Source organism: Carya illinoinensis, chromosome 12, assembly GCF_018687715.1.
Source record: "Carya illinoinensis cultivar Pawnee chromosome 12, C.illinoinensisPawnee_v1, whole genome shotgun sequence".
Classification (NCBI taxonomy): Eukaryota; Viridiplantae; Streptophyta; class Magnoliopsida; order Fagales; family Juglandaceae; genus Carya; species Carya illinoinensis.
Genome location: NC_056763.1, coordinates 28,602,986 through 28,746,047, shown reverse-complemented (window position 1 = coordinate 28,746,047; position 143,062 = coordinate 28,602,986). Strand labels below are relative to the sequence as shown.

The window sequence follows — 143,062 nt, the reverse complement described above, 5'->3', positions numbered from 1 at the left end:
CTGTGGGAGATGGGAACCGGAATTGCACTTCTTTCCGCTTCTCAGTGCGGACAGCCATTTTTTCCTAAACTTTTAAACATTTTATTTATTTTCTAGGTTCATAAGTTTGTTCGGTTTATGTAGTGGGTTTCTATTCTTAAGTGGTTATAAAAAGATTTTATAAAAATAAATTTATAAATTAAAATAATTTCATGTGACACGTTAGATTATTTTATAATAAAAATAATTTTACAATCTAATATATCATATCAAATAACGCTAATTTGTAAGTTTATTTTTATGAAATTTTTTATAACGAAATCATTTCTCTTTTATTTATACATTCTTTTTTTTTTCTAGATTATTTTACTGATTAGTTCTTTTTAAAATGATTTTAAAACTTCCAAAAGACATTTTGTTATTTATTTAACGGAAAAGAATAAAAAATTACAAAGTGCCATAAACCAAATGATAAAAAGTCTTTTAAAGAAAAACTACAAAGTGAAAAATAAGAGTCCAAAAATCAAATTGCATGATGAGGAGGTGTTTCTTTTTTCCCATTTGGGGGAATGAATCGGCTGGGGTCCAAATTGAGGGGGAATTGGACCATTGCAACTGGATTCGAGCTGGACCCTTACTCCTTAGGGCCTTGGGGAAATCACTACTCATCGTTGCATGGTAGGACTCAACTGTAGAGGCCTTTATGTTCTCAACCTGTGCACTTCACCTCTCTCTCTCTCTCTCTCTGTATATATGAAAAATGCTTTGGCCACCGATGTCCTTTTTTTTTTTTTCTTCTTCTTAATGATTAAGAAAAAATTATTTAATGTTATTATAAATTATTTATATTTTTTTAAATATTTAAAAGTATTAAAAAATAATTTAAAAAAAAATAAAAAAATATTTTTTTTAAGCCTAGCGATGGCCCCAATGGGAGCCACTAGCTGTGGCTCTAGCATCGTCCGTGTATATATATATATATTGACTCCCCCTGGGACCGGATGCGGTGAAAATGTTCTATTTACACCATCCAATATTATCGAAACACGTCAGCTTCCAAATGTGTAAAACATTAAGCCACGATGCACTGAATTATGCCCCTTGCATAATGAAATATTCTTCTCCAATATTATGTTTTGCTATTACAACATACACTTTAAACCATCTTCTCCGGTGCACCACTTCTCTGTGTCGAAGCCCCGAGTGTCATTGCAAATTGTGCCTCGGTCCGCCGCTACTAACCCAATTTCGCATCATAGTCACCACAATCTCTTTTAGGATATCCATCTGTAAGTTGCATTCATCGCGAAATTGCACAATGGTCACCGATTTCTCAACACCACGACCAGGAATCCATTTTCTTGGAGGAAGATTAGAAGAGCTTCAAAGGACAGAAAAATGTCTCAACCTTATGTAACGAATTGTTGTGCAACATAAAAATGATTCTCGACCCCTTACACCAACTAGCAAACGGACTTATGAGCCCATTATGGAATTAGTGGTTCCAAAGACCCCAAGATTTATACTGTTGAAGGTGTCGAATTCTTTGAGTAAAGGTTCTGAAATTTGTAGATTGAAAATATTCAATTTGCAATTTACAATCTATTTTGATAAATATTGTACGTGAATATATGTAGTTCCTGGAGAGAGAGAGAGAAAAAAAAAACCTTAGCTATAGCAATTTGTTGGGTTAAATGTAGGGACAAAGTTTTTTTCTCTGCTAGTGAAATGGTAGAAGACGGGAATGAGTTCGATGAAGTGATCTGAGAAGGACCAGAAAGGAAGAGGTTTTAGTTTAAAATGGGTGGAGATCCCATGTTCCTAAAGTCTACTATGCCATCCATAGAAGACTGTCATGGCAACTTCCAATAGTGGGTGTGAATCCCATATCCACATTGAATCCGGTAATTTGAAGATAATCTCATATATATTATTTATAAGCCGAGGTAGAGAATACATTTTTCATATTATTTGTATAATATGATTTGATTCGTAAGAAAAAGTTAAAAACTTAAATCTTATAAATTAAATTTTATCACATAAAAATATATATGATATGCTATTCAAATACTAATTAGTTTTTTTTTTTTTTTTAAATGATAGGTTCAAAATAAAAAAAACCAGTTCATATGGAGAAAATTCTGATCTAGTTGTCTTTGTGGCTACAAAAGTGAGGCTCAAGTTGGTACGTACAAATTTAGTACTGGAATCCATCGCATGAATTTTCCAATCTTACTGCCTTTAATTAATTTATGTTGTAAAATTAATAAAAATAGAGAGAATGAGATAGAGATTCTTGTTATTCATTCATATGAACCTAGAAATATACTCATATATATAGGGGTACAAAAGTCTTAATTGACGGCTAAGACCTGGTCAATTATGACGGTTAAATGTGGTCATACAATACAAGTTGGTTTATAATACTCCCCCTTTGGATGACCATATTTAAAGAATATGTCTCGTTAAAACCTTGCCAAGAAAAAAACCCTGTGAGAAAAAAAAAATCAATGACGAAGGAAAAAGAGTACAATATTCATGTATACAGCCAAGCGCTTTAGGATTGCCTCAATAAAACCTTGCAAAGAAAAATTTAGTGGGATAAAACCTTAGTGAAGGAAAAAGATACAATCAGCACAAGTCTTCAAGACATTACTCCCCCTGAAAAGTGCATGATAATAGGTCTTCCAATCTCCGCATTTAAAAGTTCTGCATAATCTTCTTAAATATTGCAGTTGGTAATGCTTTAGTGAATAATTTGTCAAATTATCACTTGACCGTATCTGCTTGACATCAATTTCACATTTCTCCTCATGAATTGTAATGATCTTCTTGTGCGTGGATCTGAAAGATAACCTGCATCCGTATATCCAACTAATTATAGATTTGATCCATGTTGATAAAATAATTACATATTCAGGACTTCAATTGCATTGAGATAAGGTACTTTAGGACTAAGAATTTCTTCATCGTCTTCACAAGGACGAAATGGATCTTTTTGCTCATCAAATGATTGAGCAACCTTTGGGTACTCAGGAGATGAGTTTTGTCCATATAAAAGTGCTTCAAGACTTTATAGTGAAAGGTCTTTGCGTTGATGCATCTCAATATTGTATACCAACTTTTTAAATGATGTAGTTGATAATGTTTTGGTAAACGAATTCACCATATTAACTCAAGATCATTTTAACATTAGATTCAGTACTCTTTTGGAGTTGTGTTATTCTGGGGTTCTTGTAAATAACATAGTTAGTAGAGAATTCATCAAAATTAAGCCGCTAACCTCCATATTCAACAAAAACGGTGGCTATCTTTTTAGACCAGACAAGCACCACAGGATTTTACAGCTTTTCTGTAACTGTCAGGTGCCGCAGGGCTATGATGCTACATCTCTTGTCTCTTATATATAAATGCTTCACAAGAGATGCTGTGAAGTAATAGAGATGCTTTGTCATAATTTTTTCTATAAAAGAAATATTCAGCTCATCTTCATTCGCATCTCATCTTCTTCACTTTTCTGTAATTAGTCTGTAATTTTACTCTGCAATCTCTTTCTACATTCTTACTCTGCAATGGCTCAGCAATCTTCTCATGACCAATATATGAGGTATTCTGTACCTCGTTCACAAGGTATTTCTGCTTCTACCATAGGTGCTATAATGCAATACAATAATGATCTGACTAATAAGACACATAATGAAGTTATCTACGAGCTTGTGAGTCTCGGTACCCGATACTCATCAACCATTGTCGCATTTTCTCAACGACTATAATCCAAAACTTGTGGGGTTGACAAACTCAATAAGAATATTTCTATCCTTCAGCGACTTCTTCTGGAGTCCAACATGAAGATATAAGCAATAAAGCAAGAGAATAGGAATTTAAAATTCTTGTTTAAATCTTCTTTTCGATTGCCTACTCCTTTAGATAAGGATGCCATGCAGATTTTTGAAGAGTAAGAGCTTTTAAAGAATGAGGCGAAGAGCCTCAAATTTTTGTAATTTTATTTCGAGATAATAAAATAATATTTCTCAAATATTCATATTTGTGTTTCTATCTTCTGGTAGATGTTCTGTGTGCTCCATTTTATTTCTCTTTTAATAATGTACACTTCTTATAAAATCGTAATATGAATCTGAAATACTAATTGCATTTAAGAGATGGTATTTCAGAACTAATAATTTCATTCATCTCCCCCTGAAACCGCAAGGGTTTCAGATTTATATTTCATATATGTGCAGTTTTCATGAGCTCTTCTGGAGTCTCAATGACATTTAAATTATCTATATAAACTGCAATAAAAATTAATATAGATACTGAAAATATATTGACAATAGCTTGTTCCACGTGTGTTTGGATTGTTTTAGATCGTATAAGGATTTTTGAAATTTGATAGAATAAGTACTTTAGGACTATATGCTTCATGCATTTCATATCTAGTAATCCATATAAATATGCAGTTAATCATGCATATCCAAACTCTCGGTAACGTTCAAGCTAATAAAAACCTCAATATAATTTCATCCACTTCAAAAGCATATCAATATTATTTCTATGAGAAACCGATTCGTGATTTACATATCACATTTTCAGATTAGAAGCTTCATGCATTTTATATCCTTAAGGCATTTTCATATATATATATATATGTAATGATCTAATGATCCATATAAATATACAGTGAATCATGCATATCCAAACTTTCTTTTCTTTATACAAATACCTACTGATATTTAACAAGCATCATCTCTTAGGTGTTTGGACTAGAAGTCCATATGTATCACATTTTACTAGTGATATCAATTCTCCATAAATTTTTTCTTTCTATTTTGGCCAATATTTTTACGTCAGTATTTTTCAACGGTTCTTAACTCACTTTCTTCATTACTTCTGGTAATGCTATCTTATATGAAAATACGTTGTCGACAACGGTTTTATTTCTATCCATAATTTCTCCAATATTCATGAAATGTATTGAGATCTTGTTATTTTCAGGTACCTGTCCCTCTTCAAGGGAAGACATTTAATGCAAAACCTCTTCATGAGGCACTCTTCAGAAGGATTATACTCTTCAGGAGTTTTTATAGGAAAATTTTGTACAGAAAGTTTGGATGGATCTTATTACTTATTTTGTAGGTACGGCCTCTTCAGGAGCACCAATTTCTTTTATTTGTGATTTTCTCTTTCGATATGCTTTATCTTTTGTATTAATAGGTCTCACATGCTTTTAGATATGTCTTATGTTCATTAGAATGCTAAATTTCTTAATTGTCCTACGGGGACTTCAATCCTCGCTGGAATTTTAGCAGCTAGAATATGAGACATTCTTATCTTATTGCATCCATAAATTAATTATCATTTGATCTTCCAGTTCACCTATGATAATCAAGATAATGTCGAATTATTTCATTTTATTTGCTTCTAGCAAATTTTTCTTTCTACTCCTGGTGGGAAGACTTTATAGTAAAAGAATCTTCTAGTTCTTTTATAGATGTCCATATGAAAATTATTCGACTTATCATAATTGATTTTGGATGATCAAGATAATCATGAAAAATATATAAATATTTTGAATCATATCACTTTTGATGCATCATAATATTTGATTCAATAGTTGTATAACATCATCTCAAAGAGAAAGATGATAGTTTTTCTAATACGAGCTTCTAGCTCGAAATCATAAAAGTATTTTAAAGATATTCATTACCACGTTCAATCTCTTAGTTTCTTTGAATAAAATGCATCATTCTCTTTATTTTAGGGAATAAAATGATATAAATCCAATATCATTCATTTCAGGAAATGATGTGGAACTAGTAGGACGTGACTAATGATTTCTTAACAAAAACTCATTATTTTGCTTAGCCACTAGAAGACCAGATATAAATTTAGAATATATTGTGAACTTTTGTACTTGATATTGCTACTTCAGGAACACATTCGAGGCATTCATTTAAACATATAATCTTTAGTGACTTTTCTCTACACAATTTCAATTATGCAACTTCAGGTACATTTATCTTAATGAGTTTTTGGTACACGTATCATTCATTTAAACTATGAGATACTCAATAAAATTATTGATTTAGAGAGATCCTTCACTGATGCTCAATTTCTATTCCAAGATAAATCTTAATATTAGACACTTAATAAAATTATTGGTTTAGAGAGATCATTCAGGGATGCTCAATTTCTATTCTAAAATAAATCTTAATATGAGATACTCAATAAAATTATTGGTTTAGGGCGATCCTTCAGGGATGCTCCATTTTTATTCCAAGATGAATCTTATCATCAATAATTCATAACAAGTATAAAAAGTAAATAGAACTTGTATATAAACTATGTGAATAAAAATTTACCATAGATATAACTGAGATGTAAACTATGTAAATAAACATAGAATTTTATTACGTAATAATAATGAATATAATATTTAATACTCACCTTGGAGATTGCAAATAATATATTGAAAAACTTATTTGAAGTAGAAGATCACTAGCTTCAGAATCAATAGTGAGTAAATTTCAATAAACTTACTTGACTTGTCCAGCGTCATCTTTGATGAGAAAATAGTGAGTAAATTCCAATAAACTTACTTGACTTGTGCTGTATTATTATTTTATATGCTTTCTGTTTGGGAGTAAGGAAGAGGAGCGTCTGGACTTTGTATAAAATGGACTATCGACCCGGAGTAGGGCCCACTTGCAGCTCACTATCGCCGACCACTAGGCTGCCTTTAAGTGCTACCGCCCACCAGCAGAATCAACCGACGTCATCCCTCACGTCATCATTCAGTGTCTCCTTTTTCTCCTAATCCACGGCCTCAAAGCCAATGCAGTGTGGCAGTGGGCCGACGTCATCCCTCAGTGTCTCCTTCTTCCTCGGTTGGACCAGTTTTAATAGAACCTTATTTTCACCATGAAAGTCCTTTACAAACGGCTCCACCATCACCGTCGGATTTTCTTGTCACCACTTATTGAACCATTCCAATGAATCATGTACGATAGATGCGGTCTTTAAAATAATAAGCGCGAGCAGAGTGTAGGCAAGCCGGATTTTTCCGGATTGGTTGATTAAAGACTATCGTGGAAGTAAGTATTCATTAGTCTCCCTTAGAATTGTTCTTCTCAGAAAAGGAAAAAGGAGAAGTTCGATGAACGAAGAGGACGGAAAGGTAGACCACGAAGAGGACAGAGAAGACGACCAGAACGGCGACGAACCAAGGTGCTTGGCACTCATTGGACGGTTCTGGTTGGGATTCCGGTGGTCCGACGTCGCACAAGCTCGGATCCTGGATGGAGTCCGACGTTTCTCCAAATATGATGGGGCCGAGTATATGGGCAATGATCAGACCGCTCCCCGACTCGGGCACCTCCAGCAAGAGAGAGATCGTTGGAAAGCTGATCTTGGACCGAAAGAACAGGAAATTAAAAAGAGGGGTTCCGGGGAGAGAGTAGGAATTGGACTTGGTACTAGATCAGATCGTGGAGTACTCATTAATATTCTTTCTGTACAACTACGGAATGGTGTATATAATTAAATGATAGGAGGACTTGGCTGTTCACTGTCGACAAAAAACGCCACCATTGATGATCAGACCTTTAGTTCGATCCTTATATTCGTCTCTCGATCTCATCGGTTAGCAACGTCCTAGAGCTCCTAGTAGCAAACCAGAAGAATCGAAAGCTTTGGCAGCGTGGATTTCAGAGAGAGAGAGAGAGAGTGAGTAATCGTGCTGATAACGTGTTGTAAAATCAATAAAAATAGAGAGAATAAGAGAGAGGTTCTTGTTATTCATTCATATGAACATAGAAATATACCCATATATATAAGGGTATAAAGGTCTTAATTGACGGTTAAAACCTGATTAATTATGACGGTTAAATGTGGTCATACAATACAAGTTGATTTATAATAATTTACACATTACTCAATTATTGATAAGTTTCCCTATCATCTTAAAAGGATAGGCTCACCTTTTATAATCAAAACTATAATGCTTCTGTACTGGAAACTTTAGGTATTCCAATAGCTAGAAAGGCATCAGATCGATCAAATGTCACTATAAGAAAAATAGATTTTTATGATTAAAATTTAGTGATCAAAAGGATTATTTCCTACTAAAACCGTAAGAAATAATCATTTTAATCACTAAATCTTAGTCATAAAAACTTATTTATCTTATAGTGTGTGGAAAACATGAAGTTGAGAGGTCTAAATTATTGGAATTTCATATCTACTTAGATAAGCATGCCAAGTACTAAAGTCATCTCTACCAGCTTTTTTTAAAAGGACCCACCCAAGCTGCAGCTAGCCACAGCAATACTGACGAAACAACATTTGCCTTCAAGATTTTTGAGGAGGACATGCAGTGGAGCCTCGGCCTGCGCGCGCATGCATCGATCACGTACAACATGACCTCTTCTGCAGTTAATTATTGGTGGTATAGGCTATTCCTTTCTGGAAACATGATCTATCTAGATCATCCATAATTGGTGGGAAGCTATTGAAGTTGATAGCTAGGATAAATAATATACATATCATGCGAGGAAAATATGTAAAATACTATTTGCTAATTCTCAATAATTTGAGGACACACTGTATTTTTTTTTATAATAAATTTAGGTGTAAAATATTGTAAAATACCTAAGATAATTAAATCATAAGCGTCCTGTCAACAGTGACAGAACTAGCAATTTCTCCGAAGAGGCCAAATTTTCTAATGTTGTGACATATTGATATTCAAAAATCATAAAAACATAATTATATATAAAATTTGATCTTGATAATTTGTAATATACATGTAAAAATAAAATTCCAAAAATACAACGTTGTAATATTTGTTTAATGTTTTTTTCGATGATGCTTTATGAAATAATTAATGTTCATTCATTATTATTTTTGTAATGAAATATTTGAAATTTATTTACTTCATAAAAACTATAAATTGATATTTTAAAATGACATCTTTCATTCTAGTACACAAGCTAGTTTATTAAGTTTCATACAAATTCTAGATATTTTTGTATTATATTAAGCATATGATACTATAATTGAGACCTTAAATAAGTTTTTTTCTTGCTTAATAAAATCTAGAGGATAAAACCTCTCAAATGTTTCTGTATAGATCACTAACTTTAAATAATTTTTCTTGTATTTTCACTTTGGATTCCATATTGAGAAACCTAATATTGTATAACAAAAAATTTTGGGATCCATATTAATAAGTTTATTATTTTTCCTAAACTTAGTTCTGATTTAATTTTGGTGAGACCACACTTTAAAAAATAAATAATATATATATAAATTATACAAAATTCTACGACTATAGAAAAAAATTGGAGATAAGACATTTCTAAGTATATTGGAATTTTATAAAATTTTGTAGAGCATATAGGAATTATAAATTTTTTTGGAATGACCATTTTCTTTATTTATAAAATTATGATTTTTTTTTTTGTTGATAACAGACATACTTTCATTCATATCAAAAGGAGTCCTTACACATAGAAGTTTTATCAAGCCAAATAGCTTGGCTTACAAAAGAAGGACATGAATCCCACCACATTACAATATCATCAACCTCTCTAGCATATCTAGCCAAACAATGGGCAGTACCATTACCCAAACGATTAACATGCTCAATTCTGGCTTCCTGAAATCCATGCATAAGCCTGCGAATATCTTGTAGGATAAAATCAAATTCTGTTAGAACCTCAAAATTTTCATTCAAAGTGTTGACAAGTATCAAACAATCAGATTCTAGCAAGATTTTTGGAACACCCCACTGAATACACAGCTGCAAACCTCTCAACAAAGCAATAGCCTCAATAAATTCTGCAGATGACACCTCCCTTTCCACTTTACTAACAGCTACTACAACATCTCCATTATGATCTCTCAATATTACCCCAACCCCTGCAGAAGAATTATCAAAGAAAGTAGCACCATCAACATTTAGTTTTAAAAAACCTGGTGGAGGAGGATTTCAACACACAACTCTATTGATTTTCTTATCAAACACATCAAAAACCTGTACCTTCTTATACTCTTGCTGTAAGGAAAGAGCATTATTAACAGCAGTAGTAATATTCAGAGAAATATCCTCATAAATAAATTTGATCCTTTTATACCATATCCCCCAAGCAATTGCTATGAATCTGGCCAACAAATCCTGTGAACCTCTATCCCGAGCCAAGTTTGCCAATTCCCAAAAAGAAAGATCTGAATTAACATCACCTAAGTTAGAACAAAAGGCCACCCATACATACCTCACATCAGAACAATAAAATAAAGCACGAGCAACATCCTCTCTACAATTATCACAAAAGATGCAAATATTATTCTCCAGCACATGTTTTATCTTTAAATACATGAAAATTGGTAGTTTTTCGTGACATGCTCGCCATGCAAAAAACTTCATTTTTTTTCAGAATTTTCAGATGCCACAAACATTTCCAAAAGGCTGAATCTATTCTTTCCCTAGAATTTTGCCCAGTACCTTGAGATAGACTCTGCTGTAGCACTCAGTAAATTTTTACTGAGTATATTCCATTTCTCTCATGAGCCCAAAACAAAGAATCTTCTGAAGTGATAGAAACATTCAGTTGCAGAATTTTTTGAACCACATTTGGATTGAATAGAGCTCTTAAAATCTGAGCATTCCACCAACCCGTATGCTCATCTATCAAAGGATTGACTTTTAAATCTTCCTCAAACTCTGTCTGGTTGTAAGGTAAAGAAAGACCTGGAATCCAAGGATCCTTAAAAACCTGAACACATTTGCCATTCCCTATTCTCCACCTACAACCTTTTTTCAAATCTTTGAGAGCTGCCTAAATTCCTTTCCATACATAAGATGAATTAAACCGTGCCTTGGCTTCAAATAAACATGTATTAGGAAAATATTTGGCTTTAAACATACGATGCACTAAAGAACCTTCATTTCTTAGGAGCCGCCAACCTTGTTTAGCTAAAAGAGCTAGGTTAAAGAGATGTAAATATTTAAAACCCATCTCTCCTCTAAATTTTGAATTACTAAGCTTTTCCCAACTCATCCAATGAATTTTATTCCCCTGCACCTGATTTCCTCATCAAAACTTAGCCATCATCATCTCTAGCTCCTTACATAAAGACTTTGGAAACAAGAAATAACTCATAGCATACGTAGGAATAGACATTGCTACTGCCTTAATAAGGACCTCTCTACCCCCTTGTGATAATAAGTTACCTTTCCATAACTGTAGTTTCTGCCAAACTCTATTTTTAATACCAGAGAAAGCTTGTTTCTTTGACCTCCCAACCATAGGTGGTAGTCCCAAATACTTTTCATATTGCTGCATATGACTACCTCCCTATAGTTGCATAATATCAGCCTTCAGCACTTCACTCACATTCCTATTAAAAACCATGGAAGTCTTTTCTTTATTAATACATTGCCCCGAAGCTCTTTCATATTTACTCAGTAAATTCTGGATCTTTACATTGGTGACTACATCAGCTTGACAAAAGATAAGACTATCATCCGTAAATAACAAGTGATTCACTCTAGGGGCTCCTCTACAAATCTAGACACCTTTAACACCTTCCCTACCCACAGAATTTTTCAACAAAGAGATGAGGCCTTCAGTACATAGAAGGAACAGATAAGGAGACAAAGGATCTCCTTGTCTGATTCCCCTACTAGGAATTATAGGGCCTTTTGGACTGCCATTAACCAAAACTGAAAAGGAAACAGTTCTAACACACTGCATTATCAAATGAATAAAGCTGCTATCAAAACCAAGAGACTCCATAGTTTTTTCCAAAAACACTCATTCCACCCTATCGTATGCTTTACTCATATCTAGTTTAAGAGACATAAACACTTTATTCCCTTGTCTTTTCATTCTCAAAAAATGCAAAATCTCATAAGCAACAAGCACATTATCAGTAATCTGTCTACCCGGAACAAACGCACATTGAGTATCCGAGATTACCTCTGGCAAAACTTTCTTAAGCCTATTTGCAATGACTTTTGATAAAATCTTATAAAACACATTACAAAGGCTAATAGGTCTAAAGTCTGCCACTTTTGAGGGAGATGCTTTCTTTGGAATAAGGGTAATAAAAGTATGATTCAGATCACTAGGAAATTCTCCAGAATTTACAGCTAGCAGTAAAGCATCAGTAACAGATTTACCAATCACATGCCAGTATTTCTGGAAGAAAATAGGAGACATACCATCAGGTCCGGGAGCTTTTGAAGGATGCATTTGTTTAAGGGCATCTTCCACTTCCTTGGCCGCATAAGGTTTTAAAAGCTCTACGTTCATCTCAGTAGTTACTTTTCTGTCAATACCCGCTAACACCTCCTCCATTTCCACTTGGTCAGCAGCTGAAAACAGTTTCTGGAAATAAGCAGTGATTAACTCATCCATCTGATCTCCATTTTTCCAACATCCATCATTATTTTACAACTGAACAATAGTATTTTTCCTTCTTCGAGAAGAAGCCTTTGAATGGAAATACTTAGAATTACAATCCCCTTCCCGAAGCCACATTACTCGAGACCGCTGTTTCCACATTAATTCATCAATTTCAAGCCATTTCTGAACATTTTCCCGAGCTTGGTTAAACTCATTCAGACTAAAACCTGCATCTCTTTCTTCGAAACTGTTGAGCTTCAACTTAGCAGTTTTTAATTCATGTTGAACATGACCAAAAGACATTTTATTCCACTGTCCCAACTCCTCAGCACAATTAGAAATACATCCCATAATACTTCTTAAAGGAGATGAAGCCTCTACTCTCCTCCATACATTCTCAATTATAGAAGAACACTTTTTCTCCCCCACCCACATAGCTTCAAACCTAAACAACTTTTTACCCTTTCTCCTAATTAAATGCCCATCAGTATCTAACCACAAAGGAATATGGTCAAAATAAGCTGCCACACCATGTTGAACTCTAAGGTTTGGATAAATATCACACCATAAAGAATTAGCAAGAAACCTATCCAACCTCTCCCTTATCAGACCAGCCCCTTCCCTTCTATTACTCCAAGTAAAACAATTCCCAACAATCCCAAATCTCTAAGATCACATTCTTCCAGCACCTCCCTAAACTCCCATATCTGATTATTACTTCGGAAACTCCCTCCACATTTCTCAGAATGATCCATAATTTCATTAAAATCCCCAAACACTAGCCAAGGTAGAGTGACCCCACGACCCAGTGCTTTTAACACCCTCCAAACTTCCACTCTGAAATTTCTATCAGGATGACCATATACCCCAGTTAACAAACACTTTCCCCCATTACAATCGGTAACCACCGCATGAATATGGTTTTTAGTGTAATTAACAATAGATAAATTCAAATCATCCTTCCATAACAGAAACAGACCACCACTTCTACCCACACAATCAACTCCAAAACAATTTCGGAAACCCAGTTTAAATTTACACATCTCCATCTGTCTAGACTTCATTTTTGTTTCTTGCAAAAAAACAACATCGGGAGCTTCTTTCATGATTAAATCACGAAGAGTACGAATACTCCGTGGGTTCCCAAGCCCACAGAGATTCCAACTTAAAACCTTCATTGTGACCAGCGGGGCTGTTCAACAGCCACCGCTGATAACTCAGAAATTGACTCCGTAAAGCCAAATTCACACACAGACTTACCTCTTTTTGCCCCATTGTCCAAAAGCAAGCTTCCTTTCCGCTTCTTTCCAAGACACTCTATATTTGCCTCCTTCTGCACTCGGACAGAGCTGCCTTCCGCTTCTTTCTTCTCCTTCCCAAAATTTGATTTCGTAACCCTCCTCCCCAGATAACTCTTTCGGGTATGCCGATTATGTTGAAACAAAACTGGGTCGTGACTTGGCTGAGTTTTCATTAAATAAGGCTTGCAACCGTTTGGGCCAAAACCCAATTCAGAGCCCAAAAGTGAGGCCTCTAGAACGGGCACATCAGTAAGCCCATCATTCCCATTACAATCTTTCGTGGTTTCCGTTATGGCTGCTTCCACTATCTTCTGAGACTTGACCATTGCCCTTAATGGTATAATGGTTGAAAGATCAACTTGAACCGAAGGAAACACTTCCTTATTTATCTCTTCCACAACCGTTTCCTAATTTGGTGTAACAGACACCTCCACATTTTCACTAATATTTTGCATAACCGGCACCGTAACACAGCTTTATTACTCGTCGATTCAGTCTCCGTCGCTCCGTCCGTCGTCAACGGTGCTGCAGATTTTTGCAAGCCTGAAACAGGGACCTCTCTCCGCCCTCCCCGTCGTCAACTAACTTTGGTTGTAAATAGTCTTTTTGTCACAATAAATTAGTTACAAAATCTGTTTTTCTTGTAGTAACGTAGGTCTGCCGTTGCATGTCAGTTTAATAATTTTGTTGGGGGGGGCATCGCCGTAAACCCCCTTGAAATTGAAGCCACAAATTACCTCACTTCTTGTTATTCATCTTCTACTGATCGAACACTCTAGGTCGGAGCTCCATATTCCTCGACTATGCCCAACAGTCTCATAATTTTTTGGTACAGTTGGTGGGTTAGGCTCAGCTAAGAATCGAAGGAAAGAAAAGGAACGACCGAGCAAGCCTTGAAAATCGTTACGTATAGGGATCGAGAATTTACATATATAAGCCTATATCTAAAATGATTCTTTCAGAAAATAATTCTAACTTCTAAGATTAACTGCAATAACTGTGGTCCTTTATTCATTTCATACAAGCATATAATACAAGGGGAAAAAAAAAAAGATAATATATACAAACAAGCATTAATTAATGACAGGCCCCAGGAGCAAGCACATTCTTTTTCCTTCATTTTTTTTTTTACATGCACACAGATCATAGCTAGGGAATTCAAACACGTACGTACGTATTATCACTTAGTTGATCATCATGGAAGCACCACTTAATTATAAGATCCATATTCTCGTGATCAGATGAGAAGAGGATTGACGAGCAAGGAGGTAATATAATCTTTCAGCTTGTGAGAGTTAGTATATCCATCATCCTCCTTGTAAATAACATCGATTACACGAGCAAAAGTGAGAACTCGCACCAGGACTTGCATCGGGACAGCAGTCGGCTTGAGGAACCCTTGATTGATATCTTTCCATGCATCGGACACTTCTTTTTGGAACAATCCGTATACCTCTTTCGCTGCTGAAACACCATACTGTTTCATGTTGCACTCAACCGCTGAGGCAACATGCCCTCTCTTTTGCTCAAACTACAGCACGTACCCATAAATTAATGTGCATTAATGGTTACATAAAAAGTACGTACGTACTATAGTAGTGGGTTAAATGCCAAGGGGAAAAACATAATGTTGAGTTTATTGTACCTTATGGGAGACAATGTCGTCCATGAGTCTGCAAATAATTGCTGAAGCTGTAACGATTTTAGGGCCATTGGAGATCCATTCAAAGACCTCTCTGTTTGCAATATTTCCCATGCCAACGAAGGAAGTTGTGGCCAGCGTTGAATAAGCTGAAGATACCAGGGCAATGCACGCAGTTAAAATAAATTCATGTAAAGCATCGTATATTCGGTTTAAAAAGAATTTTAAAAAAGGTTCTCAGGTAATATTAATCTAGAATTATTCTTGGCAGATAGCTTACTGCTTCCTTTGCATAATGTACACAGAATGATCTTCCCTCTTCTGCAGTCTCTGCCTCAATTTCATCGTAAATATCTAACAATGCCCGATAAATTGGCTTCATATACTCGGGAAGTAGATCTATGGCGCTAACGTCCCATCTGAAAATGCAAATAACGAGAATTTCCATATCATTATTTATCTTTTGTTGGACTATATATGATCAGAAAACTACCTATATTATATAATATGTCGTATTGAAACTGAAATTAGAGACCGAATATCATCATGTAACCTTTCGATTGCTTCCGTAAATAGCTTGAGTTCTTCGTACGAACCAAAGGCATCGTAGGTATCATCACGAACGGATAACATGGCTAGTACTTTTAACAGAATCCTTCTTGCAAGGGAATATTGAGGTTCAAAATACACTCCCATGATCCAAAAATAGCACTCTACTATTCGATCTCTCGCATAAGGCAGCTTTGTTGCAAAGTCCAAGTTTTTCCACCACCTGAAAAACATTCAACTCAACTTTTTAATATGACAATTTACAACAGTCTCCAAGGAATAAAAAAAGAGGAAAATGATAGGGATTCCGCCAGGAGATCCAGCTTGGAGCTCCCGGTCCATTTTTTTTTTTTTTACTACTTATTGATTAAGAAAGTAGTGGTTCACGAAAATAAATAATAACCCACCTTTAATAAATTCACATATTTAATATTACAATCTATAAAATATATATAACAAGTTGGACTTACTTTGTAATGTTGCATACTTCTTTCTGGTGTTGTGCTTGCACGACATTAAAATCTAACTTGGCAAAATTCAGCAGGGTTTTGTTGTGTGAATCTTCCTCCTGGTAGATGGAGATGTAATGGATTCCCTCTAACCTCGGTAATCCTTTACGGATGGGCCTGTTCAAAGCATGAGTCACTTTCTTTTGCAAATTACTGGCCGCCTTGGTATCATGACTGACAATTGACTCAAGATGAGTGGTGGTAAAAGCAAGGGCTTCATCAAGAATATCTTCTCCACGTAAGCCAAGATGTGCAGCCTCGTACAAACTCAGCATGCCATTCAAGTCAGAAATTAAGGATGCCTTGAAATTACCTTTCTCATCTTTGAACTCGTTGAAAATATCTGTTTCATAATTACTACGTCTATGTTAAAGAGCACTCAAAAGTCAAAAGACAATAGAAATAAACTGATGTGATTAATTAATGCTGAATGAACAGTAATTTGAATGCGCCAAGAAGAATTAAACCTAGCTAGGACGCACCAATTACTCGGCATTGTTTTCCTAGTAACCAACCCTAATTAGAACAAATTAAAGTCTAATTGATGGTAGTTTAATGATATAAAGATAACATTAGTAGTAGTACTGCTGGTTATAAGACATTTTTCAACGAAGAAAAAGTACTGTAAAATTTGAAGGACAAATGAGAACGTACCACATGAAACATTATAACCTTGTTGTCTAAGCAATCGAAACCAGAGAGCAATAGTGCAAAGGTTAAGGTCATCGTCCTTAAAGCAAGGAGGGTTTGTGTGCACTTCTTGCCGAATTTCGTCAATCTCACTTTCAAAGCGATATGAAACACCTAAGCACTGAATTGCATCAATCAGGCCCAGTTTTCCTGAAAGCGTTTCAGAGCATTCACATCTCATTCCCTATAAAATTTCCTATAAATTAATTAAAAAGTACATTTCCTAAAATTTTTTCCTAAATTTTACTCATCTTTCAAAAATCTTCTACATCTCATTCCCTATATTTTCTCTATTTTATTAAAATAACATTTCTTTATTATTTCTTTATTACATTTTTCTCTCACCTCCTTTTATAAACTTAACTACAAATAATTTTATCAATATAAAAATGGTTTGGGGACAAACAGTAGATCCCCATATTTAGGGACTTACTGTAGCAACCCCATCCCTAAACTCCAAAATAGGGAATTGGATGGGGGGTGGTTTGGGATGAAATCCCTAAATATTTCCTCAAATTATAGGGAATTCAGTGTTTGGAGAACCGGATGGGGATGCTCTCAGTAGGAGCCATGGGCATTCTCTTCAACTCTTCCTTCGATTCTTGGAGTTGCTCCATAATTTTATCATCTGCGTCCTACACGAGTAAATTAGTTCACATTGATCATCATCATGAGTTCTAGATCGAGATCATGATTATTAAGTTTTGAAGAATTTTAATTCTAAAATGTGAAAATAGATTGCGGGATCTAGCTTTAGCAATGACTATTTTATTATTTGCAATTAATGGTGCGAGTTAGATCAAAGATTGGATAAGAATTCCACGACCAGTCATTTTGGAGATCAAAGTTGGCGGTAAATGGTCAAACCAGCCATCTCTAGTATTGTCGCCACACACGGCATTTATGGGACCAGGGACCTTGGTTTCTTTAGACTCAACTAGCCACCACACTCCCAGTGTGGTGTGTGTCCCTCCCGGGCCATCACAATCTATTTGTTTTATATATTTTGCTTTCCTTTAAGTTAAAAATGTGGATCTACAGTTGTAATTCATCATTTTTACATCTATCTTTATGTTTATTGTTATTTCTTTTTATTTAGATAAAAATAAAAAAGAAATATGGACTTTGTCCATAAAGTGAAAGTCCTTTCATTCTCTGGAGAGTGGAGTTTGAAATATCTGCTTTAGGCAGAGTGTGGTCTCTGAGACAGTTTGTCTATAGAGAACTATAGAAGTTAAGACTATATTAGTCACAAAGGAATTCGTGTACTGATAGAGTTAGTCTCAATCGTGAGTAATTAGCTTGTAATCTAGGATTTTCCCTGTATGTACGTATCAGATCACAGATATAACTTTACTTAAATAAATGAATGAAGTCTATTTTTCATTAAAAAAATAAAAAATAAAAAACAATATATAAATATTACCTTACCTTGTTGGAGCCATGATCATCAGAATCATAGGATAGGAAATGAGCACCCCAAATGGTAGGATGATAATCCGCCAAGCTGCGATTCGATTTGTCACGAGTGGCATTTGGGATTGAGGCTGGAATTGTTGAAACCTAGATTGACATCCTACTAACACTACAAGAAAAATGAGTTTTTGCGATTAATTTATAACAACGAAAAGATTATTAGCAACTAAAATTGATTACAAATACTCTTTTTGTTACTATAAATTAATCGCAAAAATTCATTTTTTTTTATAGTGTAATTTTCTAATCTGAGAGGGTTTTGGTGATTAATGCAGTTGGTAGGGGTGAGTTGTTTTTTTTTTTTTTGAAAGGAACAACTACTTGTATTAATTCGTAACTGTATCAAAACAAAGTTTGTCATTCATAATCAAAGAATTAATGCCCGGAGGCCCCTCTTCCATCCAAACTATCTCCTCCCTTACAAGTACAGGGTGCTGGGGTGAGTTGTTAGCTGGGGGCTTCAAATGAAAGGCGAGTGTGGCTAACATAGGTAACATCCCTGCAGATATTTATAGACATACTGATCACGTGATTGTACGTAGGAAATTAGCCCTGGCCTGCCACCACATGATACTAAAGGGATAAATTAAAAAGAGTATTGCTATATTTATAAGAAAATTAAGTAAAAATAATTTTATAAATTGAAGTGATTTTATTTAATTTATTAGATTTATTTTATAATAAAAATAATTTTATAATTAAATGAATCATATATAGTCACGTTAATTTGTAAAATTATTTTTATGTAATTTTTTTATAGTTAAAATATTTCTCAATTAAAAAATATATATTTGGTACTTACAAAAGTGATAATATAATACGTCGGATTATTACGTACAAATTAAACACTTTGTTATAAACTATATTACGTATAAAGACATGAGTGTGTAAAAAAATAAGATTCACGTGTAGAAATATTTAAAATATTAATAAATAGAGGAAAACCGTTAACGGTATAAAAGAGAGCGGCAACTACCCTATTATGAGGAAAGTAATATAGCTTACTCAAATGCATGTCATTTAATTTACATACAAATATAATGTAAATATCGTGAGCTAGCTTGTTATATATATATATATATATATGTGATAATTTGATGCAGTTCTATCATCATCGTGTGCATTTGGAGTTGCGGTAAGAGTATTAAAAAGTGTTAAAATAGTCTTAAAAATTCTTTAATGACATAGTTAAGTTGTTTATGTATTACATATTAAAATACTTTTAATCTTAAATAAATTAAAAAAGTACGTTTGAGGAAAAGCCCTTATCCACACTGAATTCGATTTGAAGATAATCTCATATATATTATTTACAAGCCGGGATAGAGAATATATCTTTTGTATTATTAATACAGTATGATTTGATTCGTGAGAAAAATTTAAAAATTTAAATTTTACCAATCAAATCTTATCACGTAAGTAATGTATTATATGATATGCTATTTAAATGCTAATTAGGGTTTTTTTTTTCTTAAATGAAGAGGTTCAGAATTAAAATAAAAAATAAAAAAAAAACCAGTTGATATGGAGAAAATTTGATCTAGCTGTCTTTGTGGCTACAGATTAGTGAGGCTCAAGTTGGTACAAATTTAGTACTGGAATCCATCACATCATGAATTTTCCAATCTTAATGCCTTTAATTAATTTACACATTAGAGCATCCTCATCCCATTCTTCATCTCCATCTCTAAAATTTAACTCAAAATCACATTTTCTTAAATTTTTCTCTAAATTTTATTTATCTTTCAAAAACCTTCTACATCCCATTCTCCATCCCTATTTCTATTCTATTAAATAATATTTTTCTATTCTTTTTTATTACTTTTTTCTTTCACTTCTATTTACAAATTTAACTACTCAATATTTTTTCTTATTTTTTGAACTATTACTCTAGTGAATATTTTAAACAAAAATTTAAATTATTTTTTTGTGAATATGATAATATTTTTAAAATTAATTTTTTTATATTTTCTTAATCAATTAAATTATTTTTAAAATTATTATTTAAAACTATAATAAATATGAGTATGAGAGAAAGTGTAGATGATTGAAAAATTATTTATTTTATATATTAGAATAAAATATTGATAAAAATGATTTAGAGACTGAATAGTGAGTCCCCAAATATGAGAACTTACTGTTTATTTCCTAAACCTTTTCTTTTAAATAGGGATCCAGATGTAGGGAATATTTTGATTAAAACCTCAAAATAAATTCTAAATTATAGAAATTTTAGTATTTTAAAAATCCGAATGGAGATGCTCTTAATCAATAAGTTTCCCTATCACCTCAAAAGGATAGGCCCACCTTTTATCATCAAAATTATAATGCTTCTGTACTGGAAACTTTAGATATTCCGACAGCTACAAAGGCATCAGATCCATCAAACGTGGAAAACATGAAGTTGAGAGGTCTAAATTATTGGGATTTCATATCGAATTAGATAAGCATGCCAATAAATAGTAAAGCCATCTCTACCAGCTTTTTATGAAAGGACCCACCCAAGCTGCAGCTAGGCACAGTAATACTGACGAAACAACTTTCCTCTTCAAGATTTTTGAGGAGGACATGCAGTGGAGCCTCGGCCTCCATCGATCATGTACAACATGACCTCTTCTGCAGTTAATTATTGGCGGTATAGGCTATTTCTTTCTGGAAACATGATCTATCTAGATCATCCATAATTGGTGGGAAGCTATTGAAGTTGATAGCTAGGATAAATAATATATATATCATACGAGAAAAATATGTTAAATACTATTTGCTAATTCTCAATAATTTGAGGACGCAGTGTCTATTTTTTTTATAATAAATTTAGGTGTAAAATATTGTAAAATACCTAAGATAATTTTTTTTTTTGAAGTAAATACCTAAGATAATTAGATCATAAGGTTGCTGTCAACAGTGGCAGAACCAACAATTTCTATGAGGGGGTTAAATTTTCTAATGTGTAACACATTGAGATTCAAAAATCATAAAAACATAATTATATATAAAATTTGATCTCGATAATTTGTAATATACATGTAAAAATAAAATTCTAAAAATACAACGTCGTAATATTTATTTTATGTTTTTTACGATAATGCTTCATGAAATAATATTAATCCATTATTAGTTTTGTAATGAAATATTTGAAATTTATTTACTTCATATAAACAATAAATTGATCTTTTAAAATGACATTTTTCATTCTAGCTAGTACGTAAGCTAGTTTATTAAGTTTTCTATAAACTCTAGATATTTTCGTGTCATATTAAACATACGATATTATAATTGAGGCCTTAAATAAGTTTCTTCTTACTCAATAAAGTCTAGAGGATAAAATCTTTCAATAGTTTTCCATATAGATCAACAAATTTAAATGATTTTTTTTGTATTTTTACTTTAGATTTCATATTAAGAAACTTAATATTGTATAACAAAAAATTTTGAGATCTATATTAATAAATTTATTATTTATCCTAAACTTAGTTCTGATTTAATTTTGATGAGACCACACTTTTAAAAATAAATAATATATCTATGTATATATCACTACAAGAAAATGCACCTTTTGCAGCGATTTTTATTTTGTTGGAAATAAAATCGTTGCAATAGACTATCAACAACAGCGATTTTGATACGCTGCGCACTTTTAAAACAGTAATTTTCCCTTAGTTGTGTTTGCAGCGATTTTAAAGTTATTGTAACGAAAAAAATCGTTGCAAAAAAAAGTTCCTGTTCATTACTGAAAATTGCAGCGACTTTTTATGTTATTGAGGCGATTTTAATTGTTGCGCGTAACATTCTTATTTTGCAGCAGGTGATTTTCGCTGCAATTTCGCTACCGCGCCAAACATCCAATTTCACTTTGCAAATTGGAAATTTCCCCCCAACCTTTTTTTCCCCGTGTCTGCCCACTTTGACCGAGACTGGAGCTCATCTGCACTTCGACCTAATCCCACAACAAACTCCAGTTTCCATTCTCAATCCTTGCTTTCGAAAACCCTTCCCAGCGTGCAATGACGGCTTCAGCTCCTCGCCTGGGTTACCGATTCTCCCATTCCCATTTCCCCGCGATTACCTTCTCTAGAGCCGTTTCTGGTTCACCAATTGGGAAGATGATTTTAAGCTCCCAATCGTAAACCCTAGTGTGCGCACAACCTTCTCTCAACCTGAATATTGTCTCCGTTTGGGAAGCTAGTGAAATTGTCTCCACCTTCGGTTACCCTAGACGATTCCGTGCCTCCATTTCTAATCTGAAGATATCAATCATCTGTTTTCAAAGATGATCAATCGAGGCTACAGGTATCTCCCATTTCTTGTAGGTTTCATTACAAAAGGTGTTGTTTTTAGATGTACACAAATTTTTCCTGTATTTCTCTGTTAAACTGATTTGCATGTGCCTCTGTTTGCATTATACTGGTTGTGTATTTGCCTCTTATGTTTGGATTGCTCAATCAGTTGTGGGTATTAGATAGTTTGATTATTTACCACTGATGACTTGAGGACTCTAATTAGGACAATCTCTCATTGACTGGGCTTCAGAGCAAGACTTCATTCTGCCTCACTCTCAATTGTCTTCCTTTCAAGTGCACTTACCCTATTCATCAAGTTAATTAACAATTACTCAGTGTTATCAAGTCCTAATAACATACTTTTAGGAGGAAATTAAATGAAAATCCATATTGATGTCATGTGATTTTCGAAGATGATAATTAATGACATGTAGAAAGGCTTTTTACTTTCTAGAGAAAAAAACTATTTCTGAGGTACACAGTCCTGTAAGTAGGGGAAAGATTTTTGCATTTTAGTAGCACATTGGAAAATAAAATGGTTGAAACTTACAAGGTAAATAAAAAAAAAAAAAATAGAATGTATTTTAAGTAATTATGGGCATTGTTGTTAACTCAAACCACAACCTAAATGGTCAAGCCATTATGCATCGATTTTCCATCTGTTAAACCTACTTACTGCTAGAATAAAGTTGTTGGTATTAACTAAAGGATGAATTATGGTAGCACCATCTCATGGATAACATAATTGCAAACAATCAATATGAAAAGAAAAGCATCACCATAAGCAACTGCCTCATCTGGGTTCACAGCTTTGTTCGGTTCCTTTCCATCAAAATAGTCCTTAAGAAGCTGTTGAACCTTTGGATATCCTAATATGGCTTCCACCAACAAGCACAATTTCATCAATTTGGTTCTTCTCCAAACTGGCATCTTCCATAGCCTTCTTAAGACGTCCCATGGTCTTTCTAAACAAATCATTAATTCAGCTCCTCAAATCTAGCTCGGGTCAGTGGTTCAGAGAAGTGCTTGGGCACCTGCTCTCAAGTGATTCAATCTCGACACGGACTTGGTGTTGGCTGCTAAGAGCTCTCTTGGCGCGCTCAGGATCCCGAATCAGCTTCCCAAGAGCTCTGTTATCCTTGCTGATGTCCTTGCCATACATATACATATCAATTTGATGAAATAGTCCATAATTCTATGATCAAAATCCTCACCTGCAAGGAAATTGACCTTCCTTAGAGCACAAAATTTTAACTTATAGGGGAGCTTAATACAAACACTTCTGTCTGATAAATAATAGATACTTGGCATTTGCGCTGCCTACAAAAGTACTCTTAAAGCTACCTTTGTTATGATAAATACAACATACTGAACCAGTAAACAGTTATGTACACAATCTGAGACCCTCTAGGGTTTGTTGCAGTCAAAGTAGTCAAATCACCCTAATTTATCATAGGAGACTGGAAACTTCCAGACTAAATCAAAATTTTATATAGGCATCCAAGAACATATATAATATACTGCTCCTTTCAAACTTGTCTTCTCTTACAGAAAACTTAACAACCAATTATACGATTGGCTAAGAATATATGGTCTAACCTCCAAGATGAGTGTCTCCATTAGTGGCAACAACCTCAAAAACACCATTATCAATTGTCAAGATACTGACATCAAATGTCCCACCACCAAGGTCAAACACAAGGATGTTCTTTTCACCACCCTTCTTGTCTAGACCATAAGCGATGGCAGCAGCAATTGGTGAGTTGATATTTCGGGCAACATTCAGTCCAGCTATGACTGCCACATCCTTGGTAGCCTGCCTCTGGGCATCACTGTATTACGCTGCATGTTGGAACAAATATAATTACGCTGTGTAACTGAAATTAACGACAGGGTTTAAGAATGTAGAAATTAATCTATACCAATGGAGTAAAAGTATTTGGTACACAGTTGTTACTTTCTTTACTCACCAGGAACTGTCACAACGGCATCCTTGATTTTCTTAATCAGGAATGCTTCAGCCGTTTCCTTCATCTTAGTCAGAATCATGGCATTGATCTCCTCACTTTGTAATCCTTGGTCTCACCATCCTTAATCTTCAATTGAATGTAAGGCTTTCCATCCTTGTTCACAATCTTGTATGGAACAAGCTTCATGTCTCTCTGAACCTCCTTGTCTTCAAATCTGTGTGTTTATATTTGAGCCTGTCACTACCATTTCCAAACAAATGGATATATAATCGGAAATCAACAAGTTGAGAAGGATGAATTACTTTCTTCCGATAAGACTCTTGACGTCAAATATGGTCCTTTCAGGGTTGACGGCTGCCTGGTTCTTTGCAGCCTCACCGATCAGTCTCTCACTGTCAGTAAAAGCAACCCATGAAGGGGTGATACGGTTTCCTTGGTCATTCGCTATGATTTCAACATGACCGTTCTTGTAACCAGCAAATATGAGTTTTAATTGTATTTGCAAGGCTGGAACTTTGGCTTAAATTTCATTTGTAACTTGACTAAGTTCAGTTTATATTTAAAACTCCATCCTTTTTCCCTCTCTTACCTCACGTTTACAGCCTAAAAAGATAGCAGCAAACACACTTCCCAATTCTGAAATTTTCTGCATCAGATTCTGTCATGGTTTCTTTCAACTTCATCTATCCTTACCTTTTCCCCCTAATACTTGTTTAGTTGGGTGTGTAACTATGTGGGTGATGATTGAAACATGCAATATTTGTGCTAGAGTCTGCTTGAGATTATGACTTGTTTTTCTGCCCAGTTTTGTTCCATGCCGACAGTCTTACCAAAAAATTATTTAATTATACTTTTAACAATAGTAGTATGCTCTATGTGAATCACTTATCGAATATGTTTAGGCCTCCATTTATGTGTTAAACTGTAAGATATCAGTATGAATTGTTTTACCTTCTACTCAAGCTAATAACTAAGTAAACAACTAAGGATTTCAATAGAATGCCTTGGTTTATCAAGAACTATCTCTTCCTCTGTTTATGCTATGTCTACCCACAAATCATGCTTATTCCTAATTTTTCTAAACACTAGTTCATTGCTTGTGTAGTTGGGATTATAGTTGAAGTTGGGGGGGTTTTGAAATAGGTATACAACTAACTTATTGGCTTGTCAAGCTAGTGCAGAAAGTTTGACATGACTTTAGCTTTGAATGTATACTCTTAAGTTCTAGCCCCTTAGTTTGCATTTATCTTATCTGTTTAACTCAACCTCAATATGTGACATTAGGACTACCACTCCATGACCTTAAAAGCTCAGAACAATGATGCTCTAAGTAGCTAGATCTGAGAGGAACATTAATGTTAGCTCCTCTCTTTCTAGATTCTACGGAGTCCTCTTAATTTTTACCTCAAAAGGGGTTGTGTACTGCTCCTTTCTGTCTAGTGGCCAACTTGATGGGTCCATGAAATATGTTTGAACCTGTATTTTATATTCTATAGGTTGTCTTGTGTATATGATTATATGGGGTCATGTGTTGGTTATGCAATAGTTAAGCCTTATAATTTCAGGCTTGTCTATGTTTCATTTATATAAAGTTGTCTCCTGCAGTAATTTAGTATCGCATATTTTTAGATTTGAAAAACAAGGATATCATACCAGATAGTAAGTTTAGAATGACAAATGTCCCACACCGTATGTATAGCTTTGAGAAATGACGATCAATTTTTAGAAGGGGGACCTACTATGTCGTGGGGTGTTTCCCTGTTATTAAAGAAAAAGAAACAAAACCTAAACTCTTGTTGAAATTTACTTTTAGAGTTCTTGGCCTAACATTTCTTCGTGTTAGTTTTCTGGTTTCCTTAATTTCCCCTGTTTACCAGTACATAATTTATTGGAACTGAAGATAAGTTAAATCAGGTTGAACTAATTAAGAAAAAAATAGTGAATACAGGTTGATTAAATTGGACTTAATATGGTTGTAATTTCTGGGTTTTGTAATTCTTTTAGGTCATTGTTCAATAAATTGCATATACCCATAGACGGAGAGAGTATTCCATGTTGTAAAAATCGTTTAATACATTCGTGAACACTTGTCTTTTCTAAACTTTCTAAATCTTAAACAATTGTCAAAAGATAAGCATTTAACCGCATATGATTTCCAACACAATTACCCTAAAAGAGAATTACCTGAAATGGTCATTAACAAGGAATTTTAACTATCATTTTAATTCCTCTATGTTACATATGAAAGTGTTTTGTGACCATTTTTCGGAAAAGCTAGCTTCCCAAACTGAATTTATTGGTCATTTTTAGACTACAACTTGAGGGACTGCATATAACGTTAATATATCTCTTTGTAAATTTTCTGGTATGATGCTTTGGAGGAATAAACATTGCTCAACATGCCGTTTATACACTTTTTGTATGAAAATGCTTTGAAGCACCATAAACACCCATTAAGAGAAGTTTAATTATTGTCCGTGCAGGAGATTTTACTAGATAGAAGTTATGTAATTGCAATATCCCTTCTCATACTTTCATTTTACACATTACGTTGTGCTCTCTTTCAATTATATTATTTGATCCCTAAATTAACATTAAATTTTTTGATATACTAACAGACTTAAATGGCTGTTCATTTAATTCAGGAACAACCATTTTGATGGAGCAGTTGGACCGCCAAACTTGATGCACACCAGTTTGTCTTGTGGGTGACCATTTTCTTTCATTTAGAAATTTCCAGTTCTGATGCTGAACAATGATGCATGCGTTACTTTAATTTATAGTTGGGACAGTTTATGTTTCAAATATCATTTGTTAAGACTATGATTGTGATATTAAAGGGCTATCCGTTCTATATAGATTGAACGGGCATGTAGGGATCATGTGAGGGTTGCTGCTGAGCATGGTCATTTTTTAAGGTACACAGCTTCCCACTTCATTCTCAATGAAAAATTAGAAATCTGTGACAGTTGTTGCTGCATATCACAATGGTTGATATGATTTTGTGGCTGTTTTGGTTCTGAATGTCACATGGGCGAGGTGCTCTGAATTGATGTAGAGCATATGCTTGAAAGTTCAATTGTTCAATTAGGGAATTTGCTAGTTTTCTTGGAGGAAAAAAAGAGCCACAATAGATCCCTCTCATGTATGTGACCTGGATTAAGCCTAATTTTTCAGTTATTTTCAATATGGTAGCAATGATTTGGATGACTTTTAGGAGTTTGAGGAGATGGTTGAGGTTGATAAGGGCAATGGTGTGACAACATTGAATAATGACATTGCAGCAGAAATTCTTATAATCTTGGTTATAAACACATACAAGAAAAAGACCAACCAGCTTTGAGAAATGGCCATTTTAGTATGCAGAAATTGTTGGAGACTCTTCTAATTAGATGAATCTTTGTATGTTTCTCTTCATATTATATTAACCCACCAATATGGTGAGTTTTTTCTCCATTTATGTGTTGGGAAAAATAAATGGTGGGTAACATGTGTGCTAATATGCTGTCTTGGAGCACTATTTGTGGGTTGTGTAATGCTGAAATGAGACTCATGTATGCTGTCTGTGGATAATGATTAGAGTATACAGGTGTGCATGTTGGAATATGTTGGTATGGATCTGTTTTAATGCTCTATTTGACCATTAATAGTTGTCAATATATACTCTTAAGTGTAATTACAAGTCCATATAGCTAACATGTATGACTTGAGAGGATAATATCAAACTTGAAAATTTTACTTGCTACCCTACAAACACACACTTCTAAATATATTTTAGAGGCAGCAATTTTTGGGTTCAGCCCAAACTGATATACTCAGAATTTATAAGCTGTAACTTTATATGTTTTTTTTTTTTTCAGACTTAATATGGCTTTACTTACAAATATTCTATTATAAATGCACATAGGAAAAAGACCAACCAGTTTTGAAAAATAGAGAATTTAGTATGCATATTTTGTTGGAGACAAGATTCTAGTTAGATGAATCTCTACATGTTTCTGGTTCATATTATAAAAACTCACAAAAAATAAATGGTGAGTTTTTCTTGCCTCTTGTGTTGGAAAAAATAAATGGTGGGTAACTTGTAGACTTAATATGCTGCCTTGGATAACTATCATTTTTTGGGTTGTGTACTGCTCAAATGCATATGTTAGAGCTGTCTGTGGGTGATTACAGGTGCTGATATTGGAAAATGTTTGTAAGGCAGTGCCCTTTTTATGCACTTTGTTGTTAATAGTTGTCAATATATGTAATTACAAGTCCATATTAGCAAGCTGTATGACTTGAGATTATCTATCAAACTAAACTGAAAAATTTACTTGCAACTCTACAGACACACTTCTAAACATGTTTTTAAAGGCAGCTGTCATTTTGGGTTTTGACAAAATAGTTATAACAGAATTTATAACTAGTGGCCAAATTGTTTCTGTATTATCCTATCTCATAGTTATTTTGTTTTTTTGGATATTTATGTTAGGGTCAGGATCCCCATTAAGATTTTTGATGTTTGAGGCAATTTGCAGTAGATTAGAACCATAGCACAGTACATAATTTCCAGAGTACATGCATAACTTATAATATAAGCTTTGATGTATTTAGGCCTAATTCACAGGTTCAGCAGTGATGTAATAAACTGATAAATCTAGTTGTCACTTCTGAAGATCATCAACATTGAACTTTATTTACAATATGTACAACTATACACGTTGTATGTGAGTACTGCATGTAATTGCCTGTAAGATAATTAGTTGCAGATGCATATATATATATATATATATATATATATATATACTGTTTGTATAAATTGAGTAAAACCTTCTAGAGTTCTTGTGTGTGTTTCTTTCAAATATCTTTATCTTGTAATTATTTACAAGAAGCAAATTTAAAAGTGCTAGTGGTTCGTGCTTAAGGGTGTTTTGCTTAAATGACTGTAAATCCATTTCTAGATTTTAGATTTAGACCTTATGTTCTACTTTTTGGCAATTGGTGATAATGAATGAACATTAAAGTCACAGGCCTAATTGAGTATTATTTTCTTGGTCATTATTCAATGTTCTTATGTGTTAAATTAATCGGTTTACGTAACGAAAATCTATATGGTCATTGACAGAATGGATCGGAGAGATTGAAAGGCTGAAATATGCTGAACAATGAATCCCCCCCCACTTGATGCAGACGTGTTGAAGCTGTTCTACCCAATGCCCAGGTGCACGTTGTTATCGATGATATGAACTAATTCTAACTATAGAAGAGCAGGATAGTTGAACAATTGTTGATGAATGTGGATGTTTTCAATTAATGTTTAGGAGCAAGAAATGGGATCTATATATTTAGTAGTTTGTAACTACTGTAGGTTTTGCAAGTAGAAATTGGTCCACCCCAATGTATATAGCTCATGACTGCACATTAATGTGAATTTCCCACTGAGTTTAGATGAATGAATGTATTTGATTTATTATATTCCTCAGAAAAAGGTTTTTTCCTATAATGAAAGTAGTGAAAGAATATTAATCTATATTTCGTATTTCTAAATTGGGTGTTGTCAAAACTATAAGTGTTATATAGCAATGGAATAGAATTGGATATAGGTTTATGTGTGAATGGTTCATGTAGGAAATTTTAAATTTGTGGTGATGCCAATGAAGTTATGTAATTAATTGTTGTTACTTAACAAAGTATTAAGTTACATAAATTAAATGAAGTTTAAGGTATTAAGAAAAAGTTCATTGCTTAAGGGGGCTAGGTAATATCATGATTAAATATGTGAACATTACTAAATAGTTCATTATATTTCTTACTAAGTTTGAAAAATATGGTTATATATATAACAAATATATCAGCCGAGATAACGATCTTCAAAAAAAAAAAAAACGAAATATAACTAATAGCAGCGCTTTACAAAGTAATTGCAGCACTTTTAAATGCTGCAATTATACTTTAACAACGATTTTTCAGACCTATTACAGTAAATCAACAAATTGCAGCGCTTTATTCAATTTTCCAACGTTTTCATTACGCTACATTATCTTATTTGCAACAATTTTAAATTAAATCGCTGCAATTACTTAGCTCCCTTCCAGCGCTTTTACGCAATTAACAAAATCGCTGCTATTGAAAACTTAATTCCAGCGCTTTTAGAAGTTAATACAGCGCTTTTAAATGCTGAAATTAGCTATTAACAGCGATTTTCCCGACATGCATAATCAAAGTACGACCATTTTTCATAATTACAGCGCTTTTGGCTTCAGTTTCAGCATCTAAATTACGCTGAAAATAATCAGTTCCAACAATTTTTACAAAAAGCGCTAGTATTGGATTGTCAATTCCAGCGCTTTTTGGAGTAATTGCAGTGATTTCTAATGCTGCAATTACTCGTCTGCAACGATTTTTCAGACATTATAGCAACAGAGTTTAATCTGATTGCAGCGGTTTTAGTTGTATTTTCAGCATCCATTTTACGTTAAAAATAATCATTTGCAACAATTTATAATATATTCGCTGTAATTGCCTACATCAATTACAGCGATTTTGAAGTTATTTGCAAGGATTTAGAGTGCTGCAATTAAGATTTCTCAGCGATATATGTTTATATGGTTGCGGGCAGTTACAGCGATGTTTTGTGGTTTTAGCAAGGAAAATAAATCGCTGCTAAATGTTTTAAAAGCAGCGATTTTTTATTTTTCGCTGTTTTGGGCAAAAAAGACGCGATTATAGCGGCGACTCTGCAAGGATTTTGAAAGCGCTGGAATTGAGCATATACAGCAATTTAGAGGCTTTATTGCAGCGATTTTGTGCGCTGTAAAAGACCTGATTTCTTGTAGTGTATAAATAATTTATTTTTAAGTATATTAAAATTTTATAAAATTTTGCAGAGCATATAGGAATTATTAATTTTTTTGAGAGGACTATTTTCATCACTTGTAAAATTATGATTAAAAATTAGAATATATTTTGATTTTTTTTAAAAATTTTGGAGGGGACATATATAGTAAATGTAGGTCAGCCGCTGCTTGTCAGCTTAATAATTTTTTGGGGGGGGGGGGGGGGGGGGGGGGGGGGCGCGTAAACCCCCTTGAAATTGAAAAGCCACAAAGTACCCTCACTTCATGTTATTCGTCTTCTACTGATAGAACACTCTAGGTCGGAGCTCCGTATTCCTCGACTGTGCCCAAGGGTCTCATAATTTTTTGCTACGGTTGGTGGGTTAGGCTCAGCTAAGAATCGAAGGAAAGAAAAGGAACCACCGAGCAAGCCTTGCAAAATCGTTACGTATAGGGATCGAGAATTTACATATATAAGCCTATATCTAAAATGATTCTTTCAGAAAATAATTCTAACTTCTAAGAACTGTAATAACTGTGGTCCTTTATTCGTTGCATACAAGCATATAATACAAACAACCATATAATACAAGAAAAAAAAAAAAGGATAATACAAGCAAGCATTAATTAAGGACAGCCCCAGGAGCTAGCATATTCTTTTTCCTTCATTTTTTATTTTTACATGCACACAGATCAAAGCTAGGGAATTCAAACACGTACGTACGTATTATCACTCAGTTGATCATCATGGAAGGACCACTTAATTATAAGATCCATATTCTCGTGATCAGATGAGAAGAGGATTGACCAGCAAGGAGGTAATATAATCTTTCAGCTTATGAGAGTTAGTATATCCATCATCCTCCTTGTAAATAACATCGATTACACGAGCAAAATTGAGAACTCGCACCAGGACTGGCATCGGGACAGCAGTCGGCTTGAGGAACCCTTGATTGATATCTTTCCATGCATCGGACACTTCCTTTTGGAACAGTTCGTATACCTCTTCCGCTGCTGAAACACCATACTGTTTCATGTAGCACTCAACCGCTGAGGCAACATGTTCTCTCTTTTGCTCAAACTACAGCACGTACCCATAAATTAATGTGCATCAATGGTTACATAAAAAGTACGTACGTACTATAGTAGTGGGTTAAATGCCAAGGGGAAAAACATAATGTTGAGTTTATTGTACCTTATGGGAGACAATGTCGTCCATGAGTCTGCAAATAATTGCTGAAGCTGTAACGATTTTAGGGCCATTGGAGATCCATTCAAAGACCTCTCTGTTTGCAATATTTCCCATGCCAACGAAGGAAGTTGTGGCCAGCGTTGAATAAGCTGAAGATACCAGGGCAATACGCATGTACTCCTCCATTGTTGGAACGAAGCTTTCATGACACCACTTGGCTTCCACATGGTAGGCTTGGACTACTTTTTTCATCTGCAATGCACAGAGTTAAAATAAATTCATGTAAAGCATCGTATATTCGGTTTAAAAAGAATTTTAAAAAAAGGTTCCCAGGTAATATTAATCTAGAATTATTATTGGCAGCTAGCTTACTGCTTCCTTTGCATAATGTACACAGAATGATCTTCCCTCTTTTGCAGTCTCTGCCTCAATTTCATCGTAAATATCTAACAATGCCCGATAAATTGGCTTCATATACTCGGGAAGTAGATCTATGGCGCTAACATCCCATCTGAAAATGCAAATAACGAGAATTTCCATATCATTATTTATCTTTTGTTGGACTATATATGATCAGAAAACTACCTACATTATTTAATATGTCGTATTGAAACTGAAATTAGAGACCGAATATCATCATGTAACCTTTCGATTGCTTCCGTAAATAGCTCGAGTTCTTCGTACGAACCAAAGGCATCGTAGGTATCATCAATAACGGATATCATGGATATTACTTTTAACAGAATCATTCTTGCAACGGAATATTGAGGTTCAAAATACACTCCCATGATCCAAAAATAGCACTCTACTATTCGGTCTCTCGCATAAGGCAGCTTTGTTGCAAAGTCTAAGTTTTTCCACCACCTGAAAAACAATCGCTCAACTTTTTAATATGACAATTTACAACAGTCTCCAGGGACCAAAAAAAAAAAAAGGAAAATGATAAGGATTCTGCCAGGGATCCCGCTTGGAGCTCCCGGTCCAATTTTTTTTTTTACTACTTACTGATTAAGAAAGCAGTGGTTCACGAAAATAAATAATAATCCACTTTTAATAAATTCACATATTTAATATTACAATCTATAAAATATATATATATATTTATATAACAAGTTGGACATACTTTGTAATGTTGCATACTTCTTTCTGGTGTTGTGCTTGTACGGCATTAAAATCTAACTTGGCAAAATTCAGCAGGGTTTTGTTGTGTGAATCTTCCTCCTGGTAGATGGAGATGTAATGGATTGCCTCTAACCTCGGTAATCCTTTACGGAGGGGCCTGTTCAGAGCATGAGTCACTTTCTTTTGCAAATTACCGGCCGCCTTGATATCATGACTGACAACTGACTCAAGATGAGTGGTGGTAAAAGCAAGGGCTTCATCAAGAATATCTTCTCCACGTAAGCCAAGATGTGCAGCCTCGTACAAACTCAGCATGCCATTCACGTCAGAAGTTAAGGATGCCTTGAAATGACCTTTCTCATCTCTGAACTCGTTAAAAATATCTGTTTCATAATTACTATGTCTATGTTAAAGAGCACTCAAAAGTCAAAAGACAAAAGAAATCAACTGATCATTTGATTAATTAATGCTGAATGAACAGTAATTTGAATGCGCCAAGGAGAATTAAACCTAGCTAGGACCCACCAATTACTCGGTCTTGTTTTCCTAGTAACCAACCCTAATTAGAACAAATTAAAGTCTAATTGATGGTAGTTTAATGATATAAAGATAACATTAGTAGTAGTATTGCTGGTTATAAGACATTTTTCAACGAAGAAAAAGTACTGTAAAATTTGAAGGACAAATGAGAACGTACCACATGAAACATTATAACCTTGTTGTCTAAGCAATCGAAACCAGAGAGCAATAGTGCAAAGGTTAAGGTCATCGTCCTTAAAGCAAGGAGGGTTCGTGTGCACTTCCTGTAGAATTTCGTCAATCTCACTTTCAAAATGATATGAAACACCTAAGCGCTGAATTGCATCAATCAGGCCCAATTTTCCTGAAAGTGTTTCAGTAGGAGCCATGAACATTCTCTTCAACTCTTCCTTCGATTTTTGGAGTTGTTCCAAAATTTTATCATCTGCGTCCTACACGAGTAAATTAATTTACATCATAATGAGTTCTAGATCAAGATCATGATAATTAAGTTTTGAAGAATTTTAATTCTAAAATGTGAAAAAAGATTGCGAGATCCGGCCAGCTTTAGCAATGAGTACTATTTTATTATTTACAATTATGGTACGAGTTAGATCAAAGATTGGATAACAAATCTATGACCAGTCATTTTAGAGATCAAAGTTGGCAGTAAATAGAAAAACCAGCCATCTCCACTGCCGGCATGCACGGCGTTTATGGGACTAGGGATTTCAATTTCTTTAGACTCGACTGGCTGTCACACTCCTAGCACATGGCGCATGTCCATCACTCGCCACCGCAGTCTCTTTATTTCTTGTATTTTGCTTTCCTTCAAATTGAAAATATGGATCTATAGTTGTAATTTGTTATTTTCACATCTATCTTTATGTTTATTGTTATTTCTTTTTGTTTAGATAAAAATAAAAAAGAAATAGTCTCTTTGACTTTTTGCCCATAGAGTGAAAGTTCTCTTATCCTCTGGAGGGTAGGGTTTGAAATCTTTGTTTTAGACAGAGTGTGGTCTCTCAGACGGTTTATCTGTAGAGAGTTATATATAGAAGTTAAGACTATAACAGTCACAAAAGAATTTGTGTACTGGTAGAACCTCAACCGTGAGTAGCTAGCTTGTAATCTAGAATTTTTTCTGTATGTATCATGTCAAAGCTATAACTTCACTTTTATAAATGAATGAAATTTATTTCTCATAAAAATATATATATATATATATATATATATATATATATATATATATATATATTACCATGTTGGAGTCGTGATGATCCTCAGAAGCATAACATAGGAAATGAGCACCCCAAATGGTAGGATGATAATCCGCCAAACTGCGATTCGATTTGTCACCAGTGGCAATTGGGATTGAGGCCGGAACTGCTGAAACCTGGAGTGACATCCTACTAATTTTCTAATTTGAGAGGGTTTTGGTGATTAATGCAGTTGGTAGGGATGAGTTTACAACTGGGGGCTTCAAATTATAGGCAAGTGTGGCTAACATAGGTACCATGTCTGCTGATATTTATAGACATACTGATCTCGTAATGGTACGTAGGAAATGAGCCTTGGCTTGCCCCCACGTGATAATAAAGGGATAAATTAAAAAAAAAAATACTGTCATATGTATAAAAGAATTATATAAAAATAATTTTATAAATTATTAACTTGACTTTATTTGATCTACAAGATATACTTTATAATAAAAGTAATTTTGTAATCTAATGAACTATATCTATCAAATCAATTTGTAAATTTATTTTTATGTAATTATTTTATCGTTAAAATATTTCTCAATTAAAAAATATATATTTGGTATACTTACAAAAGTGTTAATATAATAAGTCGGATTACGTACAAATTAAACTCTTTGTTATAAACTTTTTCGAATAATGGGAAACGTAATTTAAATTTTAAAGAGATTATTAATAAATAAAAAAAGTTATAGAATTTTTAAATAATTACAACTTTTAAATTTTTAAAGATATGATCATAATCTTTAAAAATTTAAATAATCGTAATTTCTACATCATAAAATATTTTTTAAAATTTATTTCCAAACAAACGTAACATACTTAAAAGTGCTTTAAATATATCGTTATCAAATAGCAAGTAACATTTTAATAGTATAATTTATTAATTAAATTATAAGATAAAAAACTTAAAGTTATAAATTATATTTTTCATATTTTCATGCATATTACTTGTTTCCTACGTGATATGAAGTATCATTTCCACGCATAGAGCTATTTTCCTTATATTAAATTATTATCTATTTCGGTCAGGGGGCCTATAACACGTTCGGCTATGTACATCAATGGTCCTATACTTCCAACAACAAATTAGGCACCTTTCTATTCCAATCTTCCACAAGCATCAAAAGGGAATTTGTATTTTCCACAAACGTCATCATCATGATTTTCAAATTTTCACATGCGAGTCATATCGTATGTATAACTATTATAATAAGCTTTTCGTTAGGTTTACTTGTAATGGGCGGCTAGAGAATCACTATAAATTAAAGATAATATAGATAAAATTATAAGTATATACTGTTGAGTACTGTGGAGTCTGGTTCACATCGCTCAAGTGGAGGCATTGGCCGCTCGAGCGAAGTAAAACAGATTCGAATGCTCGATGTTATCTCGACAGTGAGCTCGAGCGGATGTGGGAAGGAAGTTCGCTCGACACGCCGCTCGAGCGAACATGTATTTTACACGGATCTAGAGTTTTTTCCGCCGTTTGACTATATATATGATTATTATATCATATGGCCGTACAGTAGAAACATTGTGGATGTACAGTAATTGATCTATCATTGTAGTGTGTGATTCCTCAATAATAAAATCATCTGCAGTTGCCGTGAACGTAGGCAATTTGCCGAACCACATAAATCTTGTGTCGTGTGTGATTGTTTTCTCGTTCCATATTTATTTTTACTTTATTGTCATCGTTTTTCACAACACATGCATCATTATTCATAAATTAAGGATAATGTTAGATGTAAGTTTGCAATCTTTACTTACTTATTTTGAAAAAAAATCAGATCTATCATTAAAAAAAATAATTTTTTTATATAAATTTCATATTCATTTATTTTTTAAGAAATTACACGAAACTTGCAAAAATTAAAAATTATAAATATCATTTCAATTGACCACATTGCGATGATTAGAAATGTAATAGTACTAGTGTCCCCTACACACGCTAATTGCATGATCTTTTTATTATGATATAGACCATATTAATACGGATGTTTTCAAAGGCATACACGTGTACGATCAGTAGGAGCTGGTTCTAATTCGAGGACGCATTCATGATATGAAGTTTTTGTAGTAGCCCGAACCTATTTCTTTATGTGGCTTAGGGCTAATGTAAATGTCAATGCATGTTTATCATGACCCATGAGTTAATTAATTCAACAGGTAATAAAGAGGGGATGAGGTAAGTAAATACTAAAATTGAAATTTGAATAAAATATTGTTAAAATATAATTTTTATTTTTAAATTTGAAAAAATTAAATTATTTTATTGTATTTTATGTAAATATTTAAAATAATTAAATAAAATGGATCGAGATAATTTGTAAAAACAAATCAGATAGGAGACACGTCATTAGCAGAAAGATAAAGATTAATAGATCTTGAAATAATAGGATTGATTCAATTAGTAAAGTCCATTGAAATCTGAAGGAGGAAGGTATGGTTTACAATTGGTCCCGTAGCTCAGTTGGTTAGAGCGTTGGTCTTATGAGCCGAAGGTCGCGGGTTCGAGCCCCGCCGGGACCAATTTCCTTTCTGATTTCAGTTTTCAACACTTCAGCATCAACGCACTTTACATATATGCCACAATAGTGCATATTTTTTTTCACAGATAACACTGTTGGATCTTGACCCTGTACTGATGTTGATGACTGGACCTTCCAGAGATCAAACATCAGCTTCAGTTTAGTTGGGTTGTCAGTTGGGAGTTGGTACCCTGTAGAGTGAGTTGGTTCCCTACGCAAAATCTATGAAACTACACATAAACTTTCCCAGAACACCTCCCAAGGCCATATGTTTGCCTCTTCTCTGGTGTGCACCCCTTCAACCAGCCACCTTTACTTCCCATTTCTTGTCATTGAATGTTAAATTCTTTTTTTTTAGGTATCTTTTTTTATTATTCTGCATATTTCCGTTTCTGGTTTAGTTATATTTTTTTGAATTGGGCAGCATAGAGATGATCTGTAATGTAATCTATCTAGGGGATGGATGTTTTCTTTCGTTGTGCATAGGCCTAGAGAATATTCTCTAATTACTTGTGATGAAGCATGCATCTTTGTTTTTTCTTTCGTTGGAAAATATTTCTACTGGAACTTTAGCACCGCGACACGAAGGCTATCGAGATTACTTGGGTGACTAGGTGGTGGTCAAGGATTAAGATTTAACATGCATTATTCAAGTAACAACAGATTCAACAACTTTGTCTGATTGCTGAATCAATAACTAAGTGAATGATCTTGTTTTCTTTCTGACAGAGGTAACATCCCTCTTACGCCCTTTAGGCTTTAAAATAGAAAATCCCTTTGTCTTCTGTTGTAGCTTTCTAAATTCTTGTGCTGATGAGGATTCCCGTCTTTACTTTTTTATGTGCCAACGTATTACTACACTCCACAACACGATCTGGAGATCAGAACCTGCATTGTTGTTATTAATTGTCTTTTTGCCCCACAATCTCGTTGTCGAAGTTTCTCTCATCACTTGCATTCATTAAGTCTGTTGTATGGCTGAGGAGACTTTTTGTGATAGGTCTGCATTGGGCTTAGTTCCCATCATCTGCAACAGGATCAATACCAATGGGTTCGGGAGGCTGGTTTAGGTCAATCATTTGCATAAAAGGAAGGAAGGAACACAGATCAAGGCAAGCAAAGGTAAACAATTTGATATGTTTATTAGTTTTGGTTTGTATTCTCGTCCGAATGGGGACAGAACATTCAAGGGGTGGGAAATTTTGTCTGTAATGATATTACAATGCTTGATTTTGGATAAAGCTCACCACAGAAATATCATAGGTTTATGCCCTTGTTTGTACTGTGTTATATTATCTGGTCCCCATTGATCCATTTATGGTACATTTATGTGCAGTTTGGTTGAAAGATTATGTGAGATATGACCAAAACACGGCAACTTCCCACAGGCTTTAGACTACTAAGGAATCATGTTATATACTTGCTGATTTGGTCTTATCTTTATGTACCTATTCACTCAGTTGCTTGTTCTGTTTCTGTAATCTAGAAATAATATAGAGATCGTAATTCTGAAGTTTATGCTACAAAGAATAATTGTATCTCGCCCCAAAACGCCATAAACCCAAAGAAATCAATATCGCAATAAGATATCCACTCTGATTAATGCCACTCTCTATGGTCATAGTACCCAAAATCATCTCTTAGAAAAAAAAAACATTAATTTCTCTTTGCAAAGTCATTCTCTTTTCTTGCGTAAGCTAAGAAAAATTGTGTGTGTGTGTGTGTGTGTTTTAGACAGATATGCCTTGAAACTTCCTGGCCTTCTCTGATGCCATACTTTCCCATCTCCCTGCAATTCGTTGCATTTCTAATTGCCTTTATTTTCATGTATGTGTCAAGCCACTGGATAAAGTCACTTTGGTGTGATATCAGGACAGGACAGTAGAACTGCATATCACATGACTTCAATCCAAGTTAACTTCAGCACGTTTAAAATGAAAATTCCTACATAACAGAAAAAAGCCTTATGAAACAAGGAAAAAAAAGCTTGTGCCATCTGTATAATGGTACCTGTATATCTGGGCCTGAGCCCGTCAAGTCCCACTCGTCGAGAACTTGTCTCATTGTCACAATTTTCTTTCGTGCTACTTATGCAGGCAAGAAAAAAATTGTGCCAGCTGAAGGATACAGCGAGATTTCAGAGCCTTACTCAGGATCACACATATATGAAGCAAGCATCAACTGCCTTGAGCTATACACATTCATGGTGTAGAATACAGGACCAAATCAGAACTCGCAGACTCCGTATGGTACAAGAAGGCCGAATTCGGCAAAAGAATTCGGAAAATCAGTTAAAACTTGAAGCTAAGCTTCATGAGCTGGAGGTACTGTGAGTCTGACCGTCTCTACCTGTCATGGTAACATTGCGTTTATTGCCTATTTGTTGGGTATTATGCTGCCAGGATCTTTCTTCGGCGTTTGATCGCTTGGGAAATCTCTTGACCTTCCTACATTGTGCATCTTATGTCATTTTTTTAGCAGAGATGGTTCTGTTGCGAATTAGTGCTTGTAGTCCTAAGAATCAAAAAGTACACTCCTCCATTCAATGTTTAGAAGCCTAAGAGCCGAACACATCGAAGTTAAACTAAAGGTTTTCAATAGGGTTTGTGCACCAAGGATTCTTCAGAGAACCTTGGTGGTCGTTGCTTCCTAGTTTCCTCCAGTCCGTACCAGTTCTGTGCACTCTTGTAGTGTCCATTCTCACGCTACAATCATCCCCTTAATTGCCCTGCGTTGCTGTTTTCAAGCACATCCAAGTGCCAATTTTTCTTAAACTTCTCTTTGCTATGGAACACAAAATTAGATTGTCATATCGGATCCAGTATTCAGAACCATATTTTGGACCAGACATGTTAAATAGATGTTGGCAGCTCTGCAATCTCTAAAGCTTCTGATCGTTAGTAATGGCCTCATGGTTATGTACGATAAAGATTTTGGAGAAGTACTTTCCATGCTTCCAAAGAAAAGCGTTCTTTGCTTATTGATTTATCTATTTATATTCTCTCTTAAGCAGCGTTTAAAAGCAATTGAAGTGCCTTAAAATGGCTAATCAACCGCATCCTGAACGTGGGGGATGGATGGCCATTGGCTTGGCAAATGTTAATTTTTACAGGTGGAATGGTGCAGTGGCTCTAAAACCATGGAGGAAATCCTTTCCAGGATACAACAGCGAGAAGCAGCAGCAATTAAGCGAGAGCGAACCATGGCATATGCATTCTCTCATCAGGTCAGCCAACCCATGACAACCTTTTTCCATCCTCACTTCACTTCTAATGCTACCGGATTCGATTGAGAATTTAAGCATGAATGTGATTTCCAGTGGAGAGCCAACTCCAGCCAATATCTTGGTCAGGCTTCTTACAGCATTGGCAAGGAAAAGTGGCGTTGGAGCTGGATGGACCGCTGGATTGCTGCTCGCCCTTGGGAGGTCCGGGTTCATTCACGTTCTTCCGATTCAAAAAAAGCGCAGACCAAGCAAAGCACAACATATCATGTCGCCAAGCAGCCAGAGAGAAAAATATCAGTTTCAGTTAAACCCGCTATTTCAAATGGGAAAGGAACCGCGAAAGCAAAAGACAGTGTGCAGACAACGGCTGGAAGATAAGCTACCATTGAATCAACATATGTTGGTCTGAAAAACTTTCAGGCACGCGGCTCAGGTTGCAGCTTTACCAATTAGTCGCACGAATTGGTTATGATTCTTGTATATTTGTGTGCTTAATTTGCCGGTTCGGATTCAGAGTGAATTATCTCCTGGTGTGTAAGATAAGATAGCAGACTTATATTCTAGATTGTCAACATCGTTACTTTAAATACAATCTATAGGTCATATTAAAATGCATGTATAAACTATTGTGATGTATTGTATCTGGTGAAGGAAAATTCTCAACTCTATTATCAGGAATCTGTTTATTTTTTTTTAATGGAAAAATGATAGTCAGTACCTCATTTTATAACCATATTTAATCAAATCAAAGAAGTTTTTCACCCTTTTTTTTCCTCAAAGTTTTGAATTTTCTTCAACGGAAAGGGGGAAAAAAAGTTTCGTTGATGGTTATCAAATATAGAAGTCAAAAGAGAGGCTCCTTTAGCCGGTGGGGTCCAAATAGTCATGGCTGGAGAGTAATCTTCAGAATATAATGGTGCAGAGGCATACATGCTCTAAGTTTTATATACCATCGCACTAGATAAAAACAGAAATCAACAGAATACAATCCAACTCATGCGTCCATCACCACTATCCTACATTTTTCTCTTTTAAATCCTACAATAATACATACTTCCTTTGCCTGCTTTTAAGCATTTGAAAAGCAACAAGAATATACGCCCTCTCCTTGTCCTCTTCTCATCTACCATTCTTTCTCCACTAATCTATATATTCTTCAGCATAGCCACACCAAGCACTTATGACTATATTGCTCTAATCTAAATACAGAGATTCAGTTGGCAACTAAACGTCCTGAATACTAAAGGTTCCACAGCACCTTCCATTGATACCCGTATTCTAAGTGCAGTATCAACAATACATAAGCCATGCATTTCTGCTTTCTTTTTCTCTTTTCCTAACCCCATAAAGAAACCAAGAAAATTCCAAGCTAGACTAGAGATTTTTATTAGGCACTGAGATTTAAGGGCGTAGGGGACCAAAGCCAGATGGCCAACTACAACATTTTTGGTAGTATACATTTGTGCATTCTTCCATAATTGACCTTAATGGGTTCAATCAAAATTTCATTTTCATGGTTCCTCCCGCAGATGAACTGAATCCAGTTAGCCCCACTCCTTGTAGCTGCTACAAATATTTATCTTCCTCCTGCAGGGTACTGGATCCAGTTAGCCCCACTCCTGGTAGCTGCTACACATATTTATCTACCGTCCTCATCATTGTAGACTATGATCTTAGATTCCAACCTAACCTGATGTTAATGCCAAAGTGACCTTGACAACTGATATAAATCTATTTTTCTGCTGCACATCCTAAGAACAGCTTTTTGAAAACTAGCTGGTAGCTATATATAGGCTCAATAACAGAGACCAGAGATTCTCCTGTAAATCTATTCCTCTGTTGCACTAATTGAGTACATGGGTTCTCAAGATTCATCCCTGTTTTGTCTTCCCTTCCATGACAGGTCTAGCAATTTCAGTCCTAGACGCTAATCGAGTCTGTATACTGAAAAGGCAAAGATTTCCAGCAAGAATACGACACTAAAAAGACAGAAATTTGCTATTATTTCCTTTTCAGTATGGGAGGAGAGAGAATTGTGGAAGAAGCACTTTTCTTAACAACAATCTACTGTTCATGGAAAATGACCTCTAGTCTGGTGCTCCCAAAATCTGAGCAATGAAAGAGATGTAGAAGATAAGATAGTCTTTCAATTCTTCTTGCAGGTTTAAGGAAGTTCTTTGAGGGGCAAATCGAACTGTTTCGGTGTAAAGTAGTAAAGGAACAAAACAATCAAGTCACCAATTATTTATTTATTTTTTTAAATCGCTTTCATGTACTAAACAAAGTAACCATTTTTAAAAGAGAGATGAAAGTGAGAGAAACATATTACTTGAACTGGTGTAGCCGAGTTTTTTGACCATTGTTCGAAACAGTGCCATATTCTGCATTTGGTTTCAACTTTCACCAGCAATTAGAACAAACTGGTTGATGTTTCACTAGATGAAACTCATAGAAATGAAGACGAAAGCAGACAGTTTGACATACAGATTCTCACAACAGAAACACAGGGAAATCCAACAAAGCTTAAACAAAGTCGAGCTTTAACAGCTCACTCAAACATCACAACAAAGGTAGAGCATAATCAGGTGATAGAAACTAAACAAACCGTGGACAGAATAATAGCCTGAAAGGAACATTTTTCTATCCGCGGAATATGCCATCGGACCAATTGACTGAAAATTTCCTCTCCCCATTCTCAATTGACATCATAGCTAATTTTCTTGGTCTCCTTGTGGACAATAGAAGAGCCCTGCGAAAGTATTTTAATAAATAGGTAGAGATTTACGGGAAAACAACATTAAAAAGTCGGTAAATGAGATACATTTGTATGAATTTGAGAAGTGGGTTTTGAAGGTAGCACCTTGCACAGAGAGGGAAATCGGTTATTTTATTTGGTCGATCAATGGCGAGAATCAGAGGAAGCAGAGGACGGCTTGTCGGAGATGCCGTCGTGCTCCTCTTCACCCTGCATTCGTGCTGGAATTCGAAACCCGGAGAATCCGCCGGAGGCAAACCCTATGCCCGACATCGAAGGCTGATGGATTGGTGGCGGAAGTTGATGGTGATGGGCGGAGACGGTGCCAATTGACGGGTCTATCCAAGCGCGAATGGAAGGGGTGTTGTTACTGGACTGAAGGGGTCCCCTCTGTGGAAAAAACTGGTTTTGGCCGAGGAACGGCGGTGGGGGCGGCGAATTGAAGATGAATCCACCACTGCCTCCACTGCTGCCACTACCAGTTTCTGCACCAGCAGCATTCCAAGCTATCATTCTCTGGAACCGGCCAATCTCTGCTGGGTGGTGGTGCTCAGGCCACCCGGCAGAGGATCCATCAAAACCCAATGGGGTCGTTCCAGAGAAAAACAGCACCGGCTCATTTTGATTATGATGGGTTTGAGCCTGGTGCTGGTGTTGGTGCAGGAGATCGATTGGGTCGTGAAAAGACTGAAGTGAGAGCCGCAGATCTTGGCTCTGGCTGCTAGTTCTTGACAGCAAATCTGGTGGGTAATTCTGAAAATGTATTGGAGGAGAAGAGTGTGCTGTCTCGGCCGATGCACCCGTCGGGAAAAAGGACTTAATTGTGTCAGCAATAGAGTCCGAGTCCAGCGATGGTGGAAGAAAACTCGAACCATTATTCGGGCTCTCGCCCATTTGTGGTGGTTGAAGGTTATGCATATTAATTTCTGAAACTCTGCCACCATCGCAACCCACCGTTGCAGTTCTACTTCCAGAAGCAATGGTATCCACAGCAACACTCCGGTGGATAGCAATTGCGTTCTCGTTCTCGTCGATTATCTGCAGCGGCAGGTGATGCTGCTCTTGTTGTGAGGTGGTGGAAGTGGTGGGGTTCCATGCTGGGAGCTCGGCAAGCTCGTCGATGGCGGCCTTGGCCTTTTTTATGAGCCAATCCACTGCCTTGCTGGGGCGGTCGTAGCCAAGGCGATCCTGGACATCGTAGAACTGGATAGCTGTGTGGGCGGAGAGACGGACACGGCGGTCCCTGGGCCCCTTGGCGGTGCAGACCTTGCTGTGGCGGTCCTTGCGTCCAGTGGAGCGAACAATGTGGCCTCCTTGGACTTCCACTATCTCGCCGCCTCCGCTTCTTATCCCCAATCTTGACGATGTTGTGGCTTGGTGGTGGCTCTCCCCCATTTGTCTTGCATATTCGATGCAAGTTGAAGGAGGAGTAAAATAAGAGCGTTTCTTTGGGGGCTGCGGTGGCTGTGGTTGTGCGTCTAATCCTCCATACAAATGTTGGGGATGGTGTTGGTTTTGATGGGCGTAGTGGTGCTGGAAATAGAAGGATGCCTCTTGCTGTTGATGATAGTAATTTTCTTTTTGTTGCGACGGTGAATCTTGGTTTTCTTCTTCTTCTACATGCCTTGAATTTAGAACTGGGTTTTGATGGTGATGATGATGATGATTCCTTTGAGGATCCAGACTCAGGCCCTTGTGCTTTTCCCCTTCCAGCTTTTAAAGGAGCAGCACGCTTTTTCTTAGTGGGTTGTTGATTCTTTACTCTCCCTTTGCTCCCCACTCTATTCTTGTTGCTTGTGCAGCTGCCACCACACTGAAACCTGATTCTACTGCTTCTGCTTCTCCCAAAAGGCCCTGCCATTCAGTTTTCCCAGTTTCCATTACCCAACACCACAAACCAAAACCCTCTACGCCGAAAAAAGGGGAAAAAAAAAAACCAGAAAAAGAAATACTACAAACCAGACCCAGAACTAGAAGGCGACCAGCTCTATTTTCAGCCTAACCCATCTCTCTCTCTCTCTCTCTCACTGTGTCTTTGCACACCGCTTTTTATAATTGTGCCTGTTTGATGTACCAAGCAGTATATGCTCCCAACCAAACTGAAAATATGTCAATTGTTTAATATCCCCCGCTTGACCAAGCAAACCCTGGCAACTAGAAACACCCTATTTCAAGATGGATTTTCTTGGGAAACCTCCCGCAATTTTTCCATGCTGAGAGAGGAGAGAGAAAGTGAGTGAGGTCCGTGTGGAGGTGGTGGAACAGTAAATAAAGGCTATGGGGAAGAGGAATTCTTTCTGGGCCTATAGGAGCCCTTGATGATGCCAGTGATGAGGGTGGCAGTGTTTGGTCAGAATGAGGATTAAAGATCTCTGTGATCTCATCACTGCGTCTGCCGCTGTTCTACCCTGCACAAAACTCCAAACCAAACTCTTTCACATTCAATCAACTAACGTTTTGCTCCCCCCTCACCCCTTCAACTTTCACCCCTCCCCCTCCCCTCCCTTGTTTTTCTCCTCCTCTCTTGTTAAGATGTACTTCGGTTGTTTTTTTATTTTTTCTATTTTTGACTTCCTGGTTAGAAACTAGAATCGTTCGTTGTTAACGTAGCTGTAGTGGACTGTCGATCAGGATGCTTCGGTGGATTAGATCCTTTATATGCCACCACCTTCACGCCTCATGAAAGTGACCCACCCGGACACTTCTCTCTCTCTCGTATGCTTCACTCAAAAGACATAACATCATTTCTCTCTCTTTTACCATCTATCGGTCGATGGATCTTTTTTCCTTGTGTGTTGGATTTGGATTAGTACTTCAAAGTTCAAACTGCATCTTAACGACCTGTCTTGTTCTGTTTTTACTTTTATCCTTCACTTACAAACATAATCATATCTTATATGCTCTTAGCTATTTGTCCTCTTGTGTCTTGTCTTTGTAAGTAAATTACTTCGACCATACGTACTTTTTTAAAATAAATAAATATTGCTTTAAAACATACATTATTGCCAAAAATATACCAAGCCGTACAATAATTTCCAGTCCTAAATTTCTTATTTAATGCTTGGAACAATTTTCTTCCTTCTCTCACTATGCTACCATCATTTTGAAGGTCATTGATTGCCGCAAACCTTTTCATATTGTAATGAGAACGACTTGCCTCGATTAATTTACGTGAAAATAACGTACGTACGTGAAAGTAATTTTTTTTTTTTTCTAATCACGCATGTTATATATATCAAAATAATTACAAAGCATAGGGGGGTCTTTTCCGCTGTCTAAAAGCAAAATACTAGGTGGAATAAAATCTAAAGGAATACTACCAAACAAATTGTTTGTAGCGGCCCATTGCGCTATAGAATGCGCAAGTCGATTTTGGAATCGATCTATTTTGTGAAAGCTCCATTCTAGATGAGCGACTAACGATCTTGCTATGTCTTTCGAGATGGAAGATATTTGCTAAGACTCCTCATGTTCTAAGATGGAGGAAATAACCTGTTGAGAATCTCCAACTAATGATATCTGAGGAAATTTGATTGTTTCTACCATTTTGAGGGCCAAATTTGCCGCTAGAGCTTCAGCTACTAGAGGAGTTGTGGAGAGGTTCTTCTCAGTGTGTATGATTATTATCTCTCCTTTCGAATTTCTGCTTACTGCCTCGGCTACTGAGCAAGAGTTTCTGACTGCTGCATCGAAGGAAATGCATATATGATTTGTTGGAGGGTTTTGCCATGGTTTCTGTGAGAGATTGCTGAATTTTTCCCCCCAAGCATGCATATTTTCTTCATAGGAGAGATTCAACTGTTGTGAAATTTTTGGCAGTGAAATATCTTTCTGGTTGTGAATCTTTTCGTTTCTGAGCCTCCATATAAAGTCTAAAATCAGTGCCGCAAATATCCTGAAAGGATGTTCTTCTTCAGTAGTTAAGCTCAGCTTCACCTTGGGGAATAAAATAAACTGTATCCAGTCCTTTATAGAAGATAAACCCAAGGAAGTGAGATTAAGAGGCCATTTACTTTGACTCCAGAGAATTCTTGAGATTGGGCAGGCTATGAAGAGGTGTAGCAGAGTCTCTTCCGCTTCGTCACAGAGTGGACAGTTTATGGAAGTTAAGGAGGGGATGAAACTTTTGAGTCGCTCTCTCGATGGCAAAATATCCCAAATGATTTTCCATAGAAGAAGTTTGTGCCTGTCATGGATTTTTAGGTTCCATATTTTATTCCACTGGATATCTGGATTCAGATCCATGATCGGCAAATGGGAGGCAATACTAGATGCTAGATGATGGGCAGTTTTGACTGAGAAGCTCCCATTATGTGTTTTAGTCCATATGAGAGTGTCTGGGCCTTGATTCGTCTGAGCCAAAGGGATTTTTAAAATCTCATTTATACTGTCTTGCCGAAAAAGAGATCTAAGGATGGGTAGATTCCAATGGCCATTGGTATGAGAGATCAGCTCTGAAAGTTTCATTACACTTGAAGTGTCTATAGAGTGGTTAATGGGAGTAGGTTTGAAGCCTTCCACTGTGGGTATCCATGGATCGGACCAAACTCTTACAGACAAACCATTAGTGATTTTAAAGCACTGACCTTCTGCCAGCAATGATTTTGTACTGAGGATACCTTTCCAGAAAAGAGAGTCGGTGGCCTTTGAAATCGTGTCTTTGAATGAATTTGAAATCAGATATTTTTTTGATAGGAGATTTTGCCAGATGTTGTTGGTGCTTTTGCTCAACTCCCATCCTGTTTTTGCTAGTAAAGCCATGTTCATGTTTTCCAACTGCCGCAGACCCAATCCTCCATTTCTTTTTGATTTGCATATTGATTCCCAAGACTTCAAGTAGAGTTTTTGCCTTTGATCATTTTCTTTTCCCCACCAGAAGTCCCTAAATTTTGCATTTAGAGTCTTGCAAATAGACTTAGGGAACTTGTGAGTAGACATTTGATAAGATGGAATGGAGCTCGCTACTGATCTGATTAGCATTGTTCGACCCGCTTGGGAGAGTATTTTTGATTTCCAGCCATCTAACCTTTTGTTTATTTTTTCCAGCAACTCTTTGTAGTCTTCCTTTTTGGACCTTCCGAATGTTATTTGTATTCCCAAGTACTTCATTTTTGGGGATGATTCTTTATAAGGTAAGTTGGCTGAGATTATTCTTCTTGTTGCTGGACTGGTATTGAGTGATGAAGATTGAAGACTTACTCTGGTTGATGCGCTGGCCAGACCAAGATTGATATTTCTCTAAGACTTTTTTGATGGCTCTGATGGTTCTTTCTTTTGATTGCCCAAAAATTATTAGATCATCAGCAAACAGGAGATGGGAGATGGGTGGGCATTCTCTACTGATTTTTATACCTTCTATTTCCCTTAAAACCTCTGATTTTGCTAGGAGTCTTGAGAGAACCTCTGTACAGAGAATAAAAAGAAAATGTGAGATTGGGTCACCTTGCCTGAGACCTCTCTCTGCTTTAAAAAAACCCCTCGGAGAACCATTGATGAGTATCGAGAAAGTTGCCGTTGTTATACATTCCTTGATAAGATTTATCCAGGTTGAGCTGAAGCCCAAGACTTTCAATACTGCAAACAGAAAGTTCCACTCTATGCAGTCGAAAGCCTTTTCCATGTCCAGTTTTAAAGCCATCTTCCCCTTCTTACCTCTGTGATTTTTTAGGTGGTGAAACATTTCATGTGCTATGATGGAGTTTTCTTTTATATTGCGGCCCGGAACAAATGCTGTTTGGAAAGGGGAAATTATACTTGGAAGGATATTTTTTAGTCGGTTTGCCAAGATTTTTGTGATGACTTTGTATATGACATTGGTCAGGCTGATTGATCTGTAGTGCTGTGGGGTGCTTGGGCTAGCGTTTTTGGGGATGAGGGCTATATGGGTATGGTTTATCTGTTTTAGAAGTCTGCCACTTCTAAAAAAATTCTGCACTGCCGCAATCACATCCTGCTTGATGATGTGCCAGTAATGTTTGAAGAATAGCCCTGTCATCCCATCTGGACCTGGAGCCTTGTTGTTTGGAATTTGCTTTAGGGCTCCGAGAATCTCGTCATCCGAGGGTATTGCAATTAGGATGTCATTTTCCTCTCCTGAGATTTGACTTACAAAAAGGTTTTCTAGATTCTCCGGAAATGAGGGATTCGTAGAGGCATAAATGGATTCAAAATAATTAATGAAAGTAGATTCAATAATATTCTGATCCATAGTCCAGTTACCTGGTCCGAGCTTTATCGATTCTATTCCGTTCCTTCTTCGCCGGATTGTGGTTGACAAATGGTAGAATTTTGTATTCAGGTCCGTGGTTGTGAGCCAATTTATTCTTAATTTTTGCCTCCACAGAATTTCTTCTTGCTTCATTTGTTCTTGGATTTTGAGATGGAGATCTTTCTCTTTCTGCATATTCCAACAATTTTGAGAGTTGCTTTGAAGATCGCTTAGTTCCTTCTCTAGTTGTTGAATATTTGTTTGGATTTTCCCGAAGTGGTTCTTGTTCCAGAATTTGAGCGCCATCTTTGTTTCCTTGATTTTCCTGCATAGAATAAAAGATGGATTTCCATATAATTGCTTCTTCCAGGCTTCTTCGATGATAATATTGCTGAGTGGCTCTCTGATCCAGAATTCTTCAAATTTGAAAGAGGAGGGTTTTTTCATTATCTTTGTCATATTCAGCAAGAGGGGTTTGTGGTCTGAGGCTACAGAAGATATGTGTTGAATAGTAGCTTCTGGAAATAATAATCGCCATTGAGCGTTTGCTATACCTCGATCGATTCTTTCTCTGATTAATGCTCTCCCTGTTCTGTTATTTGACCATGTGAATGAGGGTCCCGAGAAGCCAATGTCAATAAGACCACACGAGTCCATCAGATTTTGTAAACCCCCAATAGAAGAAGATGTTACTGGTCTACCACCACTCTTGTCGGACTGGTTTAGTAAATCATTAAAATCACCAATGCAAAGCCAAGGACCAGTGAAAGAACTGTGTATAGAGTTCAGATGATTCCAGAAACTAGCTTTTTGTTTCCATTGAGCCGGTGCATAAACAAAAGAAACTAACCAAGGATGATTAGGAGGGTCAGAGTAAACCAAAGCTGAAATAGCATTACTATTAACATTGACCGGTTCAATATCAACACCCGGTCGCCATAATAACAAAAGGCCACCTTTTTTCCCCGAGGCAGTGGCTGCTACAAAATGGTGGAAACCTAGACTATTTACAATAGTAGGGATTCTGTCGTTTATCGACATGGTTTCTGACAAAAAGATTATATCAAGGTTATATTTTTTTATAAAGGCCCTTATACTTCTAATTGCTTTGGGGCGGGCTAGACCCCTGCAATTCCATACCAACGTCTTCATGGATCCACTAGAGGCATGGTAGAGCCCGCCTCGTCAGCTTTCTTGAACTGTTTCTGTGGGAGTGTCTGCCTTGTGACTCTGTTGTAGGGTTTGTTCTTTGTTTCATCCTTTCCTTTTTTTGCTTTCCCATGTGACTTGGATTTGATGGCGAGGAGTGAATCAGCTGCTTTTTTCTCTTCTTCATCAATGTCTGTGATTTTGAGCCCAGAATTTGGTGTACCATGCTCTGATATTTTTTTGGACTTAGATCTCAGATGAAATGAGGAGTCATAAGAACTAATGGGAGCCAATCTCTTGTGTGGAGCTTCTATCTCTATTTTGGGAGTTAAAGCAAACTGAGTTCTAGGATGAGAGAGAGTGGCTTTTCCTAGAGGACTGAAAAAATTTTCTTGTTCTGTCGGCTTCTCAGAGACAGAGTGTGTGCTAGAGAGAGGGTTGAAATTGGCCTTGAGTTGGACGGGCTTGTAAACAAAAGAAGGAGAATAATTTGGTACCTTGGGCTTTTGACCAATCGGATTGAACAAGTTGTAAGGGGGGCCCAAAGATTTATGTCCAGGTTGCTTCGGTTCAAAGGGAGAGGGACCCGATAGTGAGAATGCATTGGCTACGTGGAAGTCATTTCCGGATCCTATAGGTTCACTTTCCAGACAAATACCTTTCCCTTTATCCTTCGATGGGCCCGGTTCTTTTAATGCTTCATCTACTACTCGATTGCCCTCTTTGACTAACTCTCCACTATGCTTGTTTGGTTGCTTCAAAGGTTCTTCACTTGTCTTCAACCAGCCGGTTATCCAATCCCTTTGACCAAACTGCATCAGTTTATTGCATGGATAAGAAGGTACAAAAGCCTTGTTCTGAAGTGATGCCCGATGGATTGATGTGGAGAGATTAGGTGGCTGTTGCATTGATGAGTATTGAAGGGGTGGACTTTCGGTTGGTGAGAGAGTTTTCAATTCCGGTATAAGGTGACTACTGTAGTCCACAGTGTTTTTGCATTTCGGCTTGTCAAGAATTCCTGCTTCTGATGGACCACCGCAAGGGGCGGAGGTATATTGACGGAAAACGATTTCTTGGAAGCACTTCCTTTGCTGTTCCGATTGCCTGGGAGTAAGGAGACTGCCAACTTCTGTTGGTATTTTGGGTTGACTTTCCGAGAGAGGAGGAAAGGAAATTAATTCATGAGAGCTATTTACTCTGATTGGGCTCTTCACTGGATTTTTCTTCCCAAAACAGATCTGAGGTTTCCTTTGATCCAAGTCCTTATTGTTCTGTGAAAATCCTCTGACATATGAATTACCCCTGATTGAAAAGTTTTCAGTTTCCAGTACTTCTTTCCCTTTTCTTGATCCTGACAGAGAATTTGCTTTTGTGGCTTCTGTGTTATCTTCAACTGAATATGGAAGTGGCAAGTACAAAGCCGATGAGCCAAAAGAAGAAAACAATTGTTGGTCTTGACTGTTGTGTGGCGGTTGTACAGTCATGAATAAAGGAGATTCTGCTCTCAACCAAGGCCCAAATGGCATATGTTCTGGAGTTTCAGTAAGGAATTTACAGAAAATCTGAGAATGTCCTATTCTCCCACATGCATAACAGAAATCAGAGAGCCTTTCGTACTTAAAAGAAACCCATGTGTCTGGATTAAAATCTCTTGGTTCCCAGAGACCTTGTTCAGTGGTTTGGAGATATCAATCTCCACTTTAATCCTGATGAATTTTTTTGAAGCTAGACCAAAGAGAGGATCAACATCCACTGAAATAAAATTACCTAGAGCGCTTCCTATTTTGAAAGCAACTTGCTCTGTCATGTGATATCTTGTCAGACCATGGATTTGAACGTGAAAGGGTGAGGACTCAAGGCTGATCTCTTTCCAAGTAGCATTTGCAGGGCAGCTTTTGAGGATGAGGAGGTGTCCTTTGAAATTCCATGGGACTTGGTTCAAAATTCTGCTTTTATCACTGGCATTGTGGAAAGTGAAGAGGAATATATTGGCATCTAGATCCTTTATGTGGAAATTGCTGAGGAATGACCATGCTGCCTTGATTGTTGCATGCATTGAAATTCTGTTTAAGGGTCTGAGAGCCACTATTCTACCAATGAGAGCTAGATCAGGATCATCGTTTATCCTATCTTTTTCAGGAGATAAATTCAAGCTCTCCCAAGAGAGCGCTTCAGTCTGTGAGATCAGTTCTTCCATAATTTTCAATACTAGAGGAGATGAGAAGAAGAATAAGAGGGGTAGATGAAAGAACAGGTTAAGCAAAAAACACTATCAAAGTGTTAGAGAGAACTCTATTATGGAGAGAGAGAGAGCGGGGTGTGCATCATAGGTGTAGACTGTACGTGAAAGTAATTGCTTGTGCACAAAACATGAGAGTACTTTATATATATATATATATATATATATATATATATATATATGAGTATATGCCTTAAATCTCGATTAAAGAACTGTTTTCTTATTATCAAACAATTAAAGTACTGTTAAATACTATTTTACGTATCAAAAATTTTGTGTCGTTCCTTTTAAGTATTATTTACACATTCTATTTATATGATTGGTTGTTTTACTTTTTATAAATATAAAATAATTGTTTTGATTAATCACATCAGTAAAGTATATAAAGAATATGCAAAAATAACTATATATAATATAACTCTGTACATATAATGTTTTGCTTTACATGGTAGATATGATTGAAAATTAGGCATAACAATTATTGATGCAATAATTACTTATTTAGAGGTGAATATATAAAAATTATTTAGGATACACCAAGTCAATAAATGTAATTAAAAATAATAACATACCTATTTCCTTGATTAGGAGCCAATCAACAACTTCTTTGGCTTGTCTTGATTGATAAACTTTTCTAATGTAGCCAATCAATAATATACATATATACATATATATAGATGATATTGACAGACATATATAATTTGGTGAGAGAACAGCAAGCCATTGTCTTTTTTTAATTAGCATGTTGAGCAATAAATCGTCATGGCATTTCTTCTCTCTAAATGCGAGTGCATGTTCAAAATTTGAAGAAATGTAGATAAAATCATCTTCATTAGAGTAGTCAAATAGTAGAGACTTGAGATATGAACTACATTAAATATAAATGTTTCTTTATATTTGAAGATCTACTGTTCATATTCAAACGTAATATTTGATTCAAAACAATTAGTTGAAAAACAATGATTTAAGTATTAGATTAAATTATTATTTAACATATAATTAGTGTAATCGTAAAATATGAAAAAAATTATTATTATTAAAAAAATTATCTTATTATTTTGACTAAATCAACGTGGCGGGTTATAGTTAAGGAGGTTTTGAATTTATGAAAAATATATATTTTTTATCAAATTTTAAAAATAACTTTAATAAAACGAATGCCAATGATAAATATATATATAGTTTGATAGTGAAAGAATTGTCGCACGGTAAAAGGGCATGGGAATTAATGTTTTTTTGACAAGAATGTTGCTATTTGCTAAATTTGTTGTCATGTATTAGTGGAAATGACATATTTTAAATGATTTTTCTTTTTAATAAAGTTGATATAATAAATTAAAAGTCCACACAACTTTTGAACGACGTCATTTTCCTTGGCTAGGGACGCACCGCGCACGTAAACTTTATGCAGGTCATAATCAAATTCTGTGTGTTTAGCATGTTATGAGGAAGCCAATTCTTCAGCAGCTAGGCCTCATTTTTCTCATGATCAAGTCTTCATCAATCGGGAACATTTCCAATTTGCAGGTTTTGGACAATGATGTCTGAAAGTTCTACTTCTTTTCCTTTCATTTTGCTTGCAACGATGGTGCTGTTTCTAACCTTTCTGTTTCTGTCAGTACCATACGAGAAGCAGTTCTACACACGGCCTGGTCTTGCCCATTTACTACTCACAAAATATTAAGAATTTTTTATTTTTTTTATCATTTTTTAAGTATTTTTTTAACATTCTTAATCATTAAAAAAAATTAAAAATATATAAATTTACTAATAGTTACTTTCAAAATATAATGACCTTTTGGAAACAGTTTTTTTTTTTTTTTTTGGTTCTTTCTTTTCTTTTTTTTCCCCCACAACCACGTACACCAATAAAAGCTCTTTTGGAAAATGTGAAATAATAAAAGAAAAATGAAGATTATCGTCAATTTTGTATCCAGGACGGGCCAGGAGTACTCTGAACATCCTGGCATAATGTCCCACCTAGTTTTCTTTGTTATTGTTTGAGAAAGCTAACCAACACACTTCCATTTGGAAAGGACATGTGAGTGGCTTAAAGGAAAATGCTATGATGCTCCTTTCTCGTGTTCTCTCAAAGTGGTTATAAATTTTTTTTTATATTTTTTTATTTAATGATTAAAAAAGTAATTTTAAGTATATTGATATTTTTTTATATTTTTTAAAAATATTTAAATGTATTAAAAAATTCTGAAAAAAAATAAAAATAAAAATTTGACCGTGCGGTCAAATGGAACGGTGCACTGGGCGACAGAGTAGCACCATCCTAAAATGAATTGGTGCAATCTTATGTAAAATTGAAATTTAAATTCAATGAAAAACTTAAATTCCAAACAAAAATAATAATTTTCTAGTAAATTAATTGTGAAATAGATTATAAATTAATTATACTTAATGCAGCAAGATGAAAGAGAATAATAGGAGAGTTTTCGTAGATATTAACGTATAACGTGAAAACATGTCATTTTGTAAATTTAAATTTCCTTTACCTAATTCGATCAATATATATATGATAGGACGAGTTATGCATTGGTATGTGGGCTAGCTGGTTAGTCATATGCGTACCCACGCTTCTTTTCTTTTTTTAAATGCGATGGAAAAAGACAAGACAACGTCGACCCACGAAAGAAACGAATGTATTTTCTTCACAGAGTTTGGCCAATATTAATTAAACTGATTTGAAATGTTGCGGCTGCCGAACAACGTTTGATTAATTGTAGAAGCTGTATTTCCCACCCAGTGGCGTGTCCTAATGCTGAATCACGTTCCAGTCCAAGTTTCACACTTCAGATGCCTTACGGTCGTCGAACGGGTTTAGCCTCAAGGTTGCACAAGAGAAGAATGATCGAGAAATCAGACACAGGAGATACATGAGACACGTTCAATTCTGTCATTTTGTGTTACATCTAGCATTAAGGGACTCACGTCATCAAATAGATAGAAGATGAGAACGGCCCTCCATTCTCTTATGAAGAAGAGTAGAAGTGACTATACCGTTCACCCACAATCGAGACTCATTTTGGAAGCTATGCAACATTAAAAGCACTGTCCTAGGAGTCAAGTTGTATTGAGAACTCTGCTTCAAAATACTACATCGCAGTAAATACCCAAACTAGATAAATGCAAGCAGGATATATGGCTTAACCTAACAGAGGGAACATAATATTCTCTTGAAACTTGTATAAAAGTCACATCCCATATACAAAGAACTCTATCTGAATTTGACTATTCTAAGAGCAATATCAAAAATATGTGAGACTAATTTAGGCATAAGAGGTTTCCCGCACCACCCTGAGCCCACCTTCTTCTTTGTGTTCATAGGTGAAGATTCTGACTTGAGTTGCTATAACCTTGTTCAGGTATACAAAACAAAACGTAATAAATTACTTGAATTTTCTTGCAAAGAACATGTCAAATATAATAAGACTTACAGCTATGAGGTGTGTATATATATTTCGCATTTCTCAACTTATTGTTTTTAACTTTTTAGTACGAGAAAATATGAGAAAATGCTTAATATATGATAGATGAGCGATAATAGTAGATAGTGTATATGATCCTACATTATTTAAGAATATGAAGTTTTTACTCAATCACTAGAGCCCAATTATATCATTGACTAATATATTTGTTTAATAACCATTGACTAATCATTTTAAAGTATAAATCATATAACTTGAGCTAATTTCCATTATGGTGTTACATAATTTGTAAGTGATTTCAAATTGATCAAAACAATTAGAATCTCATAGACTACTTGTTGCCGAATATTCCAACGCAATGGGTGTTGGCATGGGGTGATATTTATTTTCCTAAGCAACAAACAAGGTCACAACACGAGTTATTCTGAAATAAATTTTATCTATTAATTAAATTAAAGAAACTAACGGTAGCCATTCACCGGAAGAAAATGGAATATTATATTATATCAATTGACACTAAAAATGCGTATTTAGAATTAGGTAGGGGTGTCAAATCGTATTAACAGGTTGTGTTCGTATCGTGTCAAAATATATATATTATACTATATAGGTTAACCCTAACCCGACCTGTTAAACTTATCGTGTCAAAATCTCAAATCCTAACACGACCCATTAATATAACGGGTTGTGTCGTGTCAACCCATTTTGATCTATTAGTGAATATTATAAAATAAGTTAACACGACATAATACAACTCGTTTCAAACTATTTATGTAAATAGGTTGAATATGCCTGAAATTAATTCGTTTAACTTAATTAAATTTAACATAATTTTATATAAATGTTAAAATCACAATTTTATATAAATGTTAAAATCACAATACCTATAAAAATTATAAAACTAACCACAAGTCCATAATTACAATCCAAACAATAAAAGTATAGAAATTGAAATTTTAACAATTTTATTTTTAGGTATAAAGGTATAATTGTAACTTTAACTTTTTTAATGTGTCATAACGGGTTGACCCGTTATCAACCCATTAAGCAATCGTGTCTTAACAGATCAACCTGTTTTGACCCGAACCCGTTAAGACTAAACCCTAATCCGCTATTATCGTATCGTGTTCGTATTGGGTTAACGGGTCGTATAACATATTGTCACCCATAGAATTAGGGAATATTTTCTCACTGGTCATGCTACTAAAGGTCTCAAAACAACTCTCAATACTATTTTGCCATGTAGTCCACCCATGGGGTTAGCAGTGGATGTGTGGCACGCAGTAGAAATCACTCTCCTCTCCTTGCCCATCTCCTCTTAGCTCCAATCTGAAAACCCATCTCATCTCATTCTCTTTGCCCATGTGGTTTCTTATCACCCATTTCCTCTCTCTCTCTCTCTCTCTCTCTCTCTCTCATATGAAAGCCCCTCTCGTCTCACTCTTCTCACCCGGTTTGCCTTAGGATGGATGTAATTGTTAAGAGCATCCTTATTGGCTTCGTCAATTGAGGATGTTGGTCAAAATTTGAATTATTAATGTAAAAAAGACTTACATTAGATTGGACAAATCTAAAATATTTTACATTTTTACTACAGTTATTAGTTAAAAATGAAAGATCACTTTCATTCACTAAAAATTAAAATATTACTTTCTCACTCCTACACTTTCATTTTTACACTTTCATTTCACCAATTAAAATATAAAAATATTCTACACTTTCATTTCAAAGGATTAAATGACCTTTGAAAATATGTTTTTATAATATAAATTTAATTATAATATAATTATTAATAATATTAAATTGATAGAATTATGAAATGTGATAAAAATAATTTTTTTTAAAATATTAATTTAATAATATTTTATTATATATAGAATGAATGACTAATCCAATGTGTGAATTGAATTTAGATGAAAAAAGTAAATGTAAAAAAATGTTGATATTGACAAAATTTAAAAATGAATTTAACCAAACCAACAAGAATATTTTAGAGATACATGAAAAATACGGATGTCCCGAAGAAGCCTATGAAAGGCAAATTAACGGTCTAGAAGAGAGAGCCTGCTTAGACAACACATTAGCCAATTTGGTGTACAATAACATGAACCCAATAGCCATAAGCAAGTTCACCCAAGTTTTTAGAAAGGGAATAATTGCCGCACTACTCCCTTTGGCTGTCACAACCAATACATTCTGTGTCTCTTAAGTATCTTATAGTTGAAAAGAACACAAAAAAACATCAACCCGAGTGGCATAATCTTCTTTAGCGGTGTAACCTCCATGCCCAAAATCTTTGGCTTCTCAATTAATTTGGCTTCACCAAATAATGGCTACCCATCAGCTGCTGCTGCAACCTCAACCTTGCAGATAAACAAGTTACTCTCTTTTTCACCAAACCCATCATGAGTTTTTGAGACGAACCCAATGAATTTCTGAAACCCATTTGAGGATAGACAAAACCCACCAAAAGATTAGGATTTGGAGGGAAAAATCTATGTTTTAAGCCTTGTGACGGGGTAAAACCCTAGCTTTTGGATTCGGGGTAAAAGATAGAAATCCTTTGGTCTTTAGAACATTCTTCATGTCTCTCTTAAGTCCCTTCAGAAAAATCAAGAATTTGGTTTCTTGAAGAGGAGAATATAAAGAGAGACATATAAGATGGATGAATGAGAGATAAAGTGGCTAGAAGAATATTATTTTTTCTCGGAAATGTGTTGGTGGCGACGATAGGTACGTGGTGGAAGCAACAACAAGAGGCACGATGTCGGATAGCACCGCAGTAGAGGAAAGGAAAATTAATCTTTTTAGGATTTTTAATTTTAGATAAAAATCCTGATTTTAATTTATGAAATGCTGAGACGTCACTTTTTTAATTCGGGCGATGCCATAAGTCTGAAAACAGCCTTACCGCTATAAAGCGGAACTGTTCGAATTAATAAAAGGAAATTGTAAGAAAGGACGTCAGTCATAAACTGAAGTTGGGTAGAGAAAGTATGAGCTGCGAAATTTAATTATTAATTTGTCTGAAGTACCATGGAGTTGTTGTTGTCGTTATTTATCAGAGGATCACATTTTTTTTTTTTTTTGGGAAAATTTAAAAAAAGCAGCTTCATACTGAAATTTGTAAAAATATAAAAAGAGAGAAGGTGATATCAACGAAAACTTAGAAAGAAAAACAATAGAAAATTCAATGAAGAACGTCACATCGACAATATAATATAAATGAGATGAACTATTTATATATTATATTTTATTCATTGAATTTTATTCAATATATATAAATATAAAAAAAAATATTGCCTCTTTTAAAAAAAAAAATAAAAGTGGCGACGTGCTTTTGATAATTAGCTAATTAATTAGGTCTCGTTTGTTTTCATATATGAGATGAGATAAGTTGAATAAAATATTATTAAAATATATTATTTTTGTATTGAAATTTGAAAAAATTGTATTGAGATTTGAAAAAGTTAAATTATTTATTTTATCTTGTATGGAGATTTGAAAAAGTTATAATGATTAAAATGAGATGTGACGAGAGTTTTATGAAAGTAAACAAAGCCTAAGTTGCCAAGCCTAGCAAGTTGTGTAACTCAAAGCAGAACCTGTTGCCCATACATATCTACTAAAAAAATCAAAAAAAAAAAAAAATCTATTCATCACACAATACATTATAAATGATTTTTTTTTTTAAATTTTTTTTATCAAATGTAAATATATCAATGATGAGAAGAAAAATTTAATTAATTTAGAAAAAAAAATAATAAATATAGTGTGTAATATGTGTAAAGATGATATTGAGTGACATAATTTTTAATAAAATAATAATATTAAGTACGTATAATATTCTAGGTAAAATTATAGGCGAGGCGTACGTAGTACGTGTAATGGCTTTTTTATTTGCACTCAACAACGGTACAAGTCCTTTGCAATCATATGATTAATTACTCTGATATCCAAAAGAGAGTTTTATTTGAAAATGCTATCACTTTTATTAATTCAAAAACAAAATAACACTCTAAGAAAAATACAACACTAATTTCTTAAAACAACCCGTGTAAAGTCGACGTACGTTCAATATTTGGAGTTTTATTGGAGGGAGTAGATTCCTAAAAGTTGTAACTGATCATGACCAAATTTCTTCTCTGATCAATGCATTTCTTGGTCATTAGTATCTTGTTACGAATTTTATAAAATTTTGCAGATTAATTATTTAAATGAAGATCCTTTTAAAATTAGAAGATATCAATTAGTACGACTGAAAGATGATAAAATTTATGCGAAGATCGTGCATATGGTACCGATTTGTCACGATCGAACAAGTTCACATATGTAGAGTGTGAAATTATTTGTATAAGCTCTAAATATACAAATTTCATATAAACCATTGTAAAAAGATAGATTCCACTTTAAAAAAGTGTCAAAAAAACTACTATACCATTCTTTATAAGTGTGACCCACTTTTTGACCAAAAAAACTCTATTTTTTTACAAAAAACACTTGTACGATATTTATCTATTTAGGATTTGTACCTACTATTACTCATATAAAATAGTCCGGACGAATAGCTTACAGCTCATCTGTCCCTCTTTGAGTGTCTTCATGACTCACTCTTGTCCCCACCATGTTTTATATATACATGTATAAATCTAAGGAAAATGCTAATTTGCTTATGAATTTGTCTATAGGTTTCACTACTAGTATATTTTGTTTTTTTCTAAATATTTTTAAAAATTACTATTAATAAACTTGCGTAATTTTTTAAAATATTTAAAGGTATTTAAACAATGTTTTAAAAAAATAAGAATGAATTAGTAATCACACCCAACAATAAGAGATGGACGACGGACTAGCGCCACTCAAAATCGAAAAATCTAAACCTACCTCGGAGTACAAGATCGTCCCATTTACAATCCATTCGGGAAGTGAAAAATATAATCAACCAACCCTGCTGAAAGGCATTAATATTCTAGCAAGCAAGAGCATTATTTATATATTTCACGATGATCATCTATCTTGGAGCCACGGCCCACTAGTACTGTTTGATATTTCTAAGCCTGAATTTATATATGGCTATTATGATGGACTACGGATCAAGGAAAGAAAATACAAAAAATTCAAATTCAAATCCAATTATCTAAAAACTTAACGGACAGAAAGAAATAGATTTAATCATGTTATGATATTTTATAAAATTAACAGTTGTCCAAAATATTTAAACATAAAAAATATAAATTAAATCATTTATATATTTTTGAACAATTTGGATTTCTGCACGTACGTAGTTCAAAAGAAAGAAAATGCAGAGACGCTGGATTCAATCATCTCTCTCTCTCTCTCTCTTTTTACGTGTGGGGTTCTGGCAAAAAGGTAGGAGTTTTGTGTGACGATGCATGGTGTAGTCCCTATCCATTATTCGCCCCCTCTCTACCCATCGTTTTCAGATATAAGAAAGAGAAAAAGAGAAAGCAAAGTAGTCGCTGCAGCAATAAGCTGCTGCTACAGCTCTTAAAAAATTTAGAGTACTGTCCTATTCCCCTGTTTTCCTTTCACTTTACAGTTGGTGTCATGTACTCAGCAGTAAACACTAAACAATACAATACCCCCACAACCGTACGTAACATGCATTTGCTTGCTTCACGTGGCAGTTGATCATTGGGACAGATGAGTTTTTTATTACCATTATGATAACATTATTATCATTTTGGTTGGCAGGTGGGGGTGAAAAGGAAGGGAGTGTTGAGGGCCAGACAGCTTATTTGTCGATATAATATATGTGATTCATAAAATGGGTTTAAGAAAGTAAAAACTGTTTTTTTTTTTTTTGGGCATGCATGCATGTGAGGGAAGGCCCACAAAATGATTGGTATACTGCTGTCTGCTGAGGATGATGTTCTTCTTTGCTGGTGCAGCTAGCACTTTTCTGGGTAAATGCTATACTCAAACTTAGGCTTCTAATCTCAGGTTACCCCATTATAGATCATATGTGTGTGTGTATATATATATATAGTATTGAGTTTCAAAGTTGAGTAAAAGATTAAGGATTGGTCAAAAGCAAAACTAGCTATTGGCTATGATGTCGACATTACAGCATGTTTCGGTCATGTTGAAAAGTGAAAAACCAATATCCTAACCTTGAAGGTATCAAGTGTTAAAACAATGGAAACATTCCTATATTCCTCAGTTTTTACCTTTTTTCTTAAAAGCGATTAATCTTACGATTTTTTATTTTTTACAGTTTAGATCTTTAATATTTTTGTGCAGTTAGTTAGAACTTTCCTTTTGAAAAAGATAACCATATATATATATAGGCCATAAGTTAAACTTCGTTGTATATATATGCAAGGTTAGTAATAAGGTTATTACCCTATGTTAGCACCCATTTACTACTTACAAGATAGTGGAAATTTTTTTTATCATTTTTTAATTATTTTTTTAACATTCTTAAAAAAATATTAAAAGAATAGATAATTTTATTAATAGTCATTTCTTTAATAATTAAGTAAAATTAAAAATTTTAAAAAACAATCAAATTAAAAAAATAACAAATAGATAATAGAAGGATAGTAACCTATATTTTCCTATATGCAATCTCTCAGGTCTAGCTATCAAAGTACAGAAAGTCCGTAACTCACGAGGAAATTAACGAAAGATATAGTAAAACTGTGGAACAGGCCGCTGAGGTACCGTCCTTCCTGACATGTTGCAGGCTCGTGATCCAAGAAGATGATCAGTCCGAAGTAAATTACATAGATACAACAAGGCAGCAAAAAGACGATCTCTCCTTTTCATCTGCTGCTTCTTCTTCCTCCTCTTCTTACTGGCATTTAAAGCTGATAAAGCCAAGACAGCGAAACTCATGAAACCATTTTAATTAGCAGTACTTGCTTGGTAGAATATCATGACAAGTATATATTTCCTAATTTATCATATTCGATCTCCAATATTAATTATATATATACGATCCAATGCTTAAGACATAAGTTAAACTTAATTTCCGAAAAATCACAGTGATCACTTGTAAAAAATAAATATTAGATATTGAAATTCACTGCATGCAAAATGGAACACTACTACTACTACTACTACAGGTTCATGAATACGTGATTACTTATCATCATAAAGTACTACATTTGTACGTAATTTTGATAAAATTCATAATATTATTATTATATATATATTCAAGTGAATTAACCTGTTATGAATTAAAACAATCACCTAAAAGTGGAATAATTCACAATGGGGAATAGCAACATGCGTACGTGAAAGGGAAATTCCCATGACCACGCACGGTTTTGTAAGGCATGGCATGCATGGGCATTAATTAATTGTTAGGAAGACAACTAAAGAGTGCTCCCATATATATTTTATATATATATATGCAGCATGAATATATATGGAATTGCATACATGATCTATATATATTAATATTAATATTAATGCAGTAAAACTCATTATAGCTATAAAAGAAATTCAAAATACAAATATCTTTTATAAATTATTATTATCATTTACCCTGGCCTACAACGCCTATGAGTACTCGAATAATTAAAGAGATTGTTATGGTACATGAGTACGTTGTATCAAAGAAAAACTCTAGCTTGAAGCCCACGTGGTCGTCAATTCATGATGAGTTCGACTTCGGTCCAAGGTAATAATTTCCATCCTGATGAGACATCGACGAATCCTTACAGAACCAAATTAAAGTTCAAAAACAGCCTGGCAATTTCCGGTGAATTTTTTTAATCGTTTTTTACCAATATATACATATAATATATTTATAATCATATTTATCCAGCTGCTGGTGGGGCAGATTGTCGTTCACGCGTGTTAATGATGTTGATGTTGCAATCAATGCGCGAGGTTTTTGTCCTTCGGAATATATGGCTCCATTGGTGTAATGTTGCAATCTGTGAAGTTGTATGATTAACACATGTTGGGATTATTGTAGCCATGTAAATTCCAAACCTGTACGATAATATGAATTATATATATTTATAATTAATGTCTGAGGATCTAGATCTCATTGATATTCAATTGTTCTACGTACATCTTGAACTACCAGTAAACGTCAATCCGTCTTTGCATTAAACTCTTTCCAAACCCCATTAAAAAACTATTGGGATCATAAAAATTAATAAAGTTTGTACGTACGTAGTTGACTTTTGGGATCACTCATTCATGAACCGTCAAAAAATAAAGAATTAATTAATTTTCTGAACACGTACGAGGTGTTAATGGGAATTTTCTTTTTTTTTTTTTTTTTTAGCTCAATTCGGTCATCGTCAATTTTTAAAAAGTTTTGCTGTACAAATCGCTTATTAATTTATATATTAATATTAATTTATTAATATTTAAAATTTAAATTAATATTATTTTTAATAAAATTTATTTTTTAACCAATCACATTATATTAATATATAAATTAATACATAATTATACTTACAACTATATTTTACCATTCCTAAATTGCATGCCGACCACAAAGAAGTTCTGCAATTAAAGCTTTTGAACGTTAGCTAGAATTAGCAGCCATAGCCGTAAAATGTCTTAATAGCCCATCTTCATCGTATGATATTCATCATAAAAAGTCATTTGCAAAAAGGTTGTCCTTACTAATTAATTGCTTATATAGATATAATTTTCCCAAGCTTTTCGGACAACTTATGATCGATCATAACTAGCATAATTTATTGACAACGTACGTACAGCGTCTTTTTCTTTTTTAATTTAACGTTTATTTTTAGTTTCTTTTCCCTGTCGCGTTTTCGGAAGTTGATGAGATGAAATTACATTGTAAGAACCTGCATGGCTTGCTTTCCTTAATTACTACACCTCTTGATCATGATCAGAATCAAGATCCAAACCAATAGAGTCCGTGTCAACAGAATTCTCTTGTCAATATTTGTCAACGAGAGAGAGATGGAGAGAGAGAGAGATGGAGTCTGCTTAATTCGGTGGCTGGGTATAGGACATGCATGCAGCTAGCCGCATGTGACGCTAGATTGGGAAGAGAGATGAAAAACAGATGTGCAAGAAAAATGTTAAGATAACAGATTGTAACCTTAAACGAAACAGTAATTTAATTCTCCGGCCATTACGTTTTATTGCGAATGGACAAACCATTTTCTGCCCCTTTTTACGGGGAAACAAATGAACCCTTTACTGTTAACTTGGTCTATGTTATTGGATCATCGCGTCAACATCACATGATTGACGCACTTTTAATTGGGTGCGTATCTACTGGAAATGAGATGGAGTACTATTCCCACTTGTCCCAAAAAAACAAATCTAGTGTTCTCACTTAATCACACAGAGAGAGAGAGAGAGAGAGAGAGACGTGCAAGTGTGTGGGAGCGCGGTGCGGTGATGAATATCCGTAAGTGTGCCTAAAATGGCTACTTTTCGGACAACATGATCGATGATTGATCGTAAGGGCTTTGTCCAATATGCCAGCAGTAACACTCAAAAAGACCAGAGAAACATGTAATCTGAAATGTCACTGCTTGGCGCAATTGCATGCTGGATTCGCTAATCATATATAGATGGGTATGTTGCATTGCACGTGCATGCATGATTGCAATCACTAATAGATACACTGAGTGGCGACAGCTTACTGCATGTCGATCGCCGGTTGTATATATATATATATGATAATGCATGACAATCTAGTACTCTTCATGTATCTGTGGCAGATAATTTAGCAAGATATGTTTTGGTTCTCTCTGGGGGACTGAATTATGACATAGCTCAGGAAAAAGTGAAAACTGGAATTACTACCGTGTTCATGATCAAGATCAATTATAGCTCTAGCCTCTAGTCATGATATATAATGCACGCCTCTTTTTTTTTTCAGAAGAATTATAGCTCTAATTGGAGCAAATTATGGAATATATATATATATCCATGATTCCGTTTCATATATAGTTAGCGCTAGCATACGTTGTGATCACTTGTGACAAGATATGAGATCAGTGCTTAGCAAATGCTGTTCGACTGCTTTCAGCCCTTTTGCTTTCATTTGGTATAGATTGGAAATTTGGAAGTCATGAAGATGACTCATTTTCGCATGCCGCACAAGCTAGCAAAACTGATCTCTCTGCACATTTCCTTATCATGATCACCGCCGATGATTTTATATATATCTGGTCCAAATAAGAGTTCACACAGTGTCAACATCTGCTTGCAGTATGGTCCAAGAATTTTGATTACTTGCCAAAAGAAGCTGATCTTAGGGACCCAAAGATATGTTGATATAGACCAATGAGATCGATCGGCCTACAAATTTCGAAATTTGTTTAAGCCATCTCCCTTCATGTACATGTGTGTGTGTGTGTGTGTGTGTGTGTTTGTGTGTGGTGAGGATTAATGGACGCTAGGGCGATATATAAATCTTATTAGGGGGCTCGATCGGCTGCAAAATTAGAGGTGCATGAAGAGCCTGGCCTGCACGAATTAGGAATATTACATATATGGGATATTAGCTAGATCGATGTACCTGCCTTTCAACACATATGCTTTGATTTGTTTCATGGCCAGCGATTCCCATACGTGGGCTTCGATCGGACTCGTATGAATTTGTGGACAGCTAGAGTACTAGTAGGCCTGCAACTTGGTCTGAAACAAGTGGGTTTGAGCCCGATCCAACCCAACCGGACCCAGTAAGAGCCATTTCAGAGACCAAATAGATCCGACCTGACCCGATCAAAATAAAATCAAGTCGATCCAGCATGACCTGACCACAACAGGAATCTATTTCTTTTTCTTTACTCAACGTTAGAATTAATTTTTTCATTCGCTTTCTCACGAGCCAAACAACTAAAACCATAATAGAGTCTATACTCCACAATAGGAATCCATTTCATTTTTCTTTACTCAACGTTAGGATTCATTTTTTCTTTTGTTTTCTAATGAATAGGGGTGTAATTAGTCCGGTTTGATTCCATTTTATATAAATTTTGGGACCAAACTGGTATATACCAATTTTACATTTTCAATAACTAATCTCGGACTGGTTACTCTCTTAAACCGATATTTTTGGTTTTACCAGTTCTGATCTGATTCGGTCTAATTTTTCGATTTTAATCAAGTGTCAATGTAATTATATATATTATATATATAAATTATATATATATATTTAAGATTGAAATCTTATGTTATAAATTATAATATAAACTTATTTCATATATAATTATATATAGTATATATAAAAATTTCATATGTAATTATATATACATATATAAAATATTTTATATAATACTAAGAATTAATTATATATATATTTTATAAACTGGTCCGATCCGATCTTGAAAAATCAATAACTAATTCTAAAACAAATTTAACCAATTTTTAAAATATAGGAATCAATTATAGACCGATTTAAAATTGAGACAACGGATCCGATTCGGTTTGATTTGGACCGGTTTTCCGGTTTAAACTTTTACATCTACTCACGAGCCAAACAACTAAATCCAGAATAGATTCTATTAAAATAAAGAAAAAAACCCACAAATTTTAGAAATTTGAAGATTGATTGAACTAGAAATACCCATAGAACTCTACAACAGAGGTAGATGCCTCGCCTGCTTTACTTCAAATTCTCCCATGCGAGACATCAAAATCAACAACCAGCTATTCTCATTCACCATTCCTACCTCTACTGGAGCATATAAGCACCATTCCTTCGTTTTCATCAATTTTTCTACAACACTAATTGAAGCTCCTTTTCTTCGAACTCCAAACACACAACCGATTTTCGGTGGGAGATATGGTTTGAATTGGTGTGCCAAATCACTTGGAGAAAACATGTTACTTGTCAACTAGTTCTATGGAGTTCTGGCATCGCTGGGTCTCTGGCAAAAGGAGGTGAAAATCTTGTTCCTTGGTCTTGATAATGTCGAGAAAACTATCTTGCTGCACATGCTAAAAGATTAGGGGCTCCAGGTGAGGCATATGGGTCGGGTACGAAGGAGTGATTGAGGTCATGATTGTGGGAGGAATGATTGATGATTTGGCCTCTGTGTAGTTCTACGACTGTGAATAAAATGGATCGGTGAGTTGGGGATGGAGGCTAGGTTCTCATTCGATCATGGGACTTGGGCGGCTAGGATTTGAGAATTGAAGATAAGGATGTTTTTACAGTCGGATGAGTTTATATCCAAAACGCAAACCGGTACTAGCGTAACGTGTTGGAGACCCGATCAGAGACAAACCGATCAAAGACGGGTCGGGTCAGGTCATTTTAATCGGGTTTATTTATTTATTTATTTTTTATTATTATTTTTTTTTTCAGGTTAAATACATAATCCTAAGTACTAGACCAGACTAGGAATATCATCATCGGCTAGTACTTCAATCGTTGTTCACCAATTCATGGCATCAGTACACACACATATGTATTGTATACATTGGATATTATCAAATGCATGTATTTGATGCAATGTCTATGATTTGTTTGACATGATCATGATTCAATTATTAAGAGCTGAATGTAGAGCCCAAATTACTGTACACAATCCGTGTCTGTCATATGCATTATTCTCACAATATATGTGTGTGTAAATATATAAACATACACATTCTGGCTGGCAATTTGTACGTGTCAATATGTGGTTTGTTTGACATTTAAATTCCTAAGAGTTGCTTAAAGATCAGCTAAAACTAGTCTTCACAAGGAATGCTAGCTGTGAAGGATCGGGAATGGGAATACCAACAGTGCCCCACGGTTGTCCCTCTCCCAAACCCTATCCACCTCCACCAAAGATTACAAGTCCTCTTAGCCATTGTACGTAGAGGTTCGATGTGGTGACGTTGGACTACTCCTCAGGCCAACATCTTCCACTAATTGCATAGAACTTCTGTGAGCATGCAAATGGGAATGGCTTGCCAGAATATGGGATGTTCGAGAAATGGATTAAGGTTGACGTGAACTCGAGGTCGAAGAGTGAAATCAGAGAGTTTAGAGGGCGAGCTTGACCAAATGAGAGGCTTAATGAAGAAGCTTCAAGGTGTATGCATATGGTTGATAGAGGTGGAAGTGCAATTATGGTCAACTTGGAAGTTGGTTCAAATTCAAAGCCTTTTGGTGGTTTGGCTGTTTCTATGGCGAAGAATAATGAGCAATGGATCAGTGATGCTGTGGACAAAGATAAGAGAGCGACCAAGGCGAATCAGTATTATCAGAATTCGGGTTTCACTTCAAGAAAAGCGGGCAAATTAACCTGATGGAGGGAAGAGGGATCATGATGGGGTGATCAATGAGTGATAAATGATAATGTGGGTGGATCAAGTAATTCCAACAGCTGGTAATGAGGTGATCTTAGATAATTTATGAATAATAAAGAAGAAGTGATGAAAAAATAATAATAAAATATTAAATAATAGTAAAAAGTAGTAAAAATAATGAAAAGTAATAATCAAATATTGAATAATAATAGAGTGATCTCAGCTTATAAATACTAAATAGTATGCTATTTTACACGAAATTTTAGAGTGACAATTTCTTTCCAATGTTAAAAATATAATACATTATGTATCATTTTATCTCATTATGTTTCTAATGAATTCGAATTTTAACTCTACATTATATCTCATTTAATTAAATATTTCATATATATATATAATACACACGTAAGCTTAATGGTATGAGCTCCAATGAATTCAAAGGATGAAGTTGAATTTTTTTTTTTTTTTTGCATATATGATTATTGTAGCTATTGAAACTCGGGCCGCCTGTTATTCATAACTCTATATAGAACATGTACATAACCCAACAGGCCACACGGCCCAGTGCTGCTGTAACTAAGTCGGAGCAACTAATAATAATTATAATTATTATTATTATTGAGCGGAAGTTTTAAAAAAGATGGCAGATGCAACTGGACATTCTTGAGAAACTGATTTTGTTATAGCATATAATGTCCGGTGTATGAGAACCATTGAAGGTGCTTTTGCTTTACAGCTAGCTGAGATATGAAATGCCAGCTTCTGTTCGGAATATTTGAAGTTGTATGACTATGACCTTCATGAACTTGGTGGTTCTTTCATTTTGTATGATAACGAACATTAGATGTATGTTATAATGAACAGGAAACCTTTTTGCTACACAAATGTTTATTGCCACAAGACGAGTATGAGGCTAAGAGCCACCAAATTGGTCGGTGGAATGTGTTTCCATATTTTACACTACGCTTAAAATACCTCATGTTTTTACGTTTTCTTCAATTTTTCTGGATTAAACAGTTCTTACAATTCGGAGAGATACGTATGAATGCCACTTTATTAAATACAACAGTAAGTCTACTTATTGTATCCGATTCTTCTCTAAAGTTTTTATTAAACTTTATAACTTTAAGATCTAAAATAAGATAGAGATAGACACATAAAATAAATCTGATAATGTTTATTGAATAATTATTAATGTTACATAACTAATTTATTTACTCTATATCTTAGGATCTGAATTCTGAAAGTATATCAGGTGGAGTGTGTAATTACCGTACAGTTATTTTGAAAAAGAGTAAAATTTATTATTAAAAAATTATTATTTTTTTCATGAATACCACATCTATTCACATTTTTCAAAATAATGACACAACCCTTACTCATAACTGCAACTATCGTTTCTCTTCTAATTACTCCATTCATCCAACCGATACATGATAATCTCCAAAGATGGAAGTCACGGGGCTCCAATGGTTCCCAGAATTTGCTTGTTTTTCACAAGTTACAGGCCAGTGCCAGTACCATTTCCAACATACTCCGGAAACCAAAAATGTTAATAATCGACAGCAGATAAATCACTGCGAATTACAGAATGATTTGATAAAATAATTTGGATGAAATAAATCACGCCCAACTAATCGTATAAAGTTCAAAGCTATCTCTCCCTTAACATGCCACTGGGAATTATTGCGGAATCTTTGCTTTATAAAATGCCTGGCATAAAAGCAAGGCCGGTGCCACTTGGAGCAACAAATACAACATTGGTAACGAAATGAAAGGGCAAAATTTAGGTGTCTCTCTCAAGAGTGGGCAGAGAGACCACGCCAGCCATATAATATTACTCATCTAACTCTGGCTGGCAAACTTGATTCCCTTCTCGATAGATGCCTCGAGTTCAGGTTTCAGGGCTTTTAAGTTTTCTTTTTCATAGTCAGAGAGGGGTCCCAGCTCCAGAACCTCATCCACACCGTTCTTTCCAAGCCGCACCTGCAAAATGGGAAACGGATTTAGTACCGATGACCAATAAAGCAAGAATATCGTTTCCATTATCATCTAGCCCAACTGCTCAAGATACAAACGTTATGCTGGTCAAATTATGTCCATGTGAATGCCTTATCAGCCATTCACTTGGCATAATATTACTGACTGATTTCCTACAAACAGGCAGCTCAGTCCTCAGAAGTTGATATCATTCGAAAGTGGTGGCTTTTGTAACTTTTTTCCAAGTAAAATGAGTCCGTTTGAGTCTACAATTCAACCAACACACTGCTTACCCTCCCAGCATTAATAATCTAATCAACCATGGAACAGCACTATTGCACTAACAAGCAACATAAGTTAGAAATCAAAGGTCAAAATAACTCATGACGAGTGTGCGACATATTAAGCAGAGATCTTTTTGCAAAAATCATCAAATGAGTTTGGGAATATCACCTTAGAAGCAAAGAAAGGAAGCTCAGTGACTGCTGATTGAACATATGAACATTCCACTACATCTGGAACCCCATTAAGTCCCTTCAGGCAAGCATCGGCAAATAAGGCTCCAGCATAGCTACAAAAAGGGGCAATTAGTTCAGAAAAAGAGTTTCCTTTTATCTCTCCAATACAACAAAAATAACAGGTATATGTGATGGAGTTACAAAATCAGGAAACATCGAAAAGATTGGGAAAGAAAAATGGGACATAATGCATATATTCTGGCCAAATGACGTAAAAAATCTCATAGGATACAGATCCTAGAAACAGAATCCAAATTCTTGCATCCATTGACCCATGAAAAAGATTTATACAAACGTGTTCCAAAAGTATCCATCCATAGTAATTTACATCTAAAGTTATATGATCTGAGAGTTGAAACTGACAGAGTTTCTGTCAACATTTTATGCATCAATATAGTCCCTTCACATTAATGTAAAAAGTCGAGTAGCCACAATTTCCAAGGAGGAATCTCTTGGTGTTTGAGAAATAAACCTGAGTATTAATGTATCGACAGAAAATGCAAATGTGATGGGTATCAATCAAAACTTACGCCATTGACAATGTTGCAGATCCCTTTCCAGCCTTTGCTTCCACAACTTCTGTGCCTCCATCCTGAGTTCTCTTTGTAAGAGCCTTGATATCTTCATCGGAAAAATTTGCTTTGGGTGTGGCCTATCAAACATACAACTCTGAATTAGCCAAGTCCTCATTAACAAGAGGGAAGTGAACTATATTTTATGGGAAAGCAATACTTTTTTATGAATAGGAAAACAATACTACATATATTCAATGAGATACAGCTCAATATGAGAGATCATGATAGATGCTAAGGGGCAAAAGAATTACTTGAGAAAATAGTGGGAGAATGGTTATACCAGCATGGCCACCAACAACTGGAACATTAACCTCTGCAAACAAATGCACAAAACTCAGTTCAACCTGAAAATTATCTACAATGACTTTTCCTTGAACATTGTGGCACCTTTGCGAGTAGGTATAAAAATTGAAAGACAAGAAATTAAGAGCCAGATCTCAACTTAAATATCAAATATCATGTTTAAGACCCACTAGAAAATGATTTTTTTTTTTTTTTTTTTTTTATAGGTACTAGAAAATGAAATTATCAACTCATCCTAGCTTTATATAAGCATCTGAGCCTGTATAAGCATCTTGCCTTGTTCTATTCTGTTCTAATTCTTTACAAAACCATAAAGAAAATACCCCGTAACTTTGTCATCCTTTCATTGATACGTATTATTTTAGCAGCCAGACATAGAGTTACTACAAATTAAAAGGACTATTTCCAGTAGTAGGCCATTAGCATACCTGCGACATTCAGGTTTGCCTTTCCAGCATAGAATGTCTTAGCCCTAACCACATCAAGGGTAGTCACACCAAACAACCTCTTCTCATCATATGTTCCTGCTTTCTTGAAAACCTCAGCAGCAATAGGAACCGTTGAGTTCACAGGGTTGCTTATCATGTTAACTAGAGCCTGATCCCACAAAACATTCACCAAACAATCATGAAAAAGACATGTCATCAGAAGACCCACAACAGAGAAAACAATAAATAGAAAAAATTTACTATGCAGGATATTTCAATGCCTTCTAGAAGACATAAGGCGCCAGGATCTACATAATATTTACTCAATGTTGCATTATAAAAAGCGTTGATTTTTTAAGAAGTTGAGTGCCAAATATGAACAGGTTTTCATCTCTTTTCAAAGACTCAATTGAAAGCAATTATTTTCAAATTCAAAACCAAAATTTGAAAAATAAATTGAAAAGAGCAGAGAATATATACAGAGACTCACGTTAGGGCAGTACTTTGCTATGGCAGTGCAGAGAGATTTGACGATGCCTGCATTAATATTGAAGAGATCGTCCCGGGTCATACCAGGCTTTCTGGGGACACCGGCCGGGATGATAACAACATCTGATCCCTCCAAAGCTTTACCCAGCTGATCTTCACCCGCGTACCCAGCCACCTAAATCAAAGGCACATACATAAACTCATTGAGATAGACCCAGTGCCATAGTCTTTAAAGTATATATACTTATATACACATGAACCCTACTGCAGCCACAGAGACTCCACCGAGAAGGCCATTTGGTCTTTTTTTTTTTCATACATTTTTTTTATACCCTTAAACATTTAAAAAGCAAATTCACAACATCACTAAAAAACACTTTCTTAATAATTAAGTAAAAATAAAATAAAAAATCAATCGGTAGCCACCATTGGTGGCTTTTCTCTGTTGAATAAGTATTATCTTATACACAATCAATCCAAAATTAAAAGGAGGTGGAAACCAAAAGGATCAAACAGTCAACTCTTTTCTCGTTCTTTTAAGGTTAACATGAAAAAACTGATAAAAGTCGAACAATCAACAATTTAAAAGTAATAGAACATGAAGATAGTGAACAACTGAACTAATGGTTTTTCTCTTCCCTTCTGCGTGGCTAACTATAAGGAAAAATTAATTGAGTTGAACATAAAAAAGAAAGAAAGAAAATCGGCAGAGGCAGATGTACATGGACACCTCCATTTATCCATCCTTCGACAAATACAGTGGCTCTACCGTTAATTCTCCCCACAACTGTCAATACCAGCCCAAGTTAGAATACAGTTTTACATGAAATACATGGGACGCCTATTCCCAAATACTCTCACACACGAAAAGACAAATGCAAAGTCTGATCAAATCTGAGACAAGGATGAGCCCCGGAAATGAAAACAAATATCATAGTCAAATCAACGACAAACACCGATGAAAGCCACAGAGAGAGAGATAAGTGTGCGCGTGTAGACCTCGGATCTGGTGTTGATGTGGCTGACATCAGCGGCAACACCTGGGGTACCGGCAATATCGTAGAGGGCGAGCTTGGAGACGAGGGGGTTCATCTTCATTAGCAAAGCCAGGGGCTGCCCGATCCCGCCGGCGGCACCGAGGACGGCGACCTTGCGCTCCGGACCGGAGTCGACTGAGTAATTACGGCATGGGATGCGAGCAGAGGAGCTTGCGTTGCTTCTAGCTATGGCAGATTGTACGGATCTGAACATTGACGGCCTCATTTTTCAGGAAGAAGAGAGAGAGAGAGAATTGAGAGTTGAGCTGAGGAAAAGATGGTTTAGGAAAAGGAAAAGTGTGTGGGCTTTCACTATTTGAGTCTCTCGAGGAGTCCGTCCTTGCGCTTTTTTTTTCTTAAAAAAAAAAATAGTAAATACATAAATAAAGATGGTAGGATACAACAAATATATTAGACCATTTTTTTTATCACATTGCTTAATATAATATTAACTTTTAAAAAAAAATTAACATAACTAATTTCACAAATACAAAACATACCTTTTCGTCCATACTATAATTTTTAGTTTGGTCGGCACATCTATATTATGATCAAAGTTAGACCCCTACTCAAAGCTTGGTCGCGAACATGTATTTTTTTGGCGAGGGAATAAATAATAAATAAATGTGCTCTTTTGAGTTGAAATGAATCTAAATAAAAGTTAAAATTTAAATAAAATATTTTTAAAATATCATTTTAAAATTTTTAAAAAGATTAAATTATTTATTATATTTTAATTAAAAAATTATAATAATAAAATAATATGAAATGAAATACTTTTAAATCAAATGGGACTTAATACCAAATTTTTGTAGTTTCAATTACATAGTATAATTGATGAGGTTAACTTTAAATAAAGTTTATATCTGTAACTTGAAATATGTAATATCAACGTATATGATTGATGTGTCGTTGGCATATGATTAAGGTGTCGTTAGCGTAATGTGTTGAGATAAAAATATATATATATTATTAAAATATAATTTTTTATTTTATTATTATTTTAAAATTTAAAAAATTAATTAATTTATTATATTTTGTGTGAAAATTTAAAAAAAAATTATAATAATGAAATGAGATATAAAATGAAACAGTTCGGATTCTGAAGTTTAGGGAATAAACAGGCTTCCCCTCTTTCCCTGAGCTCTAATGACAAGCTTTAAAGAGAGATGGAGAACATTTCTGGTAACAATAAAAGCAAAATCCGCCATTACTGATGTATTTCTTATTATTTATTAGCAAAAGGGTTGGTAACAATAAAAGCAACATCCGCCATTACTGATGTATTTCTTATTATTTATTAGCAAAAGGGTAGAATTACTAATGGAGATTTTACCACCAAGTTGCCGCAATATCTTACCCTTCAATCTTTAAGAGCTAAAACACTCATCATAACTATCCGCACAGTGGCCAGTCTCCAACAGGTTCATATGCAATCTTGAAGATGGAACTTCAACAATGATTATTTGCGCAAAGTGGGCAATCTCCAACACGTTCATGAGCACGACCGGGGGGAGGTTCTCTAAGCAGTCCAGTGGCAGCTATATGCACAGGTTTCTTGTTCACCTACAGAAGCTCCCAGTCGGAATCGCATTCCTGCTTCGCTTGCAAATTGTTCACATCCAAGGGATTGGCAGGGATAGATTCCGATCTGTTTTTGCTAGAGCCCATATCGTCCTCTCCATGCCAAAAAGCTAGCAGTTCATATTCCTGTGCCACTCTCTTTTTTGAAGCAAATGCATCTTGAATCATTTTCTGTTTTTATTTTTTATTTTTTTTTGGGGGGGGGGGGGTTTCACAGAGAGAGAGAGAGAGAGAGAGAAAAGAAGAAGAATAAGAAGAAGAAGAAGAAGAATCCGCTGCCGAACTTTCATGATGAAATTTAAAAAAAGAAAAAAAAAAAAAGACAAGAGAAGAGAGTACCCGGAATGATCTGAGCTTGCGGGTTCGGCGAGAGAGAGTATAAAGTTCACTAGGCTCTACGATGACACAGCTTTTATCGAGACTCGACTCGTCACGCAATTCAATGGTTTCCATGCCTGGATCATTAATATCACTGTTCGTGTCATATGAATGTCCTGTAAAACCTTTATTAGTATAACTGTTCAGTTGACACCAAAACAAATCATAGATGCAGGGATCATCAGCTATAATTCCCATATTATCAGTTCCTTCAGCAATCATTAACACCATCATCAGATTTCTAATTAAAACAACCATATAGCATCAGCTAAAAGGCTTATGAGCTCTTGCTCAAATGGCACCAACTCCTCCCATGAGAATGGGATGAAAGGTACGGTCACACACATGTATGTGTGACTTACCGATTAAAAAAACAATCGAGAAAAAATAAAACTAACGGAATGGGTGAGGGAAGGAAAGAGCACATCAAAGTCTCACCTTGAGAAAACTCCCAGATGTGAATATGCCTATTTCCAGATGATTCAGTCAGAAAGAGAATTTTATTAGAACTGGAAGTGTCTTCCTCTGCCAGAATATTAAGTTAATGATTCCAACTGAAACAGGGAATTAAAAAAACAACTTAAAATGTAAGAAGGAAAAATACCAACCAATGGAATCTGATGGCAGGACACTGCTGGAGGAAGCAAGCCCTGGTTCGTGCGCCTCGTTCTCACAGGAGATAATTGGGGTTGGTGTTGAAGAATGGAGCTTGTTGGAACTATGACAAATACAATCCCCAGGATTATTACAAGACTCTGCTAACAGGGAACTTCCGGGGAGCACAAATATCATCTCTACAATAATTTCCTCACCAGATACGACTGAAAAAGGTAATTTAGAAGGAATAATACTCGAGACATCAGAATCACTCTCACTGACATCAGCAAAGATATCGGTAACTGTTCCCCTTTTTGGGGGGGATTGGAACTCCAAACGATGCAATGAAGATGCAGTTGAAACCTCAGAGAGGACTCTAGATGAATTTTCATGATTACTTACATTGAACCCACCAGACAATGATGCATCAAAGGGTTCTTTATCACCTGGAGAAAACGACTCCAACACCTCAGTCGTGGACTCCTCAGTGGCGTTTTCTTCAGTATTCACATTTGGGTTTTCACCCGTCGAAATATCATCATCCTTTTGCAGAGGTGAGACAGTGTCTGCCTCCTGAAGGGAATGTACAGAAGTTGGAATAATTTGATTTACTGGCAGCAGGTTCTTGACATGATCATCTGCATTGGGCTCCACATGTGACTGCTTCATGACAGCCTCTCCATGTGTTTTCTCATCACCTATCATTGACTGCAAATAGGTGCTGATTGCAGCATTGCTTTTCAGAACCACAGCTTGTGCTTCACGCTTTATGGGATCCACTAAAGGAGGAAGTACATCTTCAACAACATCAGAACAGAACTTCTTCACACTGCCACCCATACTGTGCAACTGGTTTTCAACATAATATATTGCATCCTACACAGAAAATCAAGTTTATGAGAGGAAATGTCTACTGAAGTAAAAAGCTTAGCTGCAATTTAACTTTGAAGATTGCCCTCAATTCAATCCTTTTCTTTTGTTAAGATCGGTTGAACCAGATTATGTGTCTCTAACAAAGAGTAGACTTTCTCACAAACAGGCCTGCCCAACAATATTCAGTGAAAATGGGAAACAAATGCCTGTATTATGATAGGTTCAATTAATGGGCACTAAGAAAGAAAGGGAAGATTTTATGGACACAGCATATAAAATTAAAGATACCTGGCTCACAATATCATCCACCTCTTGGCACATATCTTCAAGCTTCTGGAAAAAACTTCTAACCCAGGTTATACGTTTATGTTCCAGATCCATGATGATTCTGGAACAGAGTTGTACATATGTTAAACTCGTAACAGGTCCAAGGAATTATTCCTATTCCATGATGATAAACTTTAGGTGCAGACTTTCAAATAAACTTTTGTCAAGACTCGCATGACAGATGTTTAGAATGCTAGTTGTAAGACCAATATCCCGGCTCAGATGTATGGAAGTCCGTCTCCCATAAATCAACTATTTAAATAGAACATTTTTAAAAACTGAAAAAAGATGTGCAGAACAAGAAGATTTTCCAGATTCCTCAAGATGCAGAAATAGGCATTTAGGACTAATCTAGTGCAATATGTTCAAAACATAATTAGGTGGAAAGAAGTCATACAAAGGCCAACTAATGGAATAAATAAAAGTTTTTTACGGGGATCCTAGAGTGTGGGTTCCTCTACTCGTCCTTTTTTCAGTACTTATCATCCGTAGAAACAGTTTTGATCTAAATTTCAATTATTTCGCATTTTAAAAGTTAGTATATTTGTTCCATGGAGCTAAGGCCAAGAGGCTAGCAATAATGGAAGCAGCAGAAACCAACTTCTTTTGATAAGGGAAAAAAATGGATTATTATAAGTTATTTGCACCAAAATAAGTGAAGCAGTATTAAAAGGAATGCAAAGTGTACATCGCACAATTAATAAAACAGGAGCAAACCCCCATTAAAAATCTGATGCACCGGGCGGCACGCAGCATATGGTATTAATATACAGCAGAAAGTGCATGTCAAAGGCAACATTTACTTCCGCAATAAATCTCAAAGAACTGAAAGAATTGGTTGTGGATTTCAGAAAAAGAGACATCATGGTATCAGCTCATAAAAAGGGGAAGAAGCAGACAGAAAAATAACAAGTGCGGAAGGCAATCATAACAAGCTAAGAATGGTACGAAAAAACTTCAACAGATAATATACTCTCTTTTCCATCATCAAACGATGGAGCACTGACATCAAGATTCTTGAAGAAATTCTTCAGGAAAAATCCCCCCTTTTCTGTATAAAATAGCATTTCAAAGCCACAATGGAAGTGTGCAATAAAAAACCTCGCTTGTTTTACATTCAAATCCTTGTTATTTTAAGATTCAAATCGACCGATCAATCCTCAAAAAGAAGTTTCAAACTTGCAAAAATTCACCAGGTAACAACCAACCTGACTGTTGGCAGTAGGCAGGCCATATATTTACGTACCCGAATTTTACTTTATTCGTCATTAAGGCTGTGAGCATGAGCAGTAATTAACTTTTCTTTTTTTAACAGGTAAACAGAAATTAAAAGGTGAGAGAAGCTGAAAAAAGGACACGCCAGATAGGGGTCGAACGACTCGAACCCATGAGCAGTAAATAAATTTTCAAGCTTCTCCTAGAACTCAAGTTGCCAATCGGTACCCATTTACAAAGCAAGGGATTTTGGAATCTCGGAAATTAATAATAATCACATCCTCCCTAATAGTCAAATCAAATTAATCCCAACGCCTAATGCACACTGTGATCCCATCAGCATACAAACCCAGAATTAGAAGTGAAAATAAATACCATATAAAGCACACCCAAAAACACAAAACGCATGGTACGTGCGTGAATACACATACATACATACAGACATACACGTATATATGCGTATACAGATAACTTAAAAGTCGAGGCTCTGGGGTTGTACCCAAGCTTTTGCTGTGTTTCCAAAGAGTTCTTAACATGAACGGAAAAAAATCAATATATTACTTCAAATTTCCACGGACTTGATCACAGCATAATTTAACAGTATATATTAAAGCACAAACCCTATGAACTGAGAGGGAACCAAAAAACACCCTAAAAAATTAAGCGCAGAAAACGTAAAGATGAAGATAATAAAGAGAACGGAGGAGCCGATTACCGGGAGAGCAGCCAGTAATCGGCGGTGAGTGTAACCGTCAAGCTTAATAAAGCTCTTATTTTTTTAGTAGAGACCGGTGAGTGGTGAGTTCCGTAGGGCCAGGCTTTTTTTTTTTTTTTTTGACAGTTTAAGAGTGGTTTAATGTCTCTAGAGAAGTATACATCAAGTCGAACTCGGAAGGTGGATTAGGACGGCGTCATTTCCATCACCTTTTTTCGCTTTATCCTAATCCATTTCATTATTTATTCCTTTGAAACATTGAAACTATACCGTAAATAGTTTAAATTAAAAATTAAAAAATACCGATAAACAATCTAAATTTGTTATAACGTTATTGGCATATCAACATACTTGAATTTCAAACTTTTTTTGGTATAATTTTGACTAATTTTAGGTAGGTTTTTCGATAAATAAATTGCAGCAATTTGATGAATGTTTAGAATAAAATTATTTAGAAATCATGCTAGGATCCCCCAGCGTGATCCACTAGAGCCACCGCTCCCAGTTTCTTTTTTTTTTTTTTTTTTTTTTTTCCTTTTTATTAAGAAAAAATTATTAGTCTCGATTGACTGTAACGGTAATAATAAACATATCCACTTTTCTTGCCTAGACTTTTATCTATAATTAAAATAATAATATACACCACACAACCATCTCACTATATATAATATAACGTATTTATATTATATATAATGTGACATATTTATTACTATTTGATAATAAAAAGACGTGCAATAAATAATCTTTCAATAATAGTAAATATGCTTCATCTTATTTAGTAAGAAGCAAGAAAAATAATAATATAATGTATAAAATTTTCCCTATAACTATTAATTTATATTTTAGGCCTCACTCACTTTTACAAAACTTTTCATCTTATTTACTCGTTACAACTTTTTCAATTTCTATATAAAATAAAACAAACATTTCAACCTTTTTAAATCTTAAAATAAAAATAATATTAAAAAATATATATTCTAATAATATTTTATTTAATTTTTAATTTTTATCTCCACTAATCTCATATCATCTACAAAAACAAACGAGGTCAGTCTAATAAATTTTAATAATTTACCCTATCCATTTCAATCATTCTGTTATTATGAATATAATCAAAATTAAAAAGAAAAAGAAAAATATAATTCAAAAGTGCATAATCCCCTTACATTATCGTAACGATTTTACAAAAACAAAAATAAAAACAGAGGCTGTGACATCATTGAGAAGGAAAAAAAACTGTAAACCGGAACCATCACTAGGCATATACCCTTTTTGTGGTCGGGCTTTCGGATGGGTAATGATTCTTGGAATGCTGCATCTACACTCAAAACTCTAAGGCCTTTATACATGTAGACTATATCTAAAAGGATTTTGTTGAATAAAAAAAAAAAGCAGCTCTGTTTCAATACATTTGTAGTCATTAATCTACCTAAACGTCAAGCGTGGGCACAGGTTCCGACTGCAGTCACTCTTATTGGTTCTAGGGATTTGCAGCTTTGCAAGCTTCGTTCGAATCGAAGAAACTTAAAAAAAAAAATCATATTTCAAACTCATGCATCGACGGTCTTAACTTTCTCCATTTTCTAGCACTAAATATTCGGTCATCCTTCTAGCCTTGTCTCTGATCAATTGCCAGGCCAGACTCCACGGGGCACCCAAGCCTCTCTTGTTTGCCTCACACCCCCCGCCCAAAAGACCGACACATTGACACACCGAACAGAAGAACAAGAAATGGAAGAAATAACTAAAAAATGCAAAACTCACAAAAAAGAAATGAAAAAGAAACAGAAACTACTTTTGTGTCAACACGTTCCATGTCACAAATTGCCATGGTATACCCCGGCGATGTCCTATAGAGTTTAAACACAATTATATCTACCATGAAATACTATGCAATGTCAGTTTATTCCGTATTTCTTTCGCAAAAATAAAATTAACGAAGATTATGGATGAGGTGTTTAATTTCGCTAAGGTCAAATGCCCAATATAATAGGGGTCAACAAGTTCATATATTCAATAACAATTAGCACAACGGTAACAAATTCGATGGGGGGTAATGATTCTCCTCTGCCTGTTAAATAATAAAAGCATAAACAGTAATAAATTCTTGAACGTAAGACAGCAGCGTTACAGGATCACACTTCCGTTAGCAAACAAAAACAAAGGGGGCGGGCAAAATCAGGCCATTACTCTAAGAAGCACCTCAGTCGTGGTCTGTCTCTTGACAAAATCAGTTCAAGACGACTTGCAAAATGTTAGTAACTCAGGCAAGCTTTGGCAAATCCCAGGCTCAAAATCTTAAGCACCAAGAAAAGGTGGGAATTGCAACCAACTACAAATTTATATTTAAGTATGTTCCATACAGCTTTACCAATTGGATCAGCCAACTACAAAGAGGGTTGTTTTTTTTAATAAGAAAAATAACAAAGGTGGGAGACGTAAAGTCATTATGCAATCTATATGGTTTTTGGTATGAACAGAGTTTTTCTAGCATATGGTTGGCAATTGGCATGGTTCAGTACTGTGAGATCATGTTTGAATAGCAGCCAAGACTTCCTCTGACAATGACCTCGACAAGTTATAGAAAATAGATTTCAAGAGTACGACACAAATGGAAGATTAAATTAATCAAAGAAAAGCCCTAGTTCAAATTAAACCTAGGATGTCTAAGTTTACAACTCAAACGCGTAATAAGTGCTCCACCCTTTGACCTCAAAACTAGGGGTGGGCAATGGGGCCCATCCGCCCCGCCCCACCCCCCCCCCCCCCAGTCTGGCAAATGAACAGCATGCGGCTAGGTTGCTGGGGGTCAAGGCCAGGACCAAGCCCACCCAAGATTTCCACGGGCAGCCCGCAAAAAATCTATATAAATATATATGACAACAATTTTTTTTTTTTTAATAAGACATCGCTTTAGAATAGGATTTCTCTCTTTTCCTCTCAGTTTAAACTTCTCATCCAATTGCCTCATCGCCGTCACACCCAACTGGTCATCGTCACAGTCTCTGTCTCGCCGTCTGAGTTGGTTTTGGTTAATGGTTGTCATTTCACACTGTTGGTTTTGGGTTTTACATCGTGGGTGAGCTATGGGCAAGGGGCCAATTCGCACCCGGCATCTGAAAGAGAAAGGGGGGGGGGGGGGGGGGGGGGACAGAATCAGGGCCCAAACTGGGCAGGTCCAGGGGTGCAGGTAGCACCCTACTCAAAACTACTTACATGCACAAAAGGATTCAGGCAAAAACAAAATGTGAAAAAAATAAATGGAACAGACAGGTCTAGTTACAAAGTTAAAATCAATTTGCCACTGCTCAGACCATAAGTCAATAAGCATGCATGTCATGTCAAAGCAGATTAATTAGAGGAAGAGTTATGACTCAAGGCCCGAAATCACACTGCTATCCATTTTACATTCCGACCTATAGAAAGATCAATGAACATATAGCGGAAACAAACAGAAAGCACAAAGCCAGCCTTGACCAGTCTCCAACAGAAACTCAAGGAATCTAGGTAATCACAGAACCAAATCATAAAACTAAACTCTTATCAGGTCACAACATTCACTGAACAAGCATCAACTATCGCCACGTTGGAGAGTCAATGATTGACAAATCCAATAAAAAGGTCATGGAAACAGGCACCTTCATCTAGCATGGTATAACTTTACAATCAATAGCACAAGTGCATAGAACTACTAACCACTGGCATATACAATGAGCTTGCAGAACCCATAAGATGATCGAACAACAACTAAAGGATAGATCCAAACAAACTATATTCCACCAAAAGCAACGTACATAAGAGGGGAGAGAAAGGAAGAAAGGGAAAGAGGGGGGGGGGGGGGGGGGGGGGGGAAGCATTCCAAGGAGAGTTGCAGAGATAAAAGAAAAACCCCAAGAGAGACAGCAGACACCATCGTTCAATATAGTATGGCCAAAACAGCTTGTAGAAGGAGCACTGAAATCCCCACCATGAGGAAGATCGCTAACATACAACAGATCCTATTTCATCAAAACAGATGGTAGGACCTTCACCCACAGACTTCTTCACAACGAAACACACCATACGTGTTTTATTTATATGTTATCATCATATACACACAATGCATCCATTAAAACATTTTAGTAGGATTTATAAGCATTGTAGAGCCTGATTGAAGATATAAGTATAGGTAATCAAGAAATTTTATTCATAGGAAAAGGAGGCCTGATTGAAGATATAAGTATTATAAGGACAAGGAGGACAAAGCATAATTTCAGTACTTATATTACTAAAACTATATCATTAATTAAAAAACCCAGACAATGCTTCCTGATAGAAGTACATAACTAGTCTAACTCAGATGCTTTTACTACAGACACTCAGAAAATAACCACAATACAAAAGTTGCAGATGAAGAGGCTGTAAAGGAACGAACAGCTAATACATTCATCAAACTCTGCAATCACGAAACACCAGAACCACATAAAGCATCAGCGCCGAATAAGCTGTCATACACCTGAACCAAACATTCATTGACAACTCAATACATGATTCCACGTCCATCATGCCAAGCAGGGATCATTACATTCTAACTCAAAGTGAACAAAAAACAAATATTATACCTTCTTGAGGCACCAGTAAAAGAAACGGCTCTTATGTCTTTCCTAACCACAAACAAAAACAAAGATGGCGTGATACAGAGTGCATGACATCTTAAAGAAAAGTACCATGCAAACAAAGCATCAGGAATCAAAAAATAAAAAAGGCATATAAAAAATCATAAGAGATCATGATGCCCGAAAAATAAGGGAAGCACATCAGTAGGTGTATAACTGGAAATTAAAATTAAAAAAATTAAAAAAATTAAAAAAACATGATAAGTTAGCACCAACTTATCAGCAAAAGAACAGATATCCATAATTATTTGAATCAACACATAATTTTTTGATAGGTGAATCAACACATAATTAGAACCAGAAAGTGTAATTATTCAAAAGGTTTTATGAACATGCCAAGGAAACTAAAAAGTTGCCATTCACATTTGTACATGGGCAATGACAATAATGGATGCTTATTAAACAGAAAACCATGGCTTCATAGAAAACCCATTGACCCAGTCCACCCACCCAACATTGACCCTGCTTGCCCGCGCCCTAATATATGCAATTTTATTAAGGCACATTTTAAATGGGCAGTATTACACTCACAATACAAGATGAAAACTCAATTCCTCCATGCAATTTGCAGTACATTGTATCCAGAAGCCCAATAAGCTGCCTAAAGATCTTCATTACACACCACCGTCATTTTGAACATATAGATTAGATTGCATTTATAAATGAACAAATAAAATTAATCATCCCCCAAAAAAAATTGCAAGAATGAATACAAAGTCAAAAACAATCATAACAGACAGAATCACAGACAGCAATATTACAAAATGCCTCATCACTCCAATATTACAACAGATACTTAATACAAAAATGACATTTTGACTAATGGCAACCTTTCCAAAGGTATGGAAAACAAACAAACGCACAAAGAAACTAAAGCAAGACACATACACTCACAACGAAGTCCCAATAAACAAACCAGAACATACAAAAACCCGCAAACAAAATGCAAAGCACGCAAACACCCATCACAAGTCACAAGACGCAATAATATAAAAAGAAATCAGGCAAAAAACAAAGCATGGCACCAAGTCATTCAAAGCACATATGACTACAAGCACAGCACATAGTAAAAAGGGGAAAGAACCAAGTAACAGATAATAAATTACCTCAAAAATAAGGCGGTACATTAGGGTACATTGCTCCACCACCAGGCGGAACCCTTGGCACCGGCGAGTTACTCGCTGGCTGGAGGAGCTGACTTGGATACCCAGCCGATGACGAGAGGCCATAATGCGCACTCTCCGGATACCCACCAGAGGGCATTCCCACAGAACTTGGCGCCAATCTATACAACGCAGAGGATCCACCCACAGCAGCAGCACCGCCTAATCCCCCACCAGTCCCACCAATGCCGCCATACCCACCATACGGCCCACCCAGTCCAGCACCATACCCAGCAGTCCCACCAAAAGACGACGGAGCCTGGTTATTAACAGCCGACAACCCCGGTCCACCCAACGAGGACGAGTTCAATGGATGATTCCCCATAGGCGGCGCACCAGTATACGCTCCGTACGTGCCGATTGATCCTGGTCCGCCGTACTGCGACCCTGGAATCGAACCCTGCGTCATACCCATTCCCATACCCATCCCCATCCCCATCCCGTCATTCCCAGTACCCGAAATCGGGCCCTGAACCCCATCAGGCCCACCCTGGCCGGGCGGCCCCCCTTGCTTCCCTTTCTTCCCATCCACGTTCGCCAATTTACAATTCAACTGCCTCCCGTCTATCATCTTCACCGGATTGGACAAGGCCGCCTGCGCCCCCTCGGCCGTCTTATACACGAACAGCGCGAAACCTTTCGACTTCCCAGTGAACCTGTCGAACCCCAAAGGCCCCTCTTCGATCTCCCCGTATGAACTGAAGTGGGACAACAACTTATCCGGAGACATTTCGTGCGGCACCTCCCATACGTAGATTTTCCGCATCGTTACATCGGCGGCGTTCGCGTTCGCGTTGCTACCAGAGTTCCCCGCCGCGGCGAGCTGCGTGACGGTCACGCGACCATCGATCCGCTTGCTGGGCTCCTTGAGAGCGAGGAGCGCGCCGTCAACGTGCTTGAAAGTGACGAAGCCATAGCCCTTGGACTTTCCGGTCTGCTTGTCGAGGATGACGACAGCCTCCTCGATCTCGCCATAGGAGGAGAAAAGGCTGCGGAGGCCATCCGTGTTGGTGTCCCAGCCGAGGCCGCGGACGAAGAGCTTGCGCTGTGAGACGTCGGAGTCGGCGAGGGCTCGTACGCCTTCGAGGACGTCCAAGTGGCGGACCGCGGCGGCCGCCACGATATTGATGAGCTTGTCCTTGTCGATACGGTCGACGATTTTGCGGACGTCTTCCGGGGTCAGTATCGAGAGAGACGGATCGATTTCGGCGGATACGCCGTTCTCTTCCAGCTTACGCTTCTTTGTTGGGTCCATTGGATGAGAGAGTGAAGCAGCGGAAGAAGAATCTCCGGACTCTGAGGTTAAACCCTAACCCTAAAAACAACCGTAGGCTGAGTGAGGGCTGTGAGGTAACGCACAGCATTTGCGTGTGGGGATAAGTTGTTGTTCTTATAAGGTTCGAAATTGGGTTGGGCCGTTCTGGAAGGAGGTGCTGTAAAATGAGTTAGGCTTAGGTCCACTAGTTGTTAGATTTTTTATATTCAAAATAAAATTAAAGTTAAAAATTAAGGCCTGATTCGGTAATTAAATACTAAATTATTTCATATAATTATTATAATTTTTTAAAAAAATTTATCTAAAGTATATTAAATAATTAAATTTTTTTAAATTTTAAAATAAAATTAATTTTATAATAATTATATTATAATACTATTTTATTTAATTTTTAATAAAATATTTCATCAAAATTGTTTAACTAAACGAAAAATTTTACTTATTCTATCCAAGGTTTTAAAAACTAAAAACTACCTAATCATCCTACTACTATTTTTCCTTCTCTTTTTTAAACAATTAGCCAATAAATTGAGTTCGATTGATAGGAAAAAAATGTGAACTTGTAACTAATGTGTATCATATATGATTGATTGTAGATTTATTTTTATTTTTTTAAGAGTTTTGCTACATATAAGCACAGTTGCTCACTAATCTGTGTACCAATACTGATTTATTCATACTTAAAATTTAAATTAACACTGTTTTCAATAAAATTTATTTTTTGACCAATCACATCATATTGGTGCACAGATCAGTACACAATTGTGCTTGCAACTATATTTTTCTTTTTTTTAAATGTGAGGGTGCTACCCGCTCCCTCAGATGGTTGGCCGCAAGCCCTACCCCCTCGTGACTGTCTGCCCACCGGCCCATGCTAAAACAAAACCCTCCACCACCCAAAACCCATCAAAAAATAAAAATAAAACCAACTCAGAGAGAGAGAGAGAGAGAGTTTTTTCTTTTAAAGTATAATGTAAAACAATGATGTTTTGGAGACTTCTCTCCATAAGATCGTTGTTTTATTAAAAACATTGGTTTATATATATATACTAGGTCAGAGCACATGTAAAACATATTTACCTATTTAGATTAAACAAGTTTTTTACAAAAATAATATGGTTTTTTAAAAAAAAAAACTTAATTAATGAATAATTTAATATATAGAGACAAAAAATTAAATTTTAACAAATATCTTTAGATAATTATAGGGCGGTAAATATAATAATTACATATTTAGATACATTAGAAAACAAAAAGATATATTAAAACCAAGATACATTAAAATAATATAAACAAATAAAAATAACATCATTGCCACTATAATAAATATTACCACCACACTAAAAAAACGCATAAAATTTGAATTTTTTTTTTAGATGTTGGATGATAAATCCAAATCATGTGTTTTGATATAATTTTATTTAATCTCAACATATTTGAATAGATTTTGTTCAAATATGATTATTTTTCTTTGTGAGGTTTTTTTTTTTTTTTTTTTTCATTTTGTACTTGTTAATCTTTATTGCCTTTTTTTTTTTTTCTACAATCTAAACATTTATACTCAAATTAAGATATAAGTGTTTTAAAAAAATGTGTAAGAGGATGGGTTTGAGGTGATAAGTAGAGAAATAGATATCAGAGAGTGTGAGAGATGTTCGAGATGAGATGAGAGAGGGAATCGAGAATGAGAGAGATAGAAAATGAAAATTATATTCTTAAAATAAGAAAGTAACGGATTAAACGGAAAAATAATAAAAAATACTGTAACAATTAGATAGTTAGTTATTATAATAGGATAATAATAATTTGGGCCGTACAAACGGGTAAACCCCAAGCAAGCTTGGGCCCAATTTAGACCTCATCCCCTAGCATCCAAATGCGTGCAACTAGGCAGGCATTCACCCACACAACCCCAATCCGTCCCAGGGGCCGAACAGGTTGAATGTGGTGGTTCACCGCCCACCCTTGTATACAGGAAACTAATTTACATTTTTTCAAAAGAAATTTAGTTTGCGATTTCTCATTTTTATGTTTTTTATTTTCAGATTTAGAAATTTTTTATTTTTAACTTTCATAATTTTGTATTATGTTATGTTGTAGTATTTTATACTTACGTGTTATGTTGAGTTTGTATTTTTTTTTTAAATTTTAATTTTAAGTAGACTATGTAGTGTCTGTGTATGACTTATTATGATGGGGCAAATCAGATCCAAGCCAGCAATTTCTGTTATGACTGAACGGAATTTGAACAAGGGGACAATTTTAATAAGTGCATTATCTTGAAAACAGATGGAAAACTTTTTAACCTTAGGGCTTCAAATAATATCATATCAAGGGACATCATCCACGTAAACAACAACAGCTGCAAAAAAACTGGGTTGGGCCGGTTTTAAAAATATAAAATAATATTAAATAATTTTATTTAATTTTAATTACCCTTTGCCCGCTACCGTGGTATAGCTGCAATTTTGAGCGTTGGAGAGCATGAAAATCTCCTAAAATATAGGTCACCATAGCAATTCCCAACGTAATTAACTGCTGAACTGTGAGTTAGTGTGGGAAAGATGGTGAGGCAACCAACACTAACCCTGCTCAGTCAATGTTGGGTTCACCTGGAAAAGCTTCCCAAGTAATTAGCACCCTCCGCCCTTCCCCTCTCTGTCTCTCTCTCTCGTCTCTAGCTTTTTTGAAAGAGGAATGCGCATTCATTTTCACATGTTTTATATATTAAAATATTTTTTTTTATTTTTTATGTTATTTTATTCTTATTAAACTAATTAAATTATTCTATTTACCATCCACACACTACATATTTATTATAGAAAAAATAAAAAAAAATTAAAATAAATATGGTGTGTGAAGTGTAAGGATGACAAGAAAATTTTCCTTCTTGAAAAGCGTTCTTCCAACGTTCCAAACTCCACCAAAGTCCCATTTTGGAAAGCAAAATCAAGTCGAAGTCATGTGTGCCAAATATCTATATTGGCTTCTCAAGCCTTTTAACTTCTGAAGTTTGTAACACCTAGTTTGGTGTGTTAGCTCATCTCCTCTTCTTCACATATTCCTCCAACAAAACAAATTTTCACTTTGTCACTGATCCCTCTGCGTCTCAGAAATCAATGGAGTTGCAACTGAAGAGTCCGGTTTCCAGTGGCCGGAGAGTTCCATATAGAATTGAAACCAAAAATCTGTCCTACAAAATACGTGGTCAGTTTGGTGAACTGAGTTGGGCGTGGTGTTGTGGAACTCCAAAGAGAGCTCCTAAGTTCATTTTGAAGGATGTAAATTGTGAAGCAAGACCCGGTGAGATCACCGCAATTGCTGGTCCTAGCGGAGCCGGAAAAACCACTCTGCAAGAGATTCTTGCTGGAATGATTTCACCGAGGAAAATGTCAGGTCAGGTATTGGTGAATGATTGACCCATGGAAGCTAAACGTTTTAGGAAAATATCAGGATATGTCACCCAAGATGATGCTTTATTCCCATTACTTACGGTAGAAGAAAAACTCATGTATAGTGCTATTAAGGCTAAGGGGTGGGAGAAAGAGGCTGCAATTGGAGTAAAAAGGCTAATGAAGGAGCTTGGCTTAGATCATGTTGTGGATTCGAGGATCGGTGGGGGATCAACTCGAGGCATTTCAGGTGGGGAAAGGCGTAGAGTTTCTATTGGGGTTGATTTAGTTCAACACCCGGCTGTTAGTTTGATTGATGAACTAACTTCTGGATTGGATTCAGCCTCGGCCCATCATGTGCTCAGTCTTATTGCTTAGATCAATGGTAATAAATCAAGGGAAGACAGTTGTGTTTAACTATCCACCAACCCGGTTTTCGAATCCTTGAGCTGTTTGATCGCATTGTTTTGCTTGCAAATGGATCTGTCATGCATAACGGATCATTGAGCCTTCTAGAAGAGAGGTTTAGGTTGACTGGCCATTTCATTCCACCACATGTTAATGTGCTTGAATTCGCTATGGAGGTCATAGAAAGCGTAGTCATTAAAACCTCAGAGACTCTCAGCAACCGAAGTATATCTGAAGAAACAAATGGCCAAGAAAACAAGGATGAAGATCATCAAACAGGAAAAAAAAAATCACTACAGATGAAAAATCAAAGCTCCTCTTCATCCAAAAAGCTCGATTTAAGGAGGTTCTAAGACTAGGACAGGGATTTTGCAGGAACATAGTCAGAACCAAGCAACTCTTTGCCACGAGAGTTATAAAAGCCTTAGTAGCCGGATTTGTAATGGGGACAACATTTATGAATGTTGGCAATGAGCAAGGGCAAGTGGCCTTACAAACTAGAATTGGGTTTGTTGCCTTCAGCGGCTCAGCCTCACCTTCATGCTATCTTCCACAACCGAAGGCCTACCAATTTTCTGGAAAGAGAGAAGAATTTTGATGAATGAGACTTCAAGTGGAGCTTATAGAGTATCTTCTTATGTGATCGCAAACATCCTCGTTTTTCTCCCTTTACTTTTAATGGTTGGTATTCTCTACACAACCCCGGTGTATTGGCTTGTTTGTTTAAGGAGGGAGATCTATGGATTCCTTTATTTCTCTCTGGCGGTTTGGATGGTTCTCATGTCTAATTCTTTTGTAGCTTGTTTTAGTGCTCTAGTGTCAAACTTCATCACGGGTACCTCTGTGATTTCAGGGCTAATGGGCTCTTTCTTTCTGTTTTCTGGATATTTCATATCAAGGGAAAACATACCTCGTTATTGGAAGCTCATGCATTATTTGAGTTTGTTCAAGTACCCATTCGAGTGTTTTATGATAAATGAGTATGGAGGAGAGCAAGGGAGGACCAGGTGCATGATATTTGAGGGAGGACAGTGCAGTTTGAGTGCAAATGGGTTCCTAAGACAGCAAGGTCTTCAAGAGTCACGGAAATGGAGCAATTTAGCGTTGATGTTGGGTTTCATTATTGGAATTTGGGTATAGAGTGCTCTCTTTTTTCATTTTGTATTGCAAACGCTTACAGACCAGAAACTAGAAAAACGCTAAGATTTCATTTTTTTCTGGTACTTTTTCTTTTTCTTCTTCTTCTTCTTCTTCCTTTTTTTTTTTTAAAAAAAAGTTCTTTGCATTCTTTTTCTCAATTTTTATGGGGATGATAAATAAATAATGTACTGTCTTCATACATATTGTACGTCTATTAGTATCACCTTTGATCTCTATCACTTGATTATCCCTCATGCCAAACAGAAAACATCAGCTTCAATCTAAGCAAAATAATTGTTTTGAATACTTCCATATCCACGATCCCTATCACTTTGCACTTCAATAATGAATGCCAACGTAACAGAAAGAATTTACTTGCCTCCAGACCACTTCAGTTGCTCAGAAATAAAGGAAAATAATGCAGTTGATGATAAAAGATTTACCCAACTGGAAGTCACACGAAGAAATTTGCTCAGTTGACACTTTGAAAGTACTTTAATTTGTTTAGAAAGCAACATTTATAATGATTTTTGCTCAGAATAAATCGAGACAAGAAGCCTGAAAGGGCTTTCCAAACAATGCCTAACAAAACTTCAACTCTATTTATTTGCTTCGGTCATATATTGAAGTGAAGGTCATGGTAGCAACAGAGGCGGTCATGTCTTCTGATGACGAAGATGAATTATCCAGCTTTCCTAAACGTGAAGATGTTGCACAAGATGTATTCTTCATTTCGGCCTTATAATCCTGGCCTTTGATGTCTTCTGAATCCAAGAGAGAAAGTATGCCTGGTTTTGATATCTCCTGATCATTTACATGTATTTCGCCCAGTAGCATTCTCACAACAGTGGACATGGATGGTCGGAGCTTTGGCATGTCTTGGGTGCAAAGAAGACCAATCTTCAGAAAGCTGCAAGCCTCCTCAAGGTTGGACTCCTCATTCAGTGATGTGTCCACTAATCTCAGCAGCTCCCCCTTCTTATGCAGTTCCCACGCCTGCAATACAGCTCTGTCTTTAATAAGTTGGGCATGTTCTGGACACTGCCTCATATTTTTTTTCCCTTTATTGCCTTCTCCTATATGCATGGTAATTTTTCTAATAAATTAATCAATCAAAACGGTGCTTTCCACTAGAACTTGGAAGATATGAAATCAATTAAACCAATATTTACCCTTCCTTCCTTGGCAACAAATGGTGCCTTTCCTGATTTGTCCTCTTAGTCATGACACAATGAGCTAACACTTAATCATGATGCCCATTTCCTATTTAACTGACAGCAACTTGAAGACCAACAGTAATTTAGATACCTAACAGAGAGCTCAAGAGTAACTATAATTGCTTTCTATAGTTTTGAAACAGCTTTTAGTGACACAAAAGGATATGAATTGGTTTCCAACCCTTTTGGACTTACCCTAATGAAAGCATTGCATAAAACTTCCATTTAGGACTTCAACTACTAGGTAAAACAATATAAACTTACCAAAAATCAAGTTCATTCTTAAAAACACTGAAAGAATAGTTGATGGAGTGGGTCCTCATCCAACACTCCTATTAGACAGATCTCATGCATAAGGCTATCAATTTATACTTTAAGAATTCTTTATATTGGAAGCAAATTGAGGAAAAAGAAGAAGACGAAGAACGCAAGTCCTTACCCTTTCCAGTAGATATTGCTCTTCAGGTGGTAATCGTCTGTTTATGTTGCACCTCCCACTAACAATTTCTAAGAGCAGAACACCAAAGCTATAAACATCCGATCTCCTTGTCACTTGACCACGCATTGCATATTCAGGTGCCAGATAACCTCTAAAGAAACCAAACAAGGCCAGTTGATCTTATAAACATCATCTAATGAAAGTGCATAAATTTGGTGAGAGACGAAGCGAGAAATCCAAGAAAAAAAACTTGCCACTTTGAAACAAATAACTTGTTTTGAGGGTTGAACGAGTAAAAAAACCTTTTTATGTCAACAATTTCTCATAGGTAGGTTGGCACAGCCAAGCAATATAGTTGAGGCAGAATGTGAAATTGAACACGAAGAGTTTAGAACTCTAATCAACATACTCACGTTGTTCCAGCTACATGTGTACTAATATGGGTCAGGTTAGGTGGAATGAACTTTGCAAGACCAAAATCTGAAATTTTGGGCGTCAGATCTTTATCAAGGAGAACATTACTTGCTTTGATGTCTCTATGAATAACATGAGGGTGGACGTCTCCATGAAGATATGCAAGCCCCCGAGCAACACCAACACAAATTTTTTGCCGTATTTGCCAACTGAATTGGATGCTATTGTGGCCTCCACCTAAAAAGTAGAAAGGGAGACTAAGTCATAACATCTACAATTAATGGATTCCTACAAAGAATAAACAATTGAATTACCAAGAAGTGTTTGTGCAAGGCTGTTATTCTCGAGAAAGCCATATACCAAAATCCTGTGGTTTCCTTCCACACAGCAACCATACAACTTGACCAGGTTCTCATGCTCTACTTCTGAGATCACCTTTATTTCTGTCAAGAACTCCCGCACCCCTTGCTTTGAGCCAGCTGACAATACCTTTATAGCAGCTACACAGCCATTTTTTAGCCTTCCCTGTTCAATTACAATAATTTGGGAAAGGAAATAATGAAGCGGATGACCAAGTATTTCTTAAACTATATAGAAATATACAATTTGCAATCACCTTATAGACCAAACCGAATCCTCCCTCCCCGATTTTGTTTGCTAGACTGAAATGATTGGTTGCAACCCGCAATTCCTTGTAAGTGTACAAGTAAACATTCTGGATGCCTGAAAGCTCTGTAGATATGGAAACAAAAGAAGCTTTAGCATACAAGAATTGGTAGGACGTCCAACAAGTGTCTGTTTTGAGTAACTCTATTCTCATGCTCTAAAGAACACAAAAGATGGTTACAGTCTCACATACAAGGTATAAGAAATATAGATTTTTAAACATTTAAAAGGAAGGCTTAGCGGATGCTTGGGGAATGAGATGAGATGAGAAATCTATAAATAGTTTGTGAATAATAGTGACAAGATTTGAATTATGATGTTTTATGGGATTTTGGGAAAGGAGAGAGAAAAATTTGAAAGAAAACTTATTATAAGGCTAAAATATTGATAGAATATAATTTTTTAATATTACTTTTGTTTTAGGATTTAAAAAGGTTGAATTGTTTTTTATATTTTGTTTGGAAAGTTGTAATAATTAGATAAAAAAAAATGTTGAAGATTTGAAACTGAAAATTGTTTGTATTTGAATTCTGTTTGGGAAGGAAACGCGATGGGATAAGATAAAACTATCATATCTTCCAAACAACCCCTTGACTTTCCCCTGGGAGAGAGGAAGGTGTTTTTTTAACAAATTACACAAAAATCTCTTCATTAACAAGGTACATTAAGGCATAAAACAAGAAAAAACCAAAAAACATAATCTTATTCATCCAGTATCCCAGCAAGAATTATTTCAAGTAAAAAACACAGCTGCAATTCCAAACCTACTAGACAGCCAAAATCCAGGTCCAATAAGGAACACAGCTTATCTTGCCCGGTTATATGATCTTGTTGAGGGATCTGGGATTGTTAAGACGTTAAAAGAGGCTTAGTTTTCTACAGGTAATTGGAGGATAGTGCGAATGGAGAATCTTCATAGTAGCTCAATATGGTGGCCTTTTAGTTGTTTTCGAATCTAAGCTGATAAAAGAATAAAGTAGTTAAAACATGTACCTTCATCACCTTCAATTGCTTTTTTACCCGAGGAATCCCCTTTTTTACTAGAAAAGAAAGAGAAACAATTCATCACCAACTTCTTGTGTTTATCAATGCTCACAATCAATCAAACCCCAGCCCTGTCAAGGTAAACAATTGAAAGCAAACCTGTCACAAAGCCCATAATAACTACATATCATTTCAGTCTCTTTGATTCATCTAGAGAGAGAGATACTTTATTTTGATCATGAGTCGGCAACTGAACCCGAAGAAGGTTTTCCTCCACTTCAACCCTGGAGTGCACCCTTTGTAACAGTAATTAAATCCAGCAAACTATATGTGATCTTAACCATGAAACACCCATAATAGCTTATCAAACATGAGGAGGTTATAAAGACCGGCACAGAGTAGATACCAGCACAAGGGTTTTGATGTCGGCATGTCGCAATGAACCGAAAGAAGCAGGAAATAGAATAAGAACGACCATCAACGATCACTTGTTTGGTTGCTGAGAAAAACGAAGGAAAACTCAAATATCTTTGGAAAGAAAACCACAAAAAAAAGGAAAGGGAATTTCATCTTGCATAGTCTTACTCAATTTCTCATATCTCAGGAGGAAAAACGAAAAGGAAACTGCTACAAGGGCACTTACTCCGTTAACCAACAGAGAAGATTAACTCACCGAGAATTAATTAAGAGTCCGGACAAAAGGTGAAGAAGCTTACCTTAGTAACTGTCCTTCCAGCAACATAATAAAGAGCGAGAGACAGAGAGAGAGGTCTGGTACTCAGGTTTTTGAAAAAACTTGTTCACCGCGGAGAAGTTTCCACTCCATGTAAAGTGAAACCAACTCCAACAGGACGAAATGGTCAAACAATACATACGTCATTAACTTCCATTATTTATATTATGCAAGTTTATGCCTCGTGGATTTAATTTTCTTTTGTGTTTCTGTCTCATGGAAATTTGAGTGTGTTTTCATATGGAAAAGGAAAACCATTGAATTGAATTATAGACGGTAGCAATTCTATTGGAACCACTTTAGAAAATTATCAAAATGGCTCATTGACTTTGTTTGCAGAGATGGACTTTGGATCAATTTTGATTAGAGTTAAAAACATTTTTCCATTCCTCATCTGGGGCAGTTTCAAAATAAGAAGGATGGAAAGCTAGTGGTGGGGTAGTGAGGGGAGAAGAGAAGGCGGACGATAGAGACGTGATACCACTCCATATCATAAGAAAATCATCATATAGGACCTGTAATTAATATCTTACTTTATATTCTCCAGATTATAATTAAAATTGACGTCGGAGTTCACGCTTGCTTGTTCTTATAGAACTCATTAATCTATACACCCAAAAAAAAAAAAAAAAAAAACAGGGAATGGTATTATGGCCTTTGAAAATGGCGAGGAAACAAAAATCAGAAACAGGAATAGACATATTAGGATGTTTTAGACCTTTTAGGACAATTCTAGGTAGTTTTTTTTTTTAATATATTAACCATTTTAATATAATTTAATAAAAAAGTTTGATGAAGTTTTGTTAAAAAGAAATTGTGAGGATTAGTATTGTAGTTTTTGAAGTTTGGCCCAAAACAAACATCCTATTTGCATGCATATCTATTTATAATTATTTCATAAAAATAGATTTTTTGAATTTAAACACATTGAATCAAAAGAAAATGTCAACTTTAAAAAAAAAAAAAAAACAAATTAATTTTTTATCGTTGTACAAAAATGATTAACATTAATTATTTTATATTTTATATTTTGTAATATGTTTTCCACACCAATTTCCTAAGTGCAACACCTGCCCGAAATGTTCACCATAACTGTAACCATTGTATCTATGATCTTCGCTAATATAACTGCGCATACATTAAGAGCAACGCTTTTCTTTATTTAATTAAGTTATTATCGGTTTCAATCACACCTATTGTTATGGCATATGTTTGTAATTAAGTTCTTATCGGTTTCAATTACGTTAACGTATATGTAATCGGTAATTAAAAAAGAAGAGACTTTATGTCGTCTTCATTTTTAAAAAGAGACAGTCTATCTTCTCTTTAAAAACTTCTATTTTTGTGATAGTCTTTGTCGGAGAGGAGAGTGAAGATGTGGCTTTCACCCTCGTCTCCTTCTCATTTTCCTTTCCGCACCATGAATACATTTTTAAAGTAGTGTCTTTTTCCAAAAAGTTCACTTCACTGAATTTCTTTCTTTCCAAATCATATTTCCCCTTCGTCTTCCCATTTTCCCAAATCCCCTTTAGACTAGAGGTAATAACCCAATTCCCATAACCATTTGCCCCAACTTTCCTTGCCATGCCAGAGCACTCAGACAATATCATTAAGCTTTCAAGTCCTTTCATCACTATCAATTTATTTCTCGAATGCATCAAACCCTTTTTGTACAAAAAAACATACATAATATACAAGATAACAATGAAAAATCAGAAACTCAACATTACAACAAAATGCTCCTTATTCCATGTTCTCAAATCTTTCATGGATAGACCATAAAAACCATAACCTTCCCACCATTCTTGTATTCTTTCTAGAAACTGCTCTACTTCTAGCACATTTTAAAAGGGGCACTTTGAGTCTATAGTTTGCAGTTTTAACAAATTTCAGAGCTCATTTTTATATATATTCGAAAGATACAATTTATTTTAATGTCTTAAAAAACTCAAAAATTAGAATAAGGAAGGAAGTGGCATGAGTCACCGCCTACAACAATACTCAAGCAATCCTAAACACTCAAGCATTTTACTCAAGTTTGAACTATTGTGCGTGAATCGGTATAGAAATGTAGCTGTTTGGGAAAAAGAACTAAGAAGAAGAATAAGATGAAGAATGAAGAAGTGATTTGAGGCTTTTTTTTGTATGAAACTCTGTGTTTCACTCTCATTTTTTTATTTCTCATTTGCCAATTACACAAGAAAAATTCTAGATGCAGTCCCAGTTAGAGGCCTGCGTGCGCACGAAGTGAAACGAGTCGTTTCATTTAAGTGAAAAAATGTATAGAAGTAAAATCTCTCGTTTAACTTTGACTACTGTTTTAATTGTTCAACGCTTCAAGAAGAAAATTGCTCTGTTTTACTGCTCTGTAGAACTTGATTTGTTGCTCTATATCTCATAGCCAGTACCATGCATCATCATTTGTAAAAGCAAAGGCGATACAACAACACTCCTTCAAGCACGGTGCCAGGCAATCAAAAAGACTTGGGTTGTAAAACTTACCAAATGCGAATCCATCTGAAAATGGAAAACCCATTTTGTGAATGATATTTTTCAGATTGAAAAGATTTTTAAAGAAGGAACAGACAATCAAGTTTTTCTCGTTGGAGACTAAAATTTCGGAAAGAAATTCAACTGGATCCATCTTTGAAGTGGTTTGATTTTAAGCATCTATTTTTTGGAGGACAAGATCTATTTTCAGAGCACTCAAATGCTTCGAATGAAACTATACATGCCGATAGTAGTAGAGGAGATGCAGAGGAAACTCAAACAATGAAGATCTGTTTTCAAACACTCAAATGCAAGGCTACTTTGCTTTGGGTCGCCGTGTTTGGGCTCAGTTTCTAGAACGAGAGATAAGAATCAAAGTGCAGAGTTATGTCGAATTGCTTGAGGGAGGAAGATGAAGTAAGGGGTATTTTTGATATTTAATTAAAATTATGAGGGAAATGACATAAATATCCATTTCGTGCGCACGCAAGCCCCCTACGGGGACTGCACGTAGCACGACTCGTGTAATCCCCACGCGGTCGCAAGCAGAATTATTCAAATAAATATAACTAAAATTCCAATTTTCGTTTTCGAGATATATTGATTTGATTTTTAAAATATTTAGATTTTTGTGTTAATATGTGCTTATCTTATCAATGTGTAAACAGTAGTACCAGTGTCGACTATCGAGAACGAACCCGATCCAAAAGAAAAGTTTCGGGCGGAGGATCCGATTCCGGATCCAAAGATGCATATTGTTAGCTGCCACTGCCCGTTACCGGAGTATGATTCGAATCAAGCTTCTATTCTCCGATACAACTGATTCGATCATTTGCTTTGCCATGAAACTAGACCTACACCTCTTCTAGTCTAGGGTTTATTCTCTCTCTCAATACCAGCATGCCTTATCAGCATCGCCCATCGCCGTCGCTGCGCAGATCGACGGTCCTCATTCTCGCTTCCTGCCTCCTGATCGGTATATTTGGGTTCGTATTTGGCATCGCGGCGATCCTCAGCTCGAGTAGCGCGTCGTACAGATGCTCTAACGCCGAACCAGGGTCTGTCCGAGTGGTTTGGGAGAGAGGCGGTGGCGGTAGGATTGACAACGGGATTGGTGATGGGGATCCGAAGAGGCACAGGGTGATGGGGTTCGTTGGCATTCAGACTGGGTTCGGATCAGTGGGTCGCAGGCGGTCCTTGCGCCAAACTTGGATGCCGTCCGATCGTCAAGGGCTTCAGCGGTATTGGTTTATTTTCCCCTGATATCAGTTTTTAAATTTGAAGTATTCAAAATCATCTGTACGTGTAGGGACACATGTTTAATCCAGAAAAATTCCATGAGCTTTTTAAATTCAAGAAAGTAAAATTAGAACTGTTGGTATAAAATTATGGGGCAATGATGGATGGATGGGCAGCAAAGCATGAAGAGACCTATGACTATTTAGAATGAGCGAATAATTTGTTGTGCTTCTATCTATGAAGTAAATTTTAATTTTTGTAGTGTCATTGAAAAGCAGCATAAATTAATAGATATCCGTATCTTTTGGTGAGATAGAAAACATTCTTTTATCCGAGGATCCACATTAAATTTCCGGAAGCAACATTTTTTATGAAGCCACATGCAGTGTGCTCGTTCTTATTCGACGCTCTTAATGATCCGTGCTCTTTTGTTTCACAATGAATCATGTCAATATGACATTTTTTTCTTGCTGCTTTTGTTTACTAGATTTTGCAGCCGTAAATATTAATGGGCTTTGGAATTGAAGTTAATACTTATCATCTATTTCAGCTGTCAGTAGCATCAGTCGTTTATTTTAATCAGTTTATGGATTGGATTATGGCTTGCAGCTTAGAAGAAGCAACTGGTTTGGCTTTCAGGTTTATCATTGGCAGAACCAATGATAAATCGAAGATGTTAGAGCTTAAGAAGGAGGTAGAAGAATATGATGATTTCGTGCTATTGGATATTGAAGAGGAGTATAGTAAGCTTCCATACAAAACGTTAGTGCAAACAATAATATAATGGATATCGCCTATGGTTTTAGTTGATTACTGTGAAATCAAAATCCTCTGTTTTCATTGCAGGTTAGCTTTCTTTAAAGCTGCATATGCACTTTTTGATTCTGAGTTTTATGTTAAAGCGGACGATGACATATATTTGAGGCCAGGTGACTGGCTTGATAAGGCTCATCTAAATATATTTATATGCTTTCTTTCTGGGATTTTCTTTTCTGGATTTTTTCTGCATTTGTTTAATCACTTTATTAACTTACAGATCGCCTCTCACTGCTCTTGGCAAAAGAACGCACTCATTCTCAGACTTACATTGGGTGCATGAAAAAGGGCCCTGTTTTCACTGACCCTAAACTCAAATGGTTAGTCCTGTTTTCATAATTTGGGGTCCATGATTGATTACTTTTGGCTGCATTTTGACCTTATGTCTGGTGGATTGTTACCCTCTTTCTTGTCCTCCTAATATCTTGATACTCATTTACGGAAATACCACACACACAGGGCAAGAGTGATCAGTTGCAATAGTAACTACATTATTTTGCTGCATATAAGAAAGTGGATGTGCAAAAATCTTATGACATTATCTTGATGATGCAGATCTTCGAGCTTTCACTTTCTGTATTAGGCATGTATTAGCCTACCTTTGAAATTATATGATTTAAATTGAAGAGGCTATATCTGCAGTGATACATAACTTGCATCTTCTGTGTAAATTATACATGCTGCATCTGCTAGTACCTTGTTTTTTTTTTTTTTTTTTTTCTTTTTATCAAATATGGATCTTGTCAAATCAGTCAACTTAATGCAGGTATGAACCACTATCCTATTTGCTTGGTACGGAGTACTTTCTTCATGCTTATGGCCCCATATATGCACTCTCTGCTGATGTTGTTGTGAGCTTGGTTGCTCTTAGAAACAACAGGTAAATTTTGATCAGTTTCTGATACTCCCATATAATAATGACAGGTCTTTCCCATTCCTTAAAGTTCTCCTGTATATCATCATTCAGAAAAAAAAGCTAGTGAAGCACGCTTAGGCGTTGCTCTTGTATATGTCCCGTATACGTGGGCTCTTGTAAATGATCAATAAAATTTTGTTTACCGATAAAAATAAAAATAAAAATAGTCTCTACCTTGTATATTGCTTAATTTGCTTTCTCCAACTTGTTCAATGTTACAGTTTTAGGATGTTCAGCAATGAAGATGTTACAATTGGGGCATGGATGCTTGCAATGAATGTTGACCTTGAGAACAATAAAGCACTGTGTGAACCAGAGTGTACACAAACATCTATTGCTGTCTGGGATATTCCCAAGTGTTCAGGTTGGTTTTCCTCCCTACCAAATAAACAATAGAATTACTGTTGAAGCAGAAAAGCGAATGTCAAGGTTTTGTTCTTGTTGTCTATATTATTTCCTCACTTCCACTTTAAATTTAACTGCAGATTCAAATTTCATGATTTATGTAGATCCCTAAAATTTGTCCACCTGATGCTGGCTGACTAACTAACTGACTACATTAAATTACGGTATACCGAGGTTTTGGATTCTGATGGAGATAAAAATGGTCACTTTTGAGGCACCTATCCTTTGGCATGCAGTTGATAGTGATTATAATAGTAGTAAGAACAAAAGTAATCATTACAGAAAGTTGGAGTCATTGCAAAGAACGATTAGAAAAAGTTTGATGTCCTTTTTCTTGATAAAGTGTAACATTAAATCTGTGCATGATAAAGGCATGAATCTTTGGTACAAGTAACAAGATCAATCTTAGTTTTATATTTGCACATGCTGTAGAAAACATCAGAAAATTCACGAGAATGAGGAGTGTAATATTATTCATGATATTGCTCTTCATGCAGGGCTGTGTAATCCGGAAAAGAAACTACTAGAACTTCATCAAAAGGAAAGCTGCTCAAAGAGCCCAACTCTGGCATCTGATTAGTAGTACCCGTAAACTGAGGAGGTAGTTTGAAGAATTGCTTGCTCCTGTAAGGTCTTGCTGTGGTACCGGATGTTGTTCTTTCCACCTTTTTATTTATTTATTTTTCTTTGGTTTTGTAATCTATCCTTTCTAGTTGGTAAAAGAAAATAGCATTTTGTACCATACGGCTTTAGACCTAATCTTCCGTGAGAGTCGAAGTTATAGTGTAGGAAGACAGGTAGCATTAGAGATGCGATTACCCCTGTAAACTCTCATTTATTTAAATCAAATATCATTCTTTTAAAATTATGGAGCTTGCGTCAGCTTCCACAATATTGTGTTGTTAAGTGTTGTTTTTGTTCTGATTAATATTATCTTTGTTCTCAAGAATTTGATATACTATATTTCTCAATTTCGATGTATATAGTATACATAAATATAGTTAAGGGTAATGATACACTTACCACTCTTTTACCACTATTTTACCATTTATAGTGTATTTATTGTTTTATCATTTTTTTTAATTATTTTTTTAATATCCTTAGCCATTAAGAAAAAATTTTAAAAATATATAATTTTAGTAATAGTCACTTGCTTAATCATTAAGTAAAAGAAAAATTTTAAAAAAAATTAAAAAATTAAAAAAAGTGGTAAAAGAGTGATAAAATAGTGGTAAGACTATCATTATTCGTATAGTTAAATGAGGCTGGACCAACAGTTATTTTTATTCTTATTTTTTTAGAAAGTCCAACAGTTATTTATATGCAAGAAGGTTATCCTGAACACATGCGGTCCCCACTAATCTTAGACAGACCGCAAAAATATAAAAACTATCCTTCTAACGGAATTGGTGATAGTGCCTTAAGTGCCAAATCTTGAGATGTTGAAAAAAGTGTGAAATAAGTAACACAATCTCAACCGTCAGGTTTTAAACAAAAGCCCAAAAGGCTTTATTAGATGTCAATGGTACTTGGAGGGTGTAATGTGTGTGTGTGTGTGTGTAGTTTTAGGTGTAAATTCTATTGACTATGGAAAAAATGCAAACAAATTATTTCAAATTTCAATGTTTCAAGCACCATGCTACACAGCTCAACTTTCCTTGGGATGACTGATTAGCATAAGACTCAGAAGTTTAGAGAAAGGGGCTACTCTGAGGCTTGAGCCCCATGTGAAAATGTGAATCCGTGTCTCATCCATTTTGATTTTCATGTGATGGGTGCCCATATTCCGACAGTTCATGAATGCTTCCATTTAACAATATATGCATCATATCCTGATATGCCAATGTATGCGGTTGATCTGCTTGCCAGTAATTATTTTTATGTAATATGCCCAAATTCGTTAGATGCATGTGGTTGACATTCTTAGGATCCATATCTGCTATGCTTCCTAACCGCCATTTCATGGTCCCCAACAGACATGATGCCATTTAAAACAAGGAACTGCTACAATAATTTTTTCTCTTCTCTCTTTTTTCTCTTGCTGTTTTTATTGAAGATCATCATTTGATGCTTTCCCAAGGGAAAGGAAAACACTTTTTCGTCTCATACTCTGCAATAGATTTGTTGAAGAATTGGCAGCTTCTGGAACAGACATGTAAAACCCATGTCCTATGCGTCTTATCTTTTATCTTTTATTCTGGTTTTGCAAACATCAAAATAGTAACAAGAATTAATTTTGATCCAACCGTGGTTCTAGTAACTAAATTCAAGATGTATCAGAAAAGAAAATTTAAAGCGTGGGTGACTTCTGAATTGATCAATATGCATCTGCATGAAAATTCTTTGGACTGTTTGATGGGAAATAAGCAAATTCTGGACAAGTTCAGATGTGAGGGATCCAGGCCATGGATAAAAAGAGAAGAAAGGATAATGAATCCAGATCGTCATGAAGAAAAGTTATAAAAAAAGTATTGGACCTACTTTGGAATCAAAGCTAATCATCTTTGAATATTTATGTTTAGGGTGTTTGAGAAGAGTGTAGTTGAAGTGAAGTTTTCAATTCCAAAGGAGCCTAATCATATACTAGTTATTTCCAAATCATTAGCGGACTAGTTGAGTGAAGGAGTGCTGCTCAAGGGAAAAAGGGCCTCCAGAATTATAGCTCCTTTGATTTGTCGATCAAAAAGCAATCATGCAGGACCCATCGAGTAATATTTTCTACCCAATCATTAGGGAACATAACATTGTTGTCGGAGAAAAATGTTGGGGTCAAGAGGCTTTTCAGCTGAGGATTATGACCAATCATTTCAAATTCTACTGTGACACTTGTCTTCTGTTTGGTGGAGATTCTCACAGTTCTATCAGGAAATTATCAAATAAAGTATCTGAAATAGCTTATCCAAAATACATAAACAGTGATAATAATAGCTTTGCTTATGCAGGTTGGAGCACACATTTTAGGTTCGACTCTATTATATGGCGAACGAATGCATTAGATCAACAGGTGGTCTTTTTTTTTTTCAGTCAGGGTGGATCTGCATTTTCTTCTAGGATTTTCCGAAAGAAAGCAGACACAAATGAAAGAGAGCCATTAATGTGAGGAGGATCAAGGTTTTGAGAACTGAAATCATGAAAAAGGACCTAAGATTAGGAGCAGTACAGGAAAACCAGCTCGTTGGATGCCTTGTATATTTAGATTGCCTTTGGAGCCACAAAGTTTGTTGCTAGACTTTAATATAGCCACCTTCAAGTACTGTATTTTTCTGAGAAACGGACATACCAACAAAAATGCAGAGCTTGGGTCACATACAACCCATACTAAACTTCAGCACTTCTGAAAATTATAATTGATTAGGGCCATTTTAATGTGTAATCTATTGTCATAAGCATTGTTATAAAAACTACAAGCAATGCCAAGAGGGGGGAAATAAAGATAAGAACAGGAAGTCTAGAGAGGATTACTCAATTCTCGAACTTACTTTTAGTTACATTTGCTTTGCTAATTTTCAGTTCTTGTGTTTGTGGTGTCTGCAGAAAGCAACTGATGCCCCTCTGGCTATAAAATCCTGAAAGTAAGATGTTTCTAAAATCATCATTGATAAGATTCTGGGGAGTCAAATTGTTAAAAACCACTGATCTTAGTGGTCTCCACTTCATTACATGGTCTCTGAAAGGGGTCAAAACTTTGAGCATTTCAACGACATAGAGAGGGAGGCTTTCTAAATTTGTTCACACTTTAAATTGCAGAAAGTCTCCAATATGATTGTTTGACCTCCTAACTCAATGGTCATCACATGCCGTTGGAGCTCCTCTTTTCTTTCAATGACCAAACACTGAGTATAGATTCCTTGTTTTTCGCAGACACAGATGTATAAAGTATAAACTCTGCCAGTTCCTTATTACAAAGTCTGATAATAGCAGCTACTGGCCGGTATGCTTTATTGGCTAACCGTGTACGGTAAGTTAAGCTAAATTTTAAATTGTGTGTATTTTAGAAATACTTTAGCCACAAAGTAATTACACAAAGATAAACTCACAAACTGATGTCATTTGATGTGGTACGTCGGATTGTAAAGTTACTAATTTTATTGTAAAGTATATTTAACATATCCCAATAAGCCAGAATTTACTTTTGTGAAATCCATTTTTATATGCAACACTTCTGTTTCACATAATTTTACTAAGGGACTCGCCATTTCTTCTCTATTCCCTTAGAGATGAGCGGCCCTCCCATTATGTTGTCGGGCTGTTCATATAAAATGATCAAAATACGAAATGGATACAATGAAAATAAACCATCTTCTGAGAAAGTTAGAGCAATATGCCAAGGGTCCACAACACAGCAAGGAATCTCACACAAATCATGCACCGTCACGGGTCTACAACACCAAAATGGAATGAAGTGTCAATGTAAAGATCCTGCCAAACGTGCACCGCTTAGAATGGAATATACGTATTTCGTTTTGATTTTCTCTACTCTATTAATATTTGAATTTCTCTTACTCATCTTTATTGGCTGTAAAACGTCACTTTTTAACTCTTCATTCCGGACTCCTTGTATCTCACTGTATATAATGAAGGAATATGTATGTATATGGCTGTTTGGTTGTCGAGAAACCAAAACAATTTCTGACCCAATATTTTCATTATTCACTTACGATGTGTTGCTTTGGCCGATCGAGTCAATTAATGTTCACTCAAACTCAGCAAAAGCCTCTCTAAAAGAAAGATTAATAAAGAAATGATAAAGATCCAAAGAAGATGAGGAAACCTTACAACGATTAAAAACAATGACTAAACCGTATAAAGCACAGGACAAAATAACAGCGCAGCCATGAGAGGAACTCATCGAAACCCTTTCGCTGTTAGAGCAGGAATCCAAGGTGCCCTTGGTTATGGTAATGTCATCCAGTCTATATATATATATATATATATAATCATATTTTTCTTGACCTTTTTCTGGTTTGCCAAGCATGCAAGATATTTGAAAATAACTGAGATAATCTATAGTCTTAATTAAATATATGATTTTTTTTTTCAATGATGCGCTCCTTTGCTTGATTGTTGAGATATCAAAGCCTAAAATGTGAGCTGGCTTGCTTTCTTTGTGAAACAAACCAATCTATCAACTGATCCTTGAAATGGTTTTGATGACTGACACTTGTGATCATTGTGTCTGGAAATTCCAAAAATTATGCGATCCGTACTCATACACATTTTTTTTATCCCTACTCTTGCAACTTGAGGATCCTCACATGGAGACATTCTGGTTTCTAGTACTCTTGGATTATATCACTCACATGGCACTCGAGCTTCCTGGAAATCGGAGGTTCTCTTCTCTCCACCCTCATATAATTTATATATACCTTCTTGAACTTCTGTCATGCATGCATTTAAGTGGTGTGCTTTTAAGTAAAGTCACAACTATTCTTGCTTCCACTGTTGTATGTTCCTATTAAATAATGACCGAGATGGCTCAATTTATGTTTGAATAACAGCAAACAGCTCTACCAATGATAATTTCCCCAAAAATGGTTTTTTTTTTTTTTTTTTTTTTGGGGTATTTATCCTCTAAGATTGATAATCTGAGTCCCCCAGAGGGTTTCTGCAGTACCTATTTGGCAACAAAAGCCATCATTACTTGAAAATTGGATCAGTACCGTTGATCCAAAATTCTTTTACTATGTCCTACATCTGCAACACATGTTCCTATTTCTTTTATCATTGCCATGTGGATTCTCTCCCATATTGAATATGTGGTGGACAAGACAGAGAAGCTTGCAAGTGGCAACACAAAGTCAACATTTTGCAGAAGAAGCTTTCGTTTCAATATTATTGAACGGAAAACAAGAGCATGGCATGATGGTAGTGCTTAGCAATCAATTGGACATTGGAAAATTTATAGAACTTCCAGAAACAGCGCAATTAATTATAAGGCCTAATTTCAATAAAAAAAAAAAAAAAGTGGATAAGAGAAGCAGGTCCTGAGAAACCCTCATCATCAGCATAGGTTATGAGAAATGGAACTGCCAGTTAGACAGATGCAGAGAGGTATAGAAAAGGATTCCACACTGCCAAAGTCCTTCCCCCACAAGACCATCACGTGCCCTTGCAACTCTAGGACCAAGTCCCTTATCCACAAACATTTCCATCTCTTCACCCCTTCTCTGTAAAACATTACTCTCATGCAAATTCTGAACTCTAATGCAAAGCTCCTTAGGATTTATATCTGTAATCGTACTCTTACACTCTCTGAGGTTCCCAAGTCGGAGACGTTCTTAGTTGCCGCTACAGGACTTCCTCATTACTCCCTCATGGGAACTCAGATCTTTGGAAATTTGCAAATACCCTATAAGGAATTTAATTGTATTTTATTGTCTCATTTTATCATTATCTGTATGGATCTCTTGAGTAACTTTGAAGTTTAATACATATTGCAAGAGGTATTCATCCACCTCTTAAATTTTTACAATTCAGATAATTTTAAAAATTTAGAGAATCATAATCCAAAGGCATTACATGGTTCTGACTGTACAAAGTGTCATAAAGGGCAACAAGAGCACCTAATTCTGATACAGCTTATATAAAAATATAAAGGCCCCTCACAAAAATGCAGTGATGGCTGGGGTGGTTGAAGTGAACCCAATAGTGCAGAAGTTGGTGGCCGGCTATACAACGTAGGAAAATGATAAACACAGTCACATTTTACAATATTTTACACAATAATATTTAAAAAGAGGGGTATTTTTGTAAACTATCTTATAAAATTAACACCACTTTACAAAAATACTCTTATTTTACAATATATGTTGTGTAAAGTGTTGAAAAATATATTGTGTATATATTATTTTTCACGTAGTAATGTTACATACAGTTATATAATGTATAAATTCTATATTTTTTTTAAAGTATGATTTATTATTAAAAAAAAAATTCATTAGTCACAAATTTATTATTTTTTAAAAAATACACGTGACTTGCACATTCTAAAATTACAAATATCATTTTTCATGACATATATATACTGCATGTATTTACGTATGTATTTTGGCAAAGCATAAAACATTTAATAATTATGGTCATAACCACACCATCCAAAAAAATATGAACTCAAAGTTTGAGGTGGGCTCAAAGCCTCAAACCTTTTTCACTCTATTTTAAGATTTTTAGATAATAAATTAAATTGAGAAAAAAAAAAGGATTATTGTAATAATTTATTATTTTGTAAGGGAAGGGTACTTACTAATAAAATATACTAGACATGAGGAAAGCCCCAGGAGGATGGATCTCTGCGGGTGGGTACAGTGAAGCTTCCCCTAGAAGAAGAAGATGAAATGCTTTGAGGAAAAATAATTCTGGAACCCATTAATATCTCATACTGAATTATTATGTTTTTAATTTCCTGGTAAGTAACTAATTTATCATACTATTAATTACACATACACCAGGAAATTACCCAACCGGATTTTTCGCATAAAGAATTAAGTGATCATCAGCCATTTAAGATGCAGGCCGTGAGCCTTCATATTAGGAACTATTAAGTGTATTGGTCCTCTAACCTCACTGTTATTCTGTTAAATTATTTAAAATTTAAAAATAATTATAAATAATAAAATTGCACACAAACTCTTATAAATACAAAAAAATTATATTAAAATAAATTTCTAAATTGACGTAATTTCATATATTCTATTAGATTTATTTTATAATAAAAATAATTTTATAATTTAACATACTGCAGTAAATCATGTTAATTTATAAATTTATTTTCATATAATGTCTTTGTCTCCAATATTGAAAATTGGGTAGTTTCAAGATGGAAAATGATTTACACAATATTTTTAACAACATATTTCACAACAATATTTTAAATGAGAGGTATTTTTGTAAAACATATTATAAAAATAATATTATTATATAAAAATACCATCATCTTACAACATTATTGTGAAATGTGTTGTGTATATCATTACTTATATTTTTTTTATTTCTTAAGTACCACACCAATCATCTCGATATACTGTTCTATGCATGTAGATATGTGCTTAGAACATGATAATTGGAAAAACAAAAACAAAACAAAGCATTTAATCATTTTTCATGGTTAGAAGGGTTTGGTTGGACACAAAATTAGTGATTAATTATAGGTATTATTAACTTATAATAATGTATTAATTATCCTAAGCACCGAAGTTTGTGTATTGTTTTTGCCAAAAATGGTAACTCAACATGGTTAAACTGAGATACATGTGTTTTTTGCCTCACGATGAATGTTCGATCTGGTCTCAAACACGGACAAGTTTAATATTTATTTATTTTTTTGGGGGGTGCAATCATTATATTCATTTTGTAAATTCTTAAAATTATTCAGATTCAGATGCTGGCTTGTTTTTTTCAAGGGTAGATGAATGGATTTAATTGCAATAAAAGAAGGTTGTACAAATACGACACCAAAAGAACAAAGAAGGCGGCACATCACAACCTCCAATTAACTCCAAAAACAAGTCGACAACAAGCTACAACATATTGGCATCCAGATCCATCCATTACTAATTAATGCTATTCACATAAAAATAAAAATAAAAAACATTATCCTGAAAATTCTCAAAAATATTAATTACTGCTACACATTATTTTATTTCTTAAACCAAGTTACACTATCCAAGACCTTTCTAAATTGTACTTAAATTTCCATGTTCCAAGCATTAAATATTTGGTTAGCAAACTGTTTTTTTTTTTTTTTTTTTTATGAAAAGATTTTTATATCAGGTACCATCCATTTGATATAATTTTATTTAAAAAAAATTAAAGTTAAATATTAAACCATATATTACACACGTAATATGACTCTTAAGTATATTATTTATTATAATTATGAAAAATTTAAAATATAAATATTATTTAGGATTTAATATCAAAATACGGGAAAAATATTTTTGTAATAAATCAATTTTCATCCACCTGGCTTGATTTGGATTGCCTGGTCATCATTATCCCCTTCTCTGCCACAAGTCGCCTCGTGTCTCTCTCTCTCTCTCTCTCTCGTCGGTTGTCACCATCCCCGTTAACGCCCGTTACTTTGCTCATGGGGTGACGCACCCAAAAGAGTAGAGAATAGAGGGAGTCGTGGTGACGCCGTCATTTGCTTAGCTGGACGCAACCTTTTAGGTCCTAGTAAGCAGGTTTTGTTTGCTGAATGGGCCAGCTGGCACGCCACTGCCTCCTGCACATGGCCAGCTACTTGTGTCGAGACGCTCCTCTCCAAACAAAACAAACCCTCAATCCCACCCTTATCCACCACAATGCCAGTCTACCTACGTCTCTGACCTTCACAACATCACATTATTTCCCTCTCGGGTTCTTGGGCTTATCGAAAGTCGTCGTAATCAAGATGACATCTTAGGGACACGAAAGTAATTTCATCGGTTTAGGAAGTCCTCAAGACTTGAATTTTCTCAGTCTTGCGTTGCGTGAGAAGGTAAAAAATCTGGAGATAAAGAGTACAGAAGTGAGGAATCTTTAGGCAAAACTGGGAGAAAACAATAGGGTGTGAACCACTCACACCTAAGAGTTATGATTCTGATCGATCATACCAAGGAGCCCCGCAGCCAAACTGTTTTGATTGACACTACTCGGATCTATTATTTCTCCCTAATAGTGACACGTGTGGGGTCGATCTGTGTGACTGCCACGTGGTGAAAAAACTCATTTATTTGGGGATGTAATGTACTTTATATTTGCTGGAGAGTGCAGAAAGGAACAAGGAGGGATGATCAATAAAGGAAAAGGTTTTTCCTTTACTTTTTTTGGGAAGCGTTTGCATGAAATATGGGTCCATCTACAAATTAACAGAAAATGTCAAAGTTATCAGTTTCTCAAACACAATAAGATCTTAAAAAATTAGAAAATTTATGAAAAAAGTGAAATCGTGAATGAGAAAGTAACCATTTTGATAATTTGATTTAAGAAATAGAAGATAGCTCATGAAAATTATGAGTAATTTTGGTATGATTTGAATTTACAAGTTCCCTTCATGGATGCATTACCCAATTGAGGGAAAATTCATTGTTGTAGGAAATATTCAGCGAGAATAAGTAGTAAACAAGAGAATAGAGGGAACAAGAGTTGGGTAACCTTTTAAACTGGTATAAAATAAATAAAAGATTCCTGCCATTTTATAATATTATAATAAATATATTTATTATCTATTTTTTATTATTATTTTTAATTATTTAATGTCACGTTGTAAAATAATAAAAAAATAATAATAATTGAAATGATGAATTGTATTACTAATAATCCATTTATAAATGCAAGATGACAACGATTTAAAGGGAAAAACTGATGCAATTAATACACATATATACAGATTTAATACAATTACCATTAATGCGTTATTGGGAAAATTTGATAGCATGAAAAAATATGAAAGTTGGTGCAAACAAATATGGGGAATAAAAATTTTATGTATAGTTATTTTTATATATATATTTTATATTATATTGATGTAATTAATTGTGTATTAAAAAAATTAATATAGTCAATTATATTAATAAAATATATAAAAAATATATAAAAGTGACTGTATGTAATATTATTTTATAAAAATAATGATATATATTACATTACCATTTTATTTATATCTTACTATATATGATATTGTATATTTATCATTATTAGATGATAAAAAAGTATATAATAAATAATTATTCAATGTTGATAAATATGATACATCTTATTTAATAAGATGTAAGTAAGATAAAAATATGATATAAATTTTATAAATCAGTCACTAATTACATTACACACTTTACATTTATATCTTATTTATGGGATGTAATAGTATTTTTTATAAAATATATAGATTTTTTTTAATAGGACGTGCAATGTGAATTGTAAACAGTAGCTTATGAGAAGTATAATTTATAAAATTTTCCAATTCAAAAATAACTGTAGAGGAGGAATGGAAAGGAGAGATGGTGGTAGAGAAATAATAAACAAAGAGAGGAGATTTTGAGTGAGAGAGAAGTGAAACCTGTCTCGTGAAGGCTGCAGCAGCAGAAGCAGTAGCAGGTGTAGACGAGAGAAAGAATAGGGAACAAATTATGAAGCTTTTCTCTTTCCTTTCTTCCCTACTCCTTTCTTCTCTTTCTCCCTCTGGTAAATCTCTCTAAATTCACACAGGCAATTTTTAAAGATTTCTAGTCTCACATTCATTCTTTGCTTTCTTCTTTTGTATCACGAGATCCTCGTCTCTTTCTCTCTTTCCTCTCCCTTCACTCCAAGACTTCTTCTTCTAACTCGGTGTCTCTGTACTCCCATTCTCACGCATTGCTAAGAAAGAGAGTTAAATTTTCGAAGAAGGAAAAACAAAATTTTTGTAGGGAAACAGAACATTTGAAAGTAGAAAGTTTTCGTTTTGTTTGCTTAGTGGGAAAATGTCGCATACCGGGAAGACCATTTCGGAGCTAGGGTTCGACACGCTCGACGAACGGTTCCGGGATTCACTGAGTTTCGAGGCGAACAAGCCCGATTTCAGAGAGCTTGATCTGGGCTCCCCAGTCTCGCCTCTCCGAACCCGGTACGCCGGACCTGCAGGCAGTGGGCTGACCACCACCACAACCACGACCAGTAGCTCCAGCTCCTCCGGATCGGTATCCGGGCGAAATGGGCATAATCCGGTTGGAAAAAGATCCGATTCTGGCCCCAACAACCACTCCGGCGAGCTTTCTGGCTCTGGCGAGAGTAGTCCCACAGCCGGCGACGGCATCCGATCCGGCGTAAATGCTCGGAATTTCAAATCGGTCTACACTAGATCCGATTCTGGTGCGACTCAAACGATAAAATACCCGGGTCAGACCCATACACAAACACAAAGCTCCGTGAATTCACCGCCACTGAATGTCCTTCCCACTGGCAACATTTGCCCGTCTGGGAAGGTCCTCAAGACAGGCATGACTCCAAACCGGAGCTCGAGAGCCGACGTTTTAGGTACCGGGTCGGGCAATTACGGCCACGGGAGCATAATGCGGGGCGGTGTGGCCCCCAAAGAGCCCTCAAATATCAACGCCACTAATTTGAGGTCAAGCGGTGGCGGAGACTGCGGGCGGAGATCAGTCGTAGGTGTGGATCCGGAGGAGGTGAAGAGGGCTGGGAATGAACAATACAAGAGTGGTCATTTTGGGGAGGCATTGAGCTTGTATGATCGGGCAATTGTGCTTTCACCGGGCAATGCGGCATACCGGAGCAACCGGGCGGCAGCATTGACTGCTTTAGGGAGGCTAGGACAGGCGTTGAGAGAGTGTGAGGAGGCGGTGAGGTTGGATCCTAATTATGGGAGGGCTCACCAGCGGTTGGCATCTCTTTTTCTCAGGTGGGTTATGTTTCAAGTTGGGATCTTTGCCTTCTTTGATTGATTGGTTTTTGTGGGCATCGGTGGGTTGGTCTTATGTTGTTAGATCTAGGGTTTTTTCTGATGCGAATGTGATTTGCATTAGGTTGGTTTTTGCTTCTGTCTTTGATCGTTTTGTTTTAGCGTGTCGGTTCTGATTTTGTTAGCAGATAAGTTGCTTGGAGTTATCTTGTTTGAATCTGATAATTGACTATTTTCGTTAATGGGTTCTTTGTGATTTTTTATTTGGAAAAGCCCATGATTTTATTTATTTTGTAGTGTCCCAGAGTAATTCAGTTCGTTCTTTGGATTTGATAATTTCTACTTTGTGCTTCTAAAGTAAATTTTAAGCAATGTAAAATATCTTGACATATTTGCGTTTTAAGACATTGGATTGTCCTAATTTTGCCTACATAACTGGGACCTCTCTCTCTCTGGTAGCCAATGCAATGCATTTTATTTTAGAATTTTGCTGGTCTATTCAAGTGTTTTTTATTGGCATTGTGCAAACTAATTTTTGTTCATACAAGTTTTAGGCCATACCCGTTTAACTTAAATTATTCACAGGTTAGGGCAGGTTGAGAATGCCAGGGGGCACCTTTGTATTCCAGGAGTGCATCCAGATCCAATGGAGCTGCAGAAGTTGCAGACTGTGGAGAAGCACTTGAGAAAATGCACTGATGCCCGGAGGATTAATGATTGGAAAAGTGTTTTGAGGGAAGTTGATGCTACAATCGCTGCTGGAGCTGACTTTTCTCCTCAGGTAAAAGCCCATTTGTAAAATTTTTCTTTAGCATGGTTTAAGAGATTGGTGCAGCCCACATTAATAAATGGCTGAACTGGTTCAAATTGAATTTACAGCTCTTTATGTGTAGGGCGGAGGCCCTTTTGAAGCTACAACAAATTGATGTTGCAGAATCAAGCATATTAAACATTCCCAAAATAGAACCATGTACCCCCTCCTGCTTACAGAGTAGATTCTTTGGAATGCTTTCTGAAGCTTATCTGTATTTTGTCCGTGGTCAGATCGAAATGGCATTGGGAAGGTGAGTTCAGAAATTTAATTTTCCTCAGATATTAGAGGGCAAAGGGTTTTGTGGGTGAGTAAGAATGGATGATGTGTTGCAGGTTTGAGAATGCTGTAGCAGCTACTGAGAAGGCTGCACAGGTTGATCCTCGGAATGTTGAAGTTGCAGTGCTGCATAGCAATGTTAGGTTGGTGGCAAGAGCGCGTGCAAGGGGCAATGATCTCTTCAAATCTGAGAGGTTCACCGAAGCTTGCTCAGCATATGAGGAGGGTCTCAAGGTTGACCCTTCCAACTCTGTTCTTTACTGCAATAAGGCAGCTTGTTTGTTTAAGCTCGGGCTGTGGGAAAAATCCGTTGAAAATTGTGACCAAGCCTTAAGTATGCAACCCAATTACACAAAGGCCCTTCTTCGGAGGGCTGCCTCAAACATCAAGGTAATTAGCTCAACTTCACCGTTCCATATCCTTTCATTGGTATTTATGGAATTGTTTATGCATTTACATATTACCGATTACAGTTGGAAAAGTGGGTGGAAGCAGTACGAGATTATGAGGTCTTGAGGAGGGAACTTCCAGAAGACAATGAAGTTGCAGAATCACTTTTCCATGCTCAAGTTGCATTGAAGAAATCCCGTGGGGAAGAGGTTTATAATATGAAGTTTGGCGGTGAAGTGGAAGAAGTGTTGGGTCTTGAGCAGTTTAGAGCTGCAATATCTTTACCAGGTTCCCCTTCTCATCTAGGATGTATAAACGGAAACATCTTCTAAGCATTCTCGTCCGAAATACCATGTGATGTTCTTGATAATAAAATTCAAAATTTGCAGGCGTGTCTGTTGTCTATTTCAAAGCTGTCTCTGATCTACAAAGCAAGGAAATATCTCCTTTCGTGGACACACTTTGCGGCCGCTACCCTTTCATTAATTTCCTGAAGGTAAATTGACTCACCTACTCTCGTTTGGTAATGGCATTTCAATGAAATCTTCCACTCAAAATTTTGCTTGGAGAGATGAATGAAAGCATTTTCTGGTGTTTGTTCATAGGTGGATGTTGAAAAGAGCCCAGAAGTTGCAAGCACCGAGAATGTGAGGATTGTACCAACATTCAAGATTTACAAAAATGGTAGCCGAGTTAAGGAGATTGTGTGCCCAACTCGTGATGTGTTGGAACACTCGGTTAGGCATTACGGCATTTAGAACTCAATGTCTGTACGGCGATGCTTCTCTGCCCAATTTGCATTTTCTTCTTGCTACCCAAACCCGGGGTTTGGTGGGAAATCCGCCACAGCACTTCCAATCTGTCCTCCCACCATAAAAGGTTTACCAGATTCCTGTGACATAATCAGAAACACAAATAATCTCATTAGCAGCCAATGCCAGGGGAACCCAGAGAGGTAGTAGCTTAGTTCCTTTACCAGTTTTCATTTATTCATTCATTCCTCATTGCTCTCTGGTTCTATTGTTCTTCCTCCCAGTAATTTCCATCTTTTCCTTTTTGGAACTTCTTTTTACTTCATGTTCATGTAGGCCAGCCTCGTTCTTGTATCCCCCGCCACTTTCACTGAGAGAATGTTGAGAAGTATGTACCATTTAATTAATTTGCTCTTTAGCTACACTTTGAGAGAGAGAGAGAGAGAGACAGAGAGAGAGAGAGAGAGGTGTCTGGCTGGCTGGCTGGTAGAAGAGGATCTATGTACATGTATATGTGGTGATATTTATACAAAAAGAAATTGGAAGCCATGAAGGGGAGATTGGATGTCCAGTGGGTTCTTACTGGGTTAGTGAAAGAAGGATGAATATGTTGCTATTATATTTTGTTTATTGTCTTTATAAATCATCTCATCAATAATAAAAAATTCCCATTTTTTCCCCTACAATTACTGCATCAATATATTCTCTCAAGCTCACTATAATTCGAGCTGCATTCCTTCAATGAAAGGCCGAATGCTCTCTAGCTTTTCTTCGGTAGGGAGCATTCTGGAAAAAAACGTTGAGGAAGTGGGAAAACACCGACTTGGTCTTTGCCAACAGAGTTGTGTTTCTTCAAACGTTGGTTGTTCTTTTTTTATTAAAAGGTCCGACTTGGTTGTTGACACAACTCATTGCTCTTTTCTGTGAGGTTGACTGTTTGTTTTTTGCTAAAATTTTAATTTATATTACAAAAAGATTGTATTAGAGGATTTGAGGTGTGGGGGCAGAGAGAGAGAGAGAGAGAGAGGGAGATCCCTGTGCTGTGAGGTGGTTGATGTTCACATGTGGGGGCATTTAAGTTAGCTGCTATCCCAAAACTATTTACAGATTCAGAGGCACACCTTTATTCATTAATTAATTAAGAAAGCTCAGAAGAAAAAGTGCTATCGGTCGGTGCTAATACGTGTGACTTGGTTGGCTGGTGATTCTGGAGACGGTGACCGCCCCATTTTGTGGACCTTAAAATATGTAAGGTGATGGGAAGAATTGCTCGACGTAGTTGATTGAGGAGGAGGGACCCAAAAAGGTGGGGTGACGATGGAATAGAGTCCCCATCTCAATCCCCTTTACTTTAGATTAGATTATTATTTGCTAAAGAACAAAATGTTTATAGGGATTCCTTAATTTTATGTTTTTGCACCACACGTGTGTGCGTGTCAAACAGATATCAACTTACTGCTCACGTGGGCCACACGTCAATAAAAAGATCAAAAAAAAAAAAAAAAAGAAGAAAAGAAAGGAGCAAAGGAACAGAGAAAGATGCAGTTGCAGAGGTGATGCAGGAGATCCAATGCTAAACGATGAATGGTTGTGGGATAGGATAGGGTGCCGTACTGTATGCTACAGTTAGTACGGTGTACATAAAATAGATAAAAAAGAAAAGAAAAGAAATGTTGGCTACTAAAGTCTGATGACTGATTTATAGCCGTTGTTGACCAGGAACGGCAAGACATTCATCCATGTAAGCAAAGACCTGTCGTTTTTTGCTTACCGTGGCTCTGTTTCTTTGTCTCGGGGGCACTGAACCTCAGCCCTGGTTATTGAGGTTCTTTCTTTAGGTTATTGACGATCAAACTTTGATAATCTTTACTTCAACATAGTAAGAGTACTAATTATAACCAAGATGTATAAAACGGGAGTATTTTGTCATTCATAACCTAGATTTGTAAAGACTTGTTCTACGGATTGTGTGACGAGCATTTTCCTTTTCCTTATAACAAATATTGGTGGGTGAAACTAGTTGGAGTTTGGTTTACTAATGACGTATATCTTGTAATTATTATAGAAAGAGCTGTGGGGTTGAAGGGAAAATGACTTTGGAAATGGTTTTGATAGAACCCATTGGTGCATGAGAATGTTGGTTTCATGGCATCCGACTCAGTGTCTCCTAATGCTTTTAGACTCCCGGGGGTTGGGGGAGGGGGGGACCATCATGGCGTTTTCTGTAGAAGAAATGCTTCATGCAGGAAGTTAGGGAGTGCTACTTTGGAAGCGAATCTACAATACAAAAGGAGATATTGGAATTTTGCTTTTGTCGATCTTATGCACACTCATATTCTTTAGCCCATGTAGGGCAAGGTTGTCATTAATAGCAATACCCTTTATCCGCTGAGAGTTTGGTTGCTGGGTAGGCGATAACAGCAACGATTCACATAAACTTCGTTCTTTTTCGGATTTTTTGGGGTTTAGCCAGTGAAGGAGCAACCAGCAAGCCATGCCAAAATTTGATGTTGTCAGACGTTTTATGAAGGAGAAAATTTGTAAAGGGGTAATTATTTCATCATTTTCCTTTATGAAATAACCGAAACTGCCATTTCCATGAGTTCGTCTTTTCCTTTTTCAGATGAGGGAGATATTAGAATCAAAAGAAAAGTATAAATGCTTTTAATATCAACTGCAGATGGAGCATTCAAGATCAGTCATGCCTTTGTAACACTGGTCGGCCAGAGCAACTGGCTTTTAGAAAGGGTAAAAATAGCTGGCCATATCAAATCGCTAGGTATACATATATATATAACATTTCGCCAAATTGATGGCCACAAATATCATACAAGTTCCACAAGGCTCCCATGTGAGAAAAAACAATTAACCAGTAACAGGAAGCTTTGCGAATACTAAACTCCAATTGTTTGAAGATCAATTGTTCCAAATTTTCCATCTAAAATCGACAGTCAATAGCATACATTTCATTACTATTATTCAGGGGGAGCAAAGATTTTCCACCGTGTCATCAAGCACCGCTTGCATATAAACGAGTCCACTCCTTCGCTGCAGGGATCAATGGTAACAGAACACGATGAAGGAGAGGGTTAGTAATTTGACTCCCTGAGTTGGTGTTACAATATAAACTGATCTTTGAAGAAACCAAGTGGAGACCAACAACATTACCTGTTTCAACAGCTTCAGCCTCATTTGTCTTCCAATGCTTAGCAATGTTCTCAGAAAGTGGATCGTCGGGGTTAGGAGCACTCAGAAGTGCTTGAATGCTAACGAGGAAAACAATGCCAACAAACTAAATAATTATTGGTTCCCTCTTTTTCCCCATAAACACGTGCTAACAAACAATACAAACCATATCCCCCAATGGTTTCTTTTCGTTATTGGCACCAAGTATCGGGGAACAAAGCCTCAAATAATCCCGAGGATGCACAGGCCATTGGCAAAGAGTTTTCTGCAAGTGCATCTTGAACGGGAAATTTCCCTAGTCTAATGGCCCCAAAAGTGTGAATGTGGAGTTTCGAACTCAAGACATCCGGTCATACGTTTCACCCCAAGACCACTACACCACCCCTTGTGGCTGCCTGATGGTAGAAACGGAACTTATCCATATTCATATGTTCTCCCTATCTTTAAATGTATTTTCAATTTCATCATCTTTTGGCAGTCTAGTCTTTTGCCATTCATTTAAAACTAGACTGCCAAAAGACTTTCAGTTCTTTTTTTTGATAAGTGACTTTCTGTTTTTATTTTTAAGCCATTCCCATGGAAATAACACAAGTAAATCAGAACTCTTTCTGATAATTGTGATAAGATCATAGCTATCTATACCTCAAAAGTACAGTCCGTATTTGGAGAGCAGGGCTCCATTTGTCCTTCAGAATATCAAGGCATATCCTTCCAAGCTGCATTGAGAAACTTATTCCATAAGTGGCAAAAGATATAATAATAACTTCTTCCACCTAAAATGAGTAAAAATGTAATATAAAGTATAGCCTACCTTGTCAATGTTAGGATGATATATCTTGGTGAGAAATCGGACCTGTTGCAAGAAATATGTTTAAACACTTTAGTGAAGGCACAGAAGTGGAAAACATGGAAGCAAGCATCACAGAAACAAATGTACACCAGTAACCATGACCACATATGAAAAGGAATAAGAAGAAATATATTGACACGCAACAACTTTATTAAATTAGAGCTAGAGATACAGCAATCCATGTTCTTATAAGATGTAATACTGACAGTCAACCTACTGAAGCCTTATTTTCTCTGGGCCCCCTACTGACTACACAAAAGAATATGAAGATAAAGTATAACAATCAAAGACCAAGTACATACACTACAGTGGAAACAAATTATACACTGTCCACCCAATGAGTCTCAAAGGAGTGACTTCTAGGGTGCCAATCTTCACCTAATCTGTCTGCCAAACTTTTTTTTTTTTTTTTTTTAATAAGTTAATCTGTCTGCCAACCCTATCTGTAAGGGCCTATTCCTTAGAGCTTGTTTTGCATGAAATGAAACCATTAAGCACCTCAATCCCACCAAAAAAACTGTAGTAGTCTGTACATGAACACAGTATACCAATCCAAGCCCTGACTCCTGAGTGATACTAACAAACTCCAACAGTTGTAATTTTCTTTTATACCACATAACAAACCAGGCCACCCATTGATTCAATCCCAGAGCACATGAGCAGTCACCGGCACCAAGATGGGCATACTCACAAAAATTGATCTAAGAGATGTTCAGCAAGACACAATTCGAAGCATCACAAAAAACCAGTCATTTCTCAAGATCGAGCCTACAAACCGAATAAGCCCCTGCCCAGTGCATTAATCATTTTGGGGTACCATTTAATAAAGGAATATTTAAAGCAAAAGAGCGAGACAATAACCAAAATTCAAAATTATTAGAAGTCAGGACGGTGTTTCCTCTAAAAAAAAACCCACGTGAGCTTCCTTTTTTTTTAAAAAAAGAAAGGTATAACACTTGTGAACTTACCAAATCAAACCGTACCAAATTCAGTCTTGAAACACTAGATAGTTCATCTTTAAAAAATGTTCTTAGTTCATAAGCAGCACCATCTGAATCATAGATTCTTTCTTTATCATGTATCATATCATATTGTGCATTTCAGATAGGAAAAGAAAGAAACACGTCTCAGTAACACAAGCACAAGAATAACTCATGTAAGAAGCATATGCATTTTATATAGGCACTCCTCGGTCAGGCATTCGAGCAAATGCCACGTTGAACCCAAGCTCATCCAAAAATATGGAAACAATCTGCGCCCTCAGCTCCTATCTTCCTGCCTCTTTTTTCAGACGGTTTTTGAGTGCAGAGCCTAGAAAGCTATCGCAAGTCAAAATGACAGCAACAGGTTAACCTTTTTTTCTCCTTTTTGGGTAAGTGGCTAACCTGTTTCTTTAGGAAAGCCCTAGACTTGTGCTCTTCAACATAAGCTAGCCAAGTTTTTATGTTGAATATATATGCCAAAAATCTCGAAAGCCCCACCAACGGTAAAACCTCCAATCCTAGATGCCCTCTTTGCTTTCAAGTTTTTAAAAATCATGTGAATAACTATTAATAGTTTTGCAAATACAAGATCTGAGGGCATCCTAGTTCTGTAACTTCTAGATAAATCGAGTGAAATACAGATATTTTGTAATTCATATTATTAAGAAAACTAAGCTATGGTGTACATTATGGCTTTAAAGCTCATTGTTGTTTAAAGCACCAGGCTCATACAAGCATCATTTAAGTAACGCAAATTTTTCACATCCATGTCAAGTCAATTTTGTTCAAGTCTATAGGGGCATATTACAATGCAGGATCTTTTTTTTTTTTTTTTTGATAAGTCACAATGCAGGATCTTATCATACTTGTATACTCAATAATCATTTACTTACACTTTACAGATGGTTCTAGCTTTTTGTAATTGAAAACATTAAATGAAATATGCTATATATTTTTTTTATTGGTAAAATGTGCTTTATATTTGAACAAAGGAAACAGCCAAATGTGCAATGAGAACAGAAACATTTCATAAATGATTTCTTTTTATAAGTCAAAATTATTTCAAAGGGTTGTGGCTGATGAAGACTGAACTAGTGTCTACTTCTCATAAAGGTAGAAAGCACCAAATGGAAATGACTCCCAAATTAAACTACCTTGGGAGCAGCCATTGGATATTCTTCGGGCAAAAATAGTTCCAACTTGAAAACTCCTCCTGCATGATTTAGTAAATGAGAACACATCATGTCTAAAAAACAGTGAATAATACTTAAGGCTCCCAGATTAAAAAGATAAGAACTTCATCTATTCTTGTTTTGCCTTTGTTTTCATTGACATTCCAAATGGCATGATAATTATAAGTCCAACCATGCAAAATTCACGAAACATATAGGCAGGAAACTTAAAAAGATCATCACCATCATTTCTAAACCACACTACTACTCATTTCTATTTACCACCAAGCAGAAAATTATCACTCAAAAGCAACCATCATCTCTTTTAACCAACCGGAATAGCATTCACACACACACACAGAGTCACTACCTGCTCCAAAAAAGCAGTACAGGAAATAATGAATGTGGGGGAGATCTTTTTTTTATAGCGGAAAGATGCTTGATGAGTATAATGGCCTATTTTTAAGATGATGACTAAGATTTTCCAGCCAGAGTAATTGAAGTTTAAGACGATTAAAAACGGAGCATCTAAAACAAGTTTTCCAAAAATAATTCTCTATATATAGATAGAGATAGGATTTCTAAATGGAGATGGAAAATTAGGGCCCCAGTATCGTTTTTGAAAGCCACTAGCTCATATCAAAAGTAGAATTATTACCTCAAAAATAAAACGTTCATAGACTTCCAGAAATATTTCCATTTAAAGGTGCATATCTGACATCTCAAAACAACGTAAAAAAATTTAAAACTTTGAGATACTCTCGGCATTCAATCTCAAGAACTAAGACATCTTCGAGAATGCGCTGCCAACCAAGATACAACACCAAGATAACTATGAAGTCCAAATTGCATGCTGTTCAGCTAATTACCTTCATACGGAGACTGTGTTGGGCCAAGGATCATTACATTAAAATATCGCATATTGTCCTCCGATGGCGATGCACTAATTCCGGGCGCTGAAACCATAGATTAGAATTTAGATAGATACCCTTCCCTTACATCAGCTCAAAAGGGAATTTAGTTAATGATTTTTTTTTCACATTTTTTAAACGTAAAAGAAAATTAAAAGAACAGACTTTAACGCAAGAGTGATAAACATAAACAGATGCAGTTATAAAAATGAAAGATAAATTACTTACCTGGTTCACTCAGGAGACGCTGCGTTTCCTGTTGGATCAAGAAAAGAAAATGAGCAAATACAGTGACGATCAGACACAAAAACAAACAGAGAAACCCTAAAACTCCTTTCAGTTGCAGAAGAAGATCGAAAGCAACGAAAAAAACCAGAGCTACCAAATCATAGATTACAGCTCGGTCTAAAGGAGTCGTTCATTTTACGAAACAAAAACAGAAGAAAAAGAGAGAGACCTTTCGGTGGTTTTCTGGTGTACCAAGCAGATGGGGAGATCAAAGAATTGAGAGAGGGATCGAGGAGGAGATCGAGATACAAACCTTGATGATTCTTCGGGGTAGATTACTGTTGGCCATGTCGAGGTCGATTACAGAGCACGCAAATGACAAAGGTTTTACTGTCTAGGTAGAGCAGAGAGACGGAGAGACGGGAATAGCGTTACGATCCTGATCAGTCCTTCTTGAGGCGTTAATTTTACTTTATTATAAATATGATTAAACTATGATATTTTATACACCAAAATATTATTAAAAAGAATATTTTATTCTCCAATCGAGGTATAGACATTTAAAATCTTTAGAAGTTGCGTTAAAAGTTTTAAAAAATATTTAAAAAATTTAATAAAAAAATTAAATTATTTAGATGTTATATATTAAAATATTTTTTAATTACTTATACACTTAATAAATACTTATATTGATTAAAAATATAATCACTCATTTATAAAAAAAATATATATAAATAATAGAATATTAAAACCGCACAAACACAAGCGTAACACTTTTTTTTTTCTTTTTGCGTTTAAGACACCTTCTCGAACCAAAACTATTACACATGCTTTTATTAAAATTGTCAAATCGTCGACTCCAACTAAACCAGTTTCACCAGTCCTAACCTTTTCCATGTCAAATGGTAATCTTAAACGTGGATCTATGGTGCTGACCAAACGATCCGGCATCCCATTTTGGCATAAGGATCTTTCCTTCCTTGGGGTCGTTGAATTGATGGATTCTTGTCTTGGGATCAGTAAATTATTGTCTTGGACGATTATTTTACAACCCATTGAAAATTCAGATTCAAGAGCAGATGTCAATAGGTTGTTCCCCTTGCCTGTCCATTTCACCAATTGCTTTGGAATGCATCGTCTTCCAAAGACTGTCACGAGTTTTTCAGAAGTTGGATTCAGATTTTATACCACTTTCAAGTGCTCTCAAGTGGTAGATTGATAAACCAAACCCCCTTCGAGGAAGAAGGATTTTCCCATTATTTCACAAACATTTTACAAAATTCTTTTCATAAGTCATATTTTCGTATACAATGACCCATAGAAACCTCCCCCCTCTTGCTAAAATGATTGAAAGAGGCCGTTTTAATAGTCCTAGATTTTTCCTATTTATTTTCGTCATCATCCTTGAGCTAAATTTAGTTTTTCCCCTTCACCATCTGGCTTGTCTCTGCCTTCCTGATGATCTTCGTTGATATCCTTTTTAGTTTCAGGCTCATCCAGTTGAATTTTCTTCTTCCGAAGGAACTCGACCAGGCCTTGGAGGGAAAACTCTTCATCTTTGCTCTTCATCAGCTCTCCTGCAACTTCTGCAGGGGTGACTTTAACCTCCCCAATAAGCTCTTCAATTGCTTCAAAGAACTGATGCTGGGAAATTCTATGATAGTTGAAGGCTAACTGCTGGAATGCAGAAAATGTGCAATATGACATGTGAACGTGCATGTCCATGCGACCTGGCCTCAACAATGCGGGGTCTAGCCTGTCTTTGTGATTGGTCGTGAACACAACGATTCTTTCTTCACCACAGCAAGACCAAAGTCCATCTATAAAGTTGAGGAGTCCTGAAAGTGTCCCCTGATTTTTGTTATCTTTACCAGATTCACTCTCAGATTCTCGGTTCTGCAGATTGACACTGCAATCAATATCCTCGATCACGAGAATAGATCGATTCGACATGCTGAGTAACAGCGATCTTAACTCAGCATTGAACTGGACAGCTGTTAGATCCAAGTCGTAGATGTCATAATTTAGGTGATTAGCCATGGCTGCTATCGAGCTCGACTTTCCAGTGCCAGGACGACCATACAACAAGTACCCTCGTTTCCAAGCTTTCCCAGTTCTTCTATAGAATTCCTTCCCCTCCATAAAGTTCTTCAAGTCATCCATCAATGTCATCTTAAGCTCTGAATCCATGGCAAGCGTCTTGAAGGTCATTGGGTGATCAAGATTAATCACCCTCGAGTCCCAGAGCCCGTAAACAACTGTGTGAAACTTTATAGCCTTGCTTTCTTCTTTGATGACCTTTGCTCTGTCCAAAATGTAAGGTAAATATGAATTCAAAACCATTTCTCTATGTTTCTGATGGAAGTTTATCTCGTACGATCTCACTTCAGATCGTAGAGACGCGTTCCGATCATCCCAATTTCTGCTACGGAAATTTCTGCTACCGAATGATTCATCCTCCTTGCAAACCAATGTCCAGATTAATGGCACATCTTCATAAACATCAACTATCTCTTCATCTCTATCCACAGTGACCGCTAGTTTCGCGTCGTTCTCGCCTTTGCTCGCTTTGATTCTTTGAACGTATGGGGTCACTTTAGTGCCCAAGTAGGCATCAATTGCCACAAACAACTCGTTTGTCGAATGCCCTTGAAATTCCTCTATGACGATGGTCAGTTTTGAAGAGATTCTCCGGGAAAATCTGTCGATGCTGGAGGAGAAATAACTTCGGAGTCCATCAGGAATCAAATCATTGGCAATGCTTCGAATAATCATCGATGTGGCAACGAAAGAGGCTGCTGCAGTCAAAACTGTTGATGGATCAGACAACCTTTGTGACAACATTTTCCAAAGTAATAATACAGTTAGGTTTCGCTATCAAATGATAAAGATTGTGGATTGATGAAATTAGCTTTTGCTTTGGATTGACCGAAAGTTTTTTTGCTGATTTCTTGCCTCTGCCCTCGAATTGTTTTATAGCAGAGTTTAGCCTCGGAAAAGACTTTTCCATTTTTTGTGGTCTTTGGTTGACGTTGAAGAATTCCATTTTTAACCAGGGAACCTTTTGATTTAAGTATGACATTGACATTTCAACTTCGAAATGTAAAACATTGTAGGCAATCTCACTCTGAAATTTCATCCAATGCTTGCCCTCCAAGCAATGACGACTTCTTCGTACTTTCATGTTTGCCCTGCACGAAATGTCAATCTTCTGCCACCCCTTTAACTTAACGGTCCCGTGGAATACGTTAAAAAGGTTGTTTGGAATGGTACTCGAAGGAAAAAAGTATGTCTTATTAGGAATACCAGTTTAAAAAACAACCATGTTATTGTCCGAAAACACAAATATAGCACAATGCTCATAGGACATTTTGTAGTAAAGCATATAAAATGAAGTTCCAATGACTTCAACTCTCGTAAGGCTACAATAAAACTGCTGGCTCTAGTAGCATTCGAGTACAGCTTTATGATATTTTACTAATAACTAGGATCACATCTCATAGGGTCACGCAGACTTCGATGGTGATGTGGATAATGACAGAACATCCGCCTATGGTGCATATAATTGATGGATCGAGGCAAACCTTTTGTCCAGAAAAACAGCAAAACGAAAACGCTGAACTGCATTAGTCTAACCAGTGTTCTGCAAGCCTGCAGCAATACCCTTCATGGTCAAGATGAGGGTATCCTCTAAACCGGGGGCGTATTCGCTTGTTGGGTTCAGCTTCACAAGTTCGTCAGCCGCTTTGCTTGTCTCCATAATCTCCTTGGAGATGTGTGGCCGCACCTGCACATTATAGTTTGGATCCCTGATTCTCTTCAACGTGTAGGCTTGGCATACATTCAGGGTAGTAATGTAGGAATCACGGAGGCGGAGTCTTTGCTTCAAGTATGGGTCCCCTTCAAGAAGATCCCTGTGTCCAGCAATCTATGAGCACAGGAAAAGGAAAACTCAGTTTTTGTTATGACCAATTCATTGAAAGGTCTCATAGGGAGAAATGTAATTGTCTAGTAAACAAAACTCAACGTGTATATATTCTATCCAAATTTATTTACCTGCAGGAGAAGCCTCTTAGTTTCTTCATAATTGACCCTCAACCGCTCTCCAAATTTCCAGAGATCCTCTGAAACAAGGAGCTTGTCATACAAAGCAGCAATTCCTGGATCTCCCTTGGCAAACACCATTTCGACCAAATCAATGGTGACCCTGAAGAAAGGCCATGCATTGTACATCTCCTGCAGCATATGGAGGTTCCTAATGTCCTTCTGAATGACTTGTTTGAATGCCGCTCCAAAGCCTAGCCACACTGGAAGATGAAACCTTGTTTGTGTCCAGGCAAAAATCCATGGGATTGCACGGAGTGATTCAATTCCTCCACTTGGCTTACGCTTCGATGGACGACTTCCAATGTTCATCCGACCATATTCCAACTCTGGTGTAGCCTACGTATATAAATAGATAATGGTTATTAAGTCAAAGATGGTCTATAACGAGCTTGAAAGGAAAATAAGATTGATGCTATCTGTGCAGAATTCTTACAAGGCGGAAATATTCGACAAATCGGGGTTCGTTGAAAACAATAGAACGATATTCTTCTGTAGCAATTACGGCCATTTCATCCATCAATGCACGCCATTCTGGTTTAGGAGAAACAGGTGGGTGCATACCATGCTCCAAAGTAGCAGCTGTGAAACGCTGGAGCGTTCTAAAACACAAGTGCTCCTCTCCAAATGATCGCTCAATAACTTCACCTTGAACAGTAACTCGGAGCGATCCATGAACGGTTTCAGGAGGTTGAGACAATATGGCAAGATGGGTGGGCCCACCTCCTCTTCCAACAGTCCCACCGCGACCATGGAACATGGTTAGCTTTACACCATATTGCTTGGCAACCTTTATAAGCTCCTCTTGAGCCTTGTATAACTGCCAGGCTGCAGAGAACCGTCCTGCATCTTTACCAGAATCTGAATAGCCGATCATAACTTCTTGTTTCCCATTAATTCGATTTCTATACCAATCTATTGAGAATAGCCGAACTAAAGCAGCAGGAGCAGCCTCCAGGTCTGCAAGCTTCTCGAACAGTGGAACAACTCTTAATGGTTGCTTCACATGGCATTCACGTTGCAGGAGCTCAACTGCAAGCACATCAGATGGTGCAGTTGCCATTGAAATTATATATGCTCCAAAGTTGTCTGATGGAAGTTCAGCTATGACGTGAAATGTGTCCAGAACATCACAAATTTCCTCAGTTTTAGGAAGATCAGGTCCAAACAGTGGGCGCTTGCCACTGAGTTCAGATAAAAGCCATTCCTGTCGACGTTCTTCTGACCAGTCTCGGTAGGACCCAATTCCCAGGTGCTTGGTAATGGCATCCATGACATCAGTATGACGATCTGACTCTTGCCTAATATCAAGTCTCACAAGTGACAGTCCAAAAGTTGACACTTGCCTCAAGAAGTCAAGAAGGCTTCCATCGGCAATTGCCTGGTCACCGCATGCACAGAGTGATCTGTAACATAGTTCAAGAGGTTCCAGAAACTGCATGCAATTTGAACTTGATCAGTATCTATACCAATTGAACAATAAATATATGAAAAAGCAATTAGAAACTTCATACAATAAGAAGTACCACATTATTAGCAAATACTCTGGGTACCAAAGCCACCTAATATATCTCCTTTCATTTCTTCACTTAAGAATAATTAAGTAAAGGATGACATCATAAAAGAAACTCCAGGTTGTTTAAGAGGACCTGAGATGGCAACACAATTATAGGAAAATACCTGCTCAACGTTGGCGAAAGTTGCATCCTCTGGGATGTCAGAGTACCCATTGGCTAACAGATGACGAGAGCGTTCACGTGTTTGATAAAGCCTATCCCTCACTTCACCAAGAATGACACGATAGGGTTCACTGGGAGGAACTTGTTTCCAAAACTCTGTTTTACACAAAAAGTCAATGAGTCCTATGACAATAGAATATTTCAGGCCCCTTAATTGAAAATTCACTACACTACCACTAACAATAAGGCTGTTTTACAATCATTTTTCAAAGAGTGTCCCAAAGGGATAGAAATAAACTTGAAACAAGATTAAGCTGGATCATGGGGATATGATTAGAAAGCAAATTATCGTTGGAACCACTATTTGCATTTATTCCTTCCATTTTACTAAAGCTGAGACATTGTGGATCAAACGTGAGGAAATTGGTAAACACTTCAGGTTGGCAATTAACATTGAAACACTTCAGTGAACCATGCTTCCACAAATGGGAAGAATTTATAGGAAAGACAAAGGAGAAAAGGTCTCATGCATTGCAGTCTACCTCTCAACAGACAGTTCAATAAAGATTCAGTATTTACGTTCTAACAGACATGGAAAATACATGGAAACACCTATATTTCTTTAACTGATGCATCATATAACAAAATATACAAGAAAAAAACACACCCGACCATAGATTGATTACCTATGTAGTGTTTTGCATCTTTCTTGGAAGACCTGTGGAGTTCATCTGCACGAACTTGAAGCTCATCATTGCAGCGCCACATAGATAGCTGTAAAAGCATGAACATATATTAGCTGGTACAGATTACAAGTAATACCAAACAAAGCAATGAAGTTCTGTACAGATGATTGGAAGAAGTAGAATACCTCAAACATAAGATCCTCTATTTGGGAATAGTACAAGTTGGCAGCCATCATTCTGGCCAATAAGCAAACATCCCTTGTGACCTCAGGAGTCACCCTAGGATTACCTGCATCCAATATTTTAAAACAGTTACTAAACTGAGAGAGAGAGAGAGAGAGTCCAGCTTCTTCAACTGAAATAAACTAATTAGACCTGCCAAATTGAAAAGAACAGTCCTTTAACATTATTCCAATTAATACCATTAAAAGTAATTAAAGTGACAAATCTGAAACCCATTCCAAATTTGATAGTTGAAAGGTGTTCTGTTCATCATTTTGCTCCTTCCCAAAGAACTAAATTTATAAGAATTTTACCATCACGATCACCACCCATCCAAGATGAAAATTGAATTAGTGGGGCATTGTAAGGAACTCGTTCATTAATCCCTAGATTCTTCAAAGCTGTGTCAACACGGCGGAGAAACTTTGGAATACCCTTCCAGATTGTTTCATGGAAGTAGCTCATTCCTGCCCTCATCTCATCTTGTGGGGTTGGAGGGGTCCTCCGGATCTCATCCGTACGAAATGCAGCTTGAATCTACATGATGTCAAATAGCAGAATTAAGTGAAAACTAAGAACACAGTTGAATAAGCCAATATTTGATTCTTCTTTTTATCTTTTTATCTTCTTTTTTTTTCGGTTTTCTGGAAAAGCTTCCTGATGTGAATCCATGTTAACCTTCAAATTCATTCCATAACTTAAGTCTTCAGGGAGTTAACATGTTGTCAGCATTAACATATGTGGCAATCAACTGGTTTGCTGTAAATTACGGAGACCATTTTCCAAAAATTGTGTGCCACCATGTCTAACAGCAAAATGTGATAGCAAAATATGATGTCTAGCACCAAAATATGATGGCAAGTAAACAATTTCAAAGGATGCTGATATTCACCTCCCTTTGAAGTGCCTCATCAAGCTCTTGCTTATCATCAGGGGTAATGTCTTTGGCATACAACTGGGCCAAACAATTCCTTATCCTAATCATAAAGAGAAAGGGGAAAACATTAGGGAAAAACAAAAGAAATAGAAGTACTACAAGAATGCAAAGTTCAGTACTCTTTCCCTGACGTAAACCATAGGGCTTCTCATAAAGAATTTAGGAGTAAATTAAAGGACATAAGGAAGTTTGAATGTTGGAATGATCACCCAATATCTTAAAATAGAACCCCAGAGGGGGATGGAAAAGTTAAAATATCTAGTTGTAACTCATGGACACAAAACTGTACTGCTATAATGACTCGAGGACAAACCTTCCATGCTTCTGAAGTAAAGACCGACGAACTGATTGCGTAGGATGTGCAGTAAACACTAGATCCACAGTCTGGTTCTTCAGAGCATCAAAAACTTCTTGTGGAGACTTGTTGAGTTGCCCCACCAGTCTCTTGAGAGTTTCTTCTAGGTCTGATTCGGTTGTTGCAGAGTTTTCATCAGCAAAATCTCCCTTTTTCAACTTATTCCGTCTGCGGTAAGCAATCTGAACCGCCTCGGCCAAGTTGGCCAAGTTAAGCATGTGGGAGAAAGACTTTGCAATAACAATAGAGTCCCCGGGATCCAAGCTTGTCAACACACTTCCAAGCTCTTCTAGCTTCTTAGGATCATGGTTACCTTCATATTCGGCAGAAAGCTCGTAACACTCTTGAACCTATACAGATATTAGTAGGAGAGAAAGAGAGGAAGGAGGGAATCAATAACACTGTTGGTTAATTGCTATAATTCATTCAAGAAACTTCAAATACAAAAACAAGTCCGTTTACTTAAAAATTCGGAAGAAAATAAAAAGAGATCCTCGTGCACCCATCTTTCCATGTCAGATAAAATACAAGAATCGGTGTGACCGTATCTTAAACAGCCCTTGGTCTACCCACTTGTGACATTAATGAATCATATGCAGAAGCACGGACAACTCAAACAATAGCTCCTCGACCCCATAACAAATCAGAACTGCCTGATGTATATTTACTTTACATAATGGATTCTTATAATGACTTGAGACTCGTTCAGAGTTAAAACTATCACATTATGTTGCTGCAGATATTGCGCCTCAATGCAAACTCAAAAACTATCACTTCTCAATGCAAACTCAAGAATTGGACCTCGCGTGCGTTGATCAAAATGATATGTGAACTTCTAAAACTGATCAAACTAATAATCGTAAAAGGCCAAAATCAATCACTTACAGTTTCCTTAAGATCCTCCCCATGTAAATCTTGGAGAATATCCAGAAACCGATCCAAAAGCAGAGCGTCATACTCAATCAGCTTGTCATCCTCACTCACTTTCCCCGGAACCAAAAGCCGAAGCTGCGCGTCGATTGATGCCAGCTTCTCAAGATTCCGATTCGCCATTGCTCGCTCTCAGTCTCACCCTTTGATCACAAAACCAAGAAAAAACGTGCAAAGAGGATCAGAAAGCAAACACCCAAAAAAGCGAGGCGGAAATCTCCGTCTCAATCAAGCGCCAGAAGCCACAGATTCTGATCGTGACCCATAAAAACAGAACCTATGCAATCGAGTTTCTGATGGCTAAAGGACACGTGTAAGGAGAGTCAATGCAGCAAAACGAGAATGAAAACACACATTAAAAAAAAAAAAAACACAGAATTTCTAGGTAAGTGTGATTTTCGTAGGGACCCAGAAATAAATATTCCGGCGAGTTGTTGATGGTGGAGTACCTGAAACTGAGCAAGTGAGATTCGATACAAAAGAAGACGACGAAAACTTGGATCAGGGACCGAGTCACCGAGTGAGTGAGAGAGAGAGAGAGAGAGAGAGAGAGAGAGAGAGTTAGAGAGTTTTGAGATGCAAGTATTGCAGAAGATGCGACTTTATATAGAAAGTAAAAAAACCTGCACTTGTCGATGTCTAATCAGACTAGGCCTCTCTCTTTGCTTTGGCCGTGAATCTCCTCCCTGTGTTGGGATTTCGGTTTTGTTCTCGGAAAGAGAATATGCTCACAAAGATGCTTGGGAGATCGAATTCCTCTTTAAATTAGACTTTCACAGGGAAAGAACAAGTTGTCAAGTACAATCAAGGTGGGATTGAATTTCCTACAAAAATAGAATTTGTATTTGTTTTGCAAACGCCAACAAAGTATTATCCATTGTTCCAAAAATAGACAAATAAACATTATTACACCGAATATTAGAACATGATTGAACTTTGTATATCTATGCTTGAATTTTGTATATTTTTATGCATTTTTTAAGAAATTCTTAAATGTTAAAATATTTCAATATCTTTACATCTTTCCCATCATGTATCTTAAATTTTGGACAAAAGCTGTAAAACAAGTGGTGTAGGCTTCAACCGAGGCCAATGGTTACCGAACATAAACAATAATAATTAGTTTAGTGTTTATATAAGAGTAGTAGCATCTCTGGCGACTGGCGAGATCTTTGAGTCAATTGGCAACACTTTAATTTCTCATTAAAATAATCAAAGATTGAATCTCTCGTTCCCGTGCATCAAAAAAGAAAAGAGTAGTAGCATCTCAATTCGTTTACAATTTTGTTTTAAATGAGAGACACATTTATATAATAAAAAACCTTATACAACTCTACTTTATGAAAAAATAATTGTAAATATATTCTATTTGATATAGAGTTGTAAATTAGATAAAAGTATTGCATATTTATCATTACTACGTTTAAAGTCACGTGGGTTCTATATTTATTTACTTTTTTTAAAAAGATTGTACACTATTTACTTAGTCTACAACTATAAATATTATTTTATTTTATAAATTACTAGGTAGTATTAGAAAGACAGGATTGGGCAGTGTTGAAAACAAAATAACAGGTGAGGCCTCATAGGCAATAAGTAAATGAGTACTGCTAGAGTTACCGAGTGTGACTCCCGTATTGTTACCGAATGTGTGTATTTTATTTTTATTCATTTTTTTATATTCTTAAATATTTTTTTTAAATCACAACATCACTTAAAAAAATTTACTTAGCAAAGTAAATTCGTATTTTGCTAAGTAAATTCGTATTGTTGGAACTAATTAAAAATAAAATGATTGAAAAATAAATAAATAAACAACCAATCAATTTGTTTCTTTCCTTGTAAAAAAGAAGAAGGCAATATAGTTGTAATTAAATCCTCATCACCAACACCTGTGAATTGTTTTCTAAAGTTATTGATGAAAGAAATTAAAAAACAAAAAAAGTTACCATCATTAATCATCATATGATTTACTTTTGGAATATGCCCTTGTTTGAATTACACTCCATCCATTTGATTTATTTTTCTAGGAGTAGTGGTTTAAAACTTTCATTCGGGAGTTAATTTGATGTTCCTTGTTTTATAATTAAGCTTTTTGGTGACCCTACTAATCTTTGTAACCAAAATATAAATAAAAAAAATAAAAAACAAATAAACTATTCTAGCATGTTGATGTTTGTAAGCTTAATTTTTTTTTTATCATCACTGTCGATCGATAGAGTAATAACATATTTATAACTTATTTATAAATATTTTTACAGCACGTTCTACCATCAATCAATGTAATTGTGTCAATTACTTTCAATTTTATAAAACAAATAAAAAATCTATTCATTATTTATATTTTTATTATTCTCTCATCATCTTATGACGTGATATTAAATAAAAATTTATTAAATAAAGTATAATAAATAGTCTTAAATTATTTAATGACACATCATAAGTTAATAAGATGATAATAAAAATTGAAATGATGAATAGTATAATCGTGCCTAAACTGTAAATCATGAAAATGTGAATTAACAATTGGGTAAAATATTTTAAGAAATTATGATAATTGAGCATATAAAAAAGTAAAAAAACTCGTAGAAATTGTAACTTATGATAGATACCTCGTAATGTTGTCATATCAAAGCTTTTTCTTTATGAAGTATTTGATGCGAATCGAGTCGTCTGACATATGGGTACCCACATGTATGGGTCCTTCCTGAAATATTAGTATTGTTAGGTTCTCCCGTACAAATAATTGTCCTATCTTTGTCTCGACTCACGACTTATCAGCTATAAACCAACTTCAACTTCAAACTCTGTACTGAAAAATAACTACTTTCATCACTCACGGAGAAAGTCGGTTTGTCGATACTCTCTAATCAGTCTCTCTCACTTTTAAGTACGAGTGGGTACTTTTTTTTTTTTTAATAAAAATTTTGTTATAATTAGAGTAACAATGCACGTATAATATTTTTTTATATAATATATTTTAAATTAAAAGTATTTTTATAAATTATTTTATCAAATAACTTCTCGTTTAAATTATAATTGTTTAAAGAGTTATAAAAAAACAACTTGTATATCTATTACTTTTGTTATAATTAATATAAGGTTCTTTTAATTCTTGTTATTGTTCTTTCTCCTTCCTTAACGCTAAGAAATCATTTGACAGTCTCTTGTACATTTTTCTCGGTGATAAAAATAAAGAAAATAAATTATTTTATCTCAAATATTCGAAATGTAATCATCCATATATCTTTATTGGTGGTATAGTTTATGACGTAATCATCCATGTATTTTTTGGCCTGATTAAAAAATCACATTATTACCTTTTATACAGGAGTGAGAGTTTTAAACCTGATTCTCTTATTTAAAAACTAGATTTAATGTCACTGCTCATGTTATCTGTATTTATATAATTGTTGTTGATAAAGATACGATCTTCTATTTGTAGAGATAGATTGAAAATCTAATTTATTAATTTATAAAGCGAATTGAGATGCCGATATTGATGTGGAGAATATGATAATGGGGGGTTGGAGCTGTAATAAGGGATACTAATGAGGAATTAATTGGCATCATTGTGTAAGCCACAAATTTTTGTCAAGAGTGCAATACTTGCTGAAGTTCATGTGTTATGGAGGTATTTGATTTTCTATTTAGAGATAGGGTTAGATGAGGTTATATTTGAAGGCGATGTTTTGTCAGTCGTCAAAGATGTTCATAAGCATCAAGAGAATTGGGTATGGTATGGCCAAATGATTGAAGACATCAAATGGATAGTAAGTGCAAGACAAAGCTGGAGAATTCAGTATGTCCTAAGAGAAGGAAACAAAGCAACACACAGATTCACTTCATTATGAGGAGGAGATTGTGTGGCTTAAAGATGGTCCATATTGGATTAAAAGTTGTATTCATCTAGAAAAACAATGTATTGGTTGATTATTTTTTATGAATGAAGTGAAGTTGGTTTAAAAAAGAATAAAAAATAAAGTAGCCCCACTATTTTTACATTTTCACCTTCAGATCAAGGGTTACATGACAGTTTTACCTGAGAAATGTGAAGGTTTGGCAGCATTGCATTTGACCGTATTTGTTGGAAAAAAACAAATAGAGATTTTAAGAGTAGATCACAGTGAAGCGATTGTTAATCAGTCTCTTAGATAATATTGTCTCCTTTCTCTCATGAAATGAGTTATGTAAAAGAGAATCTGACAATCTTATCTTCAGGATACAATACTATTTATATAGTGTGCAATTGTAAATTATGAACACTAATATTAGAATAAACATATGTAATAGCAGCAATTGTATTATTTCATTTAAATTTAAATAAAACAATTTCTATTAGAAAGGTGTGAAATAATTGTTATTAACAGTTAATAATAAGAAATGAAAAAACATATCATTTTGCTTGAATTTAAATAAAACAATTTCGTGCGCATGAGATCAATGCTTTATACTAGGTGATATTATTATTGTGTATCTACCCTTATATTTTAATTTACATAATGTGAAACTCATTCACTTATAAACTATTAAAAATCTATTTGTCTTTCCAACGTGATATTAACAAAAAATCACATTAATTAGAGGATAACTTCAAAAGAAGTCAAAGTCAAATTGAAAGGAGTTTTTGAAATAATCCAACAATATCTTGACTCTTTATTTCTCCCCCATAAGAGTTGTTTAACACATGATCGATCTTCCCCCTAAGGTTGTGGGACAAGAGACCTTCTTTGGCACGACATGATTTCGTGGGTATCTTATACAAATAATTTGATCAATTAATCAACACTCGCGACATAACTGAAATTTGGGTCTTTAGTTCTTATTGAAGAGCATGCATTAAATAATAGCGTATTATTTTTGTGTTACGTAATCATATACCTATGTGATTAAGAAATTCAACGCATGGTAGCACATGAACGTAACCACGCATGCCATCTGCATCACGATTTTAGGTACTGCCCATTTTAGACAATGACATATATATATATATATATATATATATATATATATACTAGTAAGATGTTACTGAGACACGCATGGGCCAGTTGAGATGCGTAGTGCTGTGGAAAGTGGCCAAACAAAATGTGTACTATATTTTTAAAATAAAACAAAATCATCAAGCAATTACTTCACTTTATGAAAAAGCTTTGGCGGCACCTACATTGCAAAATAGAAATTTTTTAGAAGATGCGGATCAATGTAAATGATCCGCATTTAACTGGAGAATGCTACTTACACATTTGTCAACAGAACTAGTAATCAAAATATTATCTGGTGCAATGCTTCTGTCTAGTTTCATCTTCTTGGATCATTTTAACGTAAACGCATGCCTATAACAAGACATTGATTAGAACCGTAACTAACTTTTCTTTCCAATTACTATCTAGGTGATTTAGAGGCTTTTTCACTCAGAGAACCTATCAGGATATTTTTTGAATAAATGTTTTCAAAGGAATATTACCTAGATAACTACACACCCCATAAGAACATGTTGAAAAATGAGAGAGTTGTTGGTAAATCTAAAACATAAAGGAAGCAAGCAAGCCTCAAATAGGAGAAAATAACACCAGCTTGCTCATACCCGAGATTAAATTAAAAAAAAAAAAAAAAACTCTTGCATACTTTAACGTTTGTGTTTCCATCTTTCACCTATTACATTTACATATAGACAACAGTTAGAGCCAGAGACAATCAAACAGGACAAATATGTAAATTTATCAAGAAAATAATAGGACAAAATCGTAAATTTTCAAATAGAAGAAAAGCAATGATAAGGACAAAGAGGTTAAAACAAGAAAAAAGAGTGAATATGGGAAAATAAAATTTGGAGAAAAGTGGAGACAAAATGGGAAATAAAATTTGGAGAAAATCACTGTAGATGCTGTATATGTCCTTTTATTTATAGAAGATATATAATGTGGAATTCGGCCTTTAATTATATTGTGATACCATTAGCATGATTAATAATGATCATATAGAAATAATTATTTTGCAATATTTAATAATTATTTATAAAATGAAAGACGGTACGTTATTGTCATGAAAAATTCAAAATTGCAGATCATATGAAAAACTCAACATGTTAAAAAAAATTACTATTTTTTTAATGAAATGGCATTGTCAGGCTGGCCGAATATTGTGAAATTAAAAAATAAAAGCTACGCAAAATAATTTAAAAAACGTACATTATTGTGATGCATTGAACCTTTTCTTATATTATTATTATTATTATTTTCTTTACTGCGAGTCACACAAGCGACTTTTTTTCTTTCGGTAGAAACCTCACAGCCACACCACTGACCTAATTAGATGTGCAATAGAGTCTATGAGATCATTTCCTTCAATTTTAATATCAACAGTAGTAATTAGGAGTCAACTATTGATAGCGCTGTAATTTTATCAACAATATTAAAATTTCTTTAATTTAAATTAAAAAAATCATATTATTAATAAATTTCAAACATATAAATCTCACGCAAATTTTATTTTAAAATATTTAAACTAAAAAAAAAAAGAATTTTTTTTGTAGTTTGTCGAATCTAATCTTTTATATTTCATTATTCGCTTGATGAAAACCTTCTTTATGAGTTGCAACTTGCATGCCGTTGGATCCGACACTTTTAAGAATATTAATGTAGTTAATAATAATTATGACGTAGAAATTGATAAGGACAGTGATAAGCTATATAAATTCGAGGTGGGTCCAGCGCATAAGTACTTATCTTAAATAACTCTTCAGCATGATTTAATTCGGCAAGAAACTTTGGAAATATTAGAAATTCAGTCTTTATCTGCAAAAATTAAATATTATGTACTGTTGACAAGCTGACACCTATAATGACGCAAATTGCCATGCATCTGACCTCGAGAACGACATGAAGTCTCTCTCGTTTTTTAAAATAAAAAAATTCAAAAGTTAAGTCAATGTTGGGAATGGGATGATCAAATTCAGTATTTTTTTTTAATTATTTATCAATATTTTACATTTCACGATTCACGGCATCACAAAAGAGCATTGGGATTCGGGAAGGGAGGGTATAATCAAAAGTTATATTGGACGTAGTTTTTCTTCTATGATCGTCTTTTTAATATAGAAATATTTTAGAGAGATTATATTTTTAAAAGATAAATATTTTAATTACAATAAAATATTATAAAATAAATTAATAAATTAATGATAATTTGATATAATATATTAAATTATATAATTATTTTTTAAAATAATAATAATTTATTTTAATTTTATAATCTAATAGAGTCTGAGGTTAACGAGTTTTATAATTAAGATTAGAGTTGAATAATGAGTTAAAATAAGAAGTATTAAAATAAAAATTAAATAAAATATTATTATAATAAAATATTATTTAAATGAGAGACCCAACTTTACGTAGCTTGCATATCATATATAGTTATTCTATTAAAAATAACTTTAATTTCAATATATAAGTATTAAATTGGTTTTAACGGCTAAAACCCAACCACTTGGGGAGAGATTTATGCCGCCTAGCTAGCTAGCTTACAGGTTTTCAAAAGCCATGAATCTTGCAGGCTTCCATGCTGGATACAAGAGAAAGGAACCTTTACATAAGAATATTAAATGCCAACAACTATATATGTCAATTCATAAGACGTCGATCACGGACATGATAATATTTTACTTAATTTTAATTATATATGTGTTTTGTTACATATAAATAAAATTATATATTAATCTATATATTAATTTTAATTTTTTTATATTTAAAATTTAAATTAATACTATTTTTAATAAAATTTACTTTTTAATCAATCACATTAAATTAATATATATATTTATATATATTTATACTTGTAACTAGAATTTTTTATTATATATATAGTAGTGATCTTCCAAGTGTGACTTTAATTTGTTTTTTGTTCGGTTTTCTTCTTTGCGTGCACGTGAATTCATTTGCGGGGTGACTTTAATAGAGGCACGGACATGCACACAGCCGCAGGACGCACGACATTTAATTTTAGGTGAATGATTTATACAAGTTTCATAAGTCTCATGCATGCAAATCTTTATTAAAAATAATAATAATAATTTATTTAAAAAAATTATTCTTTATTAGTATGATCCATTTTTTTTTTTAATAAAAGACTATTTTTTTTTTCTTTACTTAAGCGAAGAAAAAATAAATATATATACACACACGTACATATTGAGATCAATGGGAAGCCCATTCTTGTTATTAGTTGGAAAATGCTATAGATTAATCTTCTTTTAAGCATCATATTTTAAAGTGGTATCAATTGATTGACAAATTTTAAATAAATAATAAATAATATCGATACCATATTATATATCTTGAGGTCATGAAGAAAAA

At 35.5% G+C, this 143,062-nt stretch overlaps 11 protein-coding genes, 1 long non-coding RNA gene, 1 other non-coding gene and 1 pseudogene across 48 annotated transcripts; 5 read left to right on the top strand and 9 right to left on the bottom strand.

Moving 5' to 3' along the window:
• Window positions 1-14,704: 14,704 nt before the first annotated feature.
• Window positions 14,705-35,955, bottom strand: LOC122289164 ((-)-germacrene D synthase-like). 3 transcript variants are annotated; one of them, XM_043096122.1, is made up of 8 exons: window positions 35,722-35,955; window positions 34,639-34,912; window positions 33,943-34,324; window positions 33,465-33,683; window positions 33,192-33,330; window positions 32,979-33,071; window positions 15,336-15,491; window positions 14,705-15,221 (listed from the first exon to the last, which is right to left on the bottom strand). In XM_043096122.1, exons 1-8 carry the CDS (start codon window positions 35,866-35,868, stop codon window positions 14,928-14,930), a joined length of 1,704 nt encoding a protein of 567 aa, XP_042952056.1. In that variant the 5' UTR covers window positions 35,869-35,955; the 3' UTR covers window positions 14,705-14,927. The 3 variants fall into 3 exon arrangements, with proteins under 3 accessions (XP_042952056.1, XP_042952055.1, XP_042952057.1); XM_043096121.1 differs by lacking the exons at window positions 14,705-15,221; window positions 15,336-15,491 and adding an exon at window positions 32,151-32,708 and having other exon boundaries at window positions 32,823-33,071; XM_043096123.1 differs by lacking the exons at window positions 14,705-15,221; window positions 15,336-15,491; window positions 32,979-33,071 and adding exons at window positions 32,510-32,708; window positions 32,823-32,968.
• On the bottom strand, window positions 24,005-24,590 carry LOC122289165. The gene is made up of 2 exons (XR_006236129.1): window positions 24,436-24,590; window positions 24,005-24,050 (listed from the first exon to the last, which is right to left on the bottom strand). It is a non-coding gene; the product is annotated as an uncharacterized LOC122289165 (long non-coding RNA).
• Window positions 35,956-38,180: 2,225 nt separating the features above from the next.
• On the top strand, window positions 38,181-38,254 carry TRNAI-UAU. Its single transcript has one exon. It is a non-coding gene; the product is annotated as a tRNA-Ile (tRNA).
• Window positions 38,255-38,474: 220 nt separating this feature from the next.
• Window positions 38,475-42,153, top strand: LOC122289668 (protein IQ-DOMAIN 10). Of its 2 annotated transcripts, none has more exons than XM_043096864.1 (5): window positions 38,475-38,611; window positions 39,254-39,375; window positions 40,350-40,577; window positions 41,366-41,479; window positions 41,573-42,153. In XM_043096864.1, exons 2-5 carry the CDS (start codon window positions 39,301-39,303, stop codon window positions 41,855-41,857), a joined length of 702 nt encoding a protein of 233 aa, XP_042952798.1. In that variant the 5' UTR covers window positions 38,475-38,611; window positions 39,254-39,300; the 3' UTR covers window positions 41,858-42,153. The 2 variants fall into 2 exon arrangements, with proteins under 2 accessions (XP_042952798.1, XP_042952799.1); XM_043096865.1 differs by having other exon boundaries at window positions 38,503-38,539.
• A 1,651-nt stretch (window positions 42,154-43,804) lies between these two features.
• Window positions 43,805-46,692, bottom strand: LOC122289667 (transcription factor TCP4). The gene is made up of 2 exons (XM_043096863.1): window positions 44,340-46,692; window positions 43,805-44,228 (listed from the first exon to the last, which is right to left on the bottom strand). Exon 1 carries the CDS (start codon window positions 45,627-45,629, stop codon window positions 44,379-44,381), a length of 1,251 nt encoding a protein of 416 aa, XP_042952797.1. The 5' UTR covers window positions 45,630-46,692; the 3' UTR covers window positions 43,805-44,228; window positions 44,340-44,378.
• Window positions 46,693-72,063: 25,371 nt separating this feature from the next.
• On the bottom strand, window positions 72,064-76,118 carry LOC122289519 (malate dehydrogenase, mitochondrial-like). Its single transcript, XM_043096603.1, has 7 exons — window positions 75,784-76,118; window positions 74,786-74,959; window positions 74,296-74,464; window positions 73,816-73,877; window positions 73,520-73,641; window positions 72,925-73,042; window positions 72,064-72,477 (listed from the first exon to the last, which is right to left on the bottom strand). Exons 1-7 carry the CDS (start codon window positions 76,045-76,047, stop codon window positions 72,337-72,339), a joined length of 1,050 nt encoding a protein of 349 aa, XP_042952537.1. The 5' UTR covers window positions 76,048-76,118; the 3' UTR covers window positions 72,064-72,336.
• Window positions 76,119-77,013: 895 nt separating this feature from the next.
• On the bottom strand, window positions 77,014-88,706 carry LOC122289515 (UBP1-associated protein 2C-like). 18 transcript variants are annotated; one of them, XM_043096573.1, is made up of 6 exons: window positions 87,272-87,411; window positions 79,542-79,641; window positions 78,392-79,256; window positions 78,222-78,308; window positions 77,745-77,899; window positions 77,014-77,576 (listed from the first exon to the last, which is right to left on the bottom strand). In XM_043096573.1, the coding sequence occupies exons 2-6, from the start codon at window positions 79,632-79,634 to the stop codon at window positions 77,388-77,390; spliced, it is 1,389 nt and encodes a 462-aa protein (XP_042952507.1). In that variant the 5' UTR covers window positions 79,635-79,641; window positions 87,272-87,411; the 3' UTR covers window positions 77,014-77,387. The 18 variants fall into 18 exon arrangements, with proteins under 18 accessions (XP_042952507.1, XP_042952508.1, XP_042952506.1 ...); XM_043096574.1 differs by lacking the exon at window positions 87,272-87,411 and adding an exon at window positions 81,511-82,139 and having other exon boundaries at window positions 79,542-79,694; XM_043096572.1 differs by lacking the exon at window positions 87,272-87,411 and adding an exon at window positions 81,511-82,137.
• A 2,858-nt stretch (window positions 88,707-91,564) lies between these two features.
• On the top strand, window positions 91,565-93,788 carry LOC122289514 (annotated as a pseudogene).
• A 162-nt stretch (window positions 93,789-93,950) lies between these two features.
• On the bottom strand, window positions 93,951-98,347 carry LOC122289518 (cold-responsive protein kinase 1-like). Of its 13 annotated transcripts, none has more exons than XM_043096594.1 (9): window positions 97,981-98,336; window positions 97,671-97,763; window positions 97,491-97,548; window positions 97,274-97,395; window positions 96,231-96,346; window positions 95,929-96,139; window positions 95,614-95,851; window positions 95,201-95,351; window positions 93,951-94,540 (listed from the first exon to the last, which is right to left on the bottom strand). In XM_043096594.1, exons 4-9 carry the CDS (start codon window positions 97,344-97,346, stop codon window positions 94,148-94,150), a joined length of 1,182 nt encoding a protein of 393 aa, XP_042952528.1. In that variant the 5' UTR covers window positions 97,347-97,395; window positions 97,491-97,548; window positions 97,671-97,763; window positions 97,981-98,336; the 3' UTR covers window positions 93,951-94,147. The 13 variants fall into 13 exon arrangements, with proteins under 13 accessions (XP_042952528.1, XP_042952526.1, XP_042952533.1 ...); XM_043096592.1 differs by having other exon boundaries at window positions 97,491-97,560; window positions 97,981-98,335; XM_043096599.1 differs by lacking the exon at window positions 97,981-98,336 and adding an exon at window positions 97,850-97,869.
• A 2,746-nt stretch (window positions 98,348-101,093) lies between these two features.
• On the top strand, window positions 101,094-104,731 carry LOC122290175 (probable beta-1,3-galactosyltransferase 14). The gene is made up of 7 exons (XM_043097752.1): window positions 101,094-101,728; window positions 102,336-102,488; window positions 102,573-102,655; window positions 102,763-102,862; window positions 103,309-103,422; window positions 103,680-103,822; window positions 104,361-104,731. The coding sequence occupies exons 1-7, from the start codon at window positions 101,388-101,390 to the stop codon at window positions 104,441-104,443; spliced, it is 1,017 nt and encodes a 338-aa protein (XP_042953686.1). The 5' UTR covers window positions 101,094-101,387; the 3' UTR covers window positions 104,444-104,731.
• Window positions 104,732-114,821: 10,090 nt separating this feature from the next.
• Window positions 114,822-119,154, top strand: LOC122290174 (TPR repeat-containing thioredoxin TTL1-like). Of its 2 annotated transcripts, XR_006236319.1 has the most exons (8): window positions 114,822-116,236; window positions 116,822-117,017; window positions 117,116-117,300; window positions 117,383-117,716; window positions 117,800-118,004; window positions 118,106-118,212; window positions 118,322-118,671; window positions 118,805-119,154. XR_006236319.1 is itself a non-coding variant. In XM_043097750.1 (7 exons), exons 1-7 carry the CDS (start codon window positions 115,302-115,304, stop codon window positions 118,472-118,474), a joined length of 2,115 nt encoding a protein of 704 aa, XP_042953684.1. In that variant the 5' UTR covers window positions 114,822-115,301; the 3' UTR covers window positions 118,475-119,154. The 2 variants fall into 2 exon arrangements, 1 of the variants encoding a protein (XP_042953684.1); XM_043097750.1 differs by having other exon boundaries at window positions 118,322-119,154.
• A 2,073-nt stretch (window positions 119,155-121,227) lies between these two features.
• On the bottom strand, window positions 121,228-126,273 carry LOC122290176 (ubiquitin-conjugating enzyme E2 36). Its single transcript, XM_043097753.1, has 8 exons — window positions 126,112-126,273; window positions 125,799-125,826; window positions 125,529-125,615; window positions 124,642-124,700; window positions 122,466-122,507; window positions 122,297-122,370; window positions 121,637-121,734; window positions 121,228-121,516 (listed from the first exon to the last, which is right to left on the bottom strand). The coding sequence occupies exons 1-8, from the start codon at window positions 126,145-126,147 to the stop codon at window positions 121,479-121,481; spliced, it is 462 nt and encodes a 153-aa protein (XP_042953687.1). The 5' UTR covers window positions 126,148-126,273; the 3' UTR covers window positions 121,228-121,478.
• Window positions 126,274-126,612: 339 nt separating this feature from the next.
• On the bottom strand, window positions 126,613-128,934 carry LOC122289643 (AAA-ATPase At3g50940-like). The gene has a single exon (XM_043096819.1). The coding sequence runs from the start codon at window positions 128,640-128,642 to the stop codon at window positions 127,197-127,199; it is 1,446 nt and encodes a 481-aa protein (XP_042952753.1). The 5' UTR covers window positions 128,643-128,934; the 3' UTR covers window positions 126,613-127,196.
• Window positions 128,935-129,071: 137 nt separating this feature from the next.
• On the bottom strand, window positions 129,072-135,515 carry LOC122289642 (phosphoenolpyruvate carboxylase, housekeeping isozyme). 3 transcript variants are annotated; one of them, XM_043096816.1, is made up of 12 exons: window positions 135,335-135,515; window positions 135,161-135,206; window positions 134,667-134,854; window positions 133,740-134,131; window positions 133,382-133,466; window positions 132,804-133,026; window positions 132,453-132,556; window positions 132,268-132,355; window positions 131,583-131,737; window positions 130,339-131,337; window positions 129,855-130,241; window positions 129,072-129,726 (listed from the first exon to the last, which is right to left on the bottom strand). In XM_043096816.1, the coding sequence occupies exons 3-12, from the start codon at window positions 134,832-134,834 to the stop codon at window positions 129,430-129,432; spliced, it is 2,898 nt and encodes a 965-aa protein (XP_042952750.1). In that variant the 5' UTR covers window positions 134,835-134,854; window positions 135,161-135,206; window positions 135,335-135,515; the 3' UTR covers window positions 129,072-129,429. The 3 variants fall into 3 exon arrangements, with proteins under 3 accessions (XP_042952750.1, XP_042952752.1, XP_042952749.1); XM_043096818.1 differs by lacking the exon at window positions 135,161-135,206; XM_043096815.1 differs by lacking the exon at window positions 135,335-135,515 and having other exon boundaries at window positions 135,161-135,320.
• Window positions 135,516-143,062: the final 7,547 nt, after the last annotated feature.

Coding starts and splice junctions, on each gene's coding strand:
- LOC122289164 (XM_043096122.1), bottom strand. CDS start 35,868: ATGTCACTCCAGGTTTCAGCAGTTCCGGCCTCAATCCCAATTGCCACT. Junction 34,913..35,721: donor ATCATCACGACTCCAACATG/GTAATATATATA, acceptor TTACTCGTGTAG/GACGCAGATGATAAAATTTT. Junction 33,684..33,942: donor GAAGTATGCAACATTACAAA/GTATGTCCAACT, acceptor ATTGTTTTTCAG/GTGGTGGAAAAACTTAGACT.
- LOC122289668 (XM_043096864.1), top strand. CDS start 39,301: ATGGGTTCGGGAGGCTGGTTTAGGTCAATCATTTGCATAAAAGGAAGG. Junction 39,376..40,349: donor ACAGATCAAGGCAAGCAAAG/GTAAACAATTTG, acceptor CTACTTATGCAG/GCAAGAAAAAAATTGTGCCA. Junction 41,480..41,572: donor CATATGCATTCTCTCATCAG/GTCAGCCAACCC, acceptor TGTGATTTCCAG/TGGAGAGCCAACTCCAGCCA.
- LOC122289667 (XM_043096863.1), bottom strand. CDS start 45,629: ATGGGGGAGAGCCACCACCAAGCCACAACATCGTCAAGATTGGGGATA.
- LOC122289519 (XM_043096603.1), bottom strand. CDS start 76,047: ATGAGGCCGTCAATGTTCAGATCCGTACAATCTGCCATAGCTAGAAGC. Junction 74,960..75,783: donor ACATCAACACCAGATCCGAG/GTCTACACGCGC, acceptor CCTTTGATTTAG/GTGGCTGGGTACGCGGGTGA. Junction 73,043..73,519: donor TCTGCAACATTGTCAATGGC/GTAAGTTTTGAT, acceptor CCCTTTTTGTAG/CTATGCTGGAGCCTTATTTG.
- LOC122289515 (XM_043096570.1), bottom strand. CDS start 87,394: ATGGCCTCTCGTCATCGGCTGGGTATCCAAGTCAGCTCCTCCAGCCAG. Junction 78,309..78,391: donor CCTGCCATCAGATTCCATTG/GTTGGTATTTTT, acceptor ATATTCTGGCAG/AGGAAGACACTTCCAGTTCT. Junction 77,900..78,221: donor CATCTGGGAGTTTTCTCAAG/GTGAGACTTTGA, acceptor AAGGTTTTACAG/GACATTCATATGACACGAAC.
- LOC122289518 (XM_043096590.1), bottom strand. CDS start 97,346: ATGAATTGTTTCTCTTTCTTTTCTAGTAAAAAAGGGGATTCCTCGGGT. Junction 96,347..97,273: donor AGCAATTGAAGGTGATGAAG/GTACATGTTTTA, acceptor CCATATCTACAG/AGCTTTCAGGCATCCAGAAT. Junction 95,352..95,613: donor ACACATGTAGCTGGAACAAC/GTGAGTATGTTG, acceptor TGGTTTCTTTAG/AGGTTATCTGGCACCTGAAT.
- LOC122290175 (XM_043097752.1), top strand. CDS start 101,388: ATGCCTTATCAGCATCGCCCATCGCCGTCGCTGCGCAGATCGACGGTC. Junction 102,489..102,572: donor AGTAAGCTTCCATACAAAAC/GTTAGTGCAAAC, acceptor TTTTCATTGCAG/GTTAGCTTTCTTTAAAGCTG. Junction 103,823..104,360: donor GGATATTCCCAAGTGTTCAG/GTTGGTTTTCCT, acceptor CTCTTCATGCAG/GGCTGTGTAATCCGGAAAAG.
- LOC122290174 (XM_043097750.1), top strand. CDS start 115,302: ATGTCGCATACCGGGAAGACCATTTCGGAGCTAGGGTTCGACACGCTC. Junction 117,301..117,382: donor ATCGAAATGGCATTGGGAAG/GTGAGTTCAGAA, acceptor GATGTGTTGCAG/GTTTGAGAATGCTGTAGCAG. Junction 118,213..118,321: donor CTTTCATTAATTTCCTGAAG/GTAAATTGACTC, acceptor GTTTGTTCATAG/GTGGATGTTGAAAAGAGCCC.
- LOC122290176 (XM_043097753.1), bottom strand. CDS start 126,147: ATGGCCAACAGTAATCTACCCCGAAGAATCATCAAG. Junction 125,827..126,111: donor TACCCCGAAGAATCATCAAG/GTTTGTATCTCG, acceptor TTGATCCAACAG/GAAACGCAGCGTCTCCTGAG. Junction 125,616..125,798: donor GCGTCTCCTGAGTGAACCAG/GTAAGTAATTTA, acceptor CTATGGTTTCAG/CGCCCGGAATTAGTGCATCG.
- LOC122289643 (XM_043096819.1), bottom strand. CDS start 128,642: ATGTTGTCACAAAGGTTGTCTGATCCATCAACAGTTTTGACTGCAGCA.
- LOC122289642 (XM_043096816.1), bottom strand. CDS start 134,834: ATGGCGAATCGGAATCTTGAGAAGCTGGCATCAATCGACGCGCAGCTT. Junction 133,027..133,381: donor ATGAGGCACTTCAAAGGGAG/GTGAATATCAGC, acceptor GACATCATGTAG/ATTCAAGCTGCATTTCGTAC. Junction 131,738..132,267: donor AGATGCAAAACACTACATAG/GTAATCAATCTA, acceptor TGTGTAAAACAG/AGTTTTGGAAACAAGTTCCT.